The 144,179-nt window shown below is 35.3% G+C and overlaps 3 protein-coding genes across 5 annotated transcripts; 2 read left to right on the top strand and 1 right to left on the bottom strand.

The window, feature by feature from the left end:
• Positions 1-1,261: 1,261 nt before the first annotated feature.
• LOC121324126 (cyclin-K-like) lies at positions 1,262-7,880 on the bottom strand. The gene is made up of 11 exons (XM_041265622.1): positions 7,762-7,880; positions 6,934-7,186; positions 6,356-6,437; positions 6,074-6,205; positions 5,528-5,633; positions 5,294-5,351; positions 4,745-4,914; positions 4,413-4,624; positions 3,275-3,308; positions 2,960-3,031; positions 1,262-2,213 (listed from the first exon to the last, which is right to left on the bottom strand). The coding sequence occupies exons 2-11, from the start codon at positions 7,119-7,121 to the stop codon at positions 1,612-1,614; spliced, it is 1,656 nt and encodes a 551-aa protein (XP_041121556.1). The 5' UTR covers positions 7,122-7,186; positions 7,762-7,880; the 3' UTR covers positions 1,262-1,611.
• A 350-nt stretch (positions 7,881-8,230) lies between these two features.
• Positions 8,231-27,454, top strand: LOC121324125 (actin-histidine N-methyltransferase-like). 2 transcript variants are annotated; one of them, XM_041265620.1, is made up of 13 exons: positions 8,231-8,337; positions 11,403-11,512; positions 11,818-11,910; positions 12,125-12,273; positions 12,704-12,776; positions 13,247-13,503; positions 19,627-19,685; positions 20,379-20,493; positions 21,873-21,947; positions 22,706-22,872; positions 23,110-23,195; positions 23,920-24,080; positions 25,206-27,454. In XM_041265620.1, exons 2-13 carry the CDS (start codon positions 11,410-11,412, stop codon positions 25,674-25,676), a joined length of 1,809 nt encoding a protein of 602 aa, XP_041121554.1. In that variant the 5' UTR covers positions 8,231-8,337; positions 11,403-11,409; the 3' UTR covers positions 25,677-27,454. The 2 variants fall into 2 exon arrangements, with proteins under 2 accessions (XP_041121554.1, XP_041121555.1); XM_041265621.1 differs by lacking the exon at positions 8,231-8,337 and adding an exon at positions 8,458-8,585.
• A 20,698-nt stretch (positions 27,455-48,152) lies between these two features.
• On the top strand, positions 48,153-91,773 carry LOC121324416 (B-cell lymphoma/leukemia 11B-like). Of its 2 annotated transcripts, XM_041266261.1 has the most exons (4): positions 48,153-49,030; positions 58,549-58,923; positions 86,083-87,936; positions 90,451-91,773. In XM_041266261.1, the coding sequence occupies exons 1-4, from the start codon at positions 48,973-48,975 to the stop codon at positions 90,471-90,473; spliced, it is 2,310 nt and encodes a 769-aa protein (XP_041122195.1). In that variant the 5' UTR covers positions 48,153-48,972; the 3' UTR covers positions 90,474-91,773. The 2 variants fall into 2 exon arrangements, with proteins under 2 accessions (XP_041122195.1, XP_041122194.1); XM_041266260.1 differs by lacking the exon at positions 90,451-91,773 and having other exon boundaries at positions 86,083-88,362.
• The last annotated feature ends 52,406 nt before the right edge of the window (positions 91,774-144,179 follow it).

The raw sequence follows: 144,179 nt of genomic DNA, 5'->3' as shown, positions 1-144,179 counted from the left end.
TGTTAAAGCTCTTTCAGCACCAAATACACGATGGTGATACAAAACATATCTTGTAACTGAAAACATTTAGTTTTTTGCCCCAGGGCCCTTTTCTGTACTATGTAAAACAGATTAAACTGTTTGTAGTTAACAGACCTCTTGTGTCCCCTCCTGGTAAGTTTTAAAATTACACATCACTTTCAGAGTCTTTGTCACAGCAGCAGTATTGAACAATGTGTGCTGACATGGTATTAGACCTTTCAAATGTTTCAACATATAGTAATGATTATGAACCATTTAACTGTTCAATACATACTGTACATGGAAGATGTTATGAATGAATAGCTGCCACGAACTGCATACTCCTACTGACCCTAAGAAAGTCATAACACAGACATGTATGTCTAAAACGTATATTTCATTTACAAACCACTTACTGCAGTAATGACTTCGTATTAATTTATTATTATGTAAAAGCCATATTGAAGTCAAATTTGGAATTAAGAGCTTTAAGACAACTGAAAACAAACTGGACCTTAAATTAGTAATACAAATTTCACATTAACACTAGGAATATTCTATATATAAATAAATAAAAGCTTGACTATGAAATATGCAGTAAGACAAAGCTACAGAATGAATAGTTGGTGCTCTTTCCTAGTATGAAACCAGTCCACCTCAATGGTGAACACAGAACACAGCTAATTAGATACAATACCAGGAAGGCACAGTTTGCTATTTTTGTATGAATTGCATATCCTGAATTAAAAGTAAAAAAAGAAAAATCTTCAAAACAAAAAGTAACCCATTCGTAGTAGTAAATTATTGTTTTTGTGGAGTATTCCCTTACCAACTCAAGATTCCATATATTAATGTTTCTCATGCTTTAGTGGAAGTTTTTGTTTTATTTTTTTTTAAATATGTTCTTTTATCCAATAAAATTGATCTACAAGCTCATATTTGCAATACATGTGTCTACTCAAATTCAGATTCTGGATTTTCACATTGGAATGCTTCAAATATATCAAAGCAAAATGAGAGTGCACATTTGAGAGACTGTGACATTCTTGAAAAATCATTTCTAGCTATATAGAATGTAGATTTTTTTTTTTTTTTAGAATAGAATTGCCAGTACTTGGAGTAATATCTTGACTTAAAATATGAGGATTAAGCTCCATTTGTAGTAACCCAAATACATGTTTATCCTCAAACTTACCTACTCATCTTTGTACAATGACACACACCCAACTCAAATAGAAACAAACTCGTTAATACAGATATATAATATTGTTGCTTTTCAATTTATTTATTTTTTTAGGTCAAAACTACATTTTATTTTATGTTTAGCTCAAGCACTACAAGAAAGGAAATATTGTAGAAAATAAAAATGTTGGTTTCAGAAGTACGTAAATAACACAACTACAGTGTTTGCCTTGTATCTTCACTGACTGCACCCTATAAGTGTCTTTAAAAAAATAAGTCGCCCAAAACTGTTGTTAATCAATATAGACAATGTATCATCCAAATTCATTCTTACAACTACAGCCATGGTTAAACTATTTACAGACAATAAAAACTCAAATTAGCATGGAATAGTATGCTTTTTAAACACATTTCATTTGGTTTCTATTTTTATCTCATCCAACCTCCCCGACTCATACCTCCTACTGGAGGCATGCCAGGTGGTGGCAAAGGAGGGACCTGTGGCTGCCCACCTGGAGGGCCAGGATGCGGTGGGTAGTTGGCAGGAGGGATGCCCAACCCTGGAGGTGGCACACCATGGCCTGGGGGCAACCGAGGAGGGGGAGGGTAGTTGTGGTTGTATCCAGGTGGTGGGTAGGCAGGGGATGGAGGTGGGAGGTTCGGAGGGGGGTAGTTTGCTGAAGGAGGGGGCACTGGGGGTGGTGGATTAGGAGGGTAAACATGTGGGTGGTACGGCATTGGCGGGCCATACGAGGGAGGCATAGCTCCATAAGAGGGTCCTTCTGTCTTCATCATGGACTGTAGACTTTGATAACCCTCCCCAGACATGTAAGAACTTGACGTAGACATGCCCATGATATAGCTGGACGGTGGAGGAGGGGGTGGGCGGTGAGGTAGTGCGGGTGGCTGATGAACCGGAGCTTGGTGAGGCGGAGGGGGAACTGGTCCTTTTGGTACTTCAATGGATTCGCCAGTCGCAGCCAAATCGGCCTCTCCCACTGGCGCAGACACTACTGGAGGAGGCTTTCGATCTGTTAGTAGAGAAGTGTCCACATTGTTTCAATGTCTCGTTAATAACGAGACAGATTCATCTGCATTTATTTGCTTTTGGACAACTTACAAAAACAATACACTGCTAAATGCCTAGACATTTTGTTAAAATGACAGTTAATGCTACTTACATACACATACAATAGTCTAGCTTCTATTGCAAGGTGTTTCTTTTTTTGGCAAAGTCGATATTTGTTTTGGAAACTTTTTATTACACCCATATGTTACAAAGTCAATCCAGCATCCAACAGATTTAGTACAGGGTGGACTGCAATGGCATACCAGGTTTAATAAAACAATACAATTAACCGATTTGTTTGGTCAGCTGGAGTATGCCTTTCTATTTCGGTCTTTTCTTTGATGATATAAGTCAACCTACCTTAGGGTTTACACTAAAGAGAACCTATTGATCCATCATTGCTGAACTACATTAACCTTGAGAACTAGTTGCATAACTGCAACCATGTGTATATGTCTAAAGTCCTTTGCAAGCTCAGAGGGTAAAACCAGCGGGTAAAACTTTCCAATTAGTATGATGATCTGGAGTGTCACACACATTCACCAAGCTTTTTCTGATTTACAAGAGGTATACATTTGCTGATAAGCCGAACTGAGAACATATGTAATATGTAAATTGCAAAAACTCAATAAACAGATATTTTGTATCACTATTGAATAGAAAGCTTAAAGAATTTAAAGCAAGCTATTCAAACTGGCAGCTACTCGCCTGGTAGGGGTTGCACGCTTGGTAGTGGTGGAAGTGGCGTCTCCAGTCTAGGAATTTTAGAAACCACTTGCTCTGTGCATAAAACAAAGATGATTAGAAATCTTGTTCATGTCTAAGAAATTAAAAAGGAATAAAACATATACAATACACAAATATGTCATTGTTTCAGCAGAATTCAATGTTGTGAACTTCAGCACTTGTATTAATTGAACATCTTGAAGTATTTTGCAAGTTACTTGAGTAATGCATTCCTGCACACCCACCACTGCAGGTGTTTCGAACCTTTTCAAATGCATGTCTTAATACGTCTCTTACCTGATACCTTGCTTTCATCCTTAGGGGATCCAACCTGTAAATAAGAAAGGAAAAAAAAAAATAAAAAGGTCAACAAAGTCAACTGTATTTAAAGTTATCAAACACTATGCCAATAGGATTTTATTAAATCATGTTACAAATAAAGTAATCTGTTATGTATCCAACAGCGGTGGGACCAGAGTAAGGGCAGATATGTAAAAAGTCGAATGAATGAATCCGGTTTTAAATACCACTATACACAGCTATAACAATTTCTATATTCACACAATTATTCTCTTGAACTTCAGCTTTTATTAGGGAGTGCCTCTAATCCCTTGTTTAGAAAGATACATGGTATTAATGCTTGTGACAGGGTAGCAGTCGGCCGTGTGGATGCTTGCATTTGCTGCTGAGTGACAGGCAGGAGATCGAGATGGAGGTTGAAGTTCAGATGCTGACAGGATTTATTTACATAGCAACACACTTAACACCTCATGTGACACTAGCAGCAATGGTTGCGCACACAGCACATACAACACATGGTACAAAAACTTTGGTAGGATCTACAAATCTCTGTTCAACTAATCTTCTCTGTTCAATAAGAAACTAATGTTGCTGAAGAGGTTGATTATGGTGGATAAACGGTTAGGGTGGATGTGTGACGGGCAGATATGCAACAGATTACTGTACTTAAATGCCCAGACTGAATTCTGTCAAGTGGCAAGAGACTCAGGTGGCAAACCATAATACCCTCATTCACGTGGTCTACTTTTGCAATCTGTTAAGATTCATTACTCTACAGTGCATACAATCCCCTTGAAACATCATCTGAACAACAATAACCTTCCTAATTACCAACATTAAAATCATATGAACGAAAACATACATGCACATTGAGCTGGCATTAAACAAATGGACTGATCTCTCCGTCATGTGGGAGGCCAGTACCTCTAGAAGAAATGTTCTGCAGATCAGAGATGCCATTCTTAGAGCACAATACCCATACAGAATATGTGGTATGTTGTGGAGAAACACAGCCTCCCACATTTATCTTTAAATCAATGCCAAACTGATACTCCTCTAAAAGAGAGAAGATGTTTATTAGATACCCTATATAAAAAGCATGCTTTCATATATTTGTGTTAAGTCTGAAACTAACATGTGTTCTTTTCAGCTGTTTTGGAGGACTGGATTGTGGAGAGGCTTTTTTGGCCTGTTGTCCCAACTGACTCTGCCCAGAGTTCTGGCCTTGTGCCTGTGCTAGTGCCTGTAGCTGCTGGAGAGTTGGCATGATTTTCTCTTTCTCCTGGATCTGCTGGGGAATCGGCTGTTTCCCCTGGGAGTAAAGATCAAGGATCTGATGGCAAATGTCTATAATTGGGGAAAAAACAAACAAACAAAAAAAACCCCAATAAAACTAGAGTAAGGGTAATCATAGTGCAACACATTTTTAAAAATGCAACAAACGATCAGTGTTTTCATTTTACTTGCCTTCCAACAGTTCAACTGGAACATCTTGTACAAACTGCTCCCACCATTTACGGTACATCTGTTTCGATGCCCACTCCTGGATCTCAAACTTACACAACCGGCCAGCAAGATACATTACAGCTACTGCAATTATCTCTGGCTCCCACTGCAGGGACAGCATGGTGCACAAGCTGAAACATCACAGAAAACATTAGAAAAATGTGGCACATCAAACTGAACGCAACAAAATATAACAATATATACAAAAGACTAAAAAAATAACTATATTTATCATGTTTAGGATCCAAGGCTTTTGATTTGAAAAGGGCCTTTGAAATGATATGTTCAGTTTACCTGCATACAGAGACATTTCAGCAAGACACCACGTGAACGAATAGTGGTGTGATCACAGAACACAACATGTGCCCTATAAAATATATATTTTCATCTGGTTTCACAGAGTATTAAATTACCATTTCTGTTGTATTTAATTATTAAATGTCCAAGATGAGAAATGATCCTTAAAAAACCTTGCAAAACAATAATTTCTAAATATATTTATTTTTTTACCTGTCATTTACAAATGTCCAGGCCATTTGCACCAGCTTCTGTAGTTTGTTTTTGTCCCCTAAATAGATTGAAGAGAGTTAATGTTTATGTACATTTACGTGGGTTATATATATAAAAATTAAAATTAGCCATAATTGTTCTTTTGTAATTTTACAAGCTTTATACAGCCACCTTACAGTACAAAGTGGCTACCCTGCAGAGTGATCAGTTACGCCCTACTATGAACTTTCATACCTTTAAGTTGTTTTGCATATCGTAGGAGGAACTGGTAAGGATGTTCCACCTGCAAGTCAAACTTTATTGTCTGCAGAAGTATTCTCTCCAGCACCATTACTTCCTCCTAAACAAATGAACAAGACATTTTTTGTGTTTTAGTTTAACCAAGGAAAAGAGCTGTCTCTCCCTGGAAAGGGGAAATGGTTAACCAGGGAAGATGAAAGGAAATTAGAGATTGGAAATCTGTCAATTACTACGAAGAAAAAAGTTAACTCCTGCTGTACATAAATGAATGTTTGTTCTACTCACATTTTGTTGCATTAAATATTGTTTAGAATTTAAACAAAGTGAACATAATGCAAAAATACAATTTTATTCTAACATCCATATCATTTAAATGCTGGGTATGATTGAAAAGGTTTCCAAATGCTAAGACCACAAATGACACTTTAGACAACAGAAGAACTGAAACAAACTAAAACAACAAAACAAAGATCCCTGGTAAGAATAGAAGTACTAAGACATTCATAAGATTAATTTCAGGTTTTGTTGAGCAGAACTTACCTTTGGGTCATCTCCAAACTGTGCAAACTGAACATCATTCAATAAACTGCGAGCCGTTTTTATGATATCTTTACATTTCTTAGGAGTTTCTTCTACCTTTCCAGCTAGAAACAGACAGCAAGCCCCAGTGACCTACAGAAACAAAGAAGCAATGTGTCAAACAGAACAGTAAACCCTAGCAGTGCACAGAGTAAAACCATTTAAAAGTATTATTCTGACAGGTAAATGCTTTGCAGCAAGAGGTAGACTTCAATTAGAGGAGCTCAGAATCTAAATACTCACATATCTTGGAAACTGCTTGAAGGAATGAAACATATAAAAACGATGAAAGTAGATAATTCCAGTGGCCAGTGTGTCATAGTGTCTGATATTTTAGTTCAGGTGTTCAATTAAAAATGAAGCTATTCTTTTTCAAAAATAAAAAAATGCTAACCTATTTTGAGGTCAAGTAAACTTAAAAAAAGTTATAACTTATAAACTTATAAAAAAAAAAGTCCTTGAAAAAAGATGCAAAGGCTTCTACAGTAATACAAAGGTCGAAAGAGCTACAGTATTTTTGCTGTACTAAATAATGGTACAAACGACAAATACAAATCACGGGTGTTCCAAGAAGAATTTGAGATCATTTTATAATAAATACAATTTAGAAGCAAAGGATAAGTACCAATTTAAAATGCACAAAATGTTTTGGTTACACTATACATGTATAAAAACCTCACTGCATAACCTGTCATAGTTTTGAATAAAAAAAAAAAAAAAAAAAAAAAAAAAAAAAAAACTTGTCTACTGATTGTTTTTTAAATATTAAAATTGATCCACAAAAGTATTTGTTTTGCCATAAATCAATAATAAAAGGATACAGTCCCAAGCGGGTTCCCACATCAAATATGAATCTTGCTCCCTCTCGGCGGTATCTAGCCTCTGTTGCTGGATCAAGGCCTTCAGACTGGGAGGGGGTATGAGCAAGATCCTTCTTGTCCCAGTACCAGCATGGTTTTATGTGGTCCAGGCTTGTGACAGGAGTGGAGTTCTCCTTGGTTTCCTTCATTTACTCAAACTAACTTAAAGCTGGAGACTTCTGAATAGCCTTTAACAACCACGTGTTTTCTAATCCTGCAAAACATTCAAAAACACATTACAAAACAGCGACATAGCTGCATTTGTATATCAGAATAACACATGAAACATTTAAAATCTGAGGGCTAAATGTTGTAACATACAGTTTACAGTACACTGCAGAACCTCAACATCACTGGCACGCAACAAATTGCTATTCTGCACCTATTATCTCTCCAAATAAAGCGTGGTCTCCTGGGGTTTAAAACAAAACTACTTAGTAAAAAATACCCACAACTGCATTATGTAACAACAAAATAAAAAATAAAGTGAGCACAATTAATAACAAGTTCAAATGTTTACTTATTGTCACTGCTTTCACACACCCAAGTGCTACAACTTAAGTTGTGTTGTTAGTACAGTCCCACGTAATTTAAACAATAATTATTACTGCTATTCATTTCTGACCGCTGGTACTTTGTGTACTACGGAACACGAACCACACCGGTCATGCAACGACACAAACAAACGTAACTAACTGCGTGTTCGCCAAAGACCTACTGTGAAAAGGCAGAAGTTTGTTTCATCCTTTCTGCTCTCAAAAGTGAACGCTAAAAATAAACAATACCAACCTGAATACAAAGAAAATTATGCAATCGCCAATTTAGCTGTGAATCGCGTGCTTTTACTTTAATTGTAAAACACAGATCACTCTACCGCAGTGGGGGCCGCCATCTTTGAGAAGTCGGTCTACGTCATCACGCTGTCGTAGCTATGAAAACGCCTTTGTTGTTTTCTGTTCCTCTATAAGCGACGGCAGTATTGACCAATCACAGCTTTGCATTCTTAACCTTTTTTTTTTTGGTATTGAAGTTTCTGCGCTCTAACAACCAATCTTAGGAAAAAAAGAAAACCAATGACAGGAGACCGGAGGAGATTTAGCGCTGCTTACTTTGACTGCAACACATTAAAGCCAATCATACAGCTGAATGGGCAGGAACCTTCAGTCAACAAAATCACCAATTAAACATTGGAAACCGAGTTGCACAAATAGGGAGTTTTTTTTGTTTAACCAATCATCTGAAAAAAGTACTGGTGACGAGGCGTGGTTTAACCTTCCAGAGGTGCGGCTAGGCTGCACTTGCTAAGCTTGTCGGCGAGGGTGGAAGTGAAGTCTGACAGGAGGAATTGCTGCAGTCAGTTGAACGGTAATAATGCAGAACTATATACAAAAACACATAGTTTATTAAAAAGCACAAACATGTGTCGGGTAAAGCACGTGTTAACTCAGTCCGTCATACGATTGAAGGATTGCTTTTGCATTAAGACAGTCGGATGGGAACGGTGTTGCAATTCGTGTTTATATTATTTTTAGTTTTCTGGATGCGACTAGGTACATATTTAATTAATTTTAGTATGGGATTCTTAAATCATTCAACGTAATCGTAAAATGAAGGTAAAATGCACGTTACGTACATATAGTGTAAAAGATACAAAGTTTTGAAATGGTTTCGTATGTGTCAGACTTTCCTCATACTAGCGAGTTTAAGGTGGGGAGAAATGCTGACTTTATTGTCTGGTTAAAATTATGCTCGGAAAAAAAAAAAAAAAAAAAAAAAAAAAACGGGTACGACTACTCGTTTATTTTGATTTATGAATTTGTTGATGTTCTAAGTTTAGTAATTCTCTATTGGTTGCCATCATTACCATCGCTTAAGATAGACCTTTACCAATAGCTTTTATAGTATTGGGACTTCTCACACTACATTATGTCTCTCACAGATCTACGTGCAAGCCCCGGTTGATTAAGGGGGTACTTCTGCCCTTTGACCCATTATGGTTCTCTCCAGCCAGTTCCCATGATGCTTCAGGCCAGGGCCTGTTTTTGCAGCAGCAGGCTACTGTGTTTAACTACTCACTCTGTGGCTTGGTGCACAACTTATTTAATTGTGAAGCTAAAGATTTATTTAAACTTTAACTAACTGTGTTCTTTGTACTGGTCTGCATTTCAGCCTGTTTCATTTTAGTAGTTTTTACTACATGCTGCTGTGTACAGTATTTATTTATTTAGGAAAGGAAACGTACTGCGGTTCTGAACAATGGGAAGTGCAAAGTTCTGCACCATACTTACTAAGAATTTTGGAATTAAAGACTTTCTTTCAGGCCATTGTTTCCGTGTGTATTCCACAACTGATCAAGGAGCCAGATCTAAATTATACAAGATACAGATCAGGAAACAAAACGTGACATTACAATCCTAGTAAGATTCAATAGTCTTGGGCAATCTCAAAGGCACTGACAACAGACGATAAAGCTCATTGTTTATTTGGCTCGTTAAGAACAGTAAGAAAACTCTAGCAGATATTTTTTTGTGCTCTGAATATGATTTCTTGATTAGACTGACTTGTATCTCAATGATGAAAGCCTGCTTCGAGCTAAGTCCTGGAATGATAACAGTAAGAAGGATTTAATGCAATTATACTTCCAGGAATTAAATACTCTATCCTTTGTGACCTGTGGTGGTAGTTCTAAGCATGCTGTGTGGCATGTTTTGTGATGCCTGCAAGAAAAGAAATTATGAAATAAATAAATACATAATAAAACATTTAGATTATGAGGATGCTCATGTGTTGTGTGTGAATGGGAACTCTGAATATAATATTTTTCATCCAATGGCGTAACACCAAAGATAATGTAACTGCTGACAAAATGGATGTGGCTCAGAAAATTATCGTTTTCTAGTCACAGATTCTCTATGAAATGAACAACAGTATGTTCCACGAGACATTTTCTAAAAGTACATGGATTTGTGCAGGTTTTATACAGTTCAATTTGGAAGCATTTACTGTAGTTCATTTTCTAATTTAGATATTTCTACCTTTAGAAAGTACCTCTTTTGACCTCTTGATCTTTGTGTTTTTAAAAGTAATCCATTCTCGTTTGGATTCAAAGCTTTTGCTTTGGTAATGTTTTTGCTGGCCATAAATAAAGCACTGCATGTCTGCTCTGTATAGACAGCTCTAACTCAGTTATTAACAGCACATCAAGCCCTGGGATTGGCCCTCTTTTACCTTCCTCAAAAGGAGAAAGACGCTGGTCCTCCTCCTTTAAGTGTATATAACTAATAATCAAAATTATACATTATATTGTAAACTGCTTATACAAATGTGGTAAAACTGTGTTAGGGTATTCTTTATCACACATTCTTTAATGCGTCGGTATCAAGGGGTGTACAGATGAGTCCTTCCCATCTGTCTACAGATATGTGTTAGTATATAACACTTAGTTTTGTACTGTGGTGCAGTCTTCTTGATTGCGATGAAACTTTCTTAGAACATTCTTTACATCTCTCGTGATATGAAGGGTTATTTACTAGAAGCTAAATGCTGTTCATATCGGTTACAGTACAGCTGGCCACTTTCAGGAGCTGACATCTGTCTAATGTTTGGCCTTTACACAGTTTGACTTTGGTTCAATTGTGAGTAGCACAATATATTGCTATTACTATCTTGACTAGTTTTAATGTTATATTTGTTATTTTCGTTTTTATTTGAAGGGATAGCATGAAAGTGGTTGATATTACATTGTTGTGGTGGCTCTTAATAGAGCTGGCATATAATTTACAAACCTGCACATACCAGCATTTGTATTCTATTTTTATTGTCATTACTTCAGTCTTGAGAGAATACACCAGCAGGATTCCCAGTATTTAGATCCATTGTGTTTTAGGTCATTACAATACAACCCTTCATCATTAATTGGATTGCTCCTAGAATAAACAATTTTTTTGGTATAATTTAGTTTCTTTCTATTAAATGTAACAACATTTGCGTGTTTCTATTGTTCTTATAATGTCTTTTGTAATCATTTTAGTTTTTTTCTTTATTACATGTGCATTTTTCACATGGACATGTTAGCAAAAGACTGACATCCTTTGCCATCGAGTAAAACCAGTTTTGCATTGTGACTCTTATATTTAGGCTGAGAAGGTATGGGAGGGGCAGTCAAAGTGTTTTCTGGAATATTATCTCACATTAATAGAAAGAGCGGTGCAGTTGCCATGGCAACGACATTTATACTTCCGCATAATAAATGAATTGCTTGCCTTGAATTTAGCATAAGCTGTATAGGGGAAGTAAATGCACTTGTACACAATTTTGAACTGTGTGTAGCATTAAGAGCAATGCTTTAAAAAAAATGTATGTAGGTAAAGTTTTTATCTACCTTTTTTTTTTCTTTTAACTGACTTAAACCTTCATTTTTTGCCTACCAGCCAAAAGATGGGGAAAAAGAGCAGAGTTAAAACCCAGAAGTCGGGCGGTGGGGCCACGTCAGCAGTCTCCCCCAAAGATATGATGAATATAATCTCTGAGCTGCTGCAAAGTGAGTATAATAAAACCGTATACAATAGAATGAAAACAGGACGTTGTAACATTCAGAAGTATAAACTAGTTAATATAAAATATAGAGTAAAAAATGTAATATGAGAAGCAAAAATAGATGTCTATGTAATCTTGCATCTATAAGGTTTAAAATAAAAACACAATTCCCCCTTTTATCAAAATACCTATGAACACTCAAGCCAGTACCTCACATTTTACTAACTGCTCCTCAGCAACCTGCCGGTAACCAGACATTTTAAAGTATATATATGTTTGAGTGATACACAATGTGTTTATGGTTTTTAGAGTGCAGCAGTCCAGCTCCAGCTCCAGGGAAGGAATGGGAAGAGTATGTCCAGATTCGATCCCTGGTAGAAAGAATACGCAAAAAACAAAAAGGTATCGTTTATCATAATTCTACTCATTGCACACGAATACACTTTAGGTTATTATTATTTCATGGATGGATGTTCTTAAAACTCTCTTCTGCTTTTCAGTTGATGTTTAGCTCTGTGAACTTCATTAAGCATGATGGGTTAATTGCAGCCTTGCTTTAGAAATTGGTTGTAACCAACAATATATATTTTCAACTATGTTATACAACTCTACCTAGGTTTGTCTGTGGTTTTTGATGGAACAAGAGAAGATTTTTTCCCTGAGTTAATGGCATGGGCTGCAGAAAACGGGGCATCAACTGAAGGCTTTGAAATTGCAAATTTTCCAGAGGAAGGCTTTGGTTTAAAAGCCACCAGAGATATTAAGGTTTGTGTGCCAATTACTGGGCTTTCTTGTGTAGAATATTGCTTAGAGGTAATAGAAGATACACTTTTTCTTGCTAGATTTATAATGTTAATCTTTCAGACACATGTCATCAGATCCCACTTTGTAGTTCACTTCCTTGGCTGCAGGCATTAGTTTCTGCAAATAAAACTGTGTGGCCCAAATACCTGTCATACAGGAGTGAATCTTGAGCAGTTAGCTAAGTGTAAATGTAGAGTGTTGTGCCAGGAATTGTGGCTTTCATCAGAGTTAAAGTGAAAACTAGATCTGTTTAACAAAAAAGACCTGCAGAAAAATAAACCTCTTGTGAGAATGTAGTTGTAAGGAGTTAATGAGACATAAGAACATGTTGTTGCCCCCTATTACCCTCTAAGTTCATATTTGTAATCCTGATAGTCTTATATTTCTGCAGGCTGAAGAGCTGTTTCTTTGGATTCCCAGGAATATGCTGATGACTGTTGAATCAGCAAAAAATTCTGTCTTGGGTGAGCAATGATATATATATATATATATCAGGTCCCAGTTTTTGCTAATCAAAATTAACTTTAAAACCTTAAAACATTTTTCCAAATTTTTTTATCAAGAAAAAAAAAGTTTTATGCTTGTAGACCCCTCGATTTTCCTTGATGTTCCCTGTGTGTGTTCCCTGACCATGTCCTTTTTCATGACTGAGCTGCCATTTTCGCAGACTGAAGTGCAGATCACTTTAGAAATGGTTTGTTCCTCAAGAAACATTCTGAGTTGTTCCTTGTTTTAAAGAAACCAATTTCCTGTATCTGTGTCATCCCTGACTGATTTTTTTATTTTTATCTGATTTGAGGGTAGAAGATGTAAAATAGCTGAAAAACAAGGATCAAGCTTTGTTGCCGGTTACATTAAAGCCTCAATTTAACATGTGGTGAGTTGATCATTTCACAGATTGCAATAAAATACGTCTCCCACTTTGTTTTTCAAGGTCTGCTTTACAGCCAGGATCGTATCCTGCAGGCAATGGGGAACATAGCCCTGGCTTTCCACTTGCTGTGTGAACGAGCTGACCCCAACTCTTTCTGGTTGCCCTATATTAAGACGCTGCCCAGCGAGTATGACACACCACTGTATTTCGAAGAGGAAGAAGTACATTACCTACAGTCTGCCCAAGCCATTAATGATGTGTACAGCCAGTACAAGAATACGGCACGCCAGTATGCTTATTTTTACAAAGTTATACAGGTAGGTTTATTTAATAGAGCTGACGTTTTCATTTTGTGGGTGTTTCCGTTTGTTATAGTTACAGCAATAGTAAAAGCTGGCATGGTGCACCTGCATTAAACAAATTTGAGGGAAAAGCAAAAACAACAACAGTAAATCGGTTTTCTGAACCGTAATGACTTTGCTACGTGTATATAGTTTAGAATAGCTAAAGGCTAGAAACAAAATGTTGTTGTGACTTACAAAGTGACATTAAGCTGACCTAGGAGTATAGAGCTGGTTATGTTGACCTTTTGACCTGGCTTCATTCAAGTATTGGAAGCCATCTGTAATAAATTCATATGGGAGATAGTTGCCATTTGATTAGTCCTTGTAATTATAAAACTGTCTGGGCTTCACATGTGAACATATTGGGGTTTATTACATTGATCTCAACAGAGGCAGATCTAAATATAATGGGGCACTTGGAAATACAATAGTTTAGTCTTGCATGTATTGCTAGAGATAATTTTTTTATAACCGTCCTACAGAAAAAAAAAGCTACAGTATATATAGTAATGTCAGCAGTGGCCCACTTTAGATCCAATGCTGTTGAGGGAAAATAAATAAATAAATAAACACAAAACACACACACACACACACACACACACACACACACACACACACACACACACACACACACACACACACACACACACACACATATATATCTATACCTATAGATATATATATATATATAGATATATATATATATATATGGTAGATAATATATATATATATATATATATATATATATATATTCGTATGGACTAGTCTACCTGATCAGACCCGTATGACTGTACTTTTATAATGGATGTTTAGTACCCCATCCAGAGGAAAAGGGGTTGTGTATCAGTGCTTTCCTTTTTGACTTTGTTGATAGGAACAGGTGTAGTGCAACTTTTTTTTTTTTGTTTAGTAACGTTTGTGCAGTTAAATATATTTTATATATTATATTAAAATATTATATATTTTCCAGAAAGAAAACCCTCAAATGTATACAATACCTGACCTGCTATATCTTGTTTTTGGCAGTATTTCATTTATTCATCTATGTTAATTTTTACCCTAAATTCTGCCTCACATTTCCAGTAGTATGTGGGAGATACAGTAAATGCTAGTTACGTCCTAGAAGTTTTATAAGTATTATAGTTCCAAATACTACATGTGTGCTTCCTGCACTGCTTTAAGGTATTTTAGAATATAGTTACCTGGAAATGTGAGAGCTGTATCAGTCTAGCAAATTGGAGAATCATGATGCAGTGAGTGCGTGTGTACTGCTGGTGGAGCTGGGGGAAGAAAGATTCTACTGCCAGTCAGGCTTTACCAATGTTATGCTGTCTGTAACTGTTATAGCTGATTTAAGAAATAACATTTTAAACTGGTAGCGCATTTAAGATGGGTAAGTGCTGGTTTATAGTGCCCTTTTGCACTCAATTTCCTGGCTTCTGATAAGCCTGGAGTGACACTGCTGCATTCTCTGTGATTGTGATATTATTATTTGCCACATGAGGGAGTCATGCAACCTCAAATGCTGTTTGGCTTTTTCTCTTACCTGGAACTACAACCTGTACTATTTTATATACTTCTTCTTCTTCTTCATGGGTAAACATATAAATGACGTTTGTCATTCAACCTGTATCTGCACACACACCGCAGATGTACACCGCAACTCTGTCTGTCATTTCGCCTTTCCTACTATCTATCAACAAACTCTTACTTGCTGTCATCACCATTTTCAAAATGATCTGCAAAAGTCCTTTCTCAGATCTGGATCATTGTCATCAGTGTTATCATCTTTAATAGATCCTTGCTTTCATTTTATTTTTGCATCTCTCTTATTTTGATCAGTGTACTATCCATGATGGAACCACATGACATGTTGGTTGCCCAGTAGACCTAATTGTTGTAACAAAAGAGCTGCTTTGCAGAATTCAGGATTTCACAGCGTTAAAAAGCATCAGCTACATATTCATCTTCCAGAACTCTACTTGTACTCTACATGATCTAACTTGATGAGAATTAAACTGGATAGATCCACTGATCTGCAGCAGCTCATTTCCAGGGATGTCCTGCCCCTGTCTATAGTTAGCTTTTACTGACCTTTTTTTTTATATAGTTATTTTTTATTGATTTTATTTTTTTTTGGGGTGGAAGCTTTCCATCATAGTGTTCTTGCCCAAACTACACAACTTACAACAAGAGCCATCACAATAACAGCCATGAAATACTTTATTGGAGAATTACAGAGTTATTATTACAGAAAAGCACATCTTTCTCATCTCGGACTCTGTTTTTGATTCCCTGTAAGTCTTTCTCGAGCATTCAGACACATCTAAAGCTGCTTTCGTTTGGCTGTTTGAACACTGATGTTATCTGTATCAAACTGATTTATGACCTGGGGTGCTTAATCCTAGTCCTGTTTCCTGACCATGCAGAGTGTGATTTGGTCAGCGGTTATAAAGAGAAGCGTCTTTCTGGGTCACCACTTTAAGTCAGGTCTGGAGGCTGCTGCAAGCCGAGACAGACTTTCACTCAGAATTATCTCCACATGCTAAGGATTTCAGTGAGCCATAAAAAAAAACAAAAAAACCCTGTATAATTATCTATCTTGCTTGCTGTCCACCTTTTTTGTAACTTGCTGTTACCTCAAAAGGTTGAGGCTACTGCTACTGTACCTAACCGTATTACCATCTGTATCATCAGATAAGAGAAAATATATTCTGCCATTTCAGCTGCTTCTTTGTTATGACTTCTGCATCTGCTGTAATGATGAAGAGCGCCCTACTCTAGTTTTCTGCCAACAGACCTGAGAACATGGAATGTGAGCTAATATTCCAATATATCATTCTGTTTTATTGCCATTTCAAGTAGGTGCCGTTCCCACTTGTGTAAGTGTGAATTGTATTGTAGAAAATATTGTGTTTTCTGGGTCTGTGCTGGTGCTTGTCATATTCTAGCCTCCTTTAAGCCAGAAAATCACTTAAGGTCTTTACAGAACAAGTAAAGGTGTGCGGAAAATGCAGAATTGTAAATAATAAGTAATTCCTACCCCCTGTCCTCTCGAGGGTCTTTGGCTTGTCTGATATTAAGTGGTTCATATATTTTACACATTTGAAAATTGTGTTTTTTTTTTTTTTTTTTTTTTGTTTAAGGCATTTTTCTTGTTTTATTTTTATAGATGGAAGTGTAGAGGTTCAAGATAGAGAGGCTGATCTGAGAATATATAGTATATAAGCATTAGAGTATCTAGCATTCAAAATTTTGTACATAAATTGGAAGTGATAACATTATTTTTCAGGTGGCGGTGCAATTGAATAATTTTTCCATTGCTGTATGTGTAGCTGCTCCTTTGTGCTTAGCTTCATTGGCTGGCAAGTGGGGAAAAAAAAAAATCGTCATTTTTATAAATTATCTTTAAAATCTTTGCAGGCAATGTTTTGTTCTTTCATTAAATAACTGTCAATTAGAAATATGAGCATTTCACATTACTGTCAAGATAAGGCATCAAATATTTATAGAAATTGTAGAATTATTCCAAAATTTGTAATAGTTAATGTATTTGTCATTTGTTCTGTAGATCTATTGACATATTTTTTTATTAAATGTTTGTTAGTTTTCACATAAAGGAGTTAAAGAAATGTGAGTGTGCTATATTGGTTTTTTTTTTAATCAAAGGATATCATTTTTAATTCAAAGCAGCTGTCATTGATAAATAGTTTTATGTGTCTTTTTTTTAACTCTTTTGTTTATATTTTAATTTCCATAAGTCAGGTCTTGAAAACCAGATGCAGAAACCTTTCCAGTATCATATGTCATATTTGTTTGATTTGTTTTGTTACATTTTAGTGTTTTTTTACCTCTGCCTTTTTAAATTACCTACAGAAAGTAAACACTAATTTCTCACATTCAATGTCCCATATGGCTAGAATTTTCTTTATTTTTTTCTTTGCTTTTTTTGTTTGTTTTGTCTTTTTTTTTCCCCCTTATGGCCAATTTATGGTTACTTGGGAAGTACCGTAAATTAAAATACACCAATTCCTCTCTTAAAAAGTGTTTATCAAAAGATAGTCAATACAAGCTAATAAAAGCAATTCCTGAATTATCTTGTCAGAGACTGTCAAAAGTACCAGTAGGTGGCAGACGTACATTGGAAAAATCTAGGTGATGCAGAATACAATGAATACACTGTATACACTTTCAACATGATTCACAAACCAAGATTCTGTGACTATAGTTTGCATTGCTTACATTCTTGAACGTGAATTTAGCGGTATGGTTTAGAAGTGATAGAAATGCAGGGAATATATGACCTCTAATATACTGTAGGTGTTCCATTACACATTTCTAAAGAGGTTGTTTAAATGATGTTGTTATTGTCTGTTGCTGATAACCTGTCTAGAAAATTAGCTTGCCGGGTTGGCTTTGAAATTGAATTGACTGGTGTGTACTTAATGCGCACATTGAGTATTTCCCCTTCATATCCCATTGATCTCTTAAGTAATTTAATAGACTGTATGTAAGTGTATATACATTATAATTAGTCATGCTGCATTTGCCTGCTGTAAGTTATCTTTGAGGCAGGTCCAATTAATATATGCCCTAAGAATTGAGAAGCAATTTTGATTGGATTCAGTTTAAAATATAGCTCATAAAGTGACAGATGGTAGTGATGCTAAATGACCAAGGTTTTTTTTTTTTTTTCCTGAAACACACAAGCCCAGCTTAGAATAAATACAATTAATTGTGAAATTGTTTAAAATGTGAAAATTCAGAATACAAACAGCATACAATTAAAAAAAAAAGGGGGAGGGGGGGAGTTAGTAAAAAATCAATATACTGGTAGGGATTGTGAAAATAAATTAAATCAGGTAAAAATGAAGAAATAGAACCCTGAGCTCCACTAACCAATTAAAAATCTTTTGTGATAAATAATTTGCCTGGAATTCCACACTGCGTGTGAGCTTTTGTTTTCGAATTGATTAACGGTTCCAGTCCCCCTGTACCTTGTCCCCTACTGTCCCACACACAGTGCCAACACACATTCCACTGTGAAAAATGATAAATTACCTTCCACTTGTGATGCTAATGCATCAAGAGATGAAACTGCATGCTACATGGAGCCCTAGTAACAGCAGTGCAGAAGTTGAACAAGGAGGGTGGGTTTTGTGGGAGGTTGAGCTATTGTAGTCTGATCTTTTGATGGGTTACAACAGAACGCTCTGAAGGCTATATTTGTTACAAAATGCATCTGGATATGGGGGTTGTTTTACACAAAATTCATTCCATAAACATACAGACAGCATAATAGCTGGAGCCTTATTAATAATCCTAGGAATTTCATTGTTCTGGTCTTTTTAAATTTTTTTTCTCCCCACTTAAATTTTCCTTTACTGTTCTGGCAAAACTGTAATAGTTTGATGTTGAACGATGACGTTTCCAGTAGTGGTGTTACATGTCGTAGTATATAAATGGTTGGTTCTTTAGATCGACTTTATCTCATTCTAGTATGTAATAGATTCAGACCCCTTTCCACACACTGTAGTGTGCCAATAAAAATAAGCTATATAAGTTTACTGATATGTACTTAACGTGTTTGCTTGTCTTTTAATGGTTGTCAGTCAAAGTATGTGTGATCCCCAGAATTCAAAGACTGCTTTGGCAGTTTGTCCATCAAAGGGTAAAGGTTTGCAGCCTTGAAGGATTTGTTTAGCTTTAAACTTAACTTTTATGCACTTTTTGTTGGTATCATTGTATTCATTAGAATGGGTTTTATACCTTTCTGACATCTCGCTTAAATTAGCCCTCAGAGAAGGGCTGCTGTGTCTTTAAATGTAGATTTCTGTGGCACTGGTGGCTTTCTGTCTCACAAATTGATGAAGCAGATTTATGACGGCTGCTGGGCACAACAAATTAAGTTGACAGTGATGTATGGGAGCATAATGCCATGATGATCCCTCTGTAGCGCCGCTGGACGCTTCCTGCTTCACTAGGCTCTTGTTAGGATCTGTTAGGCAGCTAGATAATGAAATTCTCGTGACTGATTTGTGTTTTTCTTTTTTTTTCCCCCCTCTTTTTTCTTTTCTTTTCACCTTCAATTCCCAGACCCATCCAAATGCCAGCAAACTTCCCTTGAAGGATGGCTTTACGTTTGACGACTACAGGTCAGTGTACTAAGTTTTTCTTAGAAGAAATCATGATCAATTAAAACTGAGTTACAATTAACATTCTTCAATAATATTTAATAATAATCATCCTCCTATTAAGAACTGCTTGGCATATATGTAGATAACCTCCACCCCAGTAGGTTGTATCTAGTAAAGATTTTGTACTCCCATCCATGAGGAACACATTTTGTGAACTGGACAGGATACCTGTGTATTAGCTTTTCGAGGTGCTCTTTTTTTTTTAAGTAGCTTGTGACCTTCAGATTATCAATGTCAGTAATGATAACATGTTTTGATGTTCTGTAGGTAACCAGTACTGTATAATGCTTTCATATTTTGACTAGTTGATCTTCACTGAATATTTTCAGAAACACATTTTCTTCCAGTAATGCACAGGGAGGATTTTTACCTCCTGACGTAAGAAGACATTGTCTAGTCAGTGATGTTTGGATGGAGGGAACCATTGCAATAAAATGAACAAATATGTAGAAACAAATTATTGTAATTGAAGATGCAGTAATCTGTTTGTTACTCCCCATGTTCTGTTTATTGCATAAACAGATAATGTAGCCCTGAGACTTCACTAAGAGCATTCTAGATCATTTACCTTGATTTGAGTCTGTGCTGTATCCTACAGTAATTGATACATAGTTTGAATCTTTAAACAGTTTTCTTTACTTCCCTTGATAGATGGGCTGTCTCTTCAGTAATGACTCGTCAGAACCAGATCCCAACAGAGGATGGGAACCGTGTTACTCTGGCCTTGATCCCACTCTGGGATATGTGCAATCACACGAACGGACTGGTAAAAAAAAAAAAAAACTATCGCCTCCCTAAAATACCTCCTCGCTTTTTAAACCCTTAGAAATGTGGTCAATTGTCAGTATTATATCCTTATGACGAAATGCTGCTATTTTTTTATCCTTCATCTCTGTTGGATGACATGAGCATGTGTCTGTAACGTTAAGGCATTGAGACCATGTAATGTGTGCGATTTTTATGCTGTAATTTGTCTTGACGTCTTTTTACTTATGAACATTACACTCGCAAAATCTTTAGTTATTTTTGCAGTGAAGAAGAAAATATGTCGAAATGTCAAGTCTGGTACTTTCTAAACCCCTGCTGATATCACCAAATAAATATATATTAAAAAAAAAAAAAAGTGAAATATATAGTTTCCCTTTTGAAGTAATTCTTATTCTTCTATGAAAAAAAAAAGTCCTCCATATTTTGTAGTTGTTAGAAGATTTCAATAATGTATCACATGAAACAGAATATACTTGCATAATATGGGCAAAACATTCAAGTATTGTGAGTTGAATTCACATATCAGGGACCAGTTCCTCATTTTTTATCGTACATTGTAATATCAATTGAATGAGATGTAAATTAACTTATTACATTTTTCTGAGACTAAGAGAGTGTCACAGACTCAAATCATGAGTGTTTTTTTTTCTGCTAGAAACAATGTACTATCACTACAACTGCAGTACTACAAAGCTAACACATTTGGAACCTTTGTTTAATTTTCATTCGGAAAAGAAAAGTGGTTTCTTGGACTTAGTTACACACTTTTTATAATTATATTTTGGTCTTCAAACATAATCAGAATTTGAAATACAGATTTAAATGTTTTATTGGAATATAATAGTGTTGGGTTTCTAATAAGCAACAGAGCAATAAATGTTTTCAAACTGACTTCTTAAAATGCATGCAAAATGTTTTATATTGTAAAGTATTCCCTAGGTTTTTAGAAAGCTGGGTGTTTAATAAAGCTGGTTGTATCATGTTAAGAGGCCCCCCCCCCCCCAGTCTATTTTTAATCAACTTGCACAGTCCTCCCCACAGACATTTCCTAAGAAAGCTTTTTTTTTTCTTTTGTCTGTACTTTACAGGTTATTCATATGTTTTTATATATTTTGAAAAAAAAAGATGGATAAAATCATGGATATTCAGTAAAAAGAGTTTATTCATATATAGTGCTGATAAGTGCATGTCAGTCCTCTGCATTTAATTAACCTGGTTTGGTGTAAATGCTATTACACAAAACAAACAACAAAAAAAACAAAGTGAACACCAATGCTGTGTAGTGCAACTCTGTAAGAAAGCCTATCATTTTCTATTAACACTTCATGTATTTTTTTGTTCAGTGATTTTATTTATGGTTTTTTTTTGCGGTCCTAGATTACCACTGGTTACAACTTGGAAGATGATAGATGTGAATGTGTTGCCTTGCAAGACTACAAGGCTGATGAGCAGGTTTGAAAATTGACATTTTAAATAAAGCATCTAACTATTGGTGATTGCACGCACTGGTGTTTAATTTGAATATTAAAACTGAGTGTACGCACATGAACGCTAGAAACATAATCACCCAGGTATATGGATCAAGTTCTTGTAGTTTCTGAAAGCGCCTTATATATTGAGATAGTTATGCTGATATCTTAATGCTGAACAGACACGGAGACGATAAGAAGCATTGCTTTTCTTATAGAAATGTGTTTTGAAGTAGTTGTCACATCAAGGGTAATGGTAGTGTGGATATGCTATACCCACAGATGCAGGTCAAGTGTTGATTCATTTGACAAAACATACATTATTTGATAAGACGAGCTCAGACAGCTTTGGAATATAGGGCTGTCAGATTGGTGCAGCTTTTAGTACTGCACTTTGAGTCACTATACTGTTTGAGCTCATATTTTACAAAAAAAATTGCATTGTAATTGACCAAGGCCTAGGAGAAATGGGCTTAGTACAAAACAAATTAATAGTCTTATTTCCGGCATGTTGTATTTGTACATGTGTCACACTATCACCATACTGTTGTGACTGGATGGTGCAGGCTCACTGTTAATGTTGTATGTGTCCAACGGTATGTACCTTTTTAAAGTACAGGGCATAATCCCAGGTTCACCAAAAAAAAAAAAAAAAAAAAAACTTCCTCTACAGTCTGCTACCAGGACACTCCATTCTTGCAATGCTTGTGAAATTGGTGTACTTTGGTCTTCTTGTTTCAGATCTACATTTTCTATGGCACTCGGTCCAATGCTGAGTTTGTTATCCATAATGGTTTCTTTTTTGATAAAAACTCTCATGATCGGGTGAAAGTAAAACTAGGAGTGAGTAAAAGTGAGAGGCTGTATGCCATGAAGGCTGAAGTCCTGGCCCGTGCTGGCATCCCATCGTAAGTATATTGACATACATCTATCTGTCCAACTATAATGTGGATCATGCAAAAATCTACCTTTTTTTTTTTTTTTTTAAAGTCTGGTTTTGAATTGTGACAATTAATGCATTTTAATTGAGTGTTCTTATTGATATTTAGTACTGTAAGTAAAACTCATTTGACATTGTTTATTTGTTGTACACATATTGTTTAATATACTGCTCTGTAAGTACACGTCTCTTGTGTTCCTGTCAGGTCTAGTATCTTTGCACTGCATTGCAGTGAACCTCCAATTTCAGCCCAGCTTTTGGCCTTCCTTCAAGTTTTCTGCATGAGTGAAGGTAAGGCTTTTCTCGTGTCCTGTTTTTACATGCCGTTTCTTTATTTTGGAATTGACATGGCTGCTGGTGTGTATTCCTGCTTGTACCACCACTTTAGTAAGCTTGCAGATCAGAACAAGGTTGAGTGGCTCCTGTCCAGCCTGGCTTGGAGCAGGAAAATGTTAATTGATTGACCCCTGTAAAGAAACTGTTGGATGTTGGAGAGTAAACAATTCAACGCTTAAGAACTGAAATATTTATACCTATGTATTTGTCATGCATTTCATGAAGCAACAACATGTCCTCTGGCAAACAAAGTCAATAATTTCAGTTTGCAATACATTATTCAGTTGTAGAAGTTAATTTTTAAGAGAAAACAGCTTTTTACAAGGCCTTCAGTTGCACTGATTATGTGTTTATTAATTTAAATTAAGTTGGACATTGGTATTTTAAAAAGAAACAATTCAGTTAATGCCATGCTTCTAACTTGCATGCATAGTGTAATCAGTAGTAAACTGAAACAATGTGTGCAGTTTGCACAGCATGTGCTGTTACATTTCCTGTTTTCTTGTAGCATGATCTTACATTTTTGTGCCATTTTAAAGCTGTTCAATAACTTGGATTTGATAAGAACTGCCATGTATAAAACTAAAGGACATTCAGTTGGCCATTGCAGTATAGAGAGAAGATTGTCATGTGGCAGTATAGAGAGAAGATTGTCATGTGGCATGTCATATCATTACAGATGAACTCAAGGAGTATCTGGTTGGTGAACATGCTATTGATAAAATCTTCACACTTGGTAATGCCGAATTTCCAGTAAGCTGGGACAATGAAATAAAACTCTGGACTTTTCTGGAAACCAGGGCTGCCCTGCTTTTGAAAACCTATAAAACAACCTCGGAGGTAAGACGCTGTTTACATGTTCTTGGTTAGGATTAAAGGCTAACACTTGACTGGTCTGAAAGTCCCAGGTACATCCTCTTTATACTCTCTTTTTAAAATTGTATTTTGTCCCTTGAATTAACCTTGGTGATTTTATTTAACTTGTAAATGGACCGGTAATGGTGCAGGGATGCACCTATCTGTTGCACTCAATTCACTTGCAGTAATTTTCTCCTGTCAGTTCAACACTAGCATTGTACCACTTGCTTGCATGTGGACGGGGAATTAAAGTAAGTAATATTCCCCAATCAGCAAAAAAAAAGTTTTTGGTTGAACTAGCTGCTGAATCATGCTGCCGTGTCTACCACATTTGGTGGACAGATGACTTTACCACTCAAAGTCGTAAACAATGAGAGATGTGTAGTAAGAGTAGTTGTGAATTTAGCCATTCTCTTAAAAAGGAAAAAAGTTTAGATAAAATACATTCAGTGGGATTGATGGTGGCATTCTGAAATTATTTTTATCCATAGTCATTCTAACTATAGGACCTTGCTTTATTTACACTGGATACCCCTCTCCCATACGGAAGCAAACTGATTGAACTGACAGGAGAGAATGACGATTATTAACTTAATTAAATGGTGTAAACAGGTGAACCACTTTTACAATTGTAGTGCATTTTAGGTGTTAATAAAATGTAAATATTCATCTAAAAGACCTTAAAGGAAAAAACAATAATAATATAAGGGTTTGGCAGTCCAGCGGTTAAAGCTAAAAGGTTTTGTTGCATTTTCAGAAATGTGAGACTTTTGCAGAATGCAGATATCCAGTAGTGCTCCAATGGTCTCTGATCCCAACACTACATGATTAGTTATTTTGCTAGTTTAGTGTAAGCTCTTTTAAAAGACTTGAAGGCTTATAGGAAGAAAACTTGCTGCTTCAAACTGAAAATAACTTCACTGACTAATTTTACTCATGTGGTTGTATAAAACTATAAGTAAGTAAACAAAGTACATATTTAAATACATTTATTAGCTTTCTTTTACTTTTCACACACAGATTTTTGTATTTAGCACCTCTATCATAATGCGAATCCTCTTCAAGTAAAACATATGTTAATTTAATTTATTTGATTGTTCCTTGCAGGCCGATAGGTCATTGTTGGAAAAACCAGACCTCTCATTTCATTTCAAGATAGCAATTAAGTTACGTTTGGCCGAAAAGGAGATATTAGAGAAAGTTGTGGCATGTAGTCAGGCCAAGAGGGAGTATTTTCAAAAGAAGCTGGAGGAAGGGGCCCCTCTTCCTAAATATGAAGAGAGCAACATCTCCATGTTGGAGAACTCTGTTTCAGACTCCAAACTCCCAATCATCCTAGGGAAACTGGAAGAGGCAGACGAAGCAGGGGAGCAGGAATTAAAGATGCCTGACACTCTTTCAGAAGTAAAAGCTGGAGGAGGTGATCTCGTGAACGGGGACAGCAAGCAGCTCAATGGCACCAACACAGAAAATGAAGAAACCCTACATAGAGAAGAAAATGCCATGAAGACTGACGATGCCAAAGAAAATGTGGAAGAAACCACTGAGTGCAACAAGGCAGCAGCAGGACAATCTTAAACAAAAAAATATAGTATTTCATTTTTCTAGTGACTACAAAATGTAAAATGGCAGAACTTTATGAACAGTATAAATATCATATGTGGCTCTTAGTTATGTCTGTCTGCATCAGAGAAATGTACAAGAAATAGTGCTGCTTGTAAATCTTTATGAAAAAAAAAGAGTTTTAAATTTGAAATTTTTAAACTTGGTGGTGTTGTTTTAAAAAGAATGTGCTGCACTGTTCTATGATGTTCTTATTAACATCCTTAGTTTAACCTATTTTGGCCCTGAGATTCCAGCTGAATTATAATGCAGTACATACAAGCTTCCTACTAGTTTGACAGCATGCAAAGACTTTCACAATAAATTATGCAAACAAACCTCCCCAGAAAAGGGCATAAGTCCAACAGCGTAGTCAAATAAGGTAGTTCCTTTTCTTGAGGTGTTAATTCTAATTCAACAGTTTTCAGTCTCCCCAAAATAATTGAGTGAAGTTTCATTACATATTAAGATTTTTGTACCATTAGCCACCTATTTCATTTCATCATGTCACAATGTTAGAATTTGAAGTGATACTTCTCATTTATTGAGCCATAACATTAGTTTACCTTTTTTTTCTTGCTGATGGATGATGTCTTAATTCCTTTGTCCTTTAGTTCATCCATTAAGAATCTCACAGAGAAGCGAAGAGTATATCATTTCAATTTTAATTACACTGTTTGTAAAAAAAAAAAAAAAGAAATCTTTGAATTATCAGAAAGCTGTTTGACAATGTGTTCATCCATTTGAATAAAAAAAAAAAGTCTGCCAGCTGAACTTTTAATATTCAGTGTATATTTTGAAAGAATGTAAGAGTTTTTAAATGAAAAAGGATTGTACATAAAGAGAAAAAACTAAACCTTTATGAAAGTTTGTCTTTATAAAGAAAAGGTATTTTGTTCCCTTATTTGGAGTGGAAGAAGAACTTGTTATACGGAAGATATATTGGTTGAGAATAACGTTGTTCATTTTAAGAAGTCTATTTGGATTGACCTTTCAGGTTTTGGTGATAAATACATTATTTTTTATTTTTTTTTGTCTTCACAACGATAATGTGTAATCAGAGTTGTATGGACAGCTCATTAGGCCATGCATCATGCATTTTGGACATTGCCTATCCCCTATTGTGCATACTGGGGAATACTTATTTGTTCCTACAGGCTTCCTTCAATGTATAATAGCATTCATCTCATACATTCCTTTTATTAGGTTTATTTCTGCACTATAGTTTCCTTCTAACATGGTGTACCCCATGCATGTGATTTGTAAGTGTTACATTTAGTCCATAATATTTGAAAGCTTTAACACCTGGACACTATCACCACTGTGCTGTTTTCTGAGTGTTTTAGTTCAACTACAGTATTTCTTAATATGTATTTGTCTTGAACAAGAAGATAAGCAGTTTTCTCTTGTGTCTTTCTAGCCTGTTTAGTGGTATTACAGAAGTGCAATTGTTGCTTGGATAGATTTTTAGTTTTGAAAGTCTTCAGTTTTATCAACCTAAAATGCAACATAATTCTTAAAAACATAAATTATTGACAAGATTCCATATCACATAGTTCGCATAGACATATTTCATGCTTTATATAAAATCTGAATAAGTATACATTTAAAAAAAAAAAAATCAACAACCTTGTCAATACCGTACAATTAATTGTGCACAACTGCTTGAAGCTTACGTAGTGTTTTTATGAGTTTTCATGTTTAGGTGTTTGTTTCTATAAAAGCTTATGATTCTTATCTTCCTAACAACTTAATGATTGATCTTGTGAATGATTTGTTGGATTGATTTGAAAAGGCTTTCACACTGCTAGGGTAACAAAATATGCACAATTGCAGATTGTTATAACAAAGTGTTCCCTGATAAAGCAAACACACACTGAGCAAAATCTCTTGCAAATGTTCCTACAGATTAAATCCAAGAGTGACATTTTTATTTTAAAGTCTTTTTATTGAATGTATGCTTTTACCATTTAAAAAAAAAAAAAAAAAAAAAAAAATGACAGTGTTTCAGCAGGAGAATTGTTGCCTGCAGTACATTTTAAGCAAAGGTATAATCACAATTCATACTCAGACCTGAAATAATATATTATCAATAATCCTTTTACAAAGCTTATGTCGTTGTGCCTAAGATGCCTATTATTGCTATTGTGCAAGATGCTGATTATCACCTACAAAGTAAAAAATGTTTCTGTGCTCAATAATCCGGGGGGTAACAAACCCCGTTATGATATTAATATTACCAACCTTCTTAGGACTTTACGTTACTGACACTACTCTGCATGACCATTATAGCAGGTACACATTGGTAGCACCTATCATCCATGGCTTACTGATTCTATCCAGCTGATTTAGATATCACACCACCATGTTCAGGTATACAGTAGCTGAAACAGGTAAAGAATTAAGACTTTTTAGGACATTCTTACTCCTGGTTATTGCCTTAACTTAGGCCTGGGGATTCAACCTCTTCAGACTTGTTTTTGTTTACGTGCAATGTTTTAAAGTACTACTGTACAGTAGCTTTTTATTCAACACAATTATATTTTCTTCAATTTAAACAATCTTCCCAGTCCTTCCATGAAAGCCACTAATGTCTTGGAGACCAAATTTCTTTCTTTCCATTCACAAGCTTTATCATTTTTTCTATATATATTTTTTCCTCAACCTTGGCTCCATTACCAATTTATAAAAGAAACATTATCTTTAATCATTTAATTCAGTGCAATTAAAATTTGAAACTGTATACATTATTCATTGGTTCTGAGATAAAACTCTTTGAATTCCTGGATTTATTATTATGATGGCCAATATTGTGGGCATTTGTATATCCTTGCACTGCTGTAGGTGTCCGGAATTGTTAGTCTTATGCTTGTCAGGCTTGAATGCGAGTGGATGTGTTTGATGCTGGTCTGGGATACTTGCACAAAAGTAATCTCATCCATGAATTATGCACAGAACATCTATTAATATACAATAGCATTGGATAAAGTTAAGTGCAACTTCAGTTATGCACATATTTACCAATACTATCTCATGTTTCTTATGAAAAGAAACATTACATTTAGTCAGAGATATTTTAAGATTTGTGTATAATATGTCCTTAATAATTTCTTGTATTCCACATTTTATAAGTGAGGCTATTCAAACACACACACACACACATATATATATCTCCTCATGTTATAGTATGAATAAGGTTAACTGGCATGGTTCAATATGTCCTTGGTTGTACAGCCTTGTATATTTTCTGCCATAAATATTGCTACACTAAAAGCTAATTGTTTAAGAAGGTCTTCAGTAACACAATTGTAGCGAACAGTAGAGGTACTTGTTTGAAATTATGCATTGGAAGGGCTATTAAATGGTTTCCATTCTGGAATATGGGTACAATAATATTTTGAAAAATCATTTTCCCTTTAAGGCCTGTGTGAGTTTCAGGATAAAATTTGACACTATATGTCACCAATTCGGGCTGCACTTTGTGTTTCCAAAAAGTAGTATATGTACATCCTTGATCCATGACGTCCATTGGTATATTTTGATATCCTTTTTTCTGTGTTCTTCTGCATTATTGCAAAATACATTGACATTTATCAAGAAATGGATTCATGCTGGGTGACAGTTGTCAGATCATGGACGGTTCTCAGTATTGAAATGACCCTACCGAAGACAACCCAAAGCCCTAACCTACAGTGAATTTTGGCAGGTCTGTAGCACTGCATTACAACTTCCAGTAGAGTTTTCTTAAGTACCGTATTCCTTTTAATTTAAGGCACCATCCAAATTTCCCACCCTCAATTTGAGGAAAAAATAAAACATAAAATAAATATGCATTTACATTGATGAAAAATGTTCGAATTATGAACTGCATCTCCCCTTGCTCACACTAGTACCATGCACTTGTGGGCTGATCCAGTGTTAAAGGAGCAGGAGCACATTTAAGCTTTCATATACTTCTCTGGATAAAACGCTTTTACCCATTCTGTAAGGTTGAGTGAATGTTTCAAATAGAACCTGGGATACTTTAAGTAATGTTTGGTTATAATCTTTGGTAATCTTGCAATTGGAAAAAAAGAGAACTGGTATGTAATGACAATTAAATCTATTTTAGTTGTGGAAATAGAGAAGAGGAATGTAATGATAATTCAATCTCTATTTTAGTTGTGGAAATACCAATTTTAAAACATTAAAATCTAAAGCATGTTTTGAAAAATTGCCCACAGATAACTTATGAATATTTTCATTTATATCCTATATGGTTTTGTTTATAGTTTGAAGATTCTGAAACTGGCTATTATTTACCTGAGTTTGGTCACTCATGTAACAAGGTGTTTGTTTGACATATTATTATTATTATTATTATTATTATTATTATTATTATTATTATTTAATAGTGGTTGGAGTTTATTTGAAAGTTTGAAGTAAATGGGTTTTCTGTTTTTGCTTTGTTATTCAAATAATGGTTTCTCCTTCCTTGTATGTTCCATGAGCCCACATTGTTGTTTTGGTCACAATGGGTAGAATGCCTGTCTGAACGCTTCCTTCTGTTGCTTTGAAACCCCTACCACTAATTGAATGGGCTCCTTACTTGCCTGTCACCTCTGAACACACCTTTGATTTCTGTGCAGGTAATTTAAAAGAACCTGGAGTTAGACGTTTGGAGAGCCATCTTGTATAGGTAAACCCTGTAAGCAGGAATGAAGCAGGAAAAGGAAATTGCTTATAAGTGTTGCATTCGTTCTACTGTTCAAATGAGAAATGAACCAACTTCTAGCTTAATACCTCGATTAGAAGGCATATTGAGATGAGAAAGGTTTCCCAGTCTGGAAAGGGCCTTCTCAGGACACCCTGTTTGGATTTGAATTATGTGTTATACAAATGCACTGCTTTAGCTCTGCATAGCTCCTGCTCCCATTTAAAGAGGAGACCTTTTAAGTGTGCACACTTCTATTCTTTTATTGTGTTTTATTTATTTTCTCATTGATAGCTTAGAAGGGCCAGCATTGTACTGTTGTTGCATTGAGATCATTTTATAGAAAAATACTAAAAACTGCTATGTCTAAATAAGTATTGATGGACTGTCTTACTAACTGCTATTTGATTACTGCTGGTCAGTTATCCTTTTTTAAATAAATAAATAGCCCTTGGTTAATGAGGCGGTACACTCATACTGACTGACATCTTTAAATAAGTGATACTTTCATTTTATAAAACATTTTCATGTAATAAAAGAAAGGATGTTAAAGCAATTCCACAGACACTACCTTAGCATGACTGCATCTTAACCCAAACACACAGTCTGAACCCGTAATGGAAATCACCATGTATTATTAACGAGAAAAAAAGACACTACATGATATAAAGGAGCAACCAATCAAGTCCATATAATAGAGAATTCATATCCGCTCAACCATGTACAATATGTTTAAGGTATTAGACTTTTCAAGAATCCTTTATATAGTATCATTAAGTCAAATCTTTATTTTTTTCAGTGATATTCAATTGTCCTGTACTGGATCAAACAGATGCCATTTCAAGTTGACCATAAATCGATAATGGACGTCTAGCGTGAATATTATTTCAGCAGGGTGAAGTGAGTATCTCCATGTAGCATACAAGGACACCTTAGACACTTGCTGTACTGGCAACAAATCTGCTGTGCTAACAGCACTGGTTATGTGTCATCCTGGATACAAAATGACATCTTCCTTACTGTGAGTGTTGGCATCAGTTGCTGAAAGTCTTTAATAATGCATAACAGATAAACAAGAACTTGTAATTTATTGATACGGTATACAGTACACATGTTAGCAAAAGAAAAGTATCAACATTGATCTGCAGTACTAGGCATCTGAGTAAAAGGTTGAGTTAGTTATTGTTTGTTAAGATCATTGGGGGAGTCTGAACTCACTTTTAAGTGCCATGGACTTGACATGTTACTTAACCTTTTTTCGTGAATCCTGAAAATGTATCTTGAAAAAGAGCGTATGTGCAAACAAAATGAAAAAGGGAATCCATGGGTTACGAGTAACGTACAGGCTGCGTGTGAACTGGCTGGTGTACACCTCATGGAATATTTTAACTGACTAACTGCAGCTTTTTTTCTCAATCTTTAGTATGGTATACAAGTTACCACTGCAGCAGCCTGCCCCTTGGTTGAGGTGCATTGACAGAGCTGTGTCTCTGGTCACATTATTTTAGGCTGAACCAGTGGAATTGTCTCACACTTTTAATTAACAGAAAAATTCACAAACATACAGTAGTAAACCACTGTCCTCATATCTACAGTACTCACAACACATTAATGCACACATGCAATGTGTAAACAGTAAAAAAAGTTTTACAATGAGCATTTTGCTTACAAAAAACAATGATAAGTGGCATATTTGTTCAAACAGAATATAACATCTGTTGCTACTGAAATTTGAGCATGTGATGACTCTAGCAAGGCTGGATCCATCAGCTTGACCACTGTGAGAAATCTGCAGATTTATTTTCCTATCATTCTGTATGGCCTGAATGTGTTCTAAAAACCAAGAGAAGAAGCAGCTGACTGACCGCTTTGCCATAGGCATCCCCACAGAGTTCTTAATTCTCATTCCTTATTCCTTCAACATTCATGTTTGTTCAGAGAAAGGCACATCATTCTCTATTCTCCCAGGTCAGAGAGGGAACAATTAAGTGTGGAGGGCAAGGAAAACGTGCAGTGGGTGTCGGACAGTTGATGAATGTGCGGGCAGGCTGCAAGTGACAATATGCAGACAAGCGAGATCATTTGCAAATGGATTCACAGAGACAGAAAGAGAGACAAAGTCAGGGGCAGGAGAAGAAAATTTTAACCATTTAGTGTCCGCAAAGGAGAGGAGGAAAGGAGAAATATGCATAAGACTGTTCTCCCTGAAATACTGGAAAGTCACTCAGTGTACAATTCTGAAAGCCCAAGGCAAGTCATTAAAAAAATACACACATAATTTAGCAATAGAAAAATAGAGACATAGGGTTGTGCACTGAAAGATCAATACTATAATTATTCTGGATTGATACAATTAATAATTTCTTAGCAAAGCATTTGGCCTCCGCTTTTCTTTTTGTTAAACTGAATTTGAAGGTACATAAACACATTTCTGTCTAATAACTACTGACATAAAAAACAGACTATAGAGTGGGGATGTCATTGTAACCAATGCTTCCATCCTTGGCTAGTACTATATATAGCCTACAAGGTAATTTCTCTAAATCGTTTTGCCACAATGGCCCAAAGTAACTCTTTATAATCATGCATTTTGTGCCCTTTTATCTTCAATGCACAATCTGGCAATGGCTAAGAATGTAATGCCATTTTCATGATACAGTACAGGCAACCCACAAGGCAACCCATGGCTGCCCATCAGAATTTGATGTGGCTATTATACCTCAGAAACACCTCAACACTGTATGAACTACAAAACCTTCACCCAGCACAGAGAGACGATACAACTGTCCTGCTCTCTGCCATTCTGTAAGGCAAAACTATTTTTAAAGGTACGTGACTGCATTCAGAAAATGTCAGGTGAATTACATCTCGAAAACTTGTCCTCCTATAAAAGTGTAGACACAAGACACCATCGAGCGCTGATGTCTTTGTCACGTGATCTCTAAATAATTGACCTCTGGTATTGAAGGCGTTTCTTAAACACTGTCCTCACAATTTAATTTAGAGATCTGACACGTTATAAATCATTTTATTTAACTTAATGTCATTTACAAAGTTTGCATCTGATTTCAGAAATGCTTGCACATTTTTTTTTTATATGTTGTTTAATCCTAGGTTTTATTACACTTCGGAAAGTTTCCTAAAAAAAAAAAAAAGTCAAGATCATTTGGCAGATATATAACAATCCATATCATATTTAAACATGGAACACGCATTATTAGCAGTTTATTACCAGTACAGTATTACGTACCTATATATATATATATATATATATATATATATATATATATATATATATATATATATATATTATTATTATTATTATATTATTACTGTATATATCTTTTTTGTTACAGACTGGCTAGCAGCTTCACTACCAAAACAGTACGATTACATTATTTTTTTCTGGTACAGAATTTATTTGAATAAAGGCATGTTTATGGATAAGCTAAATGAAAGTGTTTTTTCTTAAAATATACGTTTAATCTGCAAGGTTTATGACAGGTTTCGGTGTATGGTTATGAGCTCTCTGCTCTCCTACAGGTTTTAGAAAGACAGCATGGATTTACAGAAGCATGGAACTTAAGACAGTAGTCCCGTGGTACATTCATGCTTTGCCGTGTTCTATATCAATTATGAATAACATCAAATTATGAACTCACAGAGCTCACTGTTTGTTTCTGTATACTTCGAGTGAAAGAGTTATTAAGCAAAACATCAATAATTTATCAATATATTTTCTTATAGATATATAACTAATATATATATATATATATATATATATATATATATATATATATATATATATATATATATATATATCTATAGTGTATCTGAGTCAGAAATTAATAAAGTTGAAATCAAATTGAAATAACACAAACTAATATGACATTTAATTTATATAAATAATTACTGATCTAAAACTCTCCAGAGACCCAGCCTGGAGGAACTCAAGCTTCTAATGCTCTTAAAATTGTCTGCCATCTTTTATTTATGGAATTTTATACTCTTTGTTACCTCAAAATCCCTGGAAACTGCTTCATTGTATCTGCTTGAGACTTAGATAATAGAATTGTAATGTGTGGAATGGATACTGAAGTAAGAACTTCTCCAGTGTGGGGTGCTGCCTCGGATTTTATTTAATAATAGAAATGTAATCTCTTCCTTATATAAAACAAATGATTTTTTTCTGTGTTTCTGGATCAATATTTGAAAAAAAAACCCCAACAAAATGAAGAAATACTGTTTTTTGTTTGTCTGTTTTTGTTTAAAGGTTTTCTCATAAAAAAAAAAAAAATAAATAAAAAAACCTGGTGGTCTATACTTTTTTCTTGAAATGTTTTTTCTACCTACAGCTATGGCCAAAGGTTTAGCATCACCAAAATTTTAGAATTGAGACATAATTAATATAAATAAAATAAAATAAAGAAAAAACGATATGAACACAACTTAGATCTTTTATTTAACATCATGCAATCAAAGAACCTACAAAATGATATCGCAAAGCCCAGAAGCCATAATATAAGTACATAGTATGTCATGTTAGATTCTGAAACGTCAATTTTTTTCAATTTTAGATGTATATGGAAAACTACGAAGCGGTATGTAGTTCAATATGTTAACGTAACATTATTCAGCAGGTTTCATTCTACGGAAGCGTATTTCTGCCATGTAGAGCAAAATAAAATTCAACTTTATGAAGCAAAATTTGTTAATTCTATAGGCATGGTACTGACATGTTTTGTAGTTAAAGAACACATTCACAGTTTCATAATTTTACACAAATTTTACACACATTTACTAGTAGAAGGAGTTTGTCAAACTATTGCTTCTGTAAAAGTCTGTAAACTGTGTTTAGTAAAAACAGGCCTGACCATGACCATTTGACACAAATATTTTTTGTCCCGGACATCCTTATTATATATATATATATATATATATATATATATATATATATATATATATATATATATATATATATATATATATATGGGTACATTTTTCTGGAATTCTGGAATTATTCACAAGTCATTCATTGAACTACAGATGTAATGTAAACAATATGATGCTTTAATTTTAGAATGAATATAACAAATGTGTGTGCAGTAAAATATTATTGGGGATATTTTTCATTATCCTAAATTACTGACACAAAGTATATTTTAATGATCCACGCACTACACTGTCCTAATGCTGATCACTTCCCATTGTATTACTTTATTTGTATAGTATTTAGTGACTGTAATTAGATTTACTGCTCTTTAGAATAAAACCATCTCCATCCTCATCATTATCATGAGTTCATGTCATTATCCAGCTAACCAAGGAAGGGCATTACCTCTCAGATAGGTGTTTGATTGACATCTGCGAGGAAACATTCATAGAAGGACAAGCCATCGAAACACAAATAAAAGGGGTGTGGTTTCACTACACTAAGAGGGTTAAATAAAAATTCTGACCGTGCTGCTTATCTGGAGTTCCTTTTGTTTTAGATGTGGGTTTAATAAAATAATAAAAACATTCACAAACTCTCTGTATCCTCCACATTTTTGCATTTTAAATAAATAAGTCTTTTTGGAATTAGACAGCTTTCCGTTCACCAGGTTTTTTTTATTTCAAATACTGGGACTCTGACTGTAATACAACAATAAAAAAAGCAGAATAAAGGAAGCAGAATAAACTTAGCGGATAAGAGCATGCTTTACAGCCCAAGCCTTGCTCACAGAAATAGACATCTGAAGTAGTTATTCCTTGAAAACAGTGTCTACTTGTACTAGCAAATCTGTGGTCTTTGTTCTTTGGAACCTAGCAGTCTTTATCACTTCACCTGAGCACTGATTACAGACACAGAATTGCTTGTCGCCCTTGGGTGCTGAGAAACATCACTGTTTACGAGACCAGTCAATGTATGCAATCAAAACATCATAGACATTTAGGTCACATAAACTGAAGTAAATGTATGGTGACACCATCTTCCTTCCATTAGTTATCAACAAAAAGTGGATTCCTTCAAATAATGTCTGAAGACTGCTACATGAAGAGCCAGCCCTTTCTGAAATATTTAGATTCGAGATGATTTTGTTTCTTTTAAAGTGGAAGTTTCTGATATTATTAACACCTACAAGAACAGTAATTATTTACAGTAATTCAGATAACATTTCTTTTTAGAATATAGCAAGGGGGCATTTTAAAGTATTCTATGTGTGTGAATGAATATCTTACTGGCACTGAACTAGTACATGTCATGTTAAGTTAGCAAAGTCTTGTAATTTAGTGTTGTAATTACAAGACATAGAATGGCATATAACTGAAGTTTCATGTGTCAAGTTATCAAGAAGTATTTATCTTGTTAGACCAAGAACTGGTTAACTCTCATTACAATCATTGTCTGTTAGAGCCTTCAAACATGTAATATAATGTATGTGCCTTAACTGTTATGTCACGTAATATTGCAATGATAGCAAGGTTTAGGTTATCCTTCTAGCAAATTACATAACCTCTCAGCAATATACAGGGATATATTTAATGAAGTATAGGATTTGAAAAAAAAAAAAAAAGAAACTAATTCACAAAGCTTTATATACCAGAATGGATTTTAGTTCTTTTAATTGATCAGAATCAGCTAATTAACTACAGTGTTATCAATTATTTTATTTTTAGATTTTTATATAATTTAAAAATACCTATAATGCCAATTGTGTAGTTGTCTTCCAATAAAGTGGCATGCAATAGTACAAGGACATTTTTAAATTAACCACTTCAGTTTTCGAGTAAGTGGATTTGCATATTGTAATCATCTGCTTATTAAATATTTTGCGCCTCAAACATGCCTAAGAAAAGTAACTATACTATAATACCTAATGAAATTTTCCTATGATTTATCCCTGTAACCCCGTATCAATGTTGGTTTGTCTCTTGGGGTGATTCTAATTTATTTTATTGAACTAACAAAACCAATAAAAGAGTACTTTACAGAAGCCTTCAGGTCTACCCAGGTACCCTTTTTCAGGTTTTATGGCAACAAGATTTTTCAAAACAGCACCACTGAAGATGTATTGGGTTGCACACTAAGCCCACAATACCACAGAGGATGTATTGGGTTGCACCCTAAGCCCACAATACCACAGAGCTGTGAAAGGGTTGATGCAATTCAGTGCCTCTTGGAGAGAAGTGGGTCATTTAGTTTTAGTGTCTCGTTGGTATCACAGTCACCCCATACATTACAATTTGGGTGAGATCTGCCACCAAGCTCTGTCCTGGACATCATTTCCTCCTGAGTCTCATTTAAACAGACCCTAAATTGTGCTGAATTGTGTTAATGGGGGATTAAGTAAAGACTAACAAACTCATTTCACATTTAACATGCGCAGCATTACCCAGTGACACTTCAGCACCAAGCAGCAGTTTACAGATTATTTGCTGGGGTCATGTATAACAATTTTCTTTTAGTTTTTCTTTTTTTTTCATTTCTTTTTTTTTTTTTCTTTTTTTTGCAAAGCTTTACATTTAGTTGGCAACAGAAAAATAGATCACACCCACGTCTGCAGTGATTTAAGCTGTACCGTGCCTACACTTTAGTAATGTTGAGCTACTGGCTGTTGCAGTACTTGTGATTATACTATACACAGATAGAGTTTTGTAATGCTTCTGTAAAGGTAAAACTGATGAGAGATCTGCCAGTTAGTATTTTTTGCAATAATAAATAATAACAAAAACATACCAGAAGATGGCAGCAATATGCCACCCAGTAATAATAATTTGCTCGTTTTAAATTTTTAATTTGGTAAGGGTTTAGTTTAAAAGGCAAGGCAAATTATTATTACTAATTATTTAAAATGTGAATAATTTAGAAATGTTTAACTTGTGATAGTGATGGTAGCAATTGATGTGTTTGAACTAATGAAGGGTTTCATGGTGTTTACATTTGATTTTGAAGTGAAAGGTTTAATGCAATACTTTTCAGTTGAATTAAAAACAAATATAAGTCTTTTATTTCATTTATGATGGAGGTGAACAAAGAAGCATTGACTAACAACACAGGCCTAAGAACCGTTCAAAATTAGTTTTTTTTTTTTTGTTTTTTTTTTACTCAGTGAACAAAACTGATAAAAAGTCAGCCAGTATAAAGAATGCAACTGAAAAGACAAAAATCTAATTGAGACTCTTGAAAAAGTGAATAATTTATTTCACACTGAAGTAATTTTAACACTGGCCATGTTAAAGCAGAAGCAAATCATAAAAATGGCTAATAGTGGAGTTGAAATGATATTTGATGGCACAACAAAAACATGTCTTGTTTATTACTCATATACATGTATCATTGTCATTAATATCACAGATATATTATAGTTTTGTAATATTATTTTGTCAATAACTGTTTTCAGTGTGTCAGTGAGGCTCCAAGCTGCATAGAAATATACTACTAGTATATTAAAATGAATAGTAAGTATTGATCTCCATTTAATAGATTTGTTTTCTTGCTCAAGGCAAATCAGATTAAATGATGGAAAACAAAAAAGATTCATTAATGAAATACATTTTCATTATCATGGCAGGATGCTGTCTAAAGATAACCTCAGTTTACTGAGAATAAATTAATGGTTTACCATTATAGTCCTAAACACCATTTAGCTCTTATCTTACAAAATGTAATTTTTTAAACAAATAGTAATGGAAGAAAGTGCTTTATTTAAACTGCTACAATTATTTTTCCTATAAAAAAAAATATTCAGGAGAGAATATAGAACGAAATAGTATGAGAATTATAAAGTGAACTGCTTGGTTTGGATGAATTAAAACAATTGAATTGTGTGCAAAGGGCACTTGCTGTAATGCCCCTTCCAAAAAACGCTTTGCTTATAAACAACTAACAAACCTGTTTATTAGCAGCTTTCAAATAACTACAAAGACAATTGGTAGCAAGTAGACACTTGGGACATACAGTAATAAAACAAATCCAACTAAAACAGCATATCAGTATGTGTTGTTAACCTTTCTGCCAAGGCTACCATAGTCAAAGCTGAATTAAGCAGTCATCTACGGTACTAACTCATTCAAGGTTTGCTCAGGCTGCCTCTGTTTATCACTGGTATTATTCGTTGGTAAAACAGGTGACTGGTTAGTTCAGGTGACTGGTAAAATGCTCTATATTTCAAATATCACTTTGTATATTGTAAATGGTACCAGTTTGATATTGGTTTTACCTGTAAAGAAACTATTGCCATTTCAAAATATACTCCTAAGGCCAGGCTAGGATGTTTGAGGATATTGGAAGAGTGTCATTTGGTCCTATGCTGCCCTGCTAGAGAAAGCTGGGGACCCTAGAAGCAGGGAACATAGACTCATACCACTTATAGCTAGACCAGAGCTTATACCCAGGTCCTGCTAGATACATACTGTACAACACTGAGAGATTGAGCAGATAAGGAATGATGACAGAATGAAGGATTATGTGAACAAGCTAGACTTGGTGATGCAGAATAAGAATGGGAATGCAGTAGCGGATAGAATAGGTTACTAGCAGCAGAGGGAGCCGATAGGCTCAAAAGAGACTGAATTAGAACAATGAGGATATGGTAGACCTAGTCCCAAGAAGCAATATGGGGAATCTTTAAGGGAGGTTGATACAGGGAAAACAAATAGATATGATAAGGAAGGACTTAAACTGGTAAACTGCTGATTGTGCTTTGTAGTGAAAATACCAGTTAAACTGACAGCTTCCAAAAGGGAATCCATTATTCATAGTCATATGCAGCAGCATAAGGGTTTTAAATAGATATGGATGGAAGATCCAGGTAGACAGTCGTACAGCTGTATTTGTCTTTAGTTCTCTCTTGCAAGATTAAATAAACACTGGTCAACGTGATTGGTCCTGTTGCAACTGACTAACAATTTATCAATAAATAATTGTATTTGAAATATGTAAAGGATAGGTTAATCAGATGTAGCATGCCTGCAAATACTGTATATTATTTAATAGAAAATACACACGTTTTAGGCAAAAAAAACAGACTTTGTTATTACCATTACTAATGCATCGTTCTCAAATATGCAGACTGTTGATGATTCACACTTAAGCTCTTCTAAGTTTAGACAAGAGTGAAGCTAAATCAAGTATATGGTTGTTATTGTAGAGAAAGGTTACTGTTCTATATTCCATCCAGATAGCAACAGTGTACAATGGATTTTAAATTGAAATAATGACAGCACCTTTTGAATAAAATAATTCACACTGGCAGAAACATTAAAGGTCACTTCTTATATGCACTATGCAAGCCTCCAGCAATGCTGAATTAAGTTATCATAGATTAAGTGTTAACAAATTTGCACCTAATGAGGACATTCTACTCAAGTACTAATCATTTCTGTCATAAAAACGTATTCAGTTACTTTTGGTTATTACTGTCATTTCACCAGAACTGCACTACTCTGACATTATGCATTTTCATACAGAGCATTAAAAAGCATTGAGAAATAAAATATAGTTCACAAGCATTGCTCTAGTGGTGATGTGACTCCTTTGTGGCAGCTAAAGAAAGCTGATGGTTTGCACCTTGCTAGATTTGTGAATTTAAACTATAAATAAACAGAATTTTATTATATATAAAATAAATACATGAATTGTAAACCTAAAATGAAGACTACAAACTAAACTACAATTTAACAAAACTGCCAAACTAATTGGGAATAAAAACCCATAACTATCATAGACATGAACTATAAACAAATGTTCCATTAAGTGTGGGTGCGAGAGTGTAGCGTTGAATGAAGTCAATTGCCCTTTGTGAAGAATTAAATGGGTACAGCCTTCTGCCTACTCTCTTTACCAATATCAAACACTGACACTTACCCATTTTAACATACCTTTAAACATAGCTTTCCCACTGGTAAATTATAAATCCATTATGATTATAAAATCATAACTACTGTAAGTATTTCTAATAGTACATATTTTAGAAGTGTATACAGAAAAAACAACATCATTTATTTGCAAATAAAACAGAAATACTATTAATTAGCACAACTTCTGTGCGCATTAATTGTGAAAAGAACACATTACAAAAACAAGCAAAAAGTTTAATACACAGGAAAGTATGTAGATGGCAGTGTTATATACACTAGAATCCACTTGAAATAACTGTATTTTTCTACATAAAGATGGGCAGATGTGCAGTCATTCTCTTTTGCAAATATTGTACAGTAAACATGAAACAACACTGATGCAAAGGGTCAGCGTTCCTTTGGGACCTCATAACACTCACATTGAAATACAAGGGTCTGAAATACAGACAATTTATGGACAGTGAATCTAATATTGCTCATTGTAAAGCCCACCGATCTGCGGCCAAAGATGCCACTAGTAATCACTTATAGATCGATACAGCACATAGGTACTAATGCCTAGCATGCACCTGGTCTTGGGTTAGTAGCAGGTGCACTAATATTTCACCCTACATGCTTTGGAATGGCTGAGTTATCTGAAGAATGCCTAAGGGTTATGTCAGCATGAAGGGAATGATAACCTATTGGTCAAATCCCCCTGTAATAAGCATTGTGGAGAACTTCCCATCATCTCTCTGCATCACAAGCCCTCTGACTTACCAATGAGCTTTGCAGGTGCACCCAACCGAGAAAAAAACACCCAGTATTGCCATTATCACATGTTTTCTTGTTACAGTATAAATACAACCGCAAATGTACAATTTCATAACAGAGACCTTTTGTGTTTGTTTGTTATTGTGAAGTCTGATGTCAGAATCTAAAAAAAAACCCTGTTTCATGGTAAACAGAACACTAAAAAATATCCTATTTTAAAGCAAGTGCCAAGACAACATTTATTTTAGAGTTTTTTTTTTTTTTTTTTAGCCAGAGACATTTATTTTAGAGTTTTTTTTTTTTAACTAGCCAAAGACATTTAAGAACAATAATGCTACTCCTTCTTTCTGAAACTGTTTCTTGTTCATTTAATATTGTTACAATTGTCTCAGAAAATGTAATTGTACACTTAATAACATAGTACAGAACACTTAATTTTTGCCATGCTGTTTATACACCATTTCAACAATACTGAACCCTTTTTAAAAAAAAAAAAAAGACATTTCTGTACATTTACTCTTATGGAATGTTAAGTAAATTTTATAGACGTAAAGACTAGGGACATGCTAAAGGACATATGATAGTGATATATATATATATATATAATATAATATATATATATATATATAAGATATATTATATATATATTAATATATATATATATATATATGTCTCTGTCTTTGGCAATATTAAACCTTCCTATTTTATGCCAAAATTGTGGCCCTCACTCCCCAGAGTAGTTAGAGCATGACTGCATTGTACTGCCAGGAATAGGTTTAGTCACACATCACTGCAATTTTTCTTTAAACAATTACATTTCTCACCATATTTGTTACCCAAATTCCACAAACAGAAAGACTAGATTGCCCACATGAGAGGTACCCAAGAGTGAATCACAAAAGAAATCATCGATCCTCTCAGCACCCACAACCAAGTTTATTTTTCATTTTGTGAACAGACCCCAACCCAGTGTGTTAGAGTATACTGCTGCTGGGATTAGAGTTTGTCATACAAGTGAAGCAGAGATAATCTTTATTATTTATTTACCCTTGTTTAAAAGCTGCGCTGTGTTGGCATACCTGTTTTTTCATTACAAAGTTATTGTAAAAGAGAAATTGCTCCAAATTACCGGAGATAAATGGGAATTAAAAGTTTTCAATTCCCCCAAGCTAACAACACAATGATTTGGAATTATACTTGGTTTTGTTGCTCAACACAATGGCTGTAAAAATAAATAAATTAATGAATAAATAAATAAATGAACAGCAACCAAGGGTAAAGTATTTCTGCCTGTACCTGGTCATTTTATTTCATTGAGGAAAAAGAAGTCCACAGGTGGCTGTGAAGTAGACATTTGTTGGTTTTGTTTTGGAGCATTCAAGAAACACTAATTACATAGAAATGCTTTTATTGCAAGAATTGAAAAAATGGAAAAGGTTTCACTTTGGTTCAATGTTTTCAAACTACCACAAAATATTTACACGGGCAACTACTAAAATATATTTCCCATAACAATTTAATAATGGCACCACATTGTCTGTAAGAGATACCTTTCAGTGTGGGTTTAAATATTAAGGTCTACAAACTATTCACTTGTGTGCCTTCTAATTTTATTTTTGTTTGCATTTTATTTGAGGGGTAAATAATGTCAAGCCTATTGAATATTTTACCAGATACACTTTCATAATGTTGTCTGATAAATAGAGGCCTACAGCAGGCAAGCTGCAAGGCTGTTCATAACATTGCAGTTGAAACATTAGACCACCGAGTGACACTGAGTGCTAAGTACAAATTCCCATCAATACGCTGCAGTTAAGTTCATGTACTTTTTGTGTAAAGTTATGGAACTTCCTTCCTGTGTTTTAATGTATTGGTTCCAGATTCTGTATAGTATGCTACACCAGGCTGACTTTAGAGTTTATACACCTTTGTACTTTTGGAATTTAAGCCAGAAAAGCCTGGTGCTTGATTTCGAGACCTGTATTTAAAATAATTACCCTCATGTGAGCAGTTACCTAAATATTCCAACAGAGGTCCCTGTTGCATTACATGCTGTGATTGTCTTTCATATTAACAGTATTATATTTAATTTCATTATTTGTTTTGCCCCATAGGATACCAGCCTTTGGTCTTAGACGTGCTCATAGGTGGTACCTGAAATATCCCCAACAGCATCATCATCATCCTCCTCCTCATAATAATAATAATAATAATAATAATAATAATAATAATAATAATAATAATAATAATAATAATAATAATAATAATAATAATAATAATTGCAGGCTGTGTGGTACAGTGGTTAACGAAAAGGTCTTGCAACTGGGAGGTCTCAGGTTCAAATCTTGGCTCACTCGCTGAGTGTGTGTGACCCTCAGCAAGTCAATTAACCTCTTTGTGTTCCGTCTGTCAGGTGAGACGTTGCAATAAGTGACTCTGCAGCTGATGGATAGTTTACACACCCTGGTCTCTGTAAGTCACCTTGTATAAAGGTGTCTGCTAAATAAACAAATAATAATCACACTGATGTTTTGTAGTATACATGCAAATATTTGGGTCGGACTAAAATTAAAATAACAAATAAATGGTCCATACTCCCTACCGGTTTACCAGTGGAGATATGTATACCAATTGTATTACGTTGCTTATTTTAACCGTCATATAATTTCAATCTCCTAATATTTTAAACCGAAATGTTTAAGAACATTATAATTTAAATAGTAATACATATACAAGTATGTAAGCGTCTAATGCAAGACAATAACTATTCCCCCAAAAAACTATTACAATTAGTAATTACTGGTGTTTAAGTATGTGATGGCCATTATCACTATTGTAATAATTGAAGTTACATGTACAAAAATGCTAGTAAAATAATTGAGCGTTAACTGGAGGGAGTTAATGAGTCTTAACTTAATTGCAAATCCAATTAAATTAAATACAGGTATTTGTTAGCATTTAACAGACAGTTTCACAGTGATGTAACATAAGGTGTTACATAGGTACTTTGAACTAAATGATTATGTTCAAGAAAGCACAAATATTTTCTCAGTTGCTTTCTACTTTAAACAAAGGATCTACTTGTGGACTGGGTTTTTTAAAATATGGATGTTTCCTAATTAAATGTGACACAGGTCTTCATATTGTAAAATCATGCTTTGTTGTATACTACACGCAAATAGTAGGGCTACCTTACCACTTCAGGAAATTGCTAGGTTCTTACATCATTCAGATGAATAGACAAGTAAAGTAAATCCAGTCATACAACCAGTAATGAAATGACTTTACGGCAGCACATCAGATTGTTAAATTATGTTACAGCAGAATAGAAACACAGAAATTAATTCATTGGGAAACATTTCAAAATATGTGTGCAAGTATTTGGATACCAGTACAGGTGCTTTACCAAATAAGGTCTCCTGGCAGTATTTGGCACCTTAGGTGCTAAATACTGTCCCTGCCAAATAGTGTCTCCTAGCCAGCACAATTTTAATAATAAAGCAATAATGTACAATAAGTTGTATAACCGTATTAATTGGATATGCAATTTGTTTTACATTCTTTGCTTTGTAAGATCAGAGAACATTGTACTGATAATAAGTGCATTTACTACTGTAGCAGAGCAGAATACAGTAGTGTCTCTATTTACTTTTCAATGGAGACTATAGTTGGCATTTTAGGTGCCAAATGCTGTCTCCAGCACAACTGAGTCCCATTGCAAATTGCATGACATCTTTAAATTTCAATGCAAAACCATTGAAATGAGACTGTGTTTACCAGACAAGATTCAAAGATGGCGCAAAACATAAACTAGCATGCACAAATGAATTCGCATTGGGGGCTGACTACAAATGAGACCCTTTTCTTCAGATGATACTATTTGCAGGTCTTTATTATTGAATAGAATAATGTAAACTAATTAGAACAAGGTCCTGGTTTGGAATGGACTGGAATGGGTTTCGTTTGGACTGGACTGGAAGAGCCAGTACCATTGCTTTAGTCTCTAAATACCATGGACTTCGTTTAACAACAAAGACTTCTGCAAGGGGCTGTTTTACAACGTATTTACAATAGCTGTAGTTACAGTTGCAGTAATGACTGCAGGTATCACTTCAAATGCATACATCATACAGTAGGCTATTGTATCTATTTTTTGTGTATATAAATATAATTTTGGCAGTGTATTGTATATAGACATTACATAACAGCTATTTGGAATTATTATTGCATACAAGGGTTGTGATGTATTGTTTAGATATTAAATATATCATAGATAGGTATTTCAAGTGAATGTGCTTGCTGTGTGCTTGTGGAGTCAGCTTATACAATCCAGGGGTCTGTTTTAGATTTATAACAGAAAATGTTAAAACACAAGATGACACACAGATTATTGTAATTTAATTTAACTGTATTTTATTAATCTTATTTTTATGTTTGTGTGATAGTTTTGCATTGATATGATAATAATAGTTCCAAAGATTTTTTTAACTTCAATCTGAATACATTGTTTTATAACTGCTGTTTAATTTCAACAAACTCCTGCCGCATGACATAAGCTTCCTGACTGATTTTTACAGATTAGCTACATTTCTAGAAAATATGTCTTCTTATTCTGACCTAATTAAGCAGAACCTGATAAGCAAGAATTATTTTAAGATAAATGCTCTGTAAGTATAAAGTCAATAGCAATTGCAAAACCCCATTATATATAATTACAGTGCAACTTTTTTTTAACAAATGAGATACAATGTCTGATGAAATGATCTAGTCCCCATAAAAGTTAGTATCTGTTATATATAAAAGGAGGTCCAAACTTTTTGACCTTCTAGCTATTTCTAAGTAGGATGTTGACCACTGTAGTTTTAAAACACAAGCACAGCTCTTTGGAAACAAAAATGTTGATGACCACCAACAACTGAAGTGTTTCAAGCTGCAGGGAGATGGGTCTGTGCTAAAATGCTGTATAGATGCTGTATCCTTTCAATCAGAATAGGATGACAAATTATAAGACTCCAATACATATACAAAGCATACTTCTGTGTAAGGTCTAAAGTGATGTCTTTGCACGTACAATGATAAAATCTGTTAGTAAATGTAATCTTTTTCCCCCAAAATCATACTAACATGCTGACATAATGGCTACATTTTTATACTATTACAATTAACGCATATTTAGTTCTGAATACATACAATTCCAGATTAAATAAAGGCTACTGCACCGACCTATTGTAAAATATTAACTGTCCGCATTCATAACACACGTACAATAGCTCTTTACTACTGATTGTGAATTTTGGTTAGTTATCTCGGCAGTGTACAGTACCTGCTTAACTGAATGGCGCATGATGCCCCTGTCTTTACAATCTCTCTCAAGCCTTCTGACATTCTGTTACAGTACGTACCCTTCTCTTCTCAGTCTCTGCTCTCCTGTAACACATGTTTGAAACATGTCCATTTTACCCACTGTTAACATAAACATGGCTATGTTGCAACTACAAGCAAATGATCTCCCTTAATGTGAGTATTTCTATAAAATAGACATACTACGTAAGTATGGAAGAAAACTAAAACCGAAACCCTGACTTTTTCTTTTTTAAGCTCATCTTTTATTACCATGTACCCTATGCTTTAGGAGAATACAAAACATTCAACATACAGTAAATGGTCAATATAAACGAAGGCCAGCAAAATATGTGAATGTATGCTTGTCTCTGGTTGAGTAGCCCATTACCAAATGCTGAATGGTTGGAATTCCACACTGCTGTAGTCATCTTAGTTGAGAACGGCCATGTGTTTTTAATTTGCAACAAATAACATTGACTGAATTTTAAAAACCGTTTTACTTAAGGATTTGATGCATCTATTTAATATCACGTTTATTACAACATCAATCGTTGTACATAGACACGTTCTCGTGTTCTCATAGTGATCCTGGCACACGGGCGCACGATGTCCATTGGGTTTTATTTATTTATTTATTTTTTTTGCAACTCAAGTGATCCAATGTGAAAAGCCACCGCTAGTCGCCCCCAGTGCTCTTGCAGTCTCGCAGACTACAGATTTTCTTTCTCACTGTAGACTTAACGTCACGTCCGCACTTGAACTTGAATTTTATCCCATTGTACAGAGGCAGCCCCAGCCACAGAGACAGAGAGCTTCCAGAGACGCAGGACTCCGCCATCTTCACAGTGAAAAAAAAAAAAAAAAAAAAAAAAAAAAAAAAATACCCAGCAGGTCTTGTTTTATTTGGAAGGAGGTGGCAGTCAGAGTTCTCCCAGTGTCAGACAAGGGGAGCAAGTGCAAAGAGTTACACAGGCTAAAAGTCATTGGCATTCCACGCACTAGTAGAGCCAGCAGTACTAAGAGAAAAGAAGGTGTCCATCGCATGGCACACGCAACTGCGAATGGACACTGGATTTTGTGTGCAGAAACAAAAGTGCATTTTGCCTGCCAAAACACCAAGTCCACAATTTGGGTGAAGAAAGGTACCCTGCGTACCCCAGCTCTCAAGCTCCAGGCATTGCCTTTTTTTTTTCCTTTTTTTTCTTTTTTTTTTTTGAAAAAGGTATAAGAGTGCGGTAGTCTACTGTCAGTCACAGGCAATTGCGAAAAGGTATATTTTTGCGCTTTTGTACCTGGCTAGATTTACTGGTAAAGCCTTTTGCCAGGTGGTGTGACATTGAACGTTTTTTTTTGGAGGAAAAAGACAGTTTTCTTCACAATTTCCAGTTCTGTTCAACAAGGAAAGACTACTGTACTTATAAGTCACTGCCTGACACAAAGACAGTTTTCAGCTTTGATCCAGGGACCTCTACACAATCTGATTGCTCTGGGTTGTAGTCCAAATAGTGGAGCAGTGCCAGTGTTGGGGAAGTCGCAGGAAAAGTTACTGAAGGAAAAAAAAAAAAAGAAGAAACGGGGGGAAAACCATCCGATCCTTCAGAGTACGAGTCTCCGGGCGATGCCAATGTAAATGCCAGGGCAATGTCCCGTCGCAAGCAGGGAAATCCACAGCACTTGTCACAACGAGAAATAATTACATGTAAGTAGAATTGCAATTTTAATTCGAACACACCGAGCAAAGTACAGTTTTATGCATTTAGCTTTTACATACTTCAAGGGTGTTTTTTTTTTTTTTTTTTTTAAGTTGCCTGTGAGTTACACGACGGCTTGGTTGTCAATGCTAAGGCTAAGTAACATTGTATTGTACCAGGTGATGGGACTGTTCTGTGGTCTGTGTTGACACTGTCCAGAAATAATGTTGTTAGACCCTACTGATATACGGTGGCCTAAGCTGCAGTGGTTGAGATTTAGTAAGTGAGTGATGAAGAACCTTACAGTCTTTAAAAAGACGTGGCATGCATAACAGAAAGCGATTAACATGCCATTTAGTTTGATGTTTTGATGAAGTAGACACAGAAGATTTTTTTCTCAAAATATATCTGAACTATAATATAAACTTCAGCCAAATACATTAAAACATGATGTAACATCCATTTGTTTAAAAATAAGTAAAATACATAAATAACTAAATGAACACATAATAATAATAATAATAATAATAATAATAATAATAATAATAATAATAATAATAATAAATATTTAAAAGAGTGCGCGTAAAACATTTTGATAAATGAAAACTAAACATGATCGGTATAGTCGTGCATGAGTGTTGTTAGGCCATTTCGTAGGTAAGATGAAAATAAAGGGAAGTGTATTGTGTTACACTATGACCACAATATAACTATTTGTAATAACAATTCAAATTATCTTACAACAAAGATAACAAGCGAAATAAAATTGTATTATTATATAAACAAAGAAGGAACTTTATTCAGTGATAAAAAATTCACCCCACAAGCCTCCAGGGTATGTTGCTAGACTGTGCAAACTGTCTGCTTTATAATGTCTGATACAATTATTTTTGTAAAAGGTTATATATCCACCAATATTTCTGAAAATATTAACTGTTTTGTTAAAACAAGCTGTCTTCCACCAAAGTGTTGGCTCTTGACAACTGGTAACGATAAAAAACAAACAAACAGAAACTTGCAAGTCTGAGACGTGTCGAACTGGACAGAGACCTATGAGAGAGGTTTGAAATCCGAATATTTATGTTTTATTTTGCAAGATCATTTAAATAAATACATACATAAATACATAAATAAATACATGAATAAATATTATAGAGATTTCCCCTTCCATGACAAGTCTACTGTTGCGAAACCCTTTCACCAACAACACAAGCAGCAGTTTCGTATTTTTTATTGACCGTATATAGTATCTCTTTTGTGCTGTTATTTTACTATTCAGCTGGAGTTTTGTTTTGAAAACGTGAGCATATCTGCCGTCACATTTATTTATTTATTTATTTTTATCATAAAAATAAATTGCATGGGAAAAGGCCATTCTCTCTCTCTCTCTCTCTCTCTCTCTCTCTCTCTCTCTCTCTCTCTCTCTCCCTCTCTCGCTCCATATTACATTATTGTATTTATTATTTATTATACATGTATTATTAGTATTATTTTCACATGTTTATGGGATGTTACTGGTGCTGTCATTTAAATATGTTTTTGTCATTTATACTCAGGAAAGGAAATGTGTTCACTCGTATATCATTGTAATATTTGTGCACTACTATACTCTACAGTCTAAATACAGTTCCTCAGCAACAACAATTATCAAGGAGATACATTTAATACGTCAAAGGGGCCAGTTCTTTTTGGGGTACTACTAGGTACTGGGTACAATATAATTAACTATAATTTGAACACATATCGTGTATTTTAATTATAATGCAACGTCTAAAGGTGTGTAGTTATAGAAATGTGATAACGCATAACCATCATTTGTAGAATTATCTCGCAAATGGTTTATGATAGTGCATGTAGGGTAATGTATAAGGGGTGCAGCCAGGGTTGCACAATGAAAGTCAAAGGTAGCAAATAGGAATGTGCAGGAAATGCAGTCATTTTAAGAAAAAACCTGTATTTCCCCGGTACTTGAGTTGAACGTTGAAAGCTAATTGTAAATGTGACCCACCAATCCATTTATCAACATGTTAAAGAATGGATGTCGTTAAGAATGTCACTCAAACGTGTAATCAAACTCAGGAGACAAATAGCTCTTTTGTTAGAAAGTGTGTGTGTGTGTGTGTGTGTGTGTGTGTGTGTGTATGCACACACACACACACAAATCTCGACTTGAGCTTCCCTTATTGAATATTTTTATATCTAAAAGGAACACAGCGCCAGTTGTTTGGTTGCATGCATTGATTTACATTGTTATATTGATCATATTTGTGTAGCGTACTAGTATTCCATACGTTTGTGTTGAAACAGAAGCAAATCATTTAGTTTTAATATTTTATCTATAAAGCCATATCCAACAAGTTTGTTTGAAAAAAAAAAAAAAAAAAAAAAAAAAAAGTAATGTGGGCTTATTTAGATAATTCAGGATGCAATTATTCAAATCTGATTTATTTTGTTAGCACTGTGTTTTGTTTTGTATCTGTTTATTACAAACTGAGTTTATGTTTAAATATACTAAATGCAATTACTAGAAAGCTCTTAATTTTCCAAAACATGCATATTAGTGTTATTAGTGTTTAATCAAACGGGGCATTTAACATTCATCCAACTTTTGTAAGGCACTTTATAGTTGCGCCTATAAGGTATCTCATTGGCCAATTACTTAATTCCTATTGTTACAGTAAACGAATCATTGATTTGCTTAAAAGGTTTACAGCACATCACAATGTAACCAAGAGAGGCGTGTTTATAAAATATATTATCACTGTACAACTGGTCAGGTTGTTTTTTCATACAAAACCCTTTGCTAAATACACTATTCAATAACCACTACATCTCTATGTAGAAAATCTAGTTATAAACATTTTTGGTTGGGAGTAGCGTGTAATTACCTGTACAGGAATACTAGTTTGATGATGATGATGATGATGATGATGATGATGATGTTGAGAATTACACCACCTTTTTCTAAATATTGAACAGGCATGCAGTGTTATGAACTCTGTGTGTGTGTGTGTGTGTGTGTGTGTGTGTGTGTGTGTGTGTTTTGGAACTAGGCATGAGCTGATAGCCCACAGCTAAGGGCCAGACAGAAAAGGTGGCCAAATCCACATCATAAATTCATCATCGCAGGTATTTTAAGCTGTAAATAGACATTTGTGAAGGAAAAAAAGAAAAATCTAGACTCATGAAGAAGAAGAAATAGTCTGTAGGTTTATATGTCAAATAGGAAGTGACATGGTAACCCAGTATAGTCATCTCAGGAAACATTTTGGCGGCATAGAGAAAAAGAAGAGTAAATCTTGAATAGATTGTACTAGTTTAATAAATCCTGAATCGATTGTACTAGACTGGAGAGAAATTTCTAGGCAAAGGACTTAAAATATAAGCTGAGATTCTGTCATGAAAAAATGTGCTGTCATATTTCATTAAAACATCAGTCTAGGCGTAGCCAGAAATTAAGTATTTTTTTTTTGTCTGTTTCACTGCCTGTAGTTCAAACGCACTTTGAAATGTTATAAAGTCTTATATAAAGTCCACAGGTAGTTTTCTCTTTTGAAAACTGAGTTAGCTTAAATAACCACAGCTATGTAGTTTGTTCTTCATCTGTTCGAACACTTGATTGTTTAAAACTATCCTTAAGATTAATTTTGCTTAAACGCACCAATCATACAGCAGCCTGCAACTTATTTTTGCAAATGGATCAGTTTATCATAAGAACTTAAGTACTGTTCTGTATATATTACCTGCATGTTTTTTTTTTAATATCATTCTAATTGATCATTTAGTGAATAAATAACACAAATTAATAAAAAAAAAGACTATGCTACACAGATTATTATAAAAAAGCAAACAATATTTGTCAATGTTAAGTGTTGTTCAATAAAATTGCATCAAAAAAAGCTACAAAATATTATATATCCATCAATCCATTTCAGGATTCCGTAATGCCCAGCTAGAATTCTTTATTAATATTTATAAATCAATACAATATATATATAATATATATCTATATATATATATATATATAGATATATATATATATATCATATATATATATATAAAAAACCTTCCTCCCCAATTAATTAAAAAAAAAAATCACCATTGCCTTTTCAGATGCAATGTAAGTGTTTGCTTGATCGTCAATATGCCTTCTATGGTATTCTGTTTTTGTTAACATCTAGTCTTCCAGAGGACTTGAATTAGCATAGTTTTTGCAAAGTAATCATTTTACTCTTCAGTTGCAGAGTTTATTCTGACAAGTGCTTTATTACACTGCATAAAAATCACATAAAAATAATCTGTGTTGTGCATGAGTTTAATCTCCTGTCTGCGTAAATTCCGTGACAAATGTACAAATATTGTTACTAAACATAGGACGACTATTTTACTAATTCGAAAGTGGCAAATGAAAAACTGTTTTTTATTTATTTATTTATTTATTTATTTATTTATGTATTTATTTGTTTATTACTATTTTGCTCTTGGCATATAGTGTGATATTATTGATAGAAGTTGTTTGATTGGTACAGGTTTTGTAATGTAGAACAAAACTTCTGATAATGTATATGTGTACATTTTGGCTGACCAGATATATTTCCTTAAATGCAGACTACTGTGCTGTATGTACATCATTCTAATGGTGGTGTAAATTATATTTTTATTTGTATCAAATATAACAGTAATGTAAATTCAACAGGCAAGTTTGAATACTTAAAATAAAGACTCTCCATTCATGGTGTTCATATGTAAGCCCTTACCTACAGAACCTTTATATTAGCTTTTTAATTTTAAATTAGCTGCATAATTAAAATATTTTGGTTTGAAATAGAAAGTAACACAGTAATTACTGTTACTGTTCAAAGGTTAATGTCGTTCTGTATCCGTTTGATTGGTACAATCACTTGACAGAGGATTAATGTATTAAACAAAAGCTTTCTCTAGAAAAGGAAGAGACATCTTATGCAAACAAATGGATTAACAGAAGCATACAATTAGTTTTATTTTTCAGTTTAGCAATAGGTTACTGCAACAAGTCATCCCTGCTCTTTTGACCTAGGAAGTCAATGGGGGGGGGGGGGGGTGTCTGTATCTTCATTATTGCTTCATTTATACCCTACATTATTGATTAATGGATGTTCTATACTTCTCATATGTTTAGTAAGCTTGATGTCATTTTTGTTTGTGTCAGTGTCTTTCTTCTCTATGAAGTTTGTCTTTCTAAATCAGCTTCTTTGTTGTAACTTCCTTTCCACACTTCACCTTGGTTGTTATTGCTATGTCAGACCTGCTAGGGGGAGCTCTTAGTCTGTGTGTAAGGTTGTAAGTGGAAGGAGGAGCATAAACATATTTCCTGAATCTTTGTTTTCATGGGGGTTGGGTACAGTAGTTTATTTTGATCTCTCATGCATGTCTTAGATCACATGATAAATAAACATTAGAGTTGTTGCAGTTATTATATAGTAACTACTCAATACACAATATTGGCATATTGTATTTGAATCATCAATATTATTACTAATTAAACATTTGATCATTATCACACAGGTGCACTACAATCTGTGACAATGACAGTATTGTAAGCCCTAATACTGATACTGTGCACTATGTCACATTTTGATTGCAAATATGCTTTCTTTTTTATGTAATGTGAACATTTTTAAACAGTTAATGAATACAGCATTGGAATCTTGTAATTGTAAGATAACTATGTTTTAGTTAAATAGTTTACTTGATATGTCCAAAGTTGTGTTGACCAACTTGTAACCACACCTCAGGAACTACAGTATTTCTAGAATCTCATGGGTACAAGTTTTTATGCTGTTTGACTTAGTTATTGATTTCGTATTAATTTCACATAGCTTGCTTGATTACTGTAGAACTAAAAGTCAGATACACATTTGTTTGTTATTGAAAAATATCCAGAGTATCGGACATGAAGAGAAAATGTGTTCAGCAGTGTGATATCGTACAGTAACATATTGTACCCAATTTACAGAATGTCCTACTCAGGATGGGGGTTATTGTAGCATTTTGTGTTACACTTTTGTTTGCTGGTATTCAAATTTAAAAGGGAAAATTGCCACCTTTTGTCGTTGCTGAACATTTGCCTCAAAACCTTACAACAATTTATTTTTATTCATAAAATATAATGTTTCTCTGGTATTTTATTGTAAAAACATAATAATAAAAAAAAAATCTAAAATCGTTCTAGTACAACACAATTTTTTATAGTTGATATTGCTACATTTTAATAAAACAAAAACAAAGTGTATTCTGCAGTAATACAGATAAAAGGTTAATGAAAAGGACATTATAAATCTTGTAACTGCCTAGTTTTCAAGATATGTATTTGACTGAATTGCGTATCATTCTTATAAAAATGACATACATAATTTATACACACTTTGCGTTATTGTATATGCAATATTTCGCGGGAATAAACAAAATATCTGACTCTAATTCGTCCAAACATATAAAACCTAGACCACCTGTAAGAATTAAATTTTAATTGTAGGATGCCTGTTTACGCCGTAAGGATTACTCTGATACTAGTGTACTATTATATATACCGTATTATAGTACTATTATATATATATATATAGATATATATCTATATATAGATATATATATATATATATATATACGCAGATCTCCAATATATATAATATATATTGCATGTTATAATTTAATACACCATTTAAGGAATCCAGGTACATTTGACTTATAAGCAGTATAATAAGGTTGTTGTGTGACATCTTGCAGATTATTATCTTTTGGAGTTGACTATCTCAGTGAAATTCCATTGTTTGCGCGAATATTTTTTTGTGCCTATTTATGTAATAAAGTAAAAAAAATAAAAGAAGACTTTCAACGAAAGGCTCAAGTGTTTGTGTATGTGCAGGTTATTGTAATCAGTATTGATTGCCATCTCTGAATAGAATATACTGCATTCCTGTATGGGCCAGCATGGTGCCTCATTACAGCACTTCGTTTGTTTGTTGACCACCAGAGTCAGAAGGTTGTTGAAACAGAGTCTGTCAGACTGGATTCCAAATTCAGCTCAGAGATGCAGTGAGTTTCCAGATCCTGATTTTACAGGGCAGGGGGTACTTTCATCAGTGACGGGATTGTATTTGCCCTCAGGTGACAGTGGGGAACTGGGAAATAAATGAAGAGCCTTTGCTGCAAACTGTGGGTCTGGCTGCCAATCATGAGAGGGCATTGGCATGCATTGGTTACTGGGTAGCTTGCAGCTATTGCAGCTACACCCTTCCCAGCAGTTAGTCACTATGGAGCAAAGAGAGGATCTGTTAAATTGATAGGGGACTTTTGAGGATTAAAAAAAAAAAAAAAAGTAAATGATAAACGTTGAGCTGATAGCTTCCGATTAGATATTGCACTTGTTTTCAGCAACAGAGTGGATTCCTTTGGCTCAGTTCACATGACTTTAAATATTTTGCAATATAATTCTGGACAGTACTGTAAATCCCATTAAAATTAAAATAAATCTGTGGCTGTGCTTCAGAGAACCATGGGTTAGTTAGTCCTGTTTAAACGGTAGTTGCATTGCACTGGTTTGGCTGCAAGAGTTGTTGCCCAAGCATGTGCCCGGTATCTTACATCTTGAAGAGTATGTTTATATGTACCATTTGAATGTGAGGCCAGTTTGGCAGTGTTCGTAAGGTTGCATTTACAAAAAAAGGCTTTGATATTATAGATTATAATCTTTTTATTATTTTGAGTTTTTTTTTTTAAATTCTACATGTATAGTAATTATCCTACGTTAGTTTGATAGCCAGCTAAGAATAAAACAAATAACAATGAAAAGCTCCTTGTGTTCGCAATAGTTTCTTTATGCTTTTCATTTCTGGCTTTACACTGATGCTACAACTGTAAGCTGACCATTTTAGAGTTTTATGTTTTGCTAGGGAAATGTCAGCATAGTATATTATCCCCATAGCTACACAACCTATGTATTTCTGTGTTAGAAATTACAAACAGGAAAATGCCATGGTTTATTCACCTGCTTTTTGTATCTTTGTAGTATGGCAGTGTAGTTACTGTGTATTCTAACTAAAATTCAATAAAATGCATATATTAATAATGCTGAAAAAGTCTGAAACACAATGAACTATATAACCAGACATTAATATATTTTACAGAGTCATCAGATCTACATAATTATTGTTGATTATTCACTCATTTCTGCATCTCTTTTACATAAAGGTCTGCTCCTGGGGTGAGACCAATGCTGATTGTAAACAAAAATGATTTTCTTCATTGTTAGGCATTGAGTACTAGTATTGTATTTCACTTGGATTACCTGAAAACATTCTAGAACAGGTTCACAAACATCAGTCTGTTATTTATTCATAAAAAACAGACTTTAAATGAATATTTTGTCATTAGGTTCCACCATAACCAATTCACTGCAGTTAACCCACTGAAATTCAGCACAGGAAATTACCTAAAATTCACTAAACTTTTCTGAGGAACCTGTTTAACAAAGTGCTAAATTACATGTTGAGAACAACATAATGGGATAAACACTGGTGCACCATTAAAATTAAAATTGAAAGCCTTCATGGCCAATGAGTTTGGGGGCTTGGGGCCAAAGAGGCTCATGTTGATTTTCATTTCTGGGCATCAAGGTGCAACAACTCTACATGTACAGCATCCTTCCTTTATTGATTACTTCAAGATATAGATTAAAAAAACACTAAAAATCCTTTGAGCTGAAATATATTTTTTTAAATATTTGTTGAAGGCTCAAGAAAATGATGAGCCTTAATGTTACCTAGGTGACAGTATTGTAAAGTTATCCATTATACAGTCTGAGTAGGTGATTTGGGTTAGTTATAATTATATAGTACGAGGAACATGCAAGGTTTTTACAATGCCAGTTCTTTGCAGTGCATGTTGGAACAAACATAACCACATAGATATGCTTTTTACGGCATTGTTGGCATCCTTGGAGAGAACTGGGAAACTGACTTACCAAACTGTCTATTTAACCTTACTTCTGTTACATGTAAAAACAAAATGCCAGTGAAAACTCTGTAAAGGGTCCCTGGGCTTGTAAGATATAAAAAATAAAGGCATCTTTGAAGTGTGTTAGACAAGACAGTGTTCACTGTGCCGGCGTGATGGCTTCCTGATCTGTATCTAGTAAGAGGTAATGTTAGCATGTGAAGACAGTTTCAAAGACAGAGCTACATCTTTGAAAACAAAACAAAACAACTGATTTTTTTTTTATTTTATTTTTTTTATAAGTGTCTGAAACTATTTTTAGTGTCCACTAAAAGCTAAATAAAAAAAATAATAATTCTGACAAAAAAGTCACCTATAGAAATCAGGTGCTACACATGCATGCCAGCTCAAAATTAGTCTGGATTTTGTGATTCAGCTGTGTTGTTAAGGATCACAATCTGTGTGACATGATAAACCACCTCACAGTTACACACAGTATTCAAACCAATGGCATTTTACTTGACTCTAAACTTGTATCCTTTTTTCCACCCTGAAGCTGAAGCTGACCATGTGGAAGCAAGGATCAACGATGCTGAAGCTCATACCGCAATGGACCCAAGTCCCGTTGGTACCGGTGGTGGGGTGGGAGACCATGACCTCCTGACCTGCGGACAGTGCCAGATGAATTTCCCTCTGGGGCACATCTTGGTTTTTATTGAGCACAAAAAAAAGCAGTGTAATGGCCTCATAAGTGGGCCAGGCTGTTATGAGAAGAGCTTGGACAGGGGCAGCCCCTCACCCCAACGCACTGAGCTCAGGAAAGTGGTGGAACCAGTAGAAATCGGCATCCAGGTCACACCTGAGGAGGAGGACGAAAGACTGCTGACTCCCACAAAAGGAATTTGCCCCAAGCAAGAAAACATCACAGCAGGTATGTCTTCCTTTGCTCCTCTTGGCAGGAGTACTTAAAACATGGGCGAAAAAAAAGAAATACCGAGAAACACAAGTAGAGTAACTGATCATCAGTTGGCAAAGCATCCATGGCACAAATGATCACATGGCTGTTCTGCCCTAGCAGTACATTTTGTACTGCTGTAGACATTTCAAAATGGAACCTGAACGTTTGTGACTTTATACTTAGCATACATTGGATTTCCTTGACAGCCTGTAAGGATTTGTTTTCATGATATTTTCCACCTGATGGAATGATGGACGTCATTGTAATTTGAATAAACCCCCTAATGGAGTTTAGTACTGGAATTTAAAAAAAAAAAACATTGTAGGTAAACACGACTAGGAAAACTCACCATACTTTCTAGGAGAAATCCAGCCTGAGCCGTGTGCTTAAAAGGTGAAAAGCTCATTTAAATCCTAATACTTAAAAAAAGGGGGGATTAAAAAGCCAGTTTTCATATTGAGGAGTGTAAAGGCATTTATAATAGGCCTGCAGCTGGGAAAACTTTTAATAGTTATTATGAAAAGCAGTATAGTCAAAACCTTGATAAAGAACCTGCACGGATCTTAAAAATGGTTCTTATAAAATACAATTTGGCACTGCGCAAAACTTACGTGAAAATGTGAAGGGACTGCTAATGGACCAGTTGATTTTCTTAAGGGCACATTCAGTCTTCAAAATCCAAGATTAAAGGGGTCATCTGTGGCTACGTGTTTGTCTGATATCCTTAATAGTATGTACCCTTTAAAAAGGTCCTATTAACTACACTCAGTCCCTATGAAATGAATAGATACTGAATCTGAATGAGTAGAGCATACACATTCAACATTTGGAAGACTGTCTAGTTTCTGTTATGCAGTGCAATAAATATATTGAATATCTGATGATCTTTCTTTAACTTTAATGGTATCCAAATGTCCTGTTTATATTAGTGCCACATGTGTATTTTTTTTACTAAGCTGCAAAATGAAATTTTAAGGTAATTATGGGTTTGGAGTTTCATGATTGTTATATAAACCCACAGAAGTAGACTCAAAAGTAGCGTATTTTGAATTCTGGAATGTGTTTTATTACTGTAGATTTAGCATATTATTTTAACACTATTTCTGTGTTGTGTGTCATATTATGATACAAGAATAGTGTACACTTTCAAGATACTTTTAGTGAAGCAAATTGTTGCCCGCAACAACATATAAAGAAGCATGTTTAAATGAAAAATATGTGTTATAAACATCCGTTTTAATTAACCACACCCTAATAGCTGTGTTCTAGCATTATTTGTTTTGATTCTTGGTAAGAGACTTCACATCATGAAGGTGTGTTTTATCAGCTTCAAGTGATACTGTACAAAATTTGATTGTTACTGAGTGTGTTATGAACTATGAAAAAAATGATTATTTATTTTGCATGTGTTTTAAAATCAGAAAATATGGGCACAATTTTAATATCCAGAGAGCTGTGGTCATTTATGTCACTATAAATGATCTTTCATGATCATTTATATTTTTAGGCTGCAGAGACAAAGTCAGCATGCTGTGAATTTAGGTTCACAGCTGTAACTCAGAAAGATTAAAATAAAATATTTGTGGAGTCTTTTGAAATGCACACAGGTCTTCAGTTTGAGTAGCAGTTTGTTTATATATAACATTTTCTTAGGCATGGAAGTTTTGAAAAATAAGATGTAGAACTCAGACTTTTAATATATCTGCATTCTAAGCTTATTTCTCTGGGAATAGAGACTGTTAAACATAACGACCCACACGCAAAGTTGCAAAATAAGCTTGAGATTATGATGTGTTTATTTCAGAACAGTCAGAATGGGGCAGAATGACATTTTTATGCCACAAAAATTGGAACAATAATAGCACTGGAAAGTTCAATTTTTTAATGTTTTTTTTTTTTTTTGATTGTCAAATCTTAGATATTTTTCAAAATTTTAATTAACTGGCCCAAAGTTTTGCACAGCTCTTGGTTCAAGTTATGTTAACAAGCTATATCCTTATTCACCAGTATGTTTATACTAACAGAGATACATTTTTGGTCCAGGAAAGCAATACTTTATGCTTAATCAATATGAAAATCGTGCGAGGCAGCTTAGACCAAATTGAACCACCTAGAAGTTGCATCACTGCAGCCCTACTAGTGTCACACTACTGCAGAGTGTTACCAATTCTGTGGATCTTGAGTTGAGCATTCATTTTTAACAAGCAGAACTTGTGTAACAGCGTCATAATAAATATGATATTCCAGGGCATTCATATAGGCAATACAGTCATATACGAGTGGCGATTCAGTGTTAATGTCCAGTTTTTATAGTCTTAATGTATTTAACCTCTAAATACCATGAGATATTAAAAAAAGGAAATTTTGCTCTGGATTATCAAACTGTGAAATTTGAAAAAATCTAAAGAATATCTTTGTAAATCAGATTATGGCTATCAAAAGTTAATTTTATACCTAAGCAAATCTGTTCTGTTACTAAAGTAGTGTACTGCCAGAGATAATGATGGCAGAACATAAAACCAAAAGATTTAATCTATACAGAGAATGATGATCTAGCTGAATGTCAAAATGTGTATGCACTGAACTAAACATTCATTGTACGATACATATTCATAATTGCCTCACAGCAGGCTAAAATATTTTTTTATGTTAAACCTTTAACAACTCCATTTGCTCTCAACATGTATCTTAAAAACTCAGGCTCCATTATAAAGATCGGCAAACATCCATATTCTAAATGTATGGATACACTTCATTGATTTTTTAAAAAAAGGAATAATCTGCCAATATGTCATATCAAAATTATTCACCAGCCCTATATAGAAAATGCTTTGAAATTACATTAACAACCTGTGGGCATTGCTTTGTGTTCACTTGAAGGGTTTAAAGCTATTTTTTTATAAACTGAAGTTTAAACTGCCCAGATATATGTCAGCTGTCGTGACAGGTTTCAAACTTGATAACTTCATTGACCCATTTTTCTTGATCGGACAGGTCAATCACTGCTTGTAGGTTCACCACCTGCAGGTGATTGACACCTATAAACCTATCCTACAGATATGGAGGAACTGGTTACAGGACCCTTCTGAATAGTGTTCCATGAAAACTGGTACAGCAGCTAGCTGTTTAGAATGTGTTTTATACTCTGTACTCCAAATTTACAATAGCATAATGGAAATGTATACAATCAAAGGAAAAGTTCATATTTAGGATCTGATTCTACAGTGATTTTAAACTTTCTGGACACTTGTTTTTTTCCAGATGGGTGGGGGTTTGCACTGAAGGTCGTAGTCCCCTCTTTTAAAGAAAGCTGTTAGTGGCCCCAGCTGTGTTACTTTCAAAGAGGTGGGTGTGGTAATGGGGATTTGGTGTCTGGGCGAAAAAGAGGCTTAGCGGGAAATGCTGGAGATATCATGAAAACACATCAATAAAGGGACTTTCAACTCTTGCAGTGGTGTATTGGTAGAGCAAACTGTTTTAATGAGGCAGTGTTTCTGTTGTTGGGTAATAAAAGACCGAGATATACCCTTCCAAGCCAAGGTTCCTTACAAAGAACCATGTTTCTACAACCTCATAACAATGAACATTTCACAGGGGTGAATTGAGGGTTCAATTATTTAAGAGCAAAAGTGACAGCATGATAATGTGCTGGAGTTGGGGAGTGACTAACATTAGTCCAGTCATGTGAAACACAGAGTTACATTTAATTCCAGTTATCTATCATCAATATATCATTCTTTGGTGTATAATTAATTTGATGGAAATAGTTTATAATATGGATACATTGTGGTGCAATTCATTCCCTTTCCAGTGTATCTGTAACTTGTGTTAGCCAGTTCAGATTGAATACAGAAACAGACACCCATTCTTATTTGTTCACAATAGCATGTGTATAAGTTAACAACCTATAGTTGGTAGTGAATTGGTTAACAGAAAGGAACCTGTAAGGTTTCATTTGCTCTCAAAAGGTGTCTGGGGGCGGACTTTTGTTGTCACATAAAGATTGAAAGGGAAGTATCTGAAGCTGGATTTTGTTTACAGCGCTGGCTAGACCTGGCACAGTTCCAGCATATCTTTTCCTAAGACGAGAGCCATCGTGACCCTTGGTGGCTTAGAGCAGAGAGAAGAATAGGCAGCTCTTTGTTATGAAATTGGTTCGTTTATTCACTTCTCCCTCATTGCAGCTCCTGTGTTACCGGCCAGTACTAACTACTACGACTACATCTAAATAGAACAGCCCCATACATTTCCAGCAAAGGAAATGTTCTATATATGTTACTATATATACTATATATACTATACTATATATGTTACATTTATTTGGTTTCTCTTTTAGTCAATTTAGATAAAAAAAAAAACAAGTACATTTGTACATTAAACATGTTGCACATTTGAAAGTTGGAAAGTCATGTTCACTTTGAACTAAATCTTTACTTAATTAGTTAATTTTTACCATATCAAATATTATATTTGTTTTACAAGATTCTGTAAGTCCTATTTCTAAATTCTGTAAATCCTATGTTAATCAGCGCTGGATTTTATTTTAACTTCAGCCTGCTGAGCTTTCATTTAAAAAGTCTTACTCTTTACCAGTTGAAGTTCTGGAGGAGATGCGGCACTTTGTTTTGACCACAGCTTTCAGAATGATGCAGGTCATTCTACCCTTTATGTAACCATGGTTATAAAATGGTTACAATTTAAATTTACAGGAAAAGCACACATGTTACATTAAACTTGTGAACTCCTTTGTACCTTTCATTCTGTTACGTGTTTTATCTCTGCTACCATATTATTAAGTCACCAGTAACCTAAAACATACACAAATGGAAAGTTAAGGCAACCATTGTGTTTTAAAGCTAATGTAGTGTAACAGGAAAAATAATGTATTCCTTATGTAAAGAAAAAATAATTTTTTTTTTTGGTATATGCTTTTTCAATAAGCAACATTGTAAATGCTTGAATTCCATTAACATTTAAAACATAAAAACAATGGTTAAATGTGGGCATATATAAAAGCATCATTAAAAAAAAAAAAAAAAGCAGAAATAGACAATAGTTTGCCATAATGTCACCCTCATTAAACTTCACAGTGAATTGCATGTTTTAGTGTGTAAATTACCATTTTTTGCTTGGTTCTTAATCTCAGAGCCCTTGAACTTTATAAAAAGATCCTGATGAAGATGCAATGATAAAGTTATTATCATCTACCTTGAACTGGTTGTGATGGATACCCACTATAAAATGTGTTTGGGCTTCATAATTAACAATTATTCTGTACAAAATAAACAACTCGTTCTGATTTGTGTATGGGCTTCACAATTAACAATTATTCTGTACAAAATAAATTACTGGTTATAATGTTAGGAAGATCGTGTGCTTGTTGCATTTTGGCTAGACAGTTTAGAGCAAAAGAGTTTATTCTCATTATGTTTTTATTGAACTAAATCTAAAACACATATAACCTCCCTCCCCTTCCATTTCGGTTCTGGATCACGTACCACCAACAATTTCCTGTTTTTATACTCTTTACAGTCCAAATAACAATTGTACACAGACATTAAGAGGGTTTGTGGTGCCAGTGTCAACCATGTAGGGGGCGCTGTGCACGATTATGACCGATGTTCATTTTGACAGCCCCCAATTTACTCAACTACCAATAGTCGATAACAATTGTTATATTCTAGGACTTTCCATTTTGAAATGATGCCCTGTTGAAATAAACACTTTCAAAATAATACAAACACAAAAGTAATAATGTAAATTACTTAAAATAATGGTAACAGCATACATCTTTGAAGAAAGACTTGAGTGTAACTGAGATTGATACAGGATCGGTGACAGTTTTAAAAAGTGTGAGTCATATGGAATACACCCTTAGAGCTGCTGATTTGTATTGTAGTACATGTCAATGCCTGTGCATGTGAATCATTTTTCACTTTTCATATATTGCAACATTGCCCTCGGTTACACAATGTTGTTGTTTTATTGTTCTGTAAGAACTGTGTTCACTGAAAATGTGTTTGAAATCGAGTACAAAAATACTGCTGAAGAGGAATTGGACATGTGGTAGATTCATGTAAACACACTACATCAAAGACCATCCAAATATACACTTGGTTAATTCCCTGATTACTGCATGTAGGGTCTCAAATTTAGCAAGCAATTCGGCATACATATCTGTCCAAGTACTACGTAATGTTCATATTATGCTAATTTGTGTTGAAGGTAAATATAGAAAAATAAATTGGCTTCAGGACATTTTGTTTAACTGCAAAATGTACACTTGGCTCCAAACAGAAAAAACTGCCTGGCCAATTCTACTTCCTGTTTCTAAGGACCCTCTTCCTACCTGTTTTTGAGTGCCTGCCCAGAAAGATTTGTTTTGTCAGGAAACTGTCTCCCATGCCAGCTTTCAGTTCCCATGCCAGCTTCATATTTGGACTGTAAACCTGAATGACGTTTTTGTGTTGAATGGGGGTTTCCTTTATGTATGGATTTCTTCGCACAGGGAAAGACTGGTATGGCTTGCATGTGGCTGTGATTTATTTGTCATTATGTTATATATATATATATATTAGGATATAATATATATATATATATATAATATATATGCTATATATTTGTTATTTTATATATAATGTGCCAAAAAAAAAACTCCAATATACACGACGGCTAATATAACTTGTATTTATTTATCTATTTATTTATGAGTATATACCACTATCTTAAGACAAGTGTTGGTATTTTGGTTGCCATGTATGTGTAGATGCTTCAAGTTTTTAGTTTGTTTCCTGTTGATATATTTTGTATGAAGAAATACATTTATCCACCAATTTAGAAACCAGAAAACTACTACCTTATGCTCTGTTTGAAATGATTTCAAAGTCCCGGTTGTCTGGTAGAGGTCCAGATGCAGAAAATGCTGTTAGACTCATTAATAGGCCATAAAAAGGAACGCTGCATCTATCTAGCTATTTAGCATCTTCAAATCCTTTTCATATTTTTACCTCGTTTTTTTTTTTTTTTTTTTTTTTTTTTTTTTTTTTTGCTAATCACTTTGCAAGCGCTCATTTAAATATTAAAATTTTCTTTAATCATCAAAGGCAGTGCACCTCATGAATATTCATATATTCTCCCTTCCACTGTATTGCAGGTTCATTACCTCGCTCTGAAGCCAAACAGTCATTACCAAGAGCCAGCTTTTTAATTACTGATGCCCAGCCATCATCACCTTACTAAGATTTTAAGTTTCATACAAAGATAAAATTCATTTCTCAAGTTTAAAATAACTTTGCATACGTGTTATACATTCATTCCGCTTTAGAAAGAAATAGAAAACCTATTCTCTGGATCAAGCTCTGAATGTTTGTCAGGAGGCTTGACGAAAGTTTCATTTGCATAATGACTTTGTAGTTCTGCATTAATAAAATTTGCATATGAAGCCGTGTTAATTACTCCTGATCAGGCTTTTTTGCATTCATGCATGGTAATTTTGTGCGACTTGCGAGAATTGATGTCTTGGCATTGGTGTTGTGCTGGGGAGGGGGAGGGAGAGGATAGCACATTTGTGTGTTTGTGCTGGCTTTTCTTCCATCCTCTGTTATTGCCACAATTATGTGTAATTACGAAAAGAAGGGCATTTATTATATTGGTACATACGATGTGTATAATTGATCTAATGATTCAGAATAGTACATAGAAAGACAAGCAAAAGTTACATAGAAATGCATTAGTTAATCATTTAGGTCATAGCAACTCATTACAATGCAGGTTGGCTCTAAATATATAATTCCTCCTGGAAATTTGTTGACACTCTCCAGAGTGTACATTCAAATATGATTTGAATTGTTTCTAGCAAATTGAAAAAGCTTCCTACTAGGTATAAAATATTTAAATCTTAGAAATAAATTTTAAAAAATACATAAATGGATACTTTAAGGCTGTCTGTCAATTTTTTTTTTAAATACATTTTTTCACAGACCTTTGCTTTTGTGTTGTCTGGAGGACTGAAAGCCAACCACACACATTGCACAACATTCACAATTAAATTAGCCTCAGAGATAAAAAAAATATATATATATTTTGTATTCTTGACTTGTGGTACTATATACCACAAGGAGAATTTATAAGCTTAAATAACCTCCAGTATGTTTAATTTTAGATAACCCAGATCTTACTAGTGACGACATTGTTTGCAGGTTTAGAAGCATGTTTAACTTGTATGCAATACTATAAATACATATTTAGTCATAGTTCTTTATTCACTTAAACACTGGGTAAAATGCTGTTCTATACCATTTTATTTTAAGCATTTCCCAGAAGATTAGCCAAACTTAAATATCCCATGGGGAATATCTTATTTGTTTACAGTTTAATGTATACCCCATTTACAAAAGGCAGCATTTCAGTATACAATGTTGTTCAGGGCCCTTGGAGTTCAAGTATTTATTTCCGGAATGTTGGCCCTCATTTGTGGTTTTGGCAGGAGCTTCACACAACGATGTGTGTGTGTGTGTGTGTGTGTGTGTGTGTGTGTGTGTGTGTGTGTGTGTGTGTGTGTGTTTATTTTTTTTTTTTTATTTATTTATTTTAAACTGGTGGTCTCCCAGCCGTTTAACATAACGACAGACTTTAACACAGTCCTTTTATCAACGTGGAGAGGCTGGGTCCATTGCCAAAACAAAGATATCCACAGCAGGCAGACTTAAAGCTGCATCGTGGTGCGGAAAAGCAGTTGCTACAATTTGGCAGGAGCAGATCTGGCATTGGAAAGGCTTGCTGTATGTCAACTGTTGTGGTAATTGCACTGCAAAAAGCATTTACAAGAAATGAAACAAAACATGAAGTGTCTGTAACTCAACATATAAGGTTTTATATCTTTATCTGTATCTCACTACACATGCTTATAGCCTCAAATGCTTTGTAATTGGTCACCTTGTTCAATCTGAATGAATATTCTGTACAGCATTCAAAACAGTTTTAACAAAGTGTCTTAACTGTAGATGTGCCGTTCTGACCAGTTTTACCCAAACCTTACTAACTACATCCTCTTTGGTCATCTTGTTCAGAAAGTGCTTGTGAATGATGTGCATAGTAATCACGTGGTTTCAGCACAGATTGATCACACATATATTTGGGTTGTGTGGATAGGGTATGAAGTTTGTAAAAAGAATAACCGAAAACATATATTGTTGGTTTACACAGTGAAAGTGTAACTGTGCCAGGTATTCCAGTCATGCTTTTAAGGTCCCAAGTTTGGAAATCACTATAATGTTAAGAGAGTTTCCAGAAACAGTGTCTGGAAAACCTCTGTAGAATGAGTTAAAATATCCTACAGAACAACATCAAACAATCCACATGTGGGTTTATGGTGGTCACATGGTGGCATTTTTTATATTTTCCTACCACAGCAGGGAATACAACTTGCCACTAATTTGGTAGCAAATGCTCCTACATTTTTGGCATGTGCTAATCATTTATTATTTAATAAATAAAGTGATAGCAATGTATTTTCCTGCCTTTTTCTCACCATGATCTTGGATTTATCTAGTTATGGAGAGACTTGTATTGCTAAAATATGCCATGAACTACACATACAATACATGTTTTTGGTAGACACTGAAACCTATGTGATGAACAGGTTTGTACTTGTTTAACATGAGTTGCTATACCCTCTTGGATCAGAAACTAAAGGAATTAGTCAATGTTGATGTTTACGTCTTAATTCCAACTGTTTAATGAAGCCTTTCAGACAAAAATATTTTGACAAAGGATGCTGCTATTTAGCAAAAGAAATCACCACTTAACAAAATCATTTTTTTAGTCTGTTAACTGGGAGGATTATGGTTTGTACTGGAATAATTTAAAATACAAGAGATTTAAAATGCCATTACAAAAGGGGTAAAGTTTTTTGTCTGATTAGATTTTAAGTGGCCCATCATACCAATAAGGACCCCAGTTTCTTTAAATGTAATCCCAAGGTTAAAGCTGCTGGCTTGCTTTAAGAATGTGCTTTAAACAGTAACTAAGTACAAGGTTATTTGGGTAATGCTGTACCTTTTTTTTTAACAAAAGCAAAGCCCTGTATTTGAATTGCATGCTTTCAGTTTTTCTGAATCGTCAGCCTCCAAAAAGTGAATGCCTGCTCTCTGTGGATATGCAGACCTGTAATCATGGTCTCTTACAATAATTATTCTCGTCTGCTGGGTTCAGAAGATGTATTCTATCAAAGCACAGGCTGCGTTTTCATGGGACTTGTTGGCATGGCTATGATTTCCTTAGAGACAACATTATAGTGGAGTTAACCCTTTAAGGTGAGTGCCATAGATATTTGTAAAAAAATGTTATGCAGCATATGATTCCCTTTTATTATCTCTTTTGTGGGAGGAGTTGAGTGTATGCAGTATATATGCACAGTAGGTTACTGTACTGTGTTCAGTTTACATTTCATTATTGATAGAATAATGTATCCCTTACATAACATATATCTTGAGTTAGTTTTTGGCAGTAATGCATGAGTAGTGCATAAGGTTATTGGTCTGAATGTCATGGTTTCTGTCATTGTTTGGTTGAATGTCCATTCATTTTGAATTTATTATTTCTTCTCCGTTGTTCTGTGCTTGTTTTAGCTAGAGTGACTATGGCAGCAGTTTGTTTTTAATTGAAGCTGTCGACCAGGCAGCATCATGACGAAGGAATATGTCTATTTAGGCTGTTACTGGCTTAGTGGGTGAACCAATATGTCGATACTCTTTTATTTGGGTGTGGTTAACTCCATTCTGAAAAATCAAAAACAAGGCATTTTTCTGTGGTAACCTTGAATTGCCTAGAAGTAGAAAATCATGCACAATAATGTTTTCAAGGCAGTAATACCAGTAAGATGTATGGCAGCCATATTGGGTGTTTTTTCAGCTTTTAAAATTCCATTTATCTTTTTTTTTCTTTTTATGTAAAGGCATTGAAGCCAATTGCTAGGCAGCCTTTCACTTTCAAACCCAATGCTGTAGACAATAATGGATCAGAGCCAAAGAAAACTCACAATGAATCAATGAATCTGATTACTAGACAAAACAAAACAAAAGACAGAAGACCAGAACCACAATCAAAATGCAGGGCTTAATAAACCAGATTTGCTGATCATAGGAATGGGATTTGCCCTGCAGTTTTAAGTAAGCACCTCTGTTGAATGAATGAGTAGGTGCTTAATAAACCTGGCATAAGTTTAAGGTAATGATGTGATAAAAGGCATACCTTTAAAGAAACTAGGTTTTAAGGTTTTTAACAGTTACATTTCTCTGCCCTTAATTATATAAAATAATGTGTTCCAATTAGATAATTTAAACTGGCCAATGCAATTTGATTGGTACTATAAGACCACCCATGTTGCACATTCACACTTTTAGTTAGTTGGACTGACAAGATAGTTTCTCCATTACTTTCACTTGGTAGCAGTTTTAAATGAAGGCCATTATGTGGAACTGTTCTGTTGGCAGAACTGTGGCCATCTGCCTTATTTGAAACAGTATGAAATTAAAGGGACTAGTGCATTATTTTATTGGTGTCTGAACATTCTCGTTAGTTCTTGTATATAATCCAGTCTAACTCTATTTTATAGTCGTTATCATGTGAGTGATTTGATGTGCTTCAATGTTTATTTTTTGTAGGTTTTAAGTTTAGTTTTAGATTAAATGTATTGAAGCTATATTTTTCAGTATCACTAAATAATAAATTAAACTGGCCATGTGTCAGCTTTCACTTTATAGTCAATTTAACTTATGTTGTTCCTTGTGTATCACAAGGGAATTCATGATGCTACCAGTGCATGCATATATAAATAGCACATGACATACAGAGCAACCATCTGCAGTCGTGTCAGGAAAATCCATGAAAAAGTGTGATTTAGAACATAGCAATTTAAAAAAAGCACTATACATGCAGTATAAATGGAATACATAAGGGAGATAACATGCTACAATTGGCAAATTCAGGCAGCAGTGGTTTTCACTGCACAAATACAGTCTTTTTTGTAATACTGTACATACAGTACGGTATGTGCTCAAATCTTTAGATTATATTATAGTTTTGCTTTTCGAGAAAAGGCATGTATAGTGCCCCAGCCTTTTATAGATGATTTTAAAGGGGGTTGGATGTTTGGCACAGCTGGTGCTCATTATGATATATGCTATCAAAAAATGCACATGCAATTAATTCAAATACAGCTCTCTATTCAGGGCCTTTGATGATTTCCATTGATTCTGAAAGTATAGGATGGGTAATTGGAGAACTGCTTACACGACAACAATTAGACACATAATGATCAGTAAGTTGCCTTAAGTCTTAAAAAATATATCACCTAAGCATTTATAGTTTTTTGTATTAAGGGTGGAGAATCTTCTGCACACATTTTCGTAACATTTACGGGTACTGATAACTGCGTTTATAATTGAGGGCATCATTCTATAGAATTTAATCTCAGCAGACAACAAAAAATATAAAACTACCTCTGTATCTTCTTGTAAACGTTTCAGTTGCATTTAAGGTTCCATCAACCAAACTCATTTTCCTATAAAAAGGTTAACCTGCTATATGTAACCTGCCAGGCAAAAAGTATATTAAACAAGAGACAGAGAATATACAAACTAATGTGCATAGAGTTTCTGCAGAAGCAATGATTTCAATTTGTTGAAATGAAATGAAAAGCTTAGCTAATGCAATCTTTGCAGTGCAGCTTTTCATCCTGCTGAAGCAATGCCAAGCATCGTAGGTCTCACTGACAGAGCTTGTTCCAGTTATTTTTCATTGTTTTTCATCCCCCTATAAGAATGTTCCAAGCCTTTACATATTTTGTGAGATGAAAATATTGTTGTGTAGGGCATCCATAAATTTCCTTTATGATTTTTTTACTTACAGCTCGAAAAATGCCATGTCAATGACAAAACAATCCCCTATTTACATATAGTAATGGGGAATATAATATTTTCAACAGTAAAACAAGATAACATTTTATAATGTGTAATATAATACCCTACTCTGGGCAGTAAATAAATATATGTATTGTAACCATTATTCTAATGTATTTGGTTAAAATGTTGTCTGTCTGAGCGAATGAAAGACAGACACTGTCTCTTTAAAGACTGAGTAGGTCTGTTATATTTTTAAAGTCTCTCTTCTGCTTGAAAAAAAATGTACTGTTTCTTGCGAATCAAAACAGATTGGACTGGTTATACGAGAGTGCCTGGTTTCAGTTACACTGGAGCCAGACTTACTGTGTGAATGCCATACCCCCCACTACTACCACCCTTTGTTGGGTTTGCAGTCTCTGACATGCCTTTGCCAGAATTACTTTCTGGAGTGGACGTTTTTAAAGAATATATATATATAACTACACAGTATACATACTTCATTTTTTTTGGACAAACTATTGTATTTCTCCTGTATTTATTTATTTAAAATGTAGTCTGTATGTACCAGTTGAATGTACATCTTCCCCAGATAAGTGCAGAGCATGTTAAAGTGTGCTTCTTGCAAGGTTCTTTCTCAGTGTTGCAAGTTGCTTATCTGCAGCTGTTGTTGTGAGTGTGTTGGGAGCATCAGATAAGACTTCAGTGTTGTTTTTTTTTTTTTTTTTTTAATAAAAATAAGACTTAAGGTGACGTGAAGCCAAAAAGAAATACAAATGGCACTCTAAATGGGAAATTGAAGTTGACCGTGTATTATCTTGAAGTGCCACAAAGGCTTGTAACTCAAGGATAGCACCATTACTGAGTGCTCGATTCACACGTGTATTAAAGAAAGACTTTGAATTACTAGTTTACTGTAACATGCATGTATGTATGAATGTAAAAGCAGACAAATAAAAACTAAAAGTGTTACCAGGAATAGGGAGAAAGAAGTTAAACAGCTTACCTTATAAGGCCTCGATGAGCAAATTGTCTCCTCACCAGTGAACACTTTAATCCTCGTCTGGTCTGGATCTCTAAGCTTAAGGCAAACTGGACTGATGTTGTCTCTTCCTAGTAAGAATTAAGTAGCTGTTTTTCTAACGTGAACAGTTGTAAAGACAGCATTTTATTTTATTTTATTTTTTGCCAGTTATAAAAATATGATATTGTCTGTGGTAATGTTTATGTTCATGACAAAATGAAATATTTACTTTCTCTGTTTCGAACAAATTGCTCTTCAGTGGCGCAGTATGGTGTGGATATTCAAAAATTCTTATTTATAATTTATTTTTTGTAAAAATTGAAATTCCGTTGAATTAAATGATAGATATCTGGGTTACATTATTCAGTAGTGTTATGTAATACATTAAATGTGCTTTGCTGGATAAACTGTCTTTCACAGCATCTCTTAGGTTTTAGTACACTGGTAGTATAGGAAACACAGCTGCTGTCACATAGGCAACCAGCAAATTTCTGGACTGAGTGCTTTATTTTTATTGATCAATTAGTTAAGGAATTTCTATGGTTTATATTCATGGCTATAATAAGGCTGCTATGATTCCATTCCTTATTATATACATCAATATAAATACTGGATAATCGATTCTATAATTACATTGTTGCAACGTGCATACTTAATAACATTATTTAAGTTTATAAATGCACCGAACGCACTGCCTTGCTATTTATGGTATTTCTGCCAAATAAGCAGTGGGCGGGCTGTTCTTTTCCTTCTCCTGTTAACTAGCATCTGATTTGCTGGTCCCATCCTACCAGCGAATCAGTTTTGAAAATGCTTCTTAAGTACGCCCCTCTGTGTATTCGATGTAAACAAAAATTCAGAACAGGACAACAGGCTTGTATTCCTGGCAAACAGCCTGTAAATAAATTGTGCACATTGAAGAAAACTGACTGTATATAGTTGAAAAATTAACTGTTATATAATGAATATTTAACAGTATTCAGTAACATTGAAAAACGTTCTTTGATGTATGCATGTTATAGTAAGTAAATCAATTTATTATTATTATTATTATTATTATTATTATTATTATTATTATTATTATTATTATTATTGTTACTATGATAATGATTGATGATGATGATGATCAGGGAGTTCCGCGTTGTGTGTTTCACAGATAGTGAAGTTTAGGTGGTACAGTATTAGCAGGATGTGATGGGTGATGCTGCAGCTGTCACTGAATAAAAAAAAGACGGTTTTCATGTCTAGTTTATATAGATTACATTCCAAAGTACTGTAATCTTTTTGGAATAAATATTTTAGTAACACCCCTGTAGTATGTTAAACTTGCTTTAGGCTTCTTCTCCTGACAGTACTACTAAGTTGTAATTACCCCTCACATTCAATTGTTGTGCACAAGCTTTTACTGAACTGCAATGACATTAAAATAATCACGTCGGGGGGAGAGGCAAGGTGTGAAACTGTATGTGGGTGGTACAATCATCGATATTTATTGGAACGATTCAATTTTGTGTGCCCAATTAATTGATTGCAATTTGGAGGCTTAACTGGCAGCCCTAGTAGATAGTATCTTTGCAGTCTTTTTAGTGACAAAGTTGTAAGTGAAGTCCTCTTCCCCAGTAAGTGTATTTATCTGTTGTGCAATGTCACTGTCAAAGCCTAACAAAAATGTAAGTCTTTAAAATGTGTGCATACGTAGTGGTCTTTCGGTTTTGTGCCAAGGTAATTGATGGGAGGTCAACAGGTGACTTTATTCCACACCGTTAGCCTCCGAAATCACACCTGCTGCTGGATTAAGTGGACGTTGGAAGCCTCCAGCTACTTCTACACCACCTCCCAAAGTTTAGAGCCTACCCAGACAAAACAAATACGACTGCTACTCCTTTGATAATCCCACCCATTTGTAATTGTGACAGGGCCATTTCAAATTAAACATGGTCGATTTACAGCATTCTGAAATATCTACCGTGGTTATATTTTGAAAAAGTGGATACATGTAGTGTCTGGTCATTTTATGCACATTAGAATACATTAATTTGCCAGGCAGAACTAGTAGGATTAGTTTAGCCAATTTATCTCCAAAACTAAAAGTATTACCTTAAGCCAGTTTAACAATTACCGAGTGTACAAGTTTACTTCCGCTACTGCACACAGGCTACACCAACTTCAACAGGAAGCTGTGGTTCTCATAAATTGAGCCTTTAAAGGCCATTGCACACTGGATCTGTTCCGCCATATAGCATCCGTCATCCGAAGAAGTCATGCATCAATCCAATGCACACTAGATGCGTTAATATCGTACTTCAGAGTGCTGGGGTGCAGTGGAGACCTTGTAGTAAAAATACCTAGTTTCAGTATTTTAATAGAAAATAAGTAGAATTCTGTAGTACATAACTTTGAACACATTTTTTTTTTAAATGTAGTATAAACTTAATGATCAGCAAACGCTGATGGAAGTTAAAACGTTTGATAATTATTAAGTTTCTACTCGATGTACAATAAAATCTGTTACGCAATACGCAATCAAAATAAAATAAAAAAACATATGATATTACACAACACGGTTGTCATGGCATCAGAAACCATATGACCAATATTTAATTTTTCAAACACTAGCTCCTGTAATAAATATATCTAAAAGTTGGGAAGCTAGCAATGAGCTACTGAAAATACTTTACAACAATGACCTTCTACTACTCTCTGGGGATGGAGCCAGAAATTCCATCACTTTCATGCACTGCCCCTCTTTTCTGACGGTTAAGCTCTTGCCCTGTCGCTTCTTTGTCTGATATGTGTCTCCAGGTTAGGCCATTGTTCCTCGACTACAATTGAAATAAAAAGTATATGCTTGTAATAACCTATACTTTTATTTGTAATCTTTGCTGGATTTATCATAAAGTAATTTCTCTTTGGCGACACACACAATTAGATTTTCCATTTTGTTCAGGGAACTGCAATAATCCTATGTGTCTTCCTAGTCGTTTTTCATTGGTCAATGTAATTTTTAACACACGTCAAATCGGATCAAATCGAACTTGTTTTGATTCCAAAATTGACGCATCACTGTCGTATGACAATCACGGACTCAGTGTACAAGGTGCAATAGGGAATGCACATGATTTTTTTTTTTCTGTTTAGACACACATTGAATTCTGATGTGTTATTGGATCCAGTGTGCAATGGCCTTAAGAATATTTACAGCGATATTGACACTTTTACCTACTGATTCCTTTGACACTTATTAAATCAAGTGTAACTGAAAATAAAGTCTAAAAGTTTAGGCTTGTAAGTTAAACATAACATATTGGGGGGAGGGGTAAAACATAGTGTGAAGTGTGGATTTTTTTTATTATTATTAATTTTGTATGTTTCTTTAAATGTTATGTTGCTTCACCTTTCAGACTGAAATCCTCAATATTTCTTATATATTGGTACCTGTTGCTGTTTAGACGTATGGAGACTAAATACATAATTGGAAGCTGTTTTAGTAATTAATAACACGTATGCTAGTACACATAGTAGTACTAAAAGAAACATATTTAATTATTTGACAAATAATTGAAAAACATTCTTACAGATTTTTATTTGTTAAAGTCTGTGCATGTCAATGTTCTCAATTGAAAAACAAGTGCTGTATCTTTAATTCAAAGTCCTGAAAGTGACCAGTGGAGAAGATTGGACATGTTGAAAGGCAAAATGTAAAGCAGATGTTTATTATGTGAAGTCTGTGTGCTGTCCATTTTGGGTATGTGAAGTCTGTGCGCTGTCCATTTTGGGTTTCAACTGGTATGTCAAACAGGTTGTAAAAAACATCTACTTCCAGATTTATTTGACTCATATAATCTTAATAAATCACAAAGGATTTTGCGCAATACTATTTATGTATTTTTTGCCCTTTAACATCCTAAAAAATATTATTTTATTTTATATAAATATCTCTTCTTACAGATTTAAATACCAAGTTGGTGAAGATACAAAAGGCAGTGTTGTGGCTAAGATGCATTTCTGTCATTTTGTGATCATTCCTACTATAGCAACCTTTTCAAGCAACATAAAGACACCTACTGCAACAACAATCTGTTTGGTTTCTTTAAGTGTCCATTTTAAACAGAAGGAACAACCTATGCGTAAATATAATATCTACGCTCTATATGCGCATGCGTAAATATAATATCTACGAAGAAAGATTTGCAGCAGCCAATACGAAATAATTTTTTTGCTTAAGCGACGTTATGTTTGTTTTAAATATGCTTTTTCCAATCTTTTTCAGACACACTGTGGTTTAGATTCTCTGAATCATCATTTGTTTGGAGTTAAACACATTGACAATTTAGCCCATTTGGGTGTTATTTACAATGTGGACACAATCACTCTGTTTTCATTTTGTTTTCTACAAACATTTTTGTGAGTTTACTAAATTTGTTTTTCTTGAAGGTCAAACTTGAGTCCTGTGTACAGTTAAGTACTGTGTGTTGTGATATAACCCATGAATATGAAAGAAATGACAAGAGGACTGGTGCAATATTTATTCATTTGGTATCCTCTAATCTGAAGTTGCCTTTAAGTTGATGAAAACCATACTTTTTTTTTTATGGGGTATTCAAAATGCTACAACTTTAATTTACAACGGTCAGTTTCTAGAGAACATGTTTTCATGCATTGTATAAGAGAGCAGGTAAAGTGAAAATACATACCAAACATATATAAAGAAAGGGTTATTCAATGTGAAATATGCAAACTAATATAGTGTAGAAACAATTGGGATCTGTGCTGTCCCACCTGGTTCTAGCAGTATTGTTCCTGGTTTTATAATACCATTAAGTGATTTGCATGTAATTGTTGCCTTCGATCTAGTGTGAGTGAGAATGTAGGCATGTAAGGTTTGGAATTAGAGACTGCAGGGAGCTTTAGATTGTATGCTGTAGATGGGAATGAACATCAAGCTAGAAATAGCAGGAAACATTAAGAAGTACAGAAAATGCAGAGAAACGTTCAAGTACCACCTCACTGGTTCTAAATGAAAATCAGATGTATTGGAATTTTAAAAACAGTACAATTATTTAAATTTTGCCAACAATAACATACACTATTAGTCCAAATAACAGATTGTTGCATTCTTCAAAATAACTAATGTTTTCTTTTTTTTTTACTATAGAGGGTAATACTTTTTTTTAAAAGTACCATAGACTGACACAGTAAAGTCATTTGTGGTTTATCACAATTCATTTTCACCTTTCCTAAAGTTTTTGGGTTTACCACAATACTTTCCTCAGTCTTGAGGATGTAGAAATTCACACTCTGAGTGTGCACAAGTAAAGAAGTATAAAAATGAAAAAATTAAGAAATTGACATGTAGCTCTACACACAGTACTGTACATTAGACAATCAATTAATCACATTTCTCTAGCGGCAAAGTTTGGATAATTAACTTTTATCAGGTTTCGGATGTTCATGTAATCTTTCATTTAAAGCTTTTTCAGATTTGATGGGATGTATCTAAGGAGTTAAATGTGGAATTAGTTGTAGTTATTTTGCAGAGACACACATAAGTGATCAGAGGCAAGGCATTGTCTATTTGGTTTGACATACATAGTGCAGAAAGTGGTGCATTTTACCTCAGTGTGAGATAAATGATTCAGAATCACTTACCAGTTACTGCGATCCATCCCAAAGCTAGGATGTGATTGCTTTTTATAATTATTTTTTCCTCTGTTCTTTTTCACTAACTACTGTGCATAACAGATTCACTCTAGTAGCTACAGAAGACATTTGTCTTGTTTTGAGCAGTGAAAAAAAAGTGTTATAATATGATCGTTCTGCTCTTCTGACATTAATCGTAAACTGTCTGGCTATTGGCACTTCCTCTCTAATTGAACATTGAGATGTAAACCTGTTTCTGAAGCAGTGCAGCCTACCATAATAGCGATGATTTAATTTAGCTATTTAACCTGTAATTCCAGCAATATTTATTGAAGAGCGAGGGGAGAAAATTGGGCCATTAGGAGCTGACGATGAGTACATTGAGATGAAAATGAACACTCCTTACTGGTAGTTGACCTTCGCATTTTGTAGCAGTTTTTATTAGCGCAGGCCATAGCAATTACTGCAAATTGAATCATAGTGAAAACTGAAATCAGTCCATAATGAGCAGTTTTATTCGTTATTGCACTGCTAGCTCTGAAGTATGACGTTGGTGATCTCTGCAAAAGGGCTTTTGTATATTGCTAGAAGCTGGTTGGTACTGTAATAGAAATTAATGGCATGTTATCCCGGTGCATTTTGCACTGGTGAAACATTACACCCTATCCTATACTGCACCTCCAAAATGTACATGTGCTTTTGAAGAAGGCTACTTACTGGCTCTCCTCTTTACTCTCAATCAACAACCAGCAATTTTTTTCTTGACAATTTAGCCTACTTGCCATTGTCATTTAACAGCATATGGCACATCCAGTACGAAAAGATGCAAACTGAGGGAGTCTGACTTTAATTTAGGGAAAGACTGAGAGATTAATTTTTTGAAGATAATACATCAGTGTTGTGGAGAGTAAGAGCAGGATGCTCCACTGTACAGAATGTGTGAAACCGTCCACGAGATGAGCTATACTAAATCTTATATTACTAGGATTTAAGATTATAGCCAAGGCACAGATATCCTACATCAGATAGTTGGTTTGAATCCAGTGATGGTGGAACTGATAAGGTAAAATACTTAGATTTGTCAGAAATTATAGTATATTAAAAAGGTCCTCTGAAGTAAGGTTTGGATTCCAATATTAATGTTCTATTAAGGAGCAGGGTACTTTAGTACTTAAGCAATGTAACTTTTTAACGCACACTGGAGTCGTGCAAGCAGTATACGGTGTTTGGTTTCACCTTTGAGATACTGGCTTTGTATTCAGTAAACTTCTATTCTATGATGTTCTGCTGAAGGTCAAGTTTTCCTACAAGTATCATTCAGAATGAACCCTTTTGTGGCTAGTGACCAGTGACCTTCAACTTGATCTAATATAGCTGTCGTATTTGCTATTAGGTGATTTTTTTCCTTTTCATAACACCACACATGTTGAAATATTTCTTCAAAATTGAGTGCATATCTGAGTCCTTTGATTTTCTCTGTGTCTGTAATTTGGTACAGTTATTTTCTAAGATTCCCTCAGTCATCTGTGATTATTGGCTAATATAAGTTAACCATTCTGTGTCATGTTTCAGAAACTATTAAAGACACTAAAACCACTACTCATTTTCCACATATTTATTTTCATCTATAACTGTAAAACACTCTGTCATAAGATATGATAAAGACTTGATGTTGAAACATTTGTTAAAGAGTTGTGCTATTTAAAAAAAAAAAAAATTCCCTAGTATTTTTACAAACATTCGATACTGTTAAAGGTGCTATTGCCGTTTAGGAACCCAGAGAGTGTTCTTGTTAACAAAAACATTCATGTATAGTTTAATACTGCAATGACTGAATCTATGGGGATCCATTTAATTTAGACAGAGCTGAGAATCCCACAGATACAACTGCAAATCTAGTTAGGAAGAGCTGTTAGAAAACGACTTACTTGTTTAAATTAGGGTGTTGTGTTTATGGCTGTTGAGCAGTGGGGGTTTCGTTTCAGCAGAAGTTTTTTGGCCAGTAACTAAATTTGCACATTAGATTTTACAGGAAAGGATAACTGATAAAAAAAAAGGGTTAAAAGAAACCTTTATTGTTAAGACAATTGTTTTTAAAACTTTTACATTATGAGGATATCTGTTTGTGCTCGGTGGGAAACACTGACTTTAATAGTAGATATTGCAATGAGTGTGTGACAGACTCCCACTAGAACGCAAGTGCTACCGTGCTATTTTTTTTTTCTTTTCTCTGTAAGCCGTCCAAGAGATTTCCTGCCAAGGCAGTGTATGAAAGAAAGCCAAACAAAACACAGGCGCCCTTCCAGCCCAACGAGGCACGCTTCCACTAATAGAGAGAAAGACTTCCAGACCTAACACGGTACTTACAGGAAAGCAAAATTCTTTATGCTAGATAATAGCTTAATGACAGTGTAAATGAAGTCTCTGTAGTACAAGGAATGTCAGCAAATGAGCACCTCATTAAACGATCCAATATCCATTTTATGAGATTTAAATGACACTTTATATTAAGGAAAAACAGATTCCCAATTGTTTTTTTTTTTGGGGGGGGGGGGGGGGGGGGGGGGGGGGGGATGGGCTTTGTCAAAAAAAATGGATGTGCGTGAACCTTTTGTTCACACAAAATTAAGTTCTCTTATTGTAGCCCCCCCTACTTTTCAGTATCTCAAGGTACCCTTTATTTTTCTGAGGAACAAAAACTTAATAGGCCTATAGGTCTATTTGCTGATCTAGTAATGATCATTATTATTTTTTACTTTCACTGCGTTCTGTTTTAATCTTGTACATTAAGAAGTATAAAGAAATACAAATATAAACATAATCTCCATGATATATACATTGTGTGATACATTTACATTGCGTACATTTTTAACGTGAAAAAGAATTGCCAATCAGGAAAATTCTAACATTGAGCCCTAAATATCACTCCTAACCTGCTTCTACAGTTCTACTCTAATAGGTATTGGAACTAATGATAATTAATAAATACTTGTAATGAAACATAAATAAATCAATTAAAAAAAAAAACATGTATGGGGTAATAATGTATATTCAGACTGTACTATAAACATTGGGCAGGTACAGTATTTTGTTAAGCTTTATAAATCATAAGATGGTTATTATGAATAATATCTTGTTAATTGAATCAAACCTTCCATGTTGTGAAAGCACACCATGGATGAGTCAGCCACTGTTGAGTTTTCAATTTCCTTAATCCTGGCAGCTGGTTCACACTGTGCACATGTTGTCTTTGAATTTTTCTTTGCTAAAATATCAGGCAATCTGAGTGAAACTTGGATTACTGTCTTTTTTAATTTTTAATTTTTTTTTTTACAGCATATGAACACCTTTACTGAGAAATTAAGACCCGATGGTATATTGAAGAATGATAGATTTAAAAAAAAAAAAAAAAAAAAAACAGAACCATTGACCATAAAGGAACTGCCTTTATGGAATTTTTTTTTTTTTTTGCATGTTTACACATACATCCGTTGCCCGTTCCTGTAATGTGTGTCTGTGGGTGCGTGTGTGTTAAGCGCGCAGAGAGCCTCACACTGTCACGCTGAGCAGAAAAGCATTCACTGCAGCAAAAGAAGTGCCGCGGGTTTTTCTCTTTTTTTTTCATATGGAAATGTGAAATAATGGGGTGATTAAATAGAGCTGTATATTAAAGTACAGCTGACATTAGAATTAGCATAATGTGCTCTCGCCTAAGGCTGGATACTTTATTTACCATCTGCGTTGGACTGAATTCTCCCCGGGAGGGCAGACGCTGAACACTTCTCAATAAACTCACGCCCGAGTCCCTTTATCGTGAGGAGAAATACCATTTTAAGTAGTATTCATTGATTCGTCTTAATTGCAGGGCAGAAATGAACATTCAGACCCCAATGACTTGTGAGCGGTGTGAGAAGTTCAGTTTGCAGTTAACACCCAATCAGTAAAACCTGGAGAAAAAAAAACAAAAGACTGTTGGATAATTGTTGTAGTGTTTAGTAGAGTCTTTGGGATTAAAGCATTGAGGGATTCTGTCACACTCAATTTAAATTGTATAGTGATACGCTCTGTACAGTGCACCAAAAGTAGTAAGGCATAGTGAATGGATACACCGAAGAAATCCTTTTGTTTCCTATACATTACTTTAGTTTTTATGTTATTTAGCCTTGATAGTAAGTTAACATGTATTTTACAGATTTTTAAATCATAGAAAATCAGATGTGAAAACAGTGCACAGTGAAAATGGCTTACTCTGTGCTTTTTTACAGTTTATAGTTTAAAGCTTTCATAATTTTTAATAACGATTTTGAATTCTGGAAAAAATAATCGTGAAATTGCTATTCCTTTGAATGTGGTGAGTAACCTTGATTTAAGCCACCTTGCTGGCTCTGATGATATGCAGACCGTGTTATAAATGTTGGCTTTGCTGGTTTGCTTGTTTTTAAGATGTGATTTTTAGTTTTTAATGTGTAATGACTAAATGAGCTTCTTGCTTTTGTTCATTTTAAATTTGATTTGCGTTTTTCGAAGGGGTTTCTATTGTTACGAGGTCCAACCAAGTTTCTGTCCTTCTGCTTTTCATTAGTTCAGAGCAGGTGCTCTTCTCATAGGAAGATCCTGGAGATGAAATACATTTTAAGGAAACTGACTTCCATTTGTAACTGTTCATTGCTTAATGAACAAATAAAAACTTTAGAAAATGTGAGTCGGCATTAAAAGTTTAATTCCACATGCCACACTTATTATGAGACTGCCTTTGGGAAGCAACTATGCTGTACTCCGCACATTATAATGAGGTGATATAATGACAGTGATTCTAATAGGATGTAATGTTGGTGGGAGCCAAGGTAGATAGTTGACTTATGTCAGAGGCAGAAAGGGTGTTCTATTAGTGGTTTGTAATTAGAGTGGACTGTGTGTCTTCTTTCAGATCATTTACACTTTTATTTCATACTAAATTAATTACATTAAATATGCAGAAATATTGAATGTACTTTGTTCCTTAAATGTGCCCTCATGATTCAGTGTTTTGTGTTTCTGAAGGAGCTGATTATTTTTAAGTATGGTAGGTTGAATCAATATTGCAATTACAGACCATTTAATTACTTGTGTGTAGGGTAGGGCAGTTCTGCAAGCTGTCAGATAAAAATATTCCTGCAAGGATAGTGTTATTTGGACTTTATGCACATGGCACTGTGAGAAGCAAATACAATATGACTGTATGGGATGCCTTTCAACAGAAGTAAGATACTAAGATAAGTAGTTTATTGAACAGTAATAGCAAGGGATTTGTAAGGTAATTTACCATCCACCTTCCTCCTTTCTTCTTTTTCTCTGTCTACTCAAAGGGCATCTGCTTTTTGCTTAGTGTGGTAATAAAGCTGAACCTCAAAACCTTGCTTCACAATTTAAACACCTCTCTGAGGATTAAAAGCAATGTGTACTGCTACACTTGGTTTTTGTTTGGAATGGAAAGGGGAGAGTTATACTAGCTTGTCTTTCTCATGACCAGGAGTGGGATAGCGCAGTATGCTTTCATTTAATAGATACACGAGACAAACAAGTGCACAGTTATCATTTTGATTGTGTTTTTATGCCTCCCGATAGACCACTGGACACCGTGAATAGCATTCCTTCCTACTGTATACATTGTATATTACTGCCTGTTTGTAGTGCTGCTTAATGAGTTCATTTTCATTAAAGAACCTGGATAACACAGAACAGCAGCATCAATCAGTCATGTGTAGTTAAAGCTACACAGTACTACATTACAATTTATATAATTTATATAATTAATCATTGGTAAACTACTCTGTTCCAGGTGGTAGGTATTATGGACCTTTCATATTTCATATTAAAGATATCTATATGGACTACATTTAACTTGAGACAAAACAGTAGACAATGCAATAATATATTATGAAATAAATGTATAATTATGATTATGATTTGTATTATTAAAATCAGTTCTACATTTCCACAAACACACACACACACACACACACACACACACACACACACACACACACACACACACACACATATATATATATATATATATATATATATATATATATATATATATATATATATATATATATATATATATATATTTTTTTTTTTTCTGAACTTTGGGATATTAATGAAATTCATAAAAGACTGTATTCAAGATGGCCAGCAACCTTCAACAAACATTCTCCTTTAGGCTAAGATCTTTTTCACCACTGAATGAACCAGAAGTAACACTAAAGTAGGTGTCAGAAGATAACTAGTATTTCAGTGCTGTGAGATGCCATACAAAGTTGAGGCAATAGTATGTTTGGATACTTACTAAGATTCACTGCAAACACAGCAAAACAACATGTATGTTGTGGTGAAGAGCGGAAAAAAGACATATGAAGCTAAACATTTGGAAAAGAGTAACCCTTGTTTGTTTTGTAAAATAGCTTGTACCATCTGATCTGCTCAGTTTGATGATGAAAATACTAAATACTTTTAAAACACATTTGCAGCTGGGTTTTTTAAACAAGATATTTAAAAATGACATTCTGCAACCCAAATTAAATACAGTTAAATAGAAAGTAGAATTGCGCTATCCATTCTTTTTTATGTTGTTAGTGTTTTTGGAAGGTGGGGGGCTGGATGGAGTTATGTACAGTAGGGATGGTTTGGTTATTATAATTACTTTCATTGGGCATTACCAATTTGGTTATAAAGAGAACAGTTAAATACTGTTTCAATCATGTATGCAATAGTGTTATTTATATAAATAGGTAACAAATTGCAGTATGTATTATTTACTTTCCAAAGATACACTCTACACATTTCATTGAGTCTTAACAGTTATGTATACACATCAGTATTATTCAGCAAGTGCCACAACTTTGTACCCACGAAATTCTTGTGCTGTAATTGTGAATTTGCATTATTGTAGTTCACATACATGTTTGATCAGAAGTACAACATGGAAAACATTGAACTTCTGAATAAAACAAAATGTGCAACTTTCCTCAAAATTAGGTTTTCCCAAGAGTAACCTAACAACTCCTGAAATAACAACTTCTCTATATTAGAAACTTTGATAACTTGAAATATGTATTGCACTACAGTCATTCTTAAATATTGATACAGAATATTGTGCAAAATAAGCAGAAAGTGTCTAGAATTACAGTAACACTGAAAAAGCAGTTGTTGCATCACAGGATCAATATTTATTTTATCAGCTACTGATCTACAGTTATTTCATACAGGGATCTACTATTTATTTCTTGAGTGTATGGTAGTTTGCAATTGAAATAAGTTATTGAATAAGCTTCAACTAATGTGATTAACTGATAAATGAGTGATATTTATCAGTGACATCTTTAATAAATAAACACCAAAACCACTGCTCTACATACAGTAGCATTTTTTTATTTACAAATGTGTTTTACTCTAAGAAAATTAAGTAATGTGGTAAATCAATAAAAAGTGATTAACATTATTTATTTCTAAATTAAGACAATTAAAACAGGTTTTAGACGAAAGTGATTTAATACACAATAATTGACATTCTTTTCAATTTCATTACAGGTAGAGATGAACCTTCAAGCTATATTTGCACAACTTGCAAGCAGCCCTTTAACAGCGCCTGGTTCCTTCTCCAGCATGCTCAGAACACACATGGAATTCGCATCTACCTGGAGACAAATCCCTCCAGCAGTTCCTTGACTCCAAGGATCACCATTCCTCCACCAATGGGATCTGAACCTGTACCCAATTCCCCTCTAACCAGTTTCCTTGGAGAGAGCAACCCCTTCCATCTACTTCGAATGACTGGACCTGTGCTTCGAGAGCCGCCAAGCTTTCTGGAAAGCCGTCTTCCGAACACTCCCCCTTTTATCAGCCCTCCACCCCGCCATCATTTGGACCCACACCGCCTGGAACACCTTAGTGCCGAGGAAATGGGCTTGATCTCCCAACATCCCAGTGCCTTCGAAAGAGTTATGCGCCTGACACCAATGGCAATAGAGTCCCAGTCGATGGATTTTTCCAGACGACTCAGAGAACTTGCAGGAAACAGCAGTTCCACCCCACCCCTTTCGCCAAGCCGCACTAACCCTATGCACCGCCTACTCAACCCATTCCAACCTAGCCCGAAATCACCTTTCATGAGCACCCCTCCACTGCCACCAATGGCCCCTAACCATACCACATCTCCTCAGCCCCAGTTAAAAAGTAAGTCCTGTGAATTCTGTGGAAAGACTTTCAAGTTTCAGAGTAACCTTGTTGTACACCGGCGAAGTCACACAGGAGAAAAGCCCTACAAGTGCCAGCTTTGTGACCATGCCTGCTCCCAAGCCAGCAAACTCAAGAGACACATGAAGACGCACATGCATAAGTCTGGCTCAATGACAGGAAGGTCTGATGATGGACTCTCTACCACTAGTTCTCCTGAGCCCGGCACCAGTGAAATCACTGGTGAGGGGATCAAACACAGAGAGTTCAGAAATGAAAGTGAAGCTTCCATGGGGCAGGACAATGAGGAGGAAGAGGAGGAGGAGGAAGAAGAAGAGCTGGAAAATGAGAGCAGACCTGAGTCAAACTATAGCATGGACTCTGAGTTCTATCGCAATAGGGAAAATGGCTCTAAGCCCCCACCAGATGAAAAGTCCTTTTCTCTAGGCAAGATCGTAGAAAATGTGAGTTTAAGCACTATACAACAGTACAATGACTTGTTAGAAGACAATCGTAAAAGAGGCCCCTTCTCCAAAAGGTGTTCTGATGACCAGCTAAACACAGGGGATTCAAACTCAGTGGCAGGGGAGATACACCATGTGGAAGAAAGGACTGTGAATGGTAGAAACTTTGGATCAGGTGACTCTTTCTCAGGTCTGTTTCCTCGAAAGCCCACCCCTATCACAAGCCCCAGCTTGTCCAACTCATCAGCGAAGAGAATAAAGATAGAGAAGGACCTGGAATTGCCACCAGCGCCTCTGATCCCCTCAGAGAACGTATACTCCCAGTGGCTGGTAGGTTATGCAGCTTCAAGGCACTTCATTAAGGACCCTTTCCTTGGATTCACAGATTCCAGACAATCTCCCTTCGCCACATCATCCGAGCACTCGTCAGAGAATGGCAGTCTGCGTTTCTCTACACCACCTGGAGACATGCTAGATGGGGGTCTCTCAGGGCGCAGCGGGACAGCGAGTGGTGGCAGCACCCCTCATCTGGGAGGTGGGTCCAGACCAGGCAGACCCAGCTCCAAGGAGAGCCGGAGGAGCGATACCTGCGAGTACTGCGGCAAGATCTTCAAGAACTGCAGCAACCTGACAGTCCATCGACGCAGTCACACGGGAGAGCGACCCTACAAGTGTGATCTGTGTAACTACGCCTGTGCCCAGAGTAGCAAGCTAACCCGCCACATGAAGACGCACGGCCAGCTTGGTAAGGAAGTGTACCGCTGCGACATTTGCCAAATGCCCTTCAGCGTGTACAGTACCCTTGAGAAACACATGAAAAAATGGCATGGAGAACATTTGATGACAAACGAAGTAAAAATTGAACAAGCAGAGAGAAGCTAAGCCCCCCCCCCCCCCCCCCTCCCCCCCCATGTCCTCCGTTCCACTTCTTGAAAGGAATCGAGAAGCTAGCTGGATATTGTTTTTTATCTTTTTTTTTTTGTTTGTTTTTTTGTCAACTGCCAACTGAGAAAAAAAATTAAAGCCGGTCTAAACTGCCTCACTTGGCATTTAATTTTTTAAACTGTCTATCTGAGGGTGATTTTAAGCAGTAAAGCATACATGGAGCCTTTTAACTGTGCAATAATTTCTGTATTTATTGGATTTTTGTAATAATTTTGGCATGTGCAGGTACATTTTTTTTTTTTTTTATTTTTTATTTTTTTTTTTATTATTATTATTATTATTATTTATTATTATTATTATTATTATTATTATTATTATTTTTATTACTTACTGGGTTGTCTTTTTATGTTTTACCCAGTGGAAATCCTGAGATTATTATTTTTTTTGAGCGAGATAGAAAATCCTTGTTACTTTTAATAATATTTTTGGGCCGCTGCTTCTAGCAAATTGTACATTTAAGCTACACATATGTAATTTCTTGAGGAGAAGCTGAATATTATCTACATATTTTTTACAAGTGAAACAGAAGCTACATTTTACAGAAAAAAAGAGCAGACAACAATCCTATAATGTTGTAGCATCCTACTATTTTTAACAATGGCATTGTACATGTAGCACTGACTGTCAGTAATGACAGTAAAAATGGTAGGGGGAGTTTTATTTTTTATTTCTATTAAATAGCAGGGTTCCCAGAAACAAATGCCTAAGTTAATAAAAGAAAAACACTGTAAAAACTGTTACAGGCAGCTGCTTTTAGGTACAAAGTACCAGAGGAAAAAAACAACATTATTAGGAATTTGCTTGTTATATATTAACATTAATAGTCCCAGTAGATAGAATTCTAACAGTTTGTACATTACATTTAAATTAAATCCCATTTAAAGTAAGTTGGATCTATTAGCCGAACCTTGGAGTGTCTGTATGTTTCACATGACCATTTGGCATTGATTAAAACACATCAATTGGAACACTTAAGAAAGTTACTCTGATTATGAATCTGCATGAAAGGTCCATAGCTCAGTAAAAAGGTGTCAGTAAGGCCTTTTTTTTCTTGGCCCATGGCTGGCTATTAAGTAAACATTTGATGTTTGTTGTCTGCTCTTTCCGTTTCATTATACTTTAAACTTGGCTAGGCTTTAACATTTATTTCCATTGGGAAAAAAAAAACACAGCCTAAGTTTTAATTGACATTGGAAGCTGTCCACCATGGATAGCCTAGATGATGTCTCAGCTCAAGCCTGCCATTTTTGGTACAGAAAAACAAGTTCTGTAGGAACCAAAGGTCCAGGTTGCCTCATCAAGTACAGTGCTGTAGTCTAGCTATCATTATTTTCTGTGAGGGGCATATTGTTAGTTATTTCAAGTTTTCCAGACATTTCTTTTTTCATGCCAGCCATGAGCCAAAAAAGTCCTTATTGACACTCATCCTTGAATAGCCATTTTTAGTGGTTCACTTATTCAAAATAATTAGAAAGCATAGTTTAATACGGTACATGGATTTTCCAAGTCCACTCTTTGTTATTTTTATGAATTCTCGCTTCTCACACTGTTGAAACTGCAAGCACTTATTAAAACTCATGGCTTGACATATCATTTTATATCTGGTCATTCAGTTGAGCAGCAAAAATCTCAGAAAATTTGTAAGTTATATCATTTATCTTGAAGCAGTTCCAAATTTAAATAGATCCACTTATCTTTACAAATCATGTACTCAGTGTTAACACACACTAATATATTATATATATATCATATTATAATATAATAATATATATATATAATATATATATATATATCACATGTAGTCCAACTTAACAAATGATTGTTTTCAATGGATACCACAGCTTATACTGTTCTAGTTTTGGAATAGGGGTGGGTAATTTTGTCAGAATAACTTTAATAGCTTTATTCAGTGATGTCACCTAATTAACCAGATAAACAACACACCTAATTTATGGCATTTTAATCAAGCATAATCTGTAATAGTAGGTTAAGATGATCTTCAGTTGGAAATTTCTGTGAAGAGCCCCTATAAAGGAATTGATTTTTAGATACCTATGTGTAACAAATGAAGTGGTCTGTACAGACTCGCGCTACAGAGGATGCGTGTATGCTTTTGAAATATATATGGTAAATTAGTGCCACACTGAAAAAGATTATGAAGCTCACTTATCTGGTTAAGTAGGTTAGAACCCAGCTGAATCGAGTCAATGCCAGTTATCCAGACCAGTTAATCTCACAGTAGAAGTACCTGAAAATCTCATTGAAACACCTACTTTAAAATAAGACTATTTTTTTCTTCTTTTTTTTCATATAGGACTTCCCATGATGTGTAGTTGAACATTCTAAGGAGTAGCAACTTTATCACATAACGAATGCACAGCAGAATTTGAGTTTTGAAAAAAAAAAAGCTATTGTCAGTAAGCACCGTCTTGCCTAGTGCACCACACTGCATTATTTTAAATAATGCGCTTTCCCAATCCAGTCAACTTTTTGAATTGATGATCATTTACAAAATAATTGAAATAAATTGTTTCTATTAAGTTGACCTGCACTTTATAATTTGTTATTACAACAACGGCTTCTGAACAAGAAATTACATTTAATATATCTATTTGGCCTTGTAAAAGGGTCAAAGTACAAGGGAGCATCTGAGATTCAAGTGTCAGTGTTGCTAAGCATGGCATTCACAATACTGGCACTATAAAATTTAAAATTAATTTATTGGAACAGTTTTTGTGCTGCCTTTCAATTTGATGTGAGTGTGCCTTGAATACTGATCTTCCTATCTGATGTCTTGATACTTTTGTGACGCAAAAGGATTGAGAAAAAAAAAAATCAATTAGGTGACATAATCCTAGTTTTCATGAATCAGAATATCAGGCAAGATATGATAAAAGAAAAAAAAAGATAAATTTACAAATAAGTAGAAGTACCCAGCGCAACTTTTCTCTCTCTCTCTCTCTCTCTCTCTACATCTCTGTATATCTATATACACATACACACACACACACACACACACACACACACACATATATATATATATAATCTTCACTTCAGGACAAGACTGCATCCCTCAGTAGAAAACGCCGGAGTGAATTGTAATACCACAGATAGTCAAGGAAGAGACTGGACAAAAATCAGGAACAACAGAAACTTAAAAAAAAAAGAATTTAGTGCACTCTCTAAAAATACGTTTACAGTATTGAAACAAGTACAAGGTTAAAAAAAAACAAAAACGTCTGTATATGTGTGTTTTAAATGATCAAGTATTTTTTTTCTGAGTTTGCTTATAAAGTTTCTCTGAATGCCATAGTGGCAATGTGTATCTTGTTTTTTTGGTGACGGGGTTTTAGTAAATATATATAAATAAATATTACAATTTTTCTTGTTTACTGTAAAAGTATACCAGTATTTGTAATATTGGAGAATGCCTGGGCATTTTACAAAAACAGGAAGAAAGAAAAAAAAAAACAAAAAACAAAAAAAAACAAAACTTTTTTATTTTTTATTTTCCAGTCAAATTTAAATGGTGGGTCTATTAAAATGTTTTTTGTCACTGTAACAGTAGTCTTGAGTTTTAGTAAAACTTTTATTCTGCCTTGGGTGTAAAAAAAAATCCAGAATTGTAAACAAAATGGGGGTGGGGGGTGGGGGGGGCAATGGGCAAGGTGACCAGCTACACAATGTAGAAAAATCCCTATTAGAAAATATTGCGTATTGTTATTGCTTTGCAGGAAATTAATCATATTCCTGAACTGTACTTATTTTTCTTCTTATGGAATGGATATTCTTAATGGCTGGTTTAAAATACTTGTGTAGGCACTTGCTGTCTTTTTACTGGAGCTTGTATTTTTTAAATTGTATGCTCATCCTTTGTGAAAAAGGTATTCAAAGTACCTTTACTCATTTTTGGGTAGTTAATTGAAAAGAAAAACAATTATAACAAGCTGCCATAATATATTTTTTTAATTTGGCAGGATAAAATATTGCAAAAGTAATAATAATAATAATAATAATAATAATAATAATAATAATAATAATAATAATAATTTGTATGCTTAAATGAATCCTATTGTACAGATGGGTTCAAAAGGTTGTTTGACAGCCTTTTGGCTACAAAAAAAAATGCAAAAGTAAATGTTTTGTTTACTAGTATTTTGGTTGTAAATATTTTTTATGATTGCCCTGTTTTTGGTTGTGTTCTGACAGGTACTGGAAGCAACTTTTGCTTTTTGGGCCTACCCTTAACCTTTCTAGGTGTAAAAGACAGACCTGAGTTTAAAGCCACCTGCCCCAAATACAGAGCACAAAGCTGGTATGCTCTTGTCTATAGTTATTAATATCACATCATGATCAACTGTCAAAACTAGTGGGCTGTGTATGTGGATTCCAGTTAAAACAGGAAAACAGGGACCTGGGAATTTGCTATGCACTGTTGCAGTTATTTGTTATTTGTACCCATTAAACCTTAAATTTGTACCTATTAAATTTGTACCCATGGTGGCACTTAATGCTTCATAATCTGACCATAAATTTAATTCATATTAATTCTCTGAAGAAAAAAAAGAAATTGCTACAATTTACAATTTCTGTGCATTAACTTGCGGTGGCCCAATTTGACTGTATTTTTATAAATCAAATTGTTCATACTTGTTAAGAGCTGCTTCCTGTTGACAATGCTTTTTGCCAGACACTGAGAATTTAAGTATCAACATTAAGCAGAAGCAACCAGTTACTGCTGGTTGCTTGTGCCTGTTAAACTTTATAACTACCCTATCGTGCTTGGGAACGTCCTAGCATTAGAAGCTCTCACCTCCTAGTCAGAACGAGACAACTTTGGTATGCAGGTCTTGCCAGTCCTTTGAATAAAAGTGCTTTGCTGCTGTTCACTCCTTATTTGACATTCCATTATTTTTTCTTAATGTTTGTATTTAATAATTATACAGGGTTGGGATGAAAATCTGTACCTTTTGATATGTCATAATGTTCAAGGGGAGGGGAGCGGAGGGGGGGGGGGTGTTATGAGTAGGGATGTTATGCATACTGTGTGTGATGTCACTTTATTTAAATACATAAACTGATTCTATAGGCTTGTGTTGTCTATGATGTCATTTCAAGCGGCAGACGTGTTCTGAGGCCAGTTCAGCCTATTTTCAGTCATAATAGTAAACGTCAATAAGGACTCCAACTGGTCAAGGGGAGGGGAGCGGAGGGGGGGGGGGTGTTATGAGTAGGGATGTTATGCATACTGTGTGTGATGTCACTTTATTTAAATACATAAACTGATTCTATAGGCTTGTGTTGTCTATGATGTCATTTCAAGCGGCAGACGTGTTCTGAGGCCAGTTCAGCCTATTTTCAGTCAATATAGTAAACGTCATATAAGGACTCCAACTGGTATTTGTGGAATCTTTTTCTTTATTCAATTTCAATGAAAACAGCAAAAAATAAATTCACATGACTTACCAACTGTCCACACTCCATTCTAACACCATTTATTGATACTAATATATTTCTCTTCTCATGTTTTCAACTGTTGTTTTTTGACAGCACCTGGATTTCGTCTTTCAAAATAAACTCTGAATATTGTCAAAATATGAACTTAAAAGGTAATGCACAAACTGAAGTTTGAGATACTACAGTTTTATTTTCCACCCGTGACCATGAGGCAAAAGTTATTATTGTGAAGAAAAAAAAATAAATGTGTGAGGTTTGACTTCCTCCAGTAGTAATATCAAAACAGTCCTCATGCTGCAGTATGTTTCATTTAGGTCAGTGTTGGCACCCTATCTAAAATGTAGTTTCAGTCCTCACAATGCTTTCCAAAATGGTCCTTTTCACATATGGTCACACATCTGGTATCTCAAAATTCACTTCAAACCCTAAAGCTTTACTGTTCAATATTTTGTAGGCAAAATCTGGTCACAATCTTGTTGACACCCATCCTTTATTTAGAACAAATTTGCACAGATCGCTAAAATAATTTTTATATATATATTTTTTTCTGCTTGTATTATATTCTTGAATAATTATATTTTTTAGGTCAACTTTCAGTAGCAAATCTGTAATAATTATTCTGCATTATTTTATTTGGTTATATTGACAGATTTTGCTTTGCTCTGGATGTGCATCTGTGCCTCTTAAAGCTTGCAACCTGAGCAATACGGGAACTGCAGGTGTCTTCACTTAACATTACCTCTCTCAACTGAGAAGTAGCAGTTATTGCGGTCTCTCACTAACACTACAATCATTAAACCATTAATACAAGTGTGCTTCCTGTCATTTCAAAGCTAACCATGAAAGGTGCACACAGGAGTAACAGCTTAGCTCTTATTAACACTTGGAACACTTACTAGACAACAACTGGAAACGTGTTGCATAAAGTACCAATGATTTCATTGACTGATAAAGTCGCAATCGTCTTGGTTTGCACACTTTTAACACAGTTTATTGTTACTGTCATGGTTTATGCAACTCAATTTGAGAAGCATTCGGTCAACTTGACATAATCCAACTCCCTATATTAAGCAAAAGTAAAATCAAAATGAACACACGAAGAAATAGGTTTATTAGATTGACTTGCATATTGTAATTCCTACTTGCAGGTTCCAGTTTACAGGTACTAACCACTCGCTAGAATTAAACATTCTGCAGAGCTCCAAAGGATATCACACTGTGTCACCCTTTATCAGAAATGAAATTCATTATAATCACCACCATTTTACAAGGCTGCTTGAAACCCAATCACTGATGCAAGGATAACAATGTTAACTCCTTTGATAAAAATTAAATACAATCCTTTTTAAGTTTGTATGTATCCTGTAATGTTTTAATGCTTGGCTTTGTCCCAGTGAAAGAGTTGCATATATAAATGCATAAGAAAGGAGTCAGGTGTGCATGGATTTTAAACTGCAATTTGCACTTGTGTTTTGTGGCACAACAGTTAATAGCTTGCCTTTACAAATGCATTGTAAGTAACATTCTCAGGATATTTAAACATATGGGTTTTAGTCGGGCCCAATCATTATAAAATCTGGAATGACTCCTGGGTGGAAAGGTAAGCAGTAGTTACCTACAGGTGCATACCGGCCTGCTGGATTTTCAAACTAAATTGGGCCTGAGGGGCCACACTTTCAGAGCCATTTACAGTACTGCTTGATCAGATATGCAATCACTTCAATATTTTAACCCAAACATGATCAGACACCATAAGGTACTTTCCCAAAAGTTGTGCTGAAGTTAGATACTTCTAATTTACTCTTTTCTAAACCGTTAGTGCTGCAAAAAGGTACTTTATATAAAAACACATGGGTTTACTGGCATATTTCTTGTCTGCGATCATAGGAAACCAAAAAGCGAAATTAGGCCAGGGCCCACAATTAGTCTTGGCTAGACCAAATTCAATCGTTCTGTTGGTAAGTCTTGATTTGGCATCAGTTGCAAGGAGATTCTGTAATTAACCATATCTTCGACTACCCTTCTCTTTGAAGTGCCCTGCAGGGAGGATTATCTCAGCATGGGAGAAAAAAATTGACATGCATCTCCTCTATGCATTCCACTGAAACTCACAGACTAGTTAAATGGCACTAGAAGCTTAGCTGTGGGGAAGTCTTGTTTCAGCTAGACTGCTATTATGAAAAAAGATTCAAATGAAAAGAGGGATCCATAAGAACACAAAATGCATGGCATCCCTACAGTCTTGTTTTAGCCCTTCGTTTAACATGTTCCTATTGTCCCAGCACATGCAATCCCACATGGAAGCTGTTACTTTGCACATGTAAGTTTACATGAAATTACAGATATCAAAAGGTCCAAGTTCAGGCTTTCATCCTTTGTCATGCTTTGTGTGATCATAGACAATTCAATAATCTCAGTTAATGGTGCTCTCATTGTTTGTACAACTGCAAAGCAAAACCTTTGCATTTGCAAAGTGACACGATTTTTTTAATTTTTACAATTCTTGTAATCACAGTTTTTTTTTTGCTATATGTTTTGAACTATTTATTATTCTTGATATGTGTATTTTGTTTAAACAGCAGAGCAGCTTTATCATTTTTTTTTGTTTGTTTTTGTTTTTAATTATTCAGATGGCCGCCAGTCATTTCATTGTGGCTTTTTGAATATGATTTTCTCTTTTGCTCTCGCTTTATTTCATTTTGTACGTCACATAATTTGGTTTACCAATGTCTGTCCTTTTCATTTTTATAATCTTTACAAAAAAAAAAAAAAAAAAACCTCCACAGTGTTTATTTTCAGTTTCAAGTGCTACAAAAATAACTTGGACATTAAACTTTCTGATCAAACTTAGCCAGTCTTGTCTGTTTCTTAAAAGCTGCAAAGCATTGACAGTTTTAGAACACAAACCTTAAGAATTAAATATTAGTTTATTTCTCCTCCAGACACTTTGTGAAGTAATTATTCTTATTATATGTTTTTAAAGCTTCAGCATAACTCTTATCTCATTTCATCATAGATTCAAGGTCATGTATGACAAATACACATTTCCATGATCTAGGGACGCTTATTCTCCCACACAGGTTATAATTTATTTTTGTATTTACATGTCATTTTAAAAATGTAATTTAAATGTGTTTGATAATCATTTCTACAAACCAAGCAAATAAAGCTTTTGTTAAAAAAAGACACTTAACTAAATTTGCACTATACGTTAAAAGTTTAATTTAATTTAAAAAATGCACTTAAACCACAATTTAGTAATTCCTTAAAATGTAATCCAGTAACAGCAATTAGAAATGGTGAAAAGGGCAAATAGTAATAACAGTACAGAACTTACTGAAAACTGAAATTAAACTGTACAGAAGAGAGATTACTCTAAATTAATAACCTATTTAGTATGTTCTTTGTCCAAAAAACATTAAAAACAACGTCCATATTTGAGTTATTAAAAAAACAACCCTCATAACAACATGAAAAGCAACATAAGAAGGTGACACCAAAATAAGAAAGGTACAGTGCTTAGATGCTATTCAAAGACTGTAGGATACAATGAAGATGCAATTTGAGTACCTCAAGGTCAAAGGTCTTAGAGGAAGTGCAAACAGAAATTATCTGAGAAGGAAACTTGCTTAGTCACATAACCTGACACATCTCAAGTAATATTTTAAATAGTCTTGCCAATAGACAAGAATTTGCGCAAGACCATAAATGAGAGACAGTAATACAGTTCACAAAGACGCTGCAGAACAAAAGATGTGTTAAGAGGGGACTGCACTTAATTAAAATAACAGAGTGAAAGTCTCAATGGGCACACTCATTGAGGGTGTCATAGCAAATCGGGATTCCCAAGACCATTATTATAATTAATATCATTATTGTTATGCAGTCATGTCCTTATCCTATCGATTTGGTATGGTTGTGCCACGTGCGTTATTATAAGTGGTCAAAGCCCACTCTTTCTGTAAAGGTTCCGCAATTGTCCTAATGGTTAATGTGAGGGACAGTCTATTCTACACAATAGTGTGTATCCGTGAATGCATTGATGCGTGTCACGAGTCAGTTTGAGATTTTTTAAGAATGAGACATAACGTTCAAGTCAGATCCCCTTGCTTGACTGGGGAAGATTTTTCAATATTAACTGTCTTGCTATACTACTAACTGTGGTTTGGAGCTGTTGTTTTACCTCTCCAAGTGGGTGAGAGGGAAATGAAAACACACACACAGACACACTGCACAAAAACACACAGCATTTCATCATCCTTGTTTTATTTCATGAATACACGAAGAACCCTATTAATGAGAAAACAATGTTTTTTGCTTTAAATAGGGCCTTAGAAAAGGCTGGCGGTACTTTTTTTTTTTCTCTTGACAACTACAAACAGCTGAAATCAATCAATCCTCATATTTATATATATATATTTTTTAAGTGACAAAAGGGTAAGTTCTTTAAAACTGCACTCTGAAGAAATACAACTGCTCCTGAGGTGCACAGTGCCTTTTTGATATTCAGATTTGCCTGCCTACACACAGCATTATGACACATTTGGATGATCGCATTGTGGGATTAAAAGGCTGCCTTGTCATTTTCAACAACAATACCACGATTTAGAAATGCTATTTCTCGCACAGTTCCCCGCATTAACGCAGGGACTGAAGATTTACATAAATCTTTGTCTTAAGATGAAAGAAAGGTTTGAGACAATGAAGTTAAGCTTTAGAAATGGAAAAAGTGAAATAGGGAGAAATTTTTATTCTAAATTATCCACTACATTGTAGATACAAAGATGCATTACACATTCTTTTTTCATCCTGTCACAGGAAAAAAAAAAAAAAGCATTAGCTGTAAGGGTTGAAAAACAATAGAAAGGGCTTTGTTCATTGCTTGCTTAGTGATCCATTTTACTACAGTACTTTGTGTTTGGAGCAGCCATTTTCAAAACAGATCTAGATTGCTGTGCCTACTTTCCCTTGATTGGATGTGATTGTGAATCTGCTTGTATTAAGCCAAGAGATCGTATCTGAATTCGGCCACTAATGGCAAAATAAGACGAGTGGTAAGAACATGATTTAATTTAATATTGCCTATTTTAAAATGAAACCTTATTCAAGCACTGAATAAGCCTAATGAAAGTTTCATAGCAATTCACACTTTTTTTTTTTATCATAGACTCACCTTATACAGTACACTTAATAGGAGATTCCTTCCGGTACCTTCAGACTAAACAGCTTTTTTTAATAACTGTTATTTAAAAAGCCACTAATCTGTCTGTTGTGTTTTTTGGATATTAAAATCCACATTCTAAAAACCTAAATATGTAATAACATAATCAGTTGACCTATGTGGTGAACATCCTATCTTGAACCACTGAAAAAGTTATTTACATCTTTCAATATTATAATCGGTCCGTGATAAATCATCCAGGCTTGACTGGTTTGCAGCTGATAAAAAAAAAGAAAGCCTCTTTTCTCCATGTTACATCGCTCTGGGATGTTTTGGTGCTTTCTGTTGCGATCAACTCTCGGGGGCTGGAGTCCTCAGGAACATGACATTGTAATCTTGGCCATGTTTTATTAATGGACCCTACTGAAGGAGATAACGGCTGTTTTAACAAAGATGATTGCTTTAGAGGCTACTCGCTCGTCCTGAGGTAATTAAGACAAAGTCGCTACCGTGGTTCGGGGTGGGATTTATATAACCGGGCAGCTATTATTTCTTTAAAAAATAAATAAAAAAAGATTTTCTGGAGCCAAGTCAAAAAGGTCTGAAGTAAAAGATCCTTTGTCATATTTTATCAGTGCTTAAACATACAGCATCTCTTTCATGTGTCAGTAATGAATCTATTAAAAGAAAAAAAAAAGTACCATTATCCAGTGAGAAATCAAACATTAGGTTTATTAAAAGAAACAAAAAATGAGGCTTCTATGTAGATAATCCTTTAATTTGTCTGGTAAAATCACTAACAAATGATGCATTTGATTAGCAACTTAATATTTTCACATATTATATCAGGCATATTAAATAATACTGTAATAATACAGTATTTTAGACCATGATATAAAGTAAGAGCACAATGGGTTTATGCTTACCCCCCCCCCCCCTCACTACACACACACATATCACATATTTTAGCAGTAGTACTCAAACAATCATACTTTTAACAAGAGACATGAGTTCAGGCATTTTGTACAGCAGCACATTTCATAACTATAGCCTTCATCCACTTGTCTGTCATAACTTGGATGGCAGGACATCAGCAGCCTCAGGCTTCCCCACAGTCATGTTAGTGCCATCCAGCTCAGAGTGCAGGGACCTATTTTGTTCCTGTGCTGCTAAGGGGGACACTCCAGTCAGCTTCAAGCCCCCTAGTGAGAAAACAAATTGGTCTCTGTTCCTATTCACATCAATTGATGTTCTATTAGTACCAGATGGCCTTGATAGGCATAACCCTGTCTTGCAGAAAATACATACAAATGCCAATCACTATTCATTTTCCCTTTAGTCTAAGAGGATCTACTCATTTAGGCAATGCTGGATCAGCCAATAGCTATCTCCTCGAAATATTAGATTGAATATTTGGTACAGTATTTAAAAGTGGCCGCACACACTGCTGTGCTGAAGTAAGATTTCACATAGAACAAACCTAACTGGGTTTCAGACAGTGTAAGCTTTTGTCCTTTATAATGAGCAGAACCTCTTTTTCTAAGTTTCCGGATCCAGTTTTCTTTTCATTTTGACACATGTTGATGCTAATTTTCTAAACTGGTTTTAAAGATGCAATCAGATCACTCAGACAGAGTAACACAGAGGTTTCAAGAAAACATGTGTTTGACACCAGCAACTGAAACCATGCTGATTAACCATTTTAGCTAAAAAGTAAACTGTGGAATATTGTAATATAAAACAACCACCCAAAAATTATGTTTTCTATAACATATTATTTATTACATTTTCTTTGTAGGACTGTTTTCACCATATATATCCAACACTGAAAAACATAGATGATGGACCAAGGGCCTTAGCCAAACAAAATAGCGCACTACCAAATAATCAGGTACAGCAGTACTAGATATTCAACAGCACAGCATTTTCTCTTCAGAACTCTACTGGAGATTTACTTAAAACATTTCTCCTGTAAGGTTAAGGTTAAGGTTAACAGTCTTGTGATGACACACAAGGTTTCATTTGCTGGTACTTTACTGAGGAATGAATCAGTGTCCAGGAGCGTGTTCTTGTGGACCTAGGTTAAAATAATGGCTTGTAACCAAATTGTGAGTTTTGATTAGCACTTAAAGCGTGACACTGTGTTTTTAGAAAAATTAAAGTGGTTTATCTAATTCTGTAATGGACCTCAAAAACAATCCAAAAATAAAGAAAGCCTCAGTTACTGTACTGTGGTCATTATTGCCTAAACGAACACCACAGTCAACTAATTTTTGGGTTGCATCATTACATATCCTAAAAACTGTTTTAAAATTAATTTGCAATTAAGGAATCCCTTTGCCTCAATTTTAATCTCCTGTCATTACCCAGTGTTAGCCTGAGGTGAAGGTCTGTACACCATCACCTTCCCTACAGCAGCTCTGGACAGAAGTGTCTGGAGCTGGGAGTGACAGTTTAGATAAAACACAGCTATTTCTTACCAGTATACTCTATTAGTGAAGTGGCCTTTTGTCTTTAAAGTTTAGTTAAGGTAATTGCTTATATTAACACTGTATATAACACTACGTAACACAATTTTTGTTCCTGGGTAGTAAGTGTTATTTCCTAATTGCTTATGCCTCAAAAGTATAGAAAATGGCCATTATTCCCCACAAACTTTGCTTTTGTGACCAAGACAGTGATATTTTGAAATTTACCTATTTTCACTGAGAAAACGGATGAATTTGTATCTTTTCGTTCACATAAAGTCAGAAAAAAACAACATGAATCCAAATTAACACGTATTTATACTAAAGTAATACAAAAATGACTACAAAAGATACAGAAGTGAGTAGTTTTTCGAGATTTACGATTATACTGTAAATCACTTTCACGAATCAGCCCCCAAATGTAGTCTCCCATCATGTTCTGTTATACTGTCCTTGGTAGCGGCGTTCAAAGTCCAGTATATCCTGGTGGAAGCACTCGCCTTGCTCCTACGAGTACGCTCCAGTGTTCTCCTTGAATTTATCAAGATGAGCATCAAGGATATGGACTTTGAGGGACATCCTACAGCCCATTGTGCTGTATTTCTTCACCAGAGTCTCAACAAGCTCCACATAGTTTTTGACCTTGTGATTGCCCAGGAAGCCCCGAACCACTGCGACAAAGCTGTTCCAAGCCGCTTTCTCCTTACTAGTGAGCTTCTTGGGGAATTCATTGCACTCCAGGATCTTCTTTATCTGTGGTCCGACGAAGACACCGGCTTTGACCTTTGTCTCAGACAGCTTAGGGAAGAAGTCTTGAAGGTACTTGAAGGCTGCCGACTCCTTATCTAGAGCTCTGACAGATTGTTTCATAAGGCCCAATTTGATGTGCAATGGTGGCATTAGCACCTTCTGGGGTTCCACCAGTGGCTCCCATTTGACGTTGTTCCTCCCCACAGAGAACTCGGTCCGCTGTGGCCAGTCCCGCCTGTGGTAGTGCGCCTTGGTGTCCCTGCTGTCCCAAAGGCAAAGATAGCAGGGAAACTTGGTAAAACCGCCTTGGAGACCCATCAGGAATGCCACCATTTTGAAGTCTCCTATGACCTCCCAGCCGTACTCATCATACTTCAAGGCATCCAGCAAGGTCTTGATGCTGTTGTAATCCTCTTTGAGGTGCACCGAATGAGCCAGGGGAAGAGACGGGTACTTGTTACCATTATGGAGCAGCACGGCTTTGAGGCTCCTGGACGAGCTGTCAATGAAGAGGCGCCACTCATTTTGGTTACAGGCGATTCCGATTACCTCGAACAGACTGGTCACATTGTGGCAGAAGCAGAGCCAATCTTGACGGGTGAAGAAGCTGGAAAAAGGTTGGTGACGCTTCCTCTGATCTGCGACTTGCACACTTTCATCCAACAAGTTCCATTGCTTGAGCCTAGACGTCAAAAGCTCGGCATTGGACTTGGTGAGACCAAGATCTCTAATCAAGTCGTTGAGGTCTTTTTGGTTGGGGTAGTATGGGTTTCTCTCCTCAGCTCCACCTCTGAAATTGTCATCTGGATCTACAACGTCTTCCTCGCTCTCTGACATGCTACTCTCTTCTAAAGACGGCTGCTCTCTCTCCGGAGGAGTGGGTACGGGGAGCTCATGGCAGTGTGGTACCGGGGCGATGGATGAAGGAAGGTCCGGATACGTGATAGCAGGTGCATTCTTGCCAGTCCGACGTTTGGAAGGGTCCACCATGCAGAAGTAGCAGTTGCTTGAGTGGTCAGTGGGTTCCCGCCAAATTCTTGGGATAGCGAACTTCATGGATCTCTTTTCCCCTCTGTACCATCCTACAAAAATACATTTATTTCACCCATGACTAATGTGTAAGAGATTCTCGCAACATTTTTCATATATGATATATTTTTTCAATAACATTGAAATTTGTAAAACATTTTAAAATTAAAAACTTTTACAATTTTAAAAATTTAAACAAATTTTATAAATAAAATTCCGAGCAACAATTGTCCATCTTACCTTCCAGAGATTTTTTTGCAGTGCTCGCAGGTGAAATGAGGTGCCCAGGGTTTGTCTTGATCCCCGACAGGCATGCCGAAATATGCCTTGTAGGCCTCACACATCTTAGCAGATGCTTCCACGGAGCACTTTTTCGCTCTTGTCTTGATAAATTGGCCGCAGACATAGCAAAATGCGTCTGCCAGATGCTTGCAGCCTTTTGATGCCATCTCAGAAAAATGCAGATATGTATCCACTTAGGCAGCTGGAACTAAACTGAACTGGTGGGCTTAAGGCCCCTGTACTTATACTACTATTTATATTACTGGAAAGTTCTAGAAAGTTCTAGAAGTTACTCCAAGTTTACTCAGCACTGAATCTATCTGGAATGTTCTGGAAAATAGGTACATTTCAAAATATCACTGTCCTGGTCACAAAAGCAAAGTTTGTGGGGAATAATAGCCATTTTCTATACTTTTGAGGCATAAGCAATTAGGAAATAACACTTACTACCCAGGAACAAAAAAAAAAAAAAAAAAAAAATTGTTACACGGTGTAATCGTATTGCCAATCAAACATCAAAGTTCTCATCATGCTAAGTTCTAGAAAGTTCAGATTTTTATGTGAATCAAGCTTTTAAAAGCAACCCCCCCCCCCAATAATTACGGCTGATATATTTTTCGTTAACATTTTATTTAAATGTGTTTCTAATACGATTCTTGCTTAGAAAACACTACCACTTAACAGAAGACATAGCAAGTTCCTTAAAGGAAAAGAAAAATGGTCTGCAATCTCTATGGCCCTGCTGTGCTGCAGACTGACCTCAGAATAAGACATATACCTAATGCTTGACTCTTTAATTAAGTGCAAGACAATTGTCTCTGATACGCTCAAGCCCTTGGTTCTTCAATGGACTGAGATGCCAATACTTTAAAAATCATAATGCATGGGTAATGTTCAGCTTTTTGCAATAAAACATTGCATGCATTTTGTAGAAGTGAGATACAACAGCAACACTGGAACATTTAGCTGCCTCTTTGGGGAATGCATTACTAGATCATTTCATATCACATATCACGAAAGTGAACAGATTTCAAGTGAGTCCAGCACACAGATTTTTCTTGAGTGAAGAGTAGAGTGGTTACTGTTTTGGACACACCTCCCATCCTTCAATGCCAGCCTCATTGCACAGACAGAGATACCAGTTGTGGAGGAGTCTATGATTGTGCTTGTTTTGTCTCCTGTTGTAATCTTGGAGGTGCATGTTGTAGTAAGGGGTCACCTTAGGTCAGAGTTAAATTATATGTCCCACTGCCGAGAAATAAGGTTGTTTGAAGAGGTTGTGTTTTAAATCCAAGAGATTTCATCCAATCATGGTTTTATCAGTTCACAGTGACAGACATTGCCACTGATGCAGTCTCTATCCAGTGAATAATAGGATAGTCCCAAAAAAAATAAAAAAGGAACTGTTCATGAAATATTAAATTAAATTAAAAGGGTGAAAATCCCTCAAACATGGCAGCTGCTCCTGCTGTTGCCGTTCAGTTGTGTGGGACAGCTGCGTGTTCACAGGGTCTGCTTTTCTGTAATGCCTATTTGGGCCAGATAATAATAACAGCTTAGCTTTGGGTTTGCTGTGGCACTCTTGCTAAATGCCGACCCATAAATACTTTTATGCTGTCTTTAGAGGAGAGCAGCTTACTATATTTGATGTAGCAGCCCAGCTGCAGGGTGTAATGACTGCCAACATTCTCCACATTGCATTGGTATAATAAGAAGTATAGCTGTAAGGATGGGAAGAGCAGATTGATTACCCCCTGCAATTTGTAAGGCTATTAAACTAACTAATTAATTTGATTTGATTAATCAATTAATTATTAATTAATTAAAGTTTATTAATTAATTCATAATTAAAAATAAAATTTTAAATTAAAGAATCTATAGATTATTTGTAAACAACATTGTTATACACGTATTTACCCATGGTCTGTATCCTGGGGGGGGGGGGGGGTGGGGGGGGGGGGGGTGGGCATGGGTCCCAAAAATAATAAATTTTTTAATTTTTGTATTTATTTAAATTACAGCACACATTTTAACCTAGGCTACATCGTATAATGGCCGGATACTTTATTTGGCTTTATTGGCTACTTTGATTGGCTCACCAATAATACTTCCACCAATCAGAGGGTTGCATACAGTACTCATAGTGATCCGTCATCTGTCAGACTGTTATACAGAACAGATTAAAGAAGTGCTGGACAAGAGAAACTATGTGTCAGATATCAAAGTGGAGATGAGAGTGGCAGTGATGAAGCCAATTTGTTTGAAAACATTAAAAGTAGATCAGACATTTCCATCAATGGATTTAAAAATGTGGAATTGATGATGCAGTCAGAAACCCAGACACAGTGCAAACTGCCTGCTAGTAGGACTGTTCTTTTAAAGTTAAGATAAAAAGTCTTGTACCAAGATTTTAGTACACTTATGTAAATGGCATAACTGCACAGTTGTGGATTTGACTGTACTTGTGTGATATGAGTCACTTGTTACAAATGATACCTCTGGTTTCTGGATGAAATTATATACTTTTAATGGTGTCTGAAAGAGATGGCAAAGTGCCTGAGATGTAACTAGTAATACAAATAAAATTTGTCAGTGAAATCTTGCAATTGTCTTCGAGGGGCTGTCTAATGGCAGGTGTCATAATTCAGAAACATGGTAAATGAATGTGTCTCCTGTGAGGAAAAAACAAAACAAAAAAAATATCTAATGGACATTTGGTCCTCGTAGGCACAAAGGGGTTAAGACAGCCATGAAAAAAGCTGGTCTGACCTGTTCCAAAGGTTTACAAAGCCTGTGGTGCCAGCATCCATGCCTGAGGGGCAAACTGAACTGAAACCTTAGATCTCTTGCTTTGAATTGAAAAGGCCTGGCATTGCTTTTGTCTTTGTCTTCAGCCTATGGTCATTGCCAAAACTCCCAGGCTCTGAGCCTGAACCTCCCTTCTCTAACCTCACCTCTTTTCTCTGTACAGCCTGAGAAATAAAAAGAAGAGCCCTTTTACATTTTAATGTGACCTTAGATGAGGCTTTGGAAAAAATAACCTCTGCTACATCTGATTGCACTTGAGCTTGGTTCAAGCGAATAGCATTGAACTGTTCACCTCCCCCTTTCAATGCCAAATTTGATGATAAAAGGACCCTGACTTGAAAAGAGAACAAAAAGGCAGCGTATGGGGGCAGAATGGGGGCAAAATGTTGAACATTATATTACAAACCAGTCTTGTATTTTTTATATATATATATATATATATATATATATATATATATATATATATATATATATATATATATATACTGTGTGTGTGTGTGTGTGTGTGTGTGTGTGTGTGTGTGTGTGTGTGTATATAAATATATGTGTGTGTGTGTGTGTGTGTTTATATATATATATATATATATATATACATACACACACACACACACACACACACACACACACACTTTATTTTTTTAAATGATACAATCTGTGCTTTTATTGTTTGAGTAGTGCAATCTTTTTCTTGTTGCTTGCATATGTGTAGGGGAGATAAGTTGACCTTTTGCAAATCTTGCTTCTCAATCAAATTGAATGCTTATTTCAATATTCCCAAGCAGAAAGATTGAAAAAAACAACAAAAAAAAAAAAAAAACAACTGTGGTTTGGTATTTGTACATGCTGAATATACTATTGCAGTTTCCCTGGTTCCCTGGTGTTTTCATTATTACTGCTACAATACATTACAATACTTTATTTTTTTCATTATTTCCACTGCAATACATTACAAAACAGACATTTAACAAAGGCCTCAGGTTTAACAGAAGATTTATCCCCTAAGCAGAAACTGTATTTGCAGTATATTCGTATTGTAATTGGTGTTATATTGTACCTTTTTTTAAGAATTCCGTAACAATCACAATATGTAAAGTGTATATAATCTGAACAGTTATAGAGGATAAATAGAACAAACAATAACAGTTATGCTTAAAAGATTGAAATACCTGTAAACCATCACATCTTGACATCAATGTCCCACAATCCTGTCAATCAAGTCAACAGCATGGGTGTTACTAGTGTCAGACTTCTTGTGTATTTTTTTTTCAATGTATTTTATTCAGGTAAAAAAGTGACTTCTCACAATAAATTTAACAATTAAAATAAATAACCTGTAAACAATAATAATCAAATAATATTCAAAAATTCCCGGTCTGACGTCACCGCCAAGCCATCCATGTGTGTGTGTGTGTTTTTTTTTTGGTCGAAATAGAAAGAAAATGGACCAAGGGCTGGACAAGGAAGAAGACCTTGAAGAGGAAGAAGGGGAGGAGCGTCCGTCCCCAAAAGAAGGCAAAGAATCCTGAGCTTCCAGCGCCACAGGGAGAAACCCCGCTGTCTCCAGTGCCAGCGTTGCCACGGCCGGAATAACCTGCACCCCTGTCAACTACATGACAGGAGACACTGAGGGGAGCATGAAGGAGGACCGCCTGGGGGTTTTTCAGTGCTGTGGCTATTGCCACTGCCATAGTCTCCAGTGCTGAGGGCAGCATTACCCTGACAAATTTGTCTTTGCTGGAGGAGCCAACCTTGTCGCTGCCAGAATTTCAGTTGCCAGCATTGCTGCTGCCAGTAGTATCATTGCCAGTATTGCCACTGGTAGTAATTCCTCTGCCAGGATTGCTGCTGTCAGCATTGCCACTGCTAGCGTCGCCACTGGCAGCATTTCTGCTGCCAAATTTGCCTTTGCTAGAGGAGCCAGCCTTGACAATGTCAGCATTGCCGTTGACAACATTGTTAATGGAGGAGGGCCTCACGCTGTGGCCGCCAGTGGACCCATTAGTAGCTCTTGTCAGGGGCCAGGAACTGGACTGAGACTTCTGGGCCTTTTAGGAGGGATGTGACCTTTCAGGCCATGTGTGCTGCGCACAAGGGGGGCATATGTGACCGGGTAAACCCCGCCCCTGTGTTTGTATGGATTTTGTGTTTGTGGTATGTACATGTATGAATGTTTGGTGTGCACGGGTGTTTTAGGTCTCAGGGAAGGAGTAATAACCTTCTCTGCCAAATCACTTCATCTGCCGACTGTGCCTGGGCCTGTTCAGAGGAGGAACGTAAAAAGTGAGAACTGAAAAATATCGAAAGAAACAATTGCTACCAAGCTGATCGCTAAGACTGTTTTTTGGCAAACTACTGTACATACACACTTGCTTCTGCAAAATGTTTTATTTTTGTTCAAATGGTCTATAATTATGTCATAAAACCAAACAATCTGTGAAGCCGGTGCCTTGTGTTGGGATTGTTGCTTGCATGGTGTTGCTGGTTTAATTATAAGATACTTGGTAACTGGTCTATTATTATGCTGTGTCTCCTATTTTAGTTTTGGAATGTAAACCTCCACACTGGGAATCTTTATTTTACTAACTTCAAATACAGTCTGTTTAAAAAAAAAAAAATTCTCAACCAATAGAAATATTATATACATTAATGTTGCCACCTATCTCCTAGGGTGTGTTAACCCCACTATTTTGAGGCGGCCATGGTGTTACTTTCATTATTTATGAAACATCCTGTAGATCACATCAAAAACAGCTCACCCTGTTTCTCAAGTGCAAAGAGTCATCTTGTCAAGGTTTTTTATTTTTTTTTAAATTATTTTATCTTGTTTCATACTTCATCTGTTATGAACTGGACCCTGTTGCAGATTTAATAGCTTTACAGCAAAACATTTTAATGAGTAGTTGCTGCATGGCATACTTGTCATTCTGATAATCGAATATAGACAGATCTTACCTGATTCCACTTCACTATATCAATGGGAAACCAGATGTCTATAGGCACCTACTCAGAATTTACGTATGGCAAATGTTATATAATTGTTCTATTTTTATTAAATAAAAAAAATGAAAAAGTTTAATATTAACTACTGTATGGCTTAAGACCTATTTTGACAGACTGATATCCCCAGCTGAGAGGCTGAACTCTGTGATAGAGGTACCATTTCTTCTCAATCACAAACTTAAACAGATTATATATTTATAGTGCCAGTAGTGTGAAAATATTGACATGCGGGAGCCTCATTAATTAGGAGATATAAAGAGGAAAGCTTATTGGCTTAATAAAATGTGTTATAGACTTAAGTTACTGAAGTGTAATATTACATCAGACTTTAGCTCTTTGACCATTTTAAAAAAGCTTTCGGAATAACAGCAAAAAATGAAAAATAAGTTGTGTGACAGTTTTGTCACAGTTTTCCATGGGGCTCCAAAATGTAAAGATTTGCATCCATTTTGTTACAGACAGAACGTTAGTGATGGATACATCCTCTTACTTAAAGAATGTGACACACTCAAGACTGCTATTATTATTAAGAGGCTGTTTTGTAAGAGTTACGATTTTCAGAGCTGTGTACTCTGTGTATCTACTTGATGATCATACACCTATCTGTTTTGTCTGGTTTCTTTGCTTCAGAAACCGGACTTATATTTGGCATGGCTGAAAATGTTCTCATGCCCTTAGCAGCTTTCTGCAGAAGGAGGTATAATGCAATTTTGACCTTTGGGTGGATTGGTGCCAAGCGTCATCATGATTTAAACATTGGATAGTTAGAAGAAGCTAGCACAAAAAAAGAAATACTGTACATGAATAGCCATTTCTCCCATGAGCCTTGTTGTGCAATTTTTTGCACTGCTTGTTTTAGTATTTCATAAAATGAAACTAAAAAGAAAAAGACATGCTGCATGCACAACTAACCCCAAAATAATTGCTCCCAGACAGGTTTTGATGTAGAAAATAGGGAAGTTTAAAGGGGTGGGGGTAGACCATAAGGGTCTCCATACGGCCCAGTCTTTTGTGTGTGGAGACTGAGATCTTTTATCATCATTTCACCTGCGATATGACAGATGGATAGAAGGGGGCTTGCACAAGCGTTAATTGCTCTTTTTTCTTTGTATTCTTGTGGTCCTTTGGTTCAGAAGCCCTGCTCTAATTAAAGTGCTTTGAGAACAAGAGCTGGGCATCTGCTCTGTGCCATTTTCATTTTGAATCAGAATATGGAGTGTGTGTGTGTGTGTGGGGGGGGGGGGGGGGGTGGGGATGTTCAACGTTGTCTATTAAAAAAGAAGACTTTGCAAGTAATCATTACCATTTCTATATATATGTGCATTTGTTGGAGGAGGGTTTCTCCTTGATCGTACAGAATATAATATAGAAAACGTTTCCCATCAGTATATGTTGTTAACTCAATCTATGTTAGTAAATATGAACATGCTCAGTGAAGAAGTCTAAGGAAATTAAAGACACTCATTTGGATTACAGATGTGGTTGTCAATGACAAATAACCCCTGCTTTCATTTTCTATATGTGTTAGAAGGTCCTAATTGAAAACGTACTGTACAAATTACTTCTTGTTTTGGTGTGTTAGTTAGTTTGAAATTGAAAATCGCACAGAATGAGGTACTGGTAGCACTTTGGCCCTATTCACACTTTGCCTTTAAACCGTATTAGTTGCCTTTAACTGGCTTAAAAGTGATAAATAAGATTAGCATCTACACTACACAATGTTTAATACCGTGCTCGAGAACCGGACTTGAGATCACCTCATGGTAGTCCCGAGTCCGGTTCTGCATTAGATTGCATCATGTAGTGCGGTTTGTCAGAAGTGTGGATGCTGTAATACCAAACTGCATTTTTTTGTGTATCCTCCAATATCCCAAAATGCATTGTGATATGTTTTGGCGCATGCACGTTACAAATACAGTACTAAGAACAGGTGCCTGAAGGAGTTGAGAACGACTATCAATACCACTGTACCGTATACAATTTCTGGGACTTGTTTTAAAATGGTGGATCATGGAGCAATATGATCAGATGTTGAAATCAAGACACACTGATATCTGGAGAGATGAAATGGGTCAAGAAGAACTTCAGAGTTCAAAACAAAACACATTATGATAAAATGTACCTTAGCTTTAAGAAAAAAAGCTATAACGTTCATGCTAAGAAGTGCTATCTCTTCTGTCGGCACTGGCTATATATTTGCAGAGTTATAAACATAAAATACATCTATAAATATGTTGTAAATCATTTTAGACAGTAATTATAATAATAGCTTATAGCAATAAGTTCCTAATGGGTGTATCCTGCATTTACAGAATGAAATGAGCTTTTCCACACGGGATAGATTTACTGCAAACAATGCTGAATTGAGCTTGGTCCCTTTAAATAAATATTTGCTTCTATGTTTGTCATGGACATGCAAGAAGCTGATGGCTTTGATGAGAGAGAGAGTATAAATTTATAAGATGTGCAGCCTAGAAAAACAATGTCCTATTGTCTGGTTTGGATTAAAAGCAGATCCTTTAACAGAAATTAAATTTCAGTACATGTTTGTTCTCGTCTCCCATTAAAACATCTTTTAAAATGTACAACATGTGTAAAACCACAAGAACTTCAGATCAAAGTTAATGATGATTAGTAAACTATTTAAGTACAAATGGGCTAAACAGATTTACATTTTTTATTAACATAGTTAGAAAAAGCAGTTTTTGGTAGTTATTCAGTCAGAAAATGCATTTCGGGATGTTATTTTTTTTTTTTTTTTTTTTAATATTACTTACAAGGACTCATTGTGTTGTATACATTATTTACTGTTTAAATAAATAAAGCCTTTTTAAAAGTGTTATGATACACAGTGGGGTTATTATGGGAGATTTTCTTTAAAACTTTACAATATCAGAACATATCAAGTATGAGATGTATTTCTAGTGAGTCCACCAAATGGTTATTCCTAATTACAAGCTAGGTTCTTACCGAACCCTTCCCCACCCCCCTCTCTATCCTCCATTCCCCGTCATTAAAATCTACCAATCCCTGATTACTTACAAAGGTTTGGCAATCATGGAACTATGGAGCCGCTTAACTTCTGTAAGCAGAATATAATTACACTTGTGATACATAATAATATACAACACACAACGCTCACATTCACTGATGGAAAACCTACATAAGGCATTTATAAAAACCTTTTTAATTACTTAATATAACCATTAAAGTGTTATTAAATGTTATTGTAATAAACTGTTATTTCTTAATACTACTATCATGACCTTTAATAACTTCTTTATAGATGTTTTATAAACACATTTAAACTGTTATGTGCTAAACAGTGCTAAGAAATCCTAAAGTATGTGTGTGTAATGGTTTTTAAATAAAATACATCTACTTTGCATTATTCAAAGCTGAATATAAACTGGATTCACCTCATGCATGACCCATCACATCAAGTTATCATGAGATTTCCTTGGAGCTGCAGTGCCTTGCTTTTAAATTCCCAAGATGACCTGCATGAAATGGAATAATTTGTAGTTAACTCTAGCCTCCAAAACATTTATAAATGTTACACCTAACCTGCCTTTGAAAATGGATAACCAACATGAAATAAAATGAAGTGTACAAACTTTTGTCAAAAACCCTATATTTATCATATGTTTTATAGTTTAGCAAAGGAATTTCTCACAAATGACTGATATACTGCACTTAAGCTTGTAGCTGTGGAGGTACCAAGGACATTTATAAGAGTTAAGAAACCTTAAATCACCTGGCATAAACCTCACTCTTAAAATAGCAGAATTGAGTGTCTCGTCGCCCTGGGCGCATTTCTGAGCTGTGAGTAATAATCTTTGTATCACAATCAAGCTTTTATATAATGATTAACTGAAGGCCAAGCTTATGTAAAGATGCACTCTTCTAAACCCAATTTTGGATACCAAATCCATTGCTGAGTTGCTAAGAGGGATACAGACCTTGTGTGAAAACGAAATGTGATTCGTTATATTCTCAGTCTGCTGATTGAAAGTGAAAGAATGGTTAGATTTTATTAGAATGTTAAAAGCTCATTAACGTGCTATCATGTGTTTTAGTATGCTCTTATAATAACCCTTTGAATTCCATTTTTGTGAGAACAGTGTTTACTATTGCAAATCTTTGTTTTCTATGTGTCCTTTGGCTCTCTTTCAAATTTTTCAGGCAGCAAACTAGATTTCATATGGATCATGGACTTCTTAAGAGTTGGGTTTAAACCTTTGTGGTCCTATGTCAGACCAGGTCCGACATTACAATTTTCCCTTTCCGGTCCGTTGTCGGACCTTGTCCAAGATCATCAAAAAGATGTCAAGCACAGGTCTCTAATCTTTTTTTCTCAGTAAAAAGCTGAGCAAACCTTTCAATGGCCACGTGAGACCATTAGGTGCTGAGAAAAGCCAAAAAAAAAAAAAGAAAAATGGGGCAGATCTGAACAATACATAGTCTTTGCACCACAGACCTAACACGGACATAAACAAACAAGATAGCTACTTCTGCATCCAGCGCTCAAAGAATAACACAGACATTTGCCAAGCTTTTTGAAATGTTACAGCAATAAAATAATGACTTTGATCACATTATTGAGTTAAATTATAGTAGTAAATTATTGTGATAAAACGAGTGATCAGGAGATCATTTATGAGTATGCACGACTAAGAAGAGGTATGTGATATATACACCGAACAAGGAGTGGGGCAGGGCTGGAGATGCAGTACTGAGTCTCCTGTTGATATGCAGTGCCTTTTAAACCTGTTTTACTTTGAATAAAATTTATTTTAAACAGTGTGTGTCGAATAAACAGTGTGCGTGAAAATAAATTGGACCTGACGCACCTGACAGGTGCTGAATAAATGGACCGCTACACAATAATGCCCATGCTGTGCTATGAACAGTTTTCTGACTGTCCGTCCAACTTCAGTTGTATTTTTATACCAATCTATATTTTACCATTTGATCTTGGGGCAATTCATGAGTGTAATACACTTTCAGGTAAATAAATTTCATAGTATCATTATTAGAAATTAAATTGTTTGCTAAAAATATTATTTGATCCAGCTTGTTATAAGATGAGACCTAATATTATAGCTATCTGTAATATGTATGTATTTTAATGATCCTTTGGAGGTTTTCATTTCTCAAAAACAAACATTTGGTGGTTAGTTCACAGTTGCCTTCAGAAAGAGGAAAAAACAAAGCAAGATGACCATGTAGCAAGTTAATACTAGAACAGGAACTAACATTGACAGGGATGTGGGTGTGAGCTTGTTAGCACTTGTCTGCAACAAGAGCCAATATGCAGCATATGGTTTAACAAGGCCTTCCTAATGGGAATTAATTCAATGGATGAAAGTTCAAAATAAAAGTGAGAAGAAATATGATGCAGCTACCAATATAATTTAACTATAATTTTATATGTTGATTAAAAATGTTTTTAACTGTTTTTAAAATGATATTTTTTTATGATTGAGGGTTATAATTATGGATAATTTTATAAGTTACATAGTATTCAGCTTAGCCCAAACTGGACACAAGTCTACACCACAAAACTACCACACAATCTGGCAGAATTGACAGCCTTTACTTGAGAGAGGCCAAGGACTAGCAAGGATTTTCACGTTCAAGTCAAGATTGAGGGGGGGCTCCAAGAGCTGTGAGCGGAAGCTCTCATTAGCACAATGCCTGTGCTATTTCTCCCTGCTACTTATTTAAATAAGGGTTATTCTAAATACAGCAAACTCAAAGCAACCCTTAACGCTGCATTTTGCATCTACAGTATATAAGCAGATAAGTGTTTGATAAAAGACTTCATATCAAAGTGACAATCCAATGAGACACGTAACTGCCAGTATAAACATTACTCATCCTATCCTGCCTCTTTTCCTGCTTTCACTTCAGCTGTTAGATCATTAGATGTTTATTAATCTTGATGAGCTACATATAAGTTCAAGCTGACACATATTAGACAGTGCATGATTACCTTGTCTCTGTTGGACCTATGTCAACTGTGTATTATTGTCAGGGGGTGGGAGTGGGGTAGTTATGGATGTAAAACAAATATCCCAGGATGAAACAAGCTGTATACAGGGTAATTGTACAAAATATTTACAAAACACTGTACAAAATATGGCTACTAATAGAAAAATTCAATATCGGCAAGCCTGATTATGTAACAATTTATTTTATTTGGATAATGTATGTAATAGAAATGTAAAAAATTATTTTGTACCATAAATTCTTTTTTGAACAACAACTTACAGGAAGATTTTATTGTAAGTGGAAGTATTAAATGCTTTATTTTGGTTAGAACACATTATGTTATAACCATGGCAAACCTGTGTTCTGTAGTGATTAAAAATGTTGGAATTAGTTGTATCAGAATATATATTGTGCAGTGGTACAGGTTTGATACAAAAATACGTTAAAGTGCTATTTGTATAGACTACACTGCTAACAACATTTTAAATGTAAAATCAATAACAAAATTGTCATACATTAACCCAAGTATAGTTACAAACCAAACCAATTGTACTGATATTTTACACACACACACACACACACACACACACACACACACACACACACACACACACACACACACACACGTACACACACGAGTTAAAGGACAAATTTAGAAAATATTAAAATAAAAGATGTTACAGAACTTATACAAATTCAATTTCGCTGTGGGAAGGAGCAGTTGATTTAATTTTCTCAGTAGTTTGTTGATAGTTTTATAGCTATGGTATTTTTAAATTATTGTATCAATCTCTGCCATTTCCTCTGCACTTGTAAAATATGGACCTATATATCGGTTAACAAATGTCTTTACATGGAAATATGATTATAAAATAGCTATTAAGCGTTTAAATAACGTTTGAATCACCCATAATGAAAAAGCTTGATGCAGGGTTTAAAGATGATGTCTGGCACAATTTATTAAGAGCTTTAAACACATGTATTGATAATGGGACAAAATCACACCAAATCAGTTCTCAGCAGGCTAAATGTTCAAAATACATGACCACACACATCCTAACACATTGTCACCTTATTTAAGTTTTATTAAAAGCATCATTTAACCACACATTGAGATAAGTTTTTAAATCTGTAAGAAATCCACTGTGTAGAGATCTACACCACCTAGAACTAAAGTCATGTTCCGATATCTGCAGCCATTAATTTACACAGACAAATTAAAGATGGTGGGCATTGCCTGGGCATTGCATTCTTTAAAATAAGTAAGAACTGAATGTTTATCATATATCTTAATTTGGCTGTAGGAGTCTTCATCACATTGACATAAATGTCTACACTTGAATGTGCTACGAGTGCCTTGACCCCCACCAATTTCAGTCAGCTCAATGCATACCGGTATGCAAACAAAACAAGCACCTTTCCCCTAGATTACTTATATGAAAATGATTTAGCATTATCCATCATTTATGTGCTTTACATTTCTGAAAGAAAAAAAAAAACTGTATGGGATTTACATTGTTATTTGTTTTCTAACTCCTGACTTTTTGTCATTTTGCATAACTTTTTGTTTTTAGGTATTTAGAAGAAATACTATGATGCCAACGGCCAAAATGTTTGCATAAATTTCAAAATGTAGGCACGTTAGCTACATATATAGTAGTTCAACTTAATACTAATTATGTGATTGAGGCTAGTATACATATTAAATAGTGCAGTGCAAGTGTTACTGCAGGATTGACACACTTATAGTATTTATAGAACTCTTTAACTGTATTACAGAATATCTGAGAACGCACAAAATAAACATTTTTATTTTATTTCACCTACAGTATACCCTATTACCTCAGAAGAAAGAAAACATCAACATCTATTCAAATCTGAGAATATGTACTGAGAAAAATGTGAAGAAAGGGTGATTGATGCCCATGAAGGGACGACTCTCTAATGGAGGCCGCCTGACAGTGATTGCAAAAGCCCATTTAACGACTGATGTTTTGTTATGATTGGGCTTGTCATTCTTCCTTTACTGATTAAAATTTAAAAATCCTTTGTAAAAAAAAAAAAAAGTGCTTTAGCGAAAGCGATGGGTACATATTATTTTGTCAATTGCCTGGCAATCATGGCATGCTGATGAACAGCCAATTTTATGTTTGCAGTGAAGTTTATTAAAGTGTACATTTCTCAAGTATCTTTATGTTCGTTGGCAAAACGTCAACTCAAATGAATAAAAAAGTTAAAGAAAAAGTATAAAACAACTATATTTCAAGCTGTTACTAGAAATATTGGGAAAATGATTTTCAGTGATATTGTGTTGAAAACACGACGGAATACCCATATGTTGCATATAAAACATGTGCTGTGATCCACTAGAATGCAGAATGATAAGTGTAAAATGCAGATTTCAATTTGAGTCACTGTATATTTTAATCCTTTCAAAGAGGGATAACAAAGTTTGATACTTATATAATCATTTGAGATGTGCACGAAGATGAAGACTGAATCCTGAAAAGTAAAATCTAACAAATTGTGATGTATTCAGACAGACCATTGACAGTTCAAGAAGAGGATTTTTTTTTTTAAATTTAAATAGAAAGTGGAAAAATACAAATGATAATTTGTGTATTTATGTTGCACATGTAAAGGGACTATAGTACAGAGAAGACGTGGAAGACAGCCTCCAGTAGCTAGGGGGGCGCAACTGCCATGAAGAGACTGTCAGCAGCGGTGCTGGGTGGATATATATCCTCAGCGCACCAAGAGACTGACGATATCCACACTGACCTGTTCTATTGGCTATTGCTGTGTTTCAGGTGAGACTCCCTGTTAAAACAGTAGTAGAAGTTTTCCCCACAAGTTGTAGCTGTAAATAATGTTGTAGTTGTTCTCTGCAGTAAAATGATTCCTTAGCCAGGGTAACACGCTAAGGGAATGGGACCCGATCCACTTGGCGAGCACTTTGTTTAAATAAACTGTTATAGTTAATACAGAGAGGATATTGTGGTTGGGATCGAGATCAGGTGTAAGATAAATGCGTTTGAGTTCTGTGTTACAGTTGGAGAAAGTGTAGAACACAAGAAACGGAATTGCTGCAAATATAACAGGGAGGCTGCCATTGCGCGATACTCAGTGCAGCCACCGCAGAGCGGTACGGCGGCGACCAGTCTGCTGTACCTGCAGAGGCAGCCATTTTGGGCATACGGCAGCTGCTGTACAGATGACTAGAGCAGACAGAATTAAGCCAATGGTCATGTTATGAATAGGGGAACTGGTGAATTAGTGGCAATAGATTAATAGACAATGTTGTGCAATGACTGAATATATATATATATATATATATATATATATATATATATAAGTATATATATTAGTTCCCCATATGATATATAATAATATATATATATATATATATATATATATATATATATATATATATATATATTGTATATATACTTTGTCTATAAACTGCATTGAACAATGTCACTGCACGGTACGTCATAGCGATCATCCCTTTATGTCTTAAACACACATTATCTTAAGCAGACAGTACAAACAAATCCTCTACTTTTCTTTTAAATAGAAGGTCAGCTTTTTCAGGCTGACCCCAAGGAGAATGGTGTCATTTAAGTTTATCTATTTGCTTATTTGCACAAAAAAAAAAAAAAAAAAAAAAGGCGATTTATACTGGAGAAGTTTTTTTTTTTTCCTTAATTTTATGAGATTTCTGTCAAGCTCTAAGCTGCAAAAAAGCTTTGTATTTACTCACCCTTCGATTCATACACACTGTAGTAGCATTCAGAGGTTTGAAGCGACCACAGGGCAACTTTTTTATTTCCTTTTTTTAAATGAACCTTTGACACAGATACTATACATAAAGCAAAAAAGCTTTGATCCAAAATGATTCTGGAGCTACATTGTATATTTTGCATCCTATAATAAAAGCTTTGTACGGTCTGTGCAGTTTTAACATGTACAAAAGGAGTGGAATAAAAGAAGGCTGAGCTACGAGTTCAGTGTTAATACTGATTACAGATTACATAAGGTTCAGGCAGATTCAGTCATAAGAATTAAGTCTCATCGTTCTCCCTTTGGTAACCATGCCAACTACATAGGGGACTATTAAATAGCTTTTATTTTTTTCAAAACTGGGACCTTCAAGCATACTGATAATACAGAATCAGTTAATCAATTAATCAGTTTTCAAACAGATGATTGATATTGGAAACAATATCAATAGCAAGAAATATCTTGTTCGTAATTGTTTATTGCTCGTTTTATACCATTTAAATTATTCTCACAGTACTAAACAGTTCGTAATATTTGTAAAACTAAATTTAAAAACACTGTTCTGAATCAATTGCTAATCGTACATACAAACACGTTTTTTTTGTTGTTCACATCACCTCTCTAATTCCACAAACGCATTCTATTTTTATAAATAGTAAATAAACTTGCCATTTTTTTATTTAATGGATAACTGTTCACTGCTTGAATGTACACTGACTAAAAGGTGAGAAAGTTATGCCACAGTGGCGTGAGAACTGGGCTACCATTTGCATGCTGTGTTTCTTGTTGCCCTGAACTCTGTGGTATGTAGTATGGGGGACAAAAAAAGGCCGGGCACCCAGACAAAGAAAAGGAAACCTATTTAGCCTTTTTTGTACTGCAGTCTAGGTTCCTTGCTGTGGGATTATTTTACATAGGCCTGTGTTTTAGCTGACAAGGGGCCTGAGTTTCCATCAAAAAGCCAGGCAGCAGATGTCAGGCCTTAGAATTTTTTTACAGAAGATGACCTTGCTGGGTCAGGGCCTATACAACCTGACTCAGCCTCAAGCTGTGTTGAAACAGTGGCTGTGGAAAGAGTTTCCCTGGGCAGGCTGGCGTATGCAACCAACTATCCAACCCTGAGATTTCAAATTTTAAAGAGCTCTAAAGTACTCTGTTATTTTTTAATGCAAAAGTGATGAATAGCAATCAGCTCTCAAATTGAAAGCCTCTGATAGTCTTACAAATACTAACACCTGTTAAATCAGTTTGAATTCCTAAGCAATAATGACCGCCCATACATATTTCTATCGGTGGAAGGATGATTAACAATTATTATAGCCCTGCATAGCTGTATATTCCAATCACAAGAAAAAACATCTCAGTTATCCCTAAAATGACCTGTTGGCCTATGCAGAGGCTTTGTTTGCATTATAGTAAAATAATATAACATACTACATGATTTCTTTATCTATGAACTGTACATGAAATAACCTTTTAAGACATCTGTCATTTTAAATTAAAACTGTGTGTGAAGGTGCCAGGGGTTCATGATTAATTTCAACAATATTTAACAGTGTGAATGATAAGCTGGTTTTCCCAAGTTAAAATGAGACATTGCCTTATACTGGAAGGCGTGTAATGGTTTCCAATACCATTACATTCGCCCTGACTAATTTTTACTGATTATTCACCAGACTGTGTTATACCCTTATTTCTGCTCATAAAAAAATGATATCTAGGTGGCATGGGTACAGTTCCTCAATGGGTTATGGTAATTTCACATAAGAATGTATATAGTATTTCTAAATCAAATCTGTACCAAGGAGGTCATATTTCATATTTTAGCTATGAGACTATTTTAATAGATTCTTCTATTTACAGTTTTACAGTATGTAACTCCCTTGGGAAGTGTCATTGTACTTGAACAGGGAGTTTCTGGAGAAAGAAGAGGTAGAAGTTGAAGTTTCTCATCTCAGTCAATGGGTGAACAACTGTATCCCAAAGGACTTCCCTCTATTGAGGTGAGTGTTCTCTGCTGGCCCCAGAGTAGGTACTGACAGGCAATAGCTGCAGGGAAGCTTGCAGCTACTAAGGTCCTAGTATATCCCAGGATCTGCCATAGGCAACAGAGCACTTAGGAGGAGATTTGGTGGGCAAATAAGCAAGAGGTTAAAACATAGAAAGAACATAGAAATTAAAATAGTTGTAAAAGGTCCTTTATGAAATGAGTATGCGATTGATTATTTATATATATATATATATATATATATATATATATATATATATATATATATATATATATATATATGCACAGTGGCTTGCAAAAGTATTCAGACCCCTGACCAATTCTCTCATATTACTGAATTACAAATGGTACATTGAAATTTTGTTCTGTTTGATATTTTATTTTTAAACACTGAAACTCAGAATCAATTATTGTAAGGTGACAGTGGTTTTATGTTGGGAAATATTTTTAAGAAAAAATAAAAAACTGAAATATCTTGCTTGCATGAGTATTCAACCCCTGTGCTGTGGAAGCTCCCAGTTTGCACTGATGAAAGAAATTGCCCTAACGAGGACACAATTACCTTACCATTGGCCTCCACCTGTGAACCATTAAAGTTGCTGTCACATTTTCTGGATAAAAAACCCACTAATGAAGGATCATTGGTAAGGCTGTGAATCTGAAGGAAAATGAAGACCAAAGAGCATTCTACAGAAGTTAGAGATAAAGTAATACAAATGCATAGATTAGGGAAAGGGTACAAAATAATATCCAAGTGTTTGGATATCCCAGTGAACACAGTTGGATCAATAATCAGGAAGTGGAAGCTGCATCACACCACCCAGGCACTGCCAAGAAAAGGCCGTCCCTCAAAACTCAGCACTCAAACAAGAAGGAGACTTGTGAGAGAAGCCACAGAGAGGCCATCAATCACTTTGAAGGAGCTACAGAGTTCAATGGCTGGGAGTGGAGTAATGGTGCACCAGTCAACCATATCAAGAGCTCTGAATAACACTGGCCTGTATGGGAGGGTGGCAAGAAAGAAGCCGTTACTCAAGAAGTACCATCTGAAAGCACATCTGGAGTTTGCCAGAAAGCATGACAGTGACCCAGCTGCGATGTGGGAAAAGGTTTTGTGGTCATATGAGACCAAGATAGAGCTTTTTGGCCAAAACTCAAAGCGCTGTGTGTGGTGCAAATATAACACTGCCCATGCCTCAAGACACACCATCCCTACAGTGAAGTATGGTGGTGGCAACATCACGCTATGGGGATGCTTCTCATCAGCAGGGACTGGGCATCTTGTTACAATTGAAGGAAGAATGGATGGAGCAAAATACAGGAAAATACTGCAAGAGAATCTGCTTCAGTCAACAAAAAAAATGAAGCTTGGGGGGAAATTTACATTTCAGCAGGACAATGATCCCAAGCACAAGGCCAAAGCAACATTAGAGTGGCTCAAGAACAAAAAGGTGAATGTTACGGTGGCCCAGTCAAAGTCCTGATCTCAATCCCATTGAGAATCTGTTGCATTATTTGAAAATTGCGGTCCACAAGTGTCATCCAACCAAGCTGAACAACCTGGAGCAAATCTGCCAAGAAGAATGGGCCAAAATCACTCCGACACTGTGTGCAAAGCTGGTACATACTTACCCCAAAAGACTTAAAGCTGTTATTACAGCGAAAGGTATCTATACCAAATATTAATGTGTGGGGGCTGAATACTTATGCAAGCAAGATATTTCAGTTTTTTATTTTTCTTAAAAATATTTCCCAACATAAAACCAATGTCACCTTACAATAATTGATTTTGAGTTTAAGTGTTTTAAAATAAAATATCGAACAGAACGAAATTTCAATGTACCATTTGTAATTCAGTAATATGAGAAAATTGGTCAGGGGTCTGAATACTTTTGCAAGCCACTGTATATATATACAGGGGTGAAATTCTGTCAGTACTCACCGGTACTCTGTACCAGGACTTATTTCATCACCTATTTCATAGTGGACTCACAGTCCACTAGCACAGTGTTTCTCATGTTTCCTGATACTGCTTCTGTTAGCTGTTATTGGCCACCGTTAACATCAGTATAATCAATGCAAGCTGATTGGCCAAGCTTTCAGATTTAATTTTGAAATGCATCACAAATCTCTGCCCATTTCGCTTTAGCAGTGCTAGCAGTGCGATGGGAAAACAGCAGTATGGAGTAATTATTATTTTCTTCAATGTGGCAGAAAAACTCTGAATATTCAAATGACCATTGCTGCATATGAGTTTGAAGGCAAAAATCCATGTCAATTTGTTATGTGTGGGACAGTAGGGATTAACAAAATGTGTCTGCAGATTTGGTAAGAGAGTCAGAATCGGGATACAGATGGAAATGCGCTTCATGCTTTTCAAATGCGCGGCCCAGCTTGCAAGGTACATGTTAAGTATAGTGATCAACGTTGAGTTTTCACTTGTGTGTATATCTTAAAAAAGGCATAAGTAAACATTATTTTGTGAAAATGTATATTTTGCCACTGTGTTAGTGTCTAGAAACCACAATGGCAGGGTTTAAAAAAAGTATACTTTTATACTGTTTCTGCCTGATTTTTTAAAAAAATTAATCTATACACAGGTAACAAGCCACATAACAGATCTGCACACTTTACAAACGTTAAATTCACTGAAAAACAACAGGCTGTATTTATTAATGACAGGCTATAACACAATGTGCATACTGTGCAAAAAGTGCAAAGTGTAGACGTTTTGATCAAACATTGACCATCATCAGTACTACCAGAAACAAAGAACAAACACGTTTATAAACAGTTGTTTCAATTAGCTTAGTTGATGTGATACTAATTATGTGCAAAACAGGCAATTGAAAACAATTAAAAACAGGTGTTCGAGTGTCAACATATATAGACCATATATACTATGCATTATGTGCATAAACAGAAATAATACTATAGTAAACAGCTAGAAAGACAAATGCATTGCAATAAAGTCATATTCAAAAAGTTAGTTAATTACATCATTCCAGTGCATTGTTGTCATCTTCAATATATAATCAATATTCATAGCTCATGATTAACTTAGATCAATTACACAGTATAGACCATATCAAACTTAAAAGAAAATAAAAGAAAATAACTTATAGCTGCTTAGAGTCTACAGGAATTCAGACAAATATAAAAGCACAGTAGTCTATAGAAAACACGATAATGCAAATTCTTCTTTCAATCACTCCGGCTTAACTATCTGGTGGTTTTTCCAAAGTACTGTAAAAGGCAATGACATTAGTCGAGGCACAGGTAACATATTGTAGTTATTGTCTGTTGTGTTGCTTGTGAAATGATTGGTTTTAACTGCATTATCACAGGCAGCACAGTTAGGAAACCAATTGATTTATTCAGTACATCTCCAGATCTAGATACAGTCTTAATGCCTATAGACCATCTGTATGCAGAATAGTAGCGTATAGTGTATAGACTAACATCATCAAGTGTGGCCAAAATTATATTCTGACTATCCAATTTTATATTTGAAAGGTGGTCAATAAAATCACCTCTATCCCTAATATATGAGGGTAACTCTACTACAATTGGTCTAAGTCTAATTAATCTAAACAGAAACACAACAGAGAAGCATATAGAGTATATTATTCTATAAGTAATATGTAAAAAAAAAAGGAAAAAGAAACAGGGATATATGTTCTAATCCAAGGCTATAGTTGTAGCATGGTCAGGTCCTGCTGTAGATGAGTACCCTGTTACATTAAACATTTTAGCCCCTAATGTGCATTGTTTGACAACCTTTTTGTATATATTTTTTCATAGCACAGTTGTTTTTGTATGCAATTTTTTTTTAATAATATCATCTCTTTTTTTAAAGATATCTTAAAGAAAACTCCCTCTCTACAGCAATTACTGCATAATGTAATATTTATTAATGCTTGTCATTTAAAGGTTTAACTTAAGTGTTATATTACAGTACATGACTGAGTGATACATGCATAGGGTACAAAGTGTTCAGTATTTTCAGCTTCCTTGCTTATGGAGAACTGGTTATATTTTATTAGGTATACATTTTAAAAGTATTTATTCACTGGCACTCAAATTGTCTCAATTTGTAGAATGTTTACACCTGGCTGTGCATATGAGTACCTGCACTTTGTTGAGAATTTCACCTTTGTGTGTGTGTGTGTGTGTGTGTATATATATATACACACACACACACACACACACACACACACACACACACACACACACACACACACATGTCTGTCAGTCTGGGGTGCGTTCTGTTATCTAATTTTCTACATTTTCCGTTAAATAGCAATTGACAATAATTTGCCTGTGACCCCTGATCTGAGAATAATATGGCAAACATCAATGGGGTAAGAAATATGTCTGCAAGGTTTTGTTTGATTACTTTAGACAATAATGTAGTTCATTTCTGTTCCATCTTAAAAGCTTGTTTTATATTCTGCAAAGCTTTTGTTGTTGGCTGAATAAGTGCAAATGGAATATATTCTTACTGTAACAAGAAAAAAAAAAGAATCATTCCCTGATCTTTTTTAATTAAAAAAAATAAGGTGAGAGAGAATAATTCCTTACATGTGTTGTTTGATCATTTGACTATTGCCACATATGAAGAGTTTTAAATGAATAACTTAATGAAATAGATGGTATAGTTTTTGTGTTGGTCTTAATTTAAGATGTTTTGAATGAACACCCACTGTAGTCATTAAAATATTGAATGCAGAGATGCATCAACATCCCTAACATAATATAAAAGGTAGGGACTGAGGAGTAAACCACTGTCTTTAGGGTCTGAAATCAATGTTCTATTGGCTGTGTACAAGAGACAGGCTGTATAACAGCCACATATTAACAAACTCATATATCTGAGGTTGCACCATCTATGTTTTAATAATGTCTTAATACCTGCAACATATCATTTTTTTAAATAAATACAAGGAAATAATTGCTGGACACTGTTTATTTCTTACAGTAAAAAGATAAAAAAAAAAAAAAAAAAAACTTTCTTGAACCAGCACAACCAGTTCTTGAATGAGAGTAGACTGGAAACTCATCCAATTGGCCCTGACTGGGAAACTAATCTAAAAGTATATCAGAATTAATAATTTTAGAGGCGCAGCTCCCTCTCAAATGAAACAGTAAAGCTCAACTAACTTTGAAGTCCCTGCCCTCTCAGCTCTGGAAGCTGCTGTACATAACTTTAAACAAAGACATCTTGGACAGACAAATAGCAGCATACACAATTTAGCTAAGCTTAAAAAGAAAATTAAATTAGACTAAAAGAAAGTCAAGTGATTGCCTGTCCCTACGTTACTGCACAGCAATTTATTCCTAGGGTTGTGCAGATGACTCAAGCCAGCAGTCAGAGAACTGGCAATGCTGTCAACTTTTCTGGGTGGCTGTCAGTCAAAGGCTGTACCCGCTGTGGAGTGCGCCCCTGTCTGAATTAACACCCCGCTGGGATAATTCTTTTTTTATCCAACTTATTCTTCATGCCATCAAGGAGGCCTGCCACCTTGCTGCCTTGCTTCATCTTGTTAATTGAGTCATTTATTGTATTTAAATGCAATGGGGGTGGGGTACAGTAGACTTGCTTGGGCTACCTCACTGGGGTACCCTGGGACAGTCAAACTCTGCTGAGAGCAGTATATTCACAATGTAATCGAAGCTTGCACAACAATATCAATACTCTGATATAGCAGACTCCTAAAAACCAACACATCACCTATCATTCTTGTATGTTGGCTTTGTCATTGTTTTTTTAGATATAACAAGAATAGAATAAACTAGGAATACACAGACTATATTTAATCAATTTGATGTGTAATTCAAAGAGTTTGTTTTAACCGTAAATCCTCCCCAAAATATTTTTCAGTACAATATAATTAAAGGAATGCATTTTGGAAGCTTAGTGATGAATGAAATAAACCAGTTTACATCTTGAAGCTCAGTTATTTGTACTGCAGATTCCAGTTGGCAGCAGTCTAACTTTCTATTGGTAGCTTTGGTTAAGATAATTTCCCCATGTTACCTAGATTTAGGTAATCGCTAATTGTTTTTGAAATCATAGTTATACTGTAAATAAAGTAAGTGCCCCTGAACCTACTAATGTAGTTAGTAGTTTTATGATTTGAGACAAATAGCCCTTAATTAAATGTGAAGGTCAATGTCCACATGTTCATTGTAGCCAGAGGAAAAAACTTTTACAGATACTTGTTTTCCTTGTCATCGACAGTGGCTTGCTTCTTCAGAATAAAAGTATCAGCGATTTGTGTTTTTCATGTTTTAACTAATTGACTTTCACTGCATTAATAGGTGTAACAAAGCCTCTGCTGCCACACATGTGACATTCTGTGGCTGCCTTCAGGTGCAGTAAAAGAACAACACATGAAGAAAACCTTCATGTCACTACAGCATGTCATTGTCAACTACATTCAACAATTGTTTTACATTTGTTTAAAAAGAAAAAAAGTAACAGTTTCAACAATTTGTTAATCAAGGATACCCCTCTGTGGGGTCACGTTTTAAAAATGGGAATTGTTTCATATTCTATATTCTTTTCTGAAAAAAAACAAAAAAACTAAAACCTTTCCATCCTGCATACAGATTTTTATTTCCACTTTCCTTTTACAGTAGTGTGCACTAACTGTTTTCTTTTGGCCTTTCTGTGCTACGACTGCCAAAATTAGGTGGCAATTAATGTCAATAGTGAAGGCAGTGGTTATGATAAACTGACTCATTTATTACATTATTCATAAACTTATAGACCTTAATTACTGTCACATGATGAAATCACTTTCAGATAAAAAAATGGCTCTTGGTTACTATAGCAGGGTGACGGTTGCGCAGGGTTAGTGAAGTACGGCCTCCAGACAGACGGTGGAACTATTAGACTAGCTTCCCGGCCTTAACATTAGGCTCATAGCATTAGGCATCCTGATAAGGGCAGCTTCATAGGTGCTCCAGGCTTCACCTCATCAAGAACCACCTCTTAGCAGTAGCCCAATCAATTAAGTGATTGGCTACTGCAGGATTGGCGGGGCGGAGCCTGGACCTTATAGCGAACTGTATTAAGTCAGCGGATTGAGGTCAACTGGGAAAGAGACACAGAAGGGGTGGACAGCCAAAGACTGGTGATCCAGGGAGCCTTGTGACCAAGGAGTGTAATTGTGAACGGTGGACTGTGAATATTGACGATGCCAGCTCATACCCGTCTGGTCCGTGACCCCTACCTATCTGAAAATGGCTGTCTCCCTACGATGTCTTATATTGTTTGTCTATTTTCCAAGCTTTTTCCAAGCTAAATAACTGTACCAAAATACACGTGTGACTGAACTTTACAAAAAGTCTGGTTGTTTTATTCCCCTCCTGGTGCTACCACCACAATTACCATGACCACAGCTAGATCAATATTTTGATCCCCAATGTAAAAAGAGCATCAAAAGCTTCACTTCGTTGATTCGAAAATGTATCTAACATTAAAGTATAGACTCACAAGCCTTGACCTGTCTTACAGCCTCATCTCAAGTAGCAGGGCCTTTAAGAACTGATTGGAATTCATCCACCAGCTAAGTTATAGCTCTGCCTACTTGGTAATAGAGATGTAAGGATACGGAAGGTCACAAAGCAGTGCATTTCATATGTTGATTCTTACAACTTGGTATGACCAGTAAAGAGATTAAATAGTCTTTAATGATAGACTGTTTTGTTAAAAGGAAAATGTTTTCATGCCATTTGGTGAAAGCAATAATAAATCGAATTATAATGTGGTTTATCCCAATAGAAAACCTTACCTGATCATGTTTGGTATAACGATAGTGCAATTCATTTCTTGGGGAAACTTGTATAAGAGTAGTAAGAAAAATGAAGAAGTGGAGGTTTATGTGTTAACTTTTTGGATTTAAACTAGTCTATACTGTTTTTTGTTTGTCAAACTGAACTGAGGTCTGGAATTTGGATTATGTAGTCCCCAAGGATTTTAACTTACAGATGCTTAATGCTGGTGTAAAGAGTTTGTACTTGGAGCAACTGCAGATTACCATAAACTTGAATTTGAGACTATATGCCACCAATACAATTTTCATAGTGTATAGTCCAATACAAGTTGGTTTGGATGTTAACTTTAAGGGTTCCTATGGGTGCAGTTTAGCTGCATGTGTGTTCATCATTTACATATCCTGTGGCCACTTTTTACAATGATGGGTAAAAAAATATATATTTTTATTACTAGCAGATAAATCAAAATACGAAATGGGTGTGGTTATGATGTTTTAATGTTATGTTTGGACACGGTTCCAGACCAAAAACTGCAAGTCAGAATCTTGGCAAAAAATAAATAAAGAAATGAGGAAATCATATAAGAAAATCCATTAACAGGGACTATAGAGTAGAGCTGTGCTTGATTCTAGTCACTAACTGAAAAAATGCCAAGGTCTGATCTTACAATAGCCTATAATGCAGAAATAGGAAAGTCTTTGTGTGTGTGTGTGTGTGTGTGTGTGTGTGTGTGTGTGTGTGCGCGTGCACAGTTTCATTTATTGTGATGTAGAAAAAGAAAGGGAACACATTGCTAGAGGATATTCTTTATGAGACTGGGCTGTATTTATATTCTTTTTGTCTCTCCTCTGCTGTAATTCTTACAGCATGCTACCGTGGGGGGCAGCCTGGCAGCTGTAATAATTTCTGGCGAGAGAGTGTGTGTGACATGAGTAAGTGCTGGCTTTTTGAAAACGGTCCAGACCATGATGCTTATGGAGAATAACGTGCACTTCTCCCCCTCCATCCAGATAAATCCTAGACCTCAAATGATATGGCAATTTAGTTTGGTTGGTTATAGTGTGTACCTGGGGATAACATAGTTCTGCACACCTGGGCATATAATTGGTCCAACCTTTTTTATGCTGAATTTAATTGGCTCAGTGGAGGTGTAAAAGTTACAAGTGAAAACAAATGATAGACTTCAGACACAACATACACATAAGTTCTGATTTCATTATATTCTTCATATTCTTTTGATGTCCATAAAGCGCAAATGACATGTGCCTGCTGAGGGTTAACTGTGGTCCAGTTTGTGGAAATTCAACGAGAATTAATTAGTGGCACGCCCTTTGTGGATTATTCAACTCATTACATTACCCATCAGTGGGAAACAATAAAAGAAGAGAATCAGAAGATTATGTCATTGAATGTCCTGTCTGTGTGGCAGAAAGCTCAAGGAGCATGTGACAGTGACTGTACGCTTCATGCTTGCTTACGCAATGAGGAATGGGAAGGTGGGAGTTGATCCATTTTGTCTTCAAGTGGTTGTGGCAGGAAGAAAAATCGAAAACAGTCACTTGCCTGACACAGATGAGTGGTAGCTTTAACATTTTCTATTAGATTAGATGCAAAGAAAAATTGGTGGCCAGCTGGACTACCATCTGAAAAAATAAAATAAAATACACGGTTGTCAGCTGGTTGTTCTATATAAGTTTGAATTTGTAGCCCGAGTACTTCACAATCATTTTTAATTTTGAAAGCTGTCTATATATTACCGTATATTTTTCAATTAACTAACAGTTTAATTCTGGTTCTCAAAAGAAGACTGCTTACTGTAGTTCTGACCTGAGGATTTGGTAATCTCAAAAATCTGCAACATGAAGTATTATCACGCTGGCAAATGCACTTAGCAGTACACTTATGCTTTTAAATACAACCCACTGTGTCTTTTCTAAAACTGTTATATAGTATAATAAAGCAAAGCTTTCAGTAAACTCCCATTGGACTCAACTTCTAGTAAGTAATGGGACTAACTCAGTTCAAACTATAAGCCATCTGTAAGACTGTATCAGGAAAATGACTTCTTTTCTTGTCTTATGTATTGCATCAAAGTCTCTGCAATACTTTTATGTTCTCACTCTGTAGCACACTTTGCCCTCCAGTCTGGCTCCAAGGCCAGAGTAGGCCCTCCGGCTCAGACTAGACTGGGTAGCTCCTATTATAAAAAGAAAGTTTCGGAATAATCTATAGTAAAAATGAGCAGTGGGACTACTCTTTTTTATTTTTTTATTTGCTTTCCATTTACAAGACTGGTACACAAACCTATATTAAAACCTTTCCCCAGAAGGAGCTCTATTCCTGGACAGTAGGAACTGCATCTTAGATTTAATTTAATATATTGTTATGATAAATGGATGTCTTGTTTGCTGATTGAACACCAGCAGCTGCCAAAACTTGTCAGTTTCAGTACCGTTTTTATAACACTCCATCAAATTAGGAATTACTTTGAGATTTATCTTAGTACTTTTTAAATGTTTCTAGAATGACTGTTAGATTAACTATTGTCACCTGGTTTGGTACTGGTGAACTGCATAGCTGGAAACCCAAGAACAGAAATTATATTTCACAGGCAAGGAGCTATTTTTCCTAGGCTGCACAAGTTGTCTGCAATTCTGATTGGAGTAATTTATCCTAGACCTCTTTGGAGGTCTGCAGTGTTGAAGAGTTAACCGAAAACCATACATCACAAGTCAAAGAGTAAAACAACTTCCCAGGACTGGTAACAGATTTGAACCAAATCTTTGTTTTAGTCACAAATGATAAGCATAACAGTAGAGCATATTACAGTATTATTCATGTAATCGCTGATGATAAATAATGCACATTTACAGGTCCATCAAATCTTTTTTTTTTGTGATCCTCTAATTGTTCACATTTTAGAGTAAAAATGCATTCCTAAGTGTCTGTTTACTATGTTTTTCCTTCCCATTTTGTTTTATATATCTGTGACAGGACAGTGGCAATGCTGTTTTGATCAGGAAGGGAGACTCAGACACACAAGTTGCAGTTTCAGCCGCGCTAATGTGCACTTTAATTATGACTACAAATAATACTAAACAAACACTGGAACAAAACAAAAAGGCACGGTGGCCAAAATAAATGGGTTTAACAAAACACACAAACGCAAACAAACACAGACGCAAACGTAAATGCAGCACAGCACAGAACACATACTTTCACCTTCACCAACATTTACTTTAACCATCTCTTTCTAACACCCATGATTTATACACATTCCCACATGTTTTGACAGGGAGAAATTTAACGCCATCCCTGATGACCCATTATTGCCCACACCAGCACATACACACGTGCAGCAGCAGGGCTTCCCCTGCCATACAGCCACAATAACCTAAAGGTGTTTTCAGTAGCAACCCTTTTTCTTTAACCAATGCAAAATGCATTATCAATACATCTACTGGAGAGCAAAAGTTATTGGGTGCTCTTTTTTTACTATCTGAAACAATTATACCCTATGTTATCGACAAGATCTAGAAACAAAGCAGTAAAATAAAACAAAATTATCGCTAAAAAAAAAGCAGTACACTTCATGTCTAACATGCCACAGCTCCTTGAACTTGACTGTATACGTTAAGCGCTGCCCCGTTGTGTGACTGCCGTGGTCTAGAACCAGGTTATCGCCGTGCTGCACCCTAGTGCAGCAACGTGCTTGCCCCCATATTGCTCTCCTGATTGCCTACCACAGGCACTCGAGCCTGTGTATCCACCCTGGTGTATGCTCTGCTCTACCCCGGGTTGTGTTGACTACACGCGGTTAAAGGTAGATGCCTCTCGGTACTTAAATGCTCTGTGCCTCAATGCTTAGCACTCTAGCATGACAATAACACTAGCACTTAGTGCCCCAGTACTGTATTCCACCTCACTCAGTGTCTTCAGTGCTTAACAAAATTATTCACTAAACTTAAGAAACTAAGTAGTAATATAAAACAAAACAAAACAAAAAAGGGGATTGTCTTCTTTTTACATGGAACACTTAAGGAGGGCTTATAATGTTACCACCTAGTTAAATATGTAATAAAAATGATTTTAAATGTATACCCCTATCTGTTGTAAAGATGTGTGAATCTATTAACATGTGTAATGCAAGTACCTTACTTTTACAAAATGAAAATCATTGCTGTCTTATTGATACCATTGCCAATGGTTATTAAAACGTAATAATGTTACTGACTAGGGGCCTTGAGTATGTCCAGTAGAGAAAAGAAAGGTTAATGGTCACTGTTTCAAAAGAAAATTGAATTCTGGTATATGAAAGAAGTACCATAAACTCCTTAAGATTAGTAGATTGAAAACAAAAAAAAAACTTATCTATTGTTTGTTTTGTAGTGTTTATATTCCAGACACATGTTTTCAAACAAGAGGCACCCTTTCTGTGTTTAAAATATTTGGTTAAAAGCATTAGATAGATACACAAAACTGAGCAAACGTTATACAGACTACTGCTAGAGTCAGAACAAAAGCAACTCACGGTGTCTAATTTAATTATTATCTTCCAATGCACAGGGCAGTGCCATTTGGCAGCATGAAATATGGGTCTAATAAAGAGAGAATTTCCATTGCACAATGTAATGACAATAGCAGGACATTTATGTTTATATTACAAGCTGAATGCCCCTAAATGCAGTGTGCTCTCAGAAATGATTACTTGGTTGCAGAAAGTACAGTGCCAATGCTAAAACAGCAGGGAAGTAATACATTAATTATATTTATTCCTGTCTAACATTTGAAAGGATTATTGTAACACCAAACAATTAATATGATATTAAACAATCAGCTATGTCTTTAAACCACTCACATCTGTTCACAGTGCAGAAAACATTTAATGTATGTATTTTATCCTAGCAGAAATCACAAAAATAACAAATGATAACAAAAAAAAAAAATATTGTAAGAAATACACCCACTGGTCCATTAAGAATTTATTACTCCATTGCATGTGTTCTTAATCATCATTTATTTCTGTGTCTGAACCTCATAGATATTTGCCATGTTTAATAAAGTCACTACATTTTACTTTTGGGTCAGTGTCTGAGCAAGGCTGAGCACTCTTAATTTCTCCACCCACACCCTTACACATTATACAACAAGTTTGTTATAGATTTAAAATGTTAAATATCTAACAAACACTGTTTTTCTGAGGATTCCCCCTATTGGTCAACTTATACTGACATTACAAATATTTCACCACAAAGGAAAATAATTTGATCAATATTTATAACAAATTATAAATATTGATCCAATTGCACTGATCGTGATCTAATAAATATAACAAAATGAAATATTATGCCAATTCAGAGGGTATGGAGTATTCCTTTGACTTTAGCTTTGTCAGATCCTCTCAATAAAATTGTAGCCGTTGCATTATCTGGACTGCTATCTATGCTGGTCTTTAAAAATTATTTTTGTTCAGAATTTGCCAAGCTGCTTTTGAGAGTATGCTATTCATACATCTAAGCATATTTCCTAAATTTCCTCATTTTGATACCTTATCTTTTTTTTTTTTTTTTTTTTTTTAGCAATTTCCGATACTTGACATTTCTTTCCTGACAATCACATTAGCATATCATTATCAGACCTTACAAATCTTCTCATGCGATTCATAAGACATTTCATTAGGAAATTTGTGTTGAATGGTTACAACGGTCACCAGCTGGAAGCACTTATAAACTTTTTTTCTGTACACGAAGCTAACATCAATAAGAGTGTTTGGAGCATGAGGATAAATGTTTAGGAGCATCAGTGTTAAATATCTGAACAAATAGGACTATATAAAAAAAGACACTCTTCTTTGAAAAAGCTTAATGTTATAACACAGTCCTCAGTACACATACTTTAAGCAACTGAAGTTAATTAATTGATTCTTGTTTCTCCTTAGAAAAGTCTGGATCTTCTTTGCGGCTTAGAATCTCTAAAGGTAATTATGTAATAGCATTACATGTGAACATAGCAAGTTTCAAACAGTGAGGTCAGACACCAACAAGCAAATAGAAATGGTACAACATCATTATCCTGGTCATATAACAACCATATCTGGTTAAAATGATCCAGTTTCTGTCTGAAAGGGATAACCTACATTGATGTTCATTGGTAGTTACACAAAGAAACAAGTGCTGTTGTATTATCTGGCTACATAAATAAGAGACATTGCATGAAACTGTATAAAAAAGTCAGAACTTCAAAGCTTGTATCTATATTGCCAGATCTGAAGAGATTATGGAAACCCGTGGGTAGTTGGATTTTGTCCAGATGTTCAAATTATTATAATATTATTTACTGTATTTGTAAAGGTTGCGGCATTATTTGGTACATTATGTTCCTTTCAGCGGGTGGCCAGTATACTGTACAGTATGTCCCTATACTTCATGTACATTGCATGAATGTATCACCTTTCCATAAAATACTTCCATAACCATAGAACTGCAGTATTTTTCTATTATTCAACATGTGTCTGTTTTTTCAGGCTACACCTCATATTCATGGATAATGTGCAATTCTGTATGTCTTTGTTTTTCAATTAATATTTTGTATCATGCACAATATATACCTTATAAAGCACTGTAATATTTTTGTCATTCCAGTAACTAGAACTATACCATAATGTGGCCAAAAAAAAAGACAATAAATTACATGTTTATACATAATAACTTATGGTACGCCAAATTATTCCAATGGCCTTGTGCGTTGTTGGCTATGGGCTATGTAGTTTAGGTAAATTGAAAGGTAGTTTTCAATATATTGCCTAAAACATTATTGTATACAACAAAATATTAAAGGCATGGTTTTGGTTTTCAAAATCAGAAATTAGTTTACTCATTGGTCGCTCACATTTTCCAAGAAGCATTTTGTGTGATTCATACCGTATGTAATATAAAACCAATTATTTTATCAAAAATATCTTTTCGAGTTTCAAAAATAAATGCAGTTGTAGCTCAAGAAGAAAGCACTGTGGTAATCGGATGGCATCATGCAAAATCTAGCCCAGATGTCGATTCCTTGAAGGCTTCAGTTCATCATAGTTTCAGATCTATAGTGAGATTAAGGCATTTGTTGAATGTGCCCAGACACATAACTACAACTGACAGGGGGCCCTACTCAACCCTTTCTCAACAGCTGCCCTATTGGCACTTTATATAGCATTAGCATCCGATCTGCTGTTCATTTAATGCCATTTAATATTTCAGATGAAAGGGAAAAAAAATGCTTACATCATGTATTTACTTAAATTTTATAGACCAGCCAGTGCAACAACCCCCCCTTGATATCAGTGGTTGTTACAAAGGGGTGTTCATTTCTATAATATGTTCATGTTTGAACAGGCTTTCAGAGACCAGCTTCATAGAATGCACAACCTTCCAAGATAGGCATGACACATAGGAATGTAAAGTGAAGTGCTGCTGTATGCTTAGACTACATCTGCAGTGTACTGCTTTAACTTAACTGATGAAAACCATACCCTCATATCACAACATTAACTGGTTTATCTTTTGCAAAGGGGGGTGGGGGTAAAAACTTTCAAGCTTCATTGCTCGTTCTGTGCAAGAGAGATAGAAAAAAGAGAGACACCAAAAACAAAAGGGAGCTACTGAAATTTGCATGGTGCTCAATTATACATTAGCGAACATCACTTGGCAATCTGTTCATATCAGTTTAATTGGATTTTAATACTGCCTCTGATCTTGTTTTCTAATTAACAGTAGCGGCTGGCAATAAAGCAGAACCATGCACCCCACAACACCTCTGATCCTGGCCATATGGAGTTCTTTAGAGCTTGTAAGAAAAAAAAAAAAAAAAAAATCATCACCTAAATACGGGCCCAAGACAAGCATAGCAGAAAAAGGGAGGCAATCGTGACCCCTAGATGGCCGGATATCACTCCAGCTAGCGCCTTCATTGATTAATTTCTCTCCTGATTGGTTGTGATTACAGATAAATAAAACATGATCTTGGAATCTGATGCAAATCAGATTCCAAGCTTTATGGAAATGTTGATTGCTTTTTCAAATCTATTTTCCCCTAGTTGCCTTCAACTTTGTATTTGATGAGAGATTGTGAATTGGTTCACTTTTTTATTTTCCAGCTCCTGGACTCTTCAAGGACTTACTGACTTTAGTATGAATAAAACAACCATAAAGAACTACAAGTTTTGTTCCCTCAGTTCTTCCCCTAGTGGACTTTATAATTTTGCTCAAATATAGATACATTTAAATGGAAATTGAATTTACTCTAACAGCATTAAGGTAATCATTCTTGCATCTCAGAAGTAATTACTTTTTCAATAGAAGCACATTATTTTAAATGTATGGTACATTTAAATATATGTGTCAGGGACAGAGAGCATTACTATTGTGTGCTGAACTAAATCTTAAATATTGCAGTTATTTTTAACGTTTAACATTTGGGATTTAAAAGAATAAACAAACACTTAGTAGCAAACAATAACTTCTGAACACAAAATACAGTTTTGAGGAGTCCAGTGGAATCTCTCATTAGTCAAAACTTTTCTGGACTCTCCAATGGTACAGTATTGGAAATGGGGACATGGAGCTACCTGGATACAGAGCTCCTAAGATGACACCACCTTGACAAGCGAGTCCTCCAATATTCAAACCCTATGCCTGCTTGATGGTGGAAGACAAAGATATAATCCCGTACCACCTCACCACTTTATTCCTTAATTATTATTAATGCTCGTGATCTCAGACAGCTCAGTTTCTCCCCCTCTAGCAGTAAGAGGATAAGTGCGAGCGATAGCGGGATTCATATTCATTTTTGCAAGCCAGACACTTGACACCCAAAAAAAAAAAAAAAAAGGATATTAAAATATTTAAACCTGCTGTGCGCCAGGAAATCCGTAGTGGAACGAGTGAGCGTAGCACATTCCCAGTCCCTTGAAACCAAGGGTGTTAATTTGGAAATCTACGACTGTTATGTGGAGAATGCTAATTTGTAATTAGGAAGATTAACAAAATCTTGGGAATAGAAAAGATTATTGACTTGTATAGTAAAATCAACAATGCAGCAAAGTTAAATAATCATTTGAAATTCACACATTTAAAAAAATCTTTTTTGGTTGGGTTGCACTATAAGAGCTCTGATTTACCAGATCAAGTCAGAGGGAGTTGTGATATTCAAAAGTCACCACTGATCTTTAAAGATGGGTGGGTGATGCCATTAGCACTCAATCAGTGGTGAGCTGACCTTAACATTCATAAGAGTCATTTAGTGACTCTTTATGGAGCGGAAAACTACTGATTGGTCAGCATACAATCAGAAACAACCTGTATACAAGTGAAAATGCCTGCAGAAATCACACACAGGCTTTATGCCTATGTACTATGTCCATTATTTTTTATTTAGCTAATAACTACATGATTGTATAAAGATAAATCATAAGGTAGGGCTGAACTAGAAACGTTTAATATTGTTTCAGTAAAAATCAGGGTTACAACCTTAACCCTTTAATCCCAAGCAACACCTTTGGACTGATCTATCCATCCACAACATTTCCTCACATTTCTTGACTGTTCATAACATGTTCCAAAATCGTGACTCTAAAAGCTATGACTACCACTACAGCTCCACCTTGTAAACCTTGTAGAAGATCAGCCATCAATTTACATAAAACCAAATTATAACAGTAAAGATTTTCTTTTTTAAACAACCGTGCTACAATTAAAGTCTCTGCTTGCTTCTTTATACTCACAACACATGGCAAGTGGCCCATCTGGTATTATTAACACCACAATAATTCAGGCCCTGGCTGGCACATGTGTAATTAAACAAAGGAATGGCATTTCACATTGTTTAACTGGCTTCAAACTACTTACCAATATGGTGTTATATTCTGTTCCAACATGAGGGCCATACAGTAAGTAATGTCTTTGCTCAAAGGAACTTTGACTTGTCGGTTGTTACAGGATTATTTCAATGTAACACGATACCACTTATTTCTGCTAAATTCTTATGACATATGTAAGGCTACAGGTGAAGCTTTTGTAAAAGGGAACTTACTATGTGTTGCAAATATTAATTGCTACTAACATTTACTTTAAGGGATAACTTTCCAATTTGTACATTTATTTAGTTTTTATAATCTATAAAAAAGGTTAAACTTTTTTCAACTAAATAATGTGCAAGGAAATTCAAATTATGGCTTGTAACTTTTCAGCTAGCTGCACTATAATAATACAATTGCTAAGGCAAGACCTTTTGATTTTTATCAATGGCTGCACCTGATGGAAGGTTATTTGAATTAAAAGTTTGTCCTTCACAGGGTAATTGTTTCAAATAATCTGTATTATCTAAAAGGCAGCTTTATGTTTTTATTCATAAGCACACTTTTTTTCCAGTCTTTATAGCAGTTTTTTTTTTGTCCTCATAACAGGGGAAAAAGTGACAATGTCTTATGAAGATGTTCAAAGAAGACACTATACCTTATTTTTTCAATTATAAATGAGAAAGAAATAAGTATAAAGAAATAACAGCCTTTTATTCTCTGGGTAGAAAAACATTGCTTTATATTATTTAATCTTTCTTTCTAAATTTTATATGAATAATTTGGTTCTCTGGTGATAAATCATGTCAATAAACCAGATACAAAACAAAAGGATGCAGACTTTTAAAAAGTATAAAAATTAGGGAAATATTGAAAGTGAAAAAAGTGATAGTGGGGGAGTAATGCACATTAATTCAAAGTGCAGGGTCTCTTCATTGGATTAAGGGTCTATTGTATGCACAAATATCTAGCCAGAAGGGGTTTAATTTTAGGCCGGTTTAAGATTTTATCTCTGCAAATTAAATTATGCAGTTCTATCTGAATGCATGCTTTTATATGAGGTATGTTTTTCTGTTGAAATGTAATGTGCATCTGTTTTATAATACACTGCATAAGTAGTGGGATTTCATAAAGACATTATTAGATGTACAGTATCATTTCTGATAAGCCTCGATACAGTATTGCATTGCCCAGGGTATCTACAAAAAAAAAAAAAAAAAAAAAAAAAAGTTCTACTGTTTTAAAATGTATGAGTTGTTAAACACAGGACCATCAACATTCTGCAAAAGTTAGTTGTACTAAAGTTAAGCAGTACTTAGAATATACTGGTGGATAGATGGTGATTAGAAAACCTTATATTAACTGAAGAGGATGGTCACATTTTGACTACAGTGTCATTCTGTATCTAGGTGAATCTAAACTGAAGTCAAATATCTGCTGCAACATTCTGGTTTGGGATAGTAAATTAGCAGTGTGTAACTATGGGAACAATAAATAACTTCAATACATTTTTTTGGGGTGAAAATTTGGTAGAGGATTATTTCTGTATACAAGTATTTATGTTGTTAACATTATACAATTTTATCACAGTATTTTTGCATGATGTTTCTATAGTTTTCCTATGCTTTTCCCATGGTTATACTATGCATTTACCATAGTTTACCCTGGTTTGCCATGTTTATTAATATGCTTTAACATACCAGCAAAAGAAAAGTCTAAACCTCTTCCTTAGGGCTAAAAGTGAGCTACCTTTATATCAAACTGCCAGAAAACCCTCTAGAGTTAAATCACAGTATATTATATATTCTGTTTATAATGGGCAGTACATAATATGACAAAGGCTACCATTATTTTTCAAGTGTTGAAAGAGAACGGAACAAAAACACAGCTAACTGTAAAGATTTTAGTCTGGTTTAAAACATAAGCTATATAATGCAATGGTACTACAAGATCAATTCAGTGCTTCTATACACAGAGTAGCGCAGCAGCAGCTGCAAGCCATTGCTGGAACAGAAACACAGTTGTAAGAGTCTAATGTTTTTACACTGCAATGGTATCCTAATGGTATGAACCAATACATACCAAGATCTGAGTTTTTGGAAGTCCCTGTTTGTTTAGCTGACATAAGCACTTATTTATTTAGAAAACATATTATTATTATTATTATTATTATTATTATTATTATTATTATTATTATTATTATTATTATTATTTAAAGTTCAGGTTTTCAGTTACATTAATTACAAAATACATTAAATATTTTGGTCAAAATTCAATAATTATTTTTAGTCAGGGCAACGCCAGCAATGCTGGTGTTTAAAGGTCCAATATCATAGTGTTGTACTTGCATTCTTTTTCAATTGTAACAATTCTCCCTCATTTTCCCATTTTGTACAGCTAGTCTTTTTTATCCCGGTTTTTACAGTGACATAAAAAATCACTGAATGAATAAATAGCTTTTGCAAAATGCTGGAATTACAGTTTGAAATAGTCAGGCTTCTGGTTAGGAACAGGGCATGAGATGACAACTAAACAATGAGTTTGGCCTCAGTTTCCAGACCAGTCCTGGTATTTAATTTACTGAATACAATTGCCATTGCCAGATGCATGTTATGAAAATTAAAAAAAAAAAAAAAAAGTAATAATGTCTAAATACAGAAAATGTCTAAAATTGATAGTTCATCACAATGGAAAGAATGAAGATGCTAATTCTGGGACTGCAGCCAAAATGTATACAATGCACTTCAAAAGGCTGAAAAAGTATAGAAAGTTATTTCAAATGATCCAGAAAATTAGGAAACAGCACAGCAAGGTCCAATACCTCTAACAGGTATTGGGGGCAGTAGCTCTCTTCAACACCACAGAGAACAAGCCTTTTAGCTGGCATGATTGACTAGCTGCATCAGATACTTTAAGGTTGGAACTAGTGTTGAGATGTGAATTTACAACCCCGGAATACACTGGGGTCAGAGAGGTAGCAGCAACTGAAGTTAATAAAAGGGCTTGCAAGCACAGAGTACAGGGCGGTCACATTTTTTGATGCTGTAGCTGAAGGGGATGTCGGTTGACACAGATTATTTTTCATTTTATTTTATTATTATTATTTATTTTATTTATTTTTATCAGCTGCAATTCCTAATCTTCCAGGCCCATTTCTAAAACTATCCACACCTCTTCTGTTAAGGAAGGCAAGAGCTGTTTATTAGAAGATGTTTATTTTTATCAATGAACGCACTACTCTTGACACGAAAGACTTAACATCAAATGAGAGTGGAAATCCATTTTTACACTTTTATTGCCCAATCCAGAAGCTTTGTTTCAAAGGGATGGAATTGGAATTCAGAGACATAAAATTCCCTTTGTTCTGGTGCCCTCTAGCCCTCAGTGCCAATGTGGACGATGCTATTGAGAGACGTTAAGATAAAAAAAATGCTCAAAAAGCTCTGTTACCTGGCCCCCAATGATGCCCCCTGGCATTCTCAATTAAATCAGCTGTGCTGGAAAACGCCTTATACTGTCAATCAAAATAATTTACTTTGGCATAGCAAGTTTCTTAAAGGCGTAAAACTGATTCCTTTTCAATTTGAAGACAACCAACAACAAATACTTTTGGGATGTGCCTGCCACAGGTCAGGTATTTACTGAGCATTTTTACAATCTTCTTGGCCTCAAAACATGCAGCCCCGCTAGACTCCTTGGAAGGTGTGAGGGTGCTGGGCCTAGCTCCATTCCCGTTGGTGGATTCTACCATTGCGGCCCTGGTGCAAGTACTCCGGTAGGAGGTTTGTTTAAGGAGCTTGCGTGCCCTAACACCCAATGCAGGATAACAGAGGCCCACCTTAAAAAAGCATATGCAGCAGAAGTGAAAGTAACACATCTGGTCAGCAGGGTAGGTCTCCTGACAGCCTACCTGGATGGCATCTTGCAATCTTTGGCAAAAAGGAACCTGCTATCCCTGAGGGCTATTCATCTCCCTGGAGTTGTGAATTCGGCGATGAACCATCTCTCTCTCTCTCTCTCTCTCTCTCTCTCTCTCTCTCTCTCTGTCTCTCTCTCTCTCGGGTCCTCACCCATCAGAATGGCGACTCCACCCTCAGGTGGGAGAGCGCATTTAGGGACTGTTTGGGAGAGTCCGGGCCCAGGAGAATCTGGTTTGTAAACCATTGCCAGCTGCTGCAAGGCTAGCCCTGGGAGATCCCGCTGCACATGGATCTCCTCAGTCAGATGAGAGGTACTCTGTAGTACCCAGAATTGGACAGACTCCAACTGTGGGTCTGGCCCCTGAATGGGACCATCTGTCTGCATTAGAGTTCTCAAACGCAGATGTCAGTACACTGCAGAATGCTAGGGCCCCTTGTGCAAGGTCGTTTTATGCCTAAAAGTGGAGGTATTTCCAAAATTGGTGTATGGCCAGAGGTCATGACCCCATTCATTGCCCTATAGCATCATATCTGCAAGACTTGCTAGAGGGGGGTAGATCCCCCTCTACGCTAAGTGTGCACCTTGTCTAGACATGGTATTGGAGGCTCTCATTAAGGCCCTGTTTGAGCCTATACATTCCATAGAATTGAAATATCTCTCTATGAAGACAGCCTTTTTGTTAGCCATCACCTCCGCTAAGTGGGTTAATAGACTGCAGGCTCTGTCAGTGTACAGTTCCTGTATGTATGTCTGGGATGATAGAATCAGAGTGTCGTTACCCATGAAACCCGCTTTTCTCCCTAAGGTGGTTACGGCTTTCCACTTGAATCAATCGGTGGAACTAGAGGCTTTCCACCCCCTCCTTTTTCTCCAGAGATTAAATTCCCTCTGCCCAGTTCGGGCATTGAGATGTTATGTGATTAAGGTGAGAGTGTTGCATCAGTCTGACCAGCTCTTCGTCTGTCATGGTGAAAGGACCCTGGGTCAAGTCCTCTTGAAGTAGTGACTGTCCCACTGGATTGGGGATATTATCGACTGCATATACTAATGCCAGTCTACCCCCACCTGGAAGGGTTGCTTCGTACTCTACCAGAGGAGTGGCTACATCATGGGCCCTCTTTAGAGGTGCGTCTTTGACTGATATTTGTACTGCGACTAGCTAGGCTACTCCACATACATTCACCAGGTTCTTCCAACTCAATGTGGTAGATCCCTCTATGCCTTCATTAGGTACAAGGGTCCTTGAGGTTGCACACTCACACACAAACCTTAATTTGGTGGTAGCGAGACATCCTTCATCTGCTGTCTGCTCATGCTCCCTCGCGACGGCTTTGATAAACTTTCCCAAAAGTATTAGTTGTTGGTCGTCTTTGAATTGAAAGAGAACAATAGGTTACAGATGTAACCCTGGTTCCCTGAAAGAGAAAACGACCAACAAACCTTGAGAGGTCACATCACTCCAATTCGCGGGTTGATGCAAAAGAGAAAGTGATCTCCTCAGTGAGACTACTTATTCCCTCGGTAGGCGGGACAGAGGACGTCACTCCCAGAAGAGGCCTATCGGCAGCTCTGACATAAAATGCTCAGTAAATACCTGACCTGTGGCAGGCATATGGCCAAAAATTTTCGTTATTGATCATCTTCTCTTTCAGGGAACCGGGGTTACATCCATAACCTACCAAGGGTGTCCACTCATTGCTGAGCTCTTTATTCAAATCAGTAAAAGGAAACAGTGTCAATACTATCATCTTAACAT

The sequence above is a fragment of the Polyodon spathula genome, chromosome 12, assembly GCF_017654505.1.
Source record: "Polyodon spathula isolate WHYD16114869_AA chromosome 12, ASM1765450v1, whole genome shotgun sequence".
NCBI lineage: Eukaryota > Metazoa > Chordata > Actinopteri > Acipenseriformes > Polyodontidae > Polyodon > Polyodon spathula.
The sequence above is the reverse complement of the archived record's forward strand: the minus strand, read 5'-3'. Positions and strand labels throughout refer to the sequence as shown.

Excerpts from the sequence above, each read along its gene's own strand:
- LOC121324125 (XM_041265620.1), top strand. The coding sequence starts at position 11,410 with ATGGGGAAAAAGAGCAGAGTTAAAACCCAGAAGTCGGGCGGTGGGGCC. Across the intron at positions 11,911-12,124 it reads AATACGCAAAAAACAAAAAG|GTTTGTCTGTGGTTTTTGAT; the intron begins GTATCGTTTATC and ends AACTCTACCTAG. Across the intron at positions 23,196-23,919 it reads AGTTTTCTGCATGAGTGAAG|ATGAACTCAAGGAGTATCTG; the intron begins GTAAGGCTTTTC and ends ATATCATTACAG.
- LOC121324126 (XM_041265622.1), bottom strand. The coding sequence starts at position 7,121 with ATGAAGGAAACCAAGGAGAACTCCACTCCTGTCACAAGCCTGGACCAC. Across the intron at positions 6,438-6,933 it reads GTGGGAACCCGCTTGGGACT|ACACTATGACACACTGGCCA; the intron begins GTATCCTTTTAT and ends CTAAAATATCAG. Across the intron at positions 5,352-5,527 it reads ATATGCAAAACAACTTAAAG|GGGACAAAAACAAACTACAG; the intron begins GTATGAAAGTTC and ends CAATCTATTTAG.
- LOC121324416 (XM_041266260.1), top strand. The coding sequence starts at position 48,973 with ATGTCCCGTCGCAAGCAGGGAAATCCACAGCACTTGTCACAACGAGAA. Across the intron at positions 49,031-58,548 it reads ACAACGAGAAATAATTACAT|CTGAAGCTGACCATGTGGAA; the intron begins GTAAGTAGAATT and ends TCCACCCTGAAG. Across the intron at positions 58,924-86,082 it reads GCAAGAAAACATCACAGCAG|GTAGAGATGAACCTTCAAGC; the intron begins GTATGTCTTCCT and ends ATTTCATTACAG.